The sequence below is a fragment of the Schistocerca nitens genome, chromosome 1, assembly GCF_023898315.1.
Source record: "Schistocerca nitens isolate TAMUIC-IGC-003100 chromosome 1, iqSchNite1.1, whole genome shotgun sequence".
Classification (NCBI taxonomy): Eukaryota; Metazoa; Arthropoda; class Insecta; order Orthoptera; family Acrididae; genus Schistocerca; species Schistocerca nitens.
Window position 1 is genome coordinate 903513252 of NC_064614.1, and position 144179 is coordinate 903657430.

At 41.2% G+C, this 144179-nt stretch overlaps 1 non-coding gene across 1 annotated transcript; it reads left to right on the forward strand.

Moving 5' to 3' along the window:
- The first annotated feature begins 39850 nt into the window (after window positions 1-39850).
- On the forward strand, window positions 39851-39925 carry Trnaa-ugc (transfer RNA alanine (anticodon UGC)). Its single transcript has one exon. It is a non-coding gene; the product is annotated as a tRNA-Ala (tRNA).
- Window positions 39926-144179: the final 104254 nt, after the last annotated feature.

The window sequence follows — 144179 nt, forward strand, 5'->3', positions numbered from 1 at the left end:
ATCTATACTATTTCTCGTTTTGAAATATTGTTTCTGTATATCAACACGTACTTCAGTCATAAAAATTGAGTCGTTTATCTTGAAACAGCTATTCTAAGGAAAGAGAGTAAAAGCATTGTGAACACAGGAAAGTCTGGACTTTGGCTCTCAGAAGTTTTCAGAAGAGTTAGAGAAAATAGCTCCAAAAACGGCAAAACAAAAGTATTGGAAAGCCAGTCATACATACGATGTGTGACAATAAAGTAACGAGTCTGATCTTCTTTGCAAGATGTGGCAAATCTGCAGGATTGCGTCGGCACAATATCTTTGACCTTGGTCTACAGGGTGTTACAAAAAGGTACGGCCAAACTTTCAGGAAACATTCCTCACACACAAAGAAAGAAAATATGTGGACATGTGTCCGGAAACGCTTACTTTCCATGTTAGAGCTCATTTTATTACTTCTCTTCAAATCACATTAATCATGGAATGAAAACACACAGCAACAGAAAGTACCAGGGTGACTTCAAACACTTTGGTACAGGAAATGTTCAAAATGTCCTCCGTTAGCGAGGATACATGCATCCACCCTCCGTCGTATGGAATCCCTGATGCGCTGATGCAGCCCTGGAGAATGGCGTGTTGTATCACAGCCGTCCACAATGCGAGCACGAAGAGTCTGTACATTTGGTACCGGGATTGCGTAGACAAGAGCTTTCAAATGCCCCATAAATGAAAGTCAAGAGGGTTGAGGTCAGGAGAGCGTGGAGGCCATGGAATTGGTCCGCCTCTACCAATCCATCGGTCACCGAATCTGTTGTTGAGAAGCGTACGAACACTTCGACTGAAATATGCAGGAGCTCCATCGTGCATGAACCACATGTTGTGTCGTACTTGTAAAGGCACATGTTCTAGCAGCACAGGTAGAGTATCCCGTATGAAATCATGATAACGTGCTCCATTGAGCGTAGGTGGAAGAGCATACTGACGAAACTAAAATGAGCTCTAACATGGAAATTAAGCGTTTCCGGAAATATGTCCACATAACATCTTTTCTTTATTTGTGTGTGAGGAATGTTTCCTGAAAGTTTGGCCGTACATTTTTGTAACACCCTGTATAAGCAGCTTTTAGTCCAAGCAGCACATCGATGCAACTTCTCAGTCGTGAGTTGTGCTGTAATAAGTTAACACGTGTTAGTGTCTCTCGTCACGGAAATGGAATCGCATAATACTGCGCAACGCTATGCCATTTCTTTTAGCGTTAAATTGGGTGAAAAGGCGATGACAACTTACAGTAAGCTTCAGAAGGCTTTTGGAGAGCAGGTTATATCAAGAGCTCAAGTTTTTCGTTGGCATAAAATGTGTAGTGAAGGCAGAACGAATGTTGAAGATGAAGACCACAGTGGACGACCATCAACCTCACGGACGGATGTCAACTGTTCATAAATTGTTCATAAAGAGTGGGTACCTCCTGGACAAACAGTTAACCAATATTACTACAAAGAAATTTTAGAAAGACTTCGTAAAAGAGTTCTTCATGTCCGTGCCAACATTGCTGATAATTGGATTCTGCATCACGATAATGCGCCATCCCAAACTGCTCTGTCAGTACAGCAATTTTTAACCTCACAACAAATTTCAATACTACCACAGCCACCTTATTCACCAGATATCGGTCCGTGCAACTTTTTTCTATTTCCAAGAGTCAAAATAGCGGTCAAAGAACACCATTTTCAAACAACACAAGATGTCCAAAAATCTGTGACGAGGGTCTTGAAGAATATTACAGAAGATGAGTTCCAGAAATGTTACCATCAATGACAGAAGCGCTGGAAAAAGCGTATGCAATCAGAAGGGAACTACTCTAAAGGAGACAACACTAAACTTGAGTAAAAAGGTAAGCAACATTTTTTTTCACATCTGTCTCATTACTTTATTGTCGGACCTCACGACTAGTTTCGTATGAAATTTGTTGTGGGACATCGTGGAATATTTTCTTGTCAGCCCCTATAGATTCATGAAGTTCCGATAGGTGGCCTTCAAAATGGCGTCTGTAAAGGAGGTGCGTTCCAAGCAGAGAGCTGTCATTAAGTTTCTTTTGGAGGAAAACCAGAGCATCGTAGGTATTCGTAGGCCCTTTCAGAATGTCCACGGAGGCCTGGCTGTGAACAAAAGCACGGTGAGTCGTTGGGTGAGGCGTGTGTCATCGTCGCAGCAAGGTCGCGCAAACTAGTCCGATCTTCCGCGTGCCGGCCGGCCACACGAAGCTGTGACTGCTGCAGTGTTAGGAAGTGTGGACGGACACTCTCATTCGAGATGATCGGTGGACCACAGTCAAACACGTCACTGCTTAACTGGACGCAAGGCCTGTCTCAAGTCTGGGCACCCGAGAGGAGCTCAGAGGACTTCAGTGGAATGTTCTTTCTCACCCACCCTGTACCCCTGATCCCGTGCCTTCCAACTTCCATCTGTTTGGCTCAATGAAGGGTGCTCAAATGGTTCAAATGGCTCTGAGCACTATGGGACTTAACATCTATGGTCATCAGTCCCCTAGAACGTAGAACTACTTAAACCTAACTAACCTAAGGACATCACACAACACCCAGTCATCACGAGGCAGAGAAAATCCCTGACCCCGCCGGGAATCGAACCCGGGAACCCGGGCGCGGGAAGCGAGAACGCTACCGCACGACCACGAGCTGCGGACAATGAAGGGTGCACTCAGCAGGGAGCAGTACGGGGATGATGGGGAGCAAGACGTTGGCTACGACTTCGGCCAATAGAGTGGTATCATTCGAACATACAGGCCCTGCCAGCAAGGTTGTGTAAGGTCGTCGCATTGAACGCATATTATGTGACAAACTAGGCTTTTGTAACGAAGAGAATGGGGAATAATATGGTGTACTGGAATTATGAATAAAACCAGCTTTCTTTCACAAAAAAATATGTACTGCAATACTTAACGAATACCCCTCGTTATATGTTTGTGTTCTGACAGGTGGGTAGTCTAAGTCTGTTGGTCGTCCGAAACGATTCGATAAATCGGTGCAAGATAACGATAAGACTTAGTAGCGTAGCGTTCTCTATGTGCAAAATTTTAATAAACAGTATGGAAGGTAGGAAGCGTTGGGAGCATTTGTAGCGCTCTGGCCACTTCGTCAGGAGCTGCAGGTGTTCTGTACGCCAGGTGGTGAAAAGCCGTTCTCCAAATTTGAAGACGCTCATTCGGTTGTAGTGTCTGTATTAGAACGCTTCAAGTCGTGAACAGCAATCAGTGTTTTGGGCACGGCAGAGAGAATCGAAGTCGTGAGTACATGATGTTTGTGCAGTGTGAGTTTTCATCGAGCCAGATGTCATAATCAGCTCCCAAAGCCAGCATACTACCAAAGTGGGGCTCCTCTCCTGCAGGGATCTAGTACTAGATGAAGGTGAAGTGTGACTACATCATATTAGTGAATACACATTACTGAAGGTGTGCTAAGCAGATCGACGCTAATCAACGCAAGTCTATGTGTACTGCAGATTGCATTGTCCGAACGCGCATGTTCAAAATTTTAGTATTGAAAACAGGTGACACAATCCTCAAGGTAAGAGCTAAAAGCAGGACGTCCATATTTTTCCTCACTGAATTGAAAGTAATGAAGGAAGAACTACTTGCAACAAAATGATAGCATTTCTGAACACTTAATACTCTAGCGACTGGATCAATGCATCCCTCCTTCTGTCACCTTTTGGTTCTTAGCTCTGCTATTCCGTCCACGGTTGGACATATTCTGTAGTTAATGTGCTAGCAACATGGTCTTCCCCTTATAGACTGACCTTTTATACTTTTCTCCCATATTCTTCCTAGGGCGTTCCGTAGTGTGTGCGTAAGTGTGTGTGGGTGTGTGTGTGTGTTTTCCGCATTTCCTCCTAAACCACTGGACCGATTTCAACCAAACTTGGTACACATACAGTTTAGTGTCAAGCAACAATCGCTGTGTGGAAAAAGAACCATCTACCTATCAAAGTGGTGGCGGTGGGCATGAGAAAGGCGCACAGCCTGCAACACGTGAATTCCTTGGCTTTATTCATCCAGTATTTGAGAATGAGAGCACTTAGAGACTTGCAACGAACTTTACACATAATTTCAAACCATTATGAAATTTGTTCTTGCTCGTAACCCCTACAAAATGCTGAGAGTAAAAATGTATCTAGTTTACTATTTTTCCGCTCTTCACGCTGTAAAAGCATCACATGAAACCTGAGGTTATAATATATTACTTGTTTACTACTAACTGTACTCGCGACATACAATGTATAGCAAAAACGTATGGCACAAACAGCAGGGCCGCGCGGGATTAGCCGAGCGGTCAGGGCGCTACAGTCATGGACTGTGCGGCTGGTCCCGGCGGAGGTTCGAGTCCTCCCTCGGGCATGGGTGTGTGTGCTTCTCCTAAGGATGATTTAGGTTAAGTAGTGTGTAAGCTTAGGGACTGATGACCTTAGCAGTTAAGTCCCATAAGATTTCACACACATTTGAACATCTAGAACGAATAGCAGGACACGTTCCTCACACGTAGACGAAAAAATTATGCTACATGAACATGGCTCTTGAAATATTTTGTTTCCATGTTACAACTAATTTTAGCGAGTTTCAATTAGATCAGATCGTAAATTTTCACAATCGGCATGTATGGACAGACGTCAGTCCTCACGCAACTGTTGAAGCAAGTCATCAACAAAGATTTTATGCCAATTGTTGGGCCGCCATTGTTGGTAGGGCCTCACTTCCTTCCACCAAGGTCCAACGGACAAAGTTATCATAATTTCGTAGAGAAAGGTCTACCTTATATGTTAGCAGATGCACGATGGAACATCCTAACCAACAGATTCGGTGACGGATGCATAGGTAGAGATGGACCAATTGCCTGGCCTCCACGGTCGCCAGACCTAAAACCACTGGACTTTTATTTGTGGTGGCATTTGAAAACTCTTGTGTTGGAACCCTGCTACGAGATGTTCAGTGTCTCCGTACTCGTATTGTGGAAGAATGTGAAACCATACACAATAATCCAGGGACACAACAGCGCATCCGAGATTGACAACGACGGAGGGTTGATGACTGTATCAAATGACCACGGAGGGCAGATTGAACATCTCCTGTGACAAAGAGTTGCATGTGGTATGCTGGTACGTTCTGTTCATGTGTATTTTCCATGATTAATGAGTTGGAGAAAATGAGGTGTAACAAGGAAACAAAGCGTTTCCAGACCCAAATTCATATAACATAATTTCCTCGTCTACGTGTGAGGAATGTGTCCTGCAATTTGTGTAGTACATTTTTGTTACACCTTGTATTTTATAGACAGTACGCACATATACATCTGAATGTAATTGAAAAACCATATCACTGTACCACACTTAGTTCAGAAGATATGACGTCATAAACATTAAGCACAACGCCGGACGCTGCGTTATATGGGCGTGGACACACAACTGTAAACAAATACCTGGAAAACACTGAGTTTCTCCGCCAATCACCAATATTTCTAAGCCCATCATAAGTATATCCAATTTTATTACAAAACAGAAACTGTGCACGGAAAGTATACAGAGAGAATCGATAATAACAATTACAAGAAGAGAATCAAGTCCGGGAGAAAAGGCTGTTCTACAATAAATAACACCATAGCACAAAAGCCGGTGAGGAATTATGAGTCAGTCACTTTGCCAGAAAACTCTAAAACTTCCGAAAGACAGGGAGGTCAAAGACAACGGAAACACCCATGAAAGTCACAAAGGAGCATTCAGTTTACCTACGAGGGACGACGGAGAAGAAGAAAACAGGAAGAATGGACGTTAGAGTTCGACAATATCAGTATCTAACGACGACACTAGAGACAGAATGCAATGAATGTCGAAACAAGTCACCCGTGCCAGTCCAACGGAATCATTCCGAAACAGATGTAAGCATTAGTTGTATCTTTGTAAGATGCAGATGAATGAAGAATTTCGGAGAAGGTCTTTTGACAATTAGATGACTGGTTCACTACAAAAACCAACATTTAAGAATCGTGCAGTAAATCGTTTTATTATCTTATACAGCCACTTCAAATAAGTTTTGTCATTCAAAGTTGCAAAAGTGTCAGTGGAAAAAGTTAACTTAGTTCCAAAAAGAAGCAAAAACTATCCATGTTCAGTTCTGTTTTTCTCCAGCAGGTGTGATTACTATTACTTCAGTGCTCAGTTAATAGTGTTCTTGTACACCTGTTATATTTCCCGTTTATACTGTATCGTTAATTGATTCTTAACAGTGATATACTTGCTCCAGTTGAGAACATCAGGTCTGAGTTGGGAAAAGAAAAATGACTATTTTCTGCCTCTTGAGAATTCCTGCAGCTGTCTCTGCATCCCACTCATTATATGCCGTCATCGTTATTATCATACCACGTCTCATAGTCTTCCTGTATTTTTTTCTAACGGTCCCTTTACGACATCTAAGCAGGCAACTCTCTGTTTACCTCTTCTTCCCTGATGAAGGTACTTCAAAACATTCTTTGGTCTCTCTCACCTATCATTCGGACTGTGTGTTCATACCAAGCGAGCTGCAGTTTTTTATTCTGTGATGCTTTCTTGAGTCTGCTTCATTTCCCTCATCGTTGTGTTTCTTTCGTGGTCTTGTTTAGATATTCTGCACGTTCTTCAGGGATGATCCGTTCCTACAACGCTGTTTTTTTTTTTTTTTTTTTTTTCAGTAAACTCCCAGCGAACATAGGTCGCTGTAGTCTGTACAGCACTTCTATAGGGTAACTTCTTTACTTCTCAGCAGAGGGTTTTGGTACTAGACTGCTGTCATTCATGGGCTGTTCAGTTGCCGTATTTCCCACTATTACTTGTTCCGTCTTCTGGCAGGTTGTTTCCTACATTTTCTCCATTGCAATGATATTCAGACTTTTGAAAAATTATTTTCAATCCCCACTTGTCATGTTATTCTGATGATATTCTTAGGAAAAAGCAGATATCATCTTCGTCACTAGCTACCACTGCCTGATCATCTACGAAAAACAGAGTGTGTGAAGATTGCTCCTGTGTTACCTGAATGCCCATTCCTGCGCATTTCCTACTCCACAGGTCTAAGGACTTCTGGACGTATATTTTCAACAATGTAGGAGATAAGGAGCACCACTATTGTAATCCTTTTGCAATTATGAAAGGCTGTGACTCTTTTATGTCAACATGAACATGTCGTTTGTGTGATTCATTATTCGTTCTTAATGGGGCTGTACCTTATTATTCGGCGACATCGCATTAGAGAAAAATGTTGATGAGATTCAAACAAAATCACAAAGTTCGTTTGTTTTCGTTGTTTATTGGACGCTTAGGAGCAGTCGCAAGTTTGGTTCATATTCAGCCTAGAACTCAGAGAAAAGAAAGAATTTATGTACAAACTCGGATAGCCGATGTGCAATTTCTCTGACGAGCTGAGCAAAAAAATCTGAGAGCAAATACACGTGCGATATGCGTTTGAAACACTCATACGCAGCGCTAACAAACAAGTGTCAACGACGAAAACGAACAGCTCTCACGACACCTCGAATGGTACTTACTTGACCCACAGACGATATTCCATCCTGACGTAATACGTTTGCTAGTCTTCTTTCAAGACATACACTTTACGATGAATACGTCAATATTTGTACAGCTAAGTTTGTTCTTCCGGACTGCCGTTTCGAGTCAATAATGGACTGTGGTATTCTTCGTGGAAGTGCTGTAAGAGCTTATACTCAAAGCATCTACGCGCGACTGAGGCGTAACTCATCAGCAATTTCGATATCATGTAATCAGTGTGCACGATGGAATACCTCACGTACCTGATTTCTATGCAAAGGAATGTTGTTCTCTGTTAAGACATTGATTACTACGCTTCAGGCAAATGCCGGGATGGTTTTTTGAAAGGGCACGGCCGACTTCCTTCCACATCCTTCCCTAATCTGATGGGAGCGGTGACCTTCCCCCAAATCTACCAACCAACCTACTCGAAGCAGACTGCGAGAATGTTCAGGACGTGTGTAATTCTTCCAGTACAACACTGGGAAGGTAAGATCCATGGCAGAATAGAGCCTGTTGTTTGATGCAGTGTTGTCTGATAGAATTGATTTAACTAGCGAGCATTTATAATTTCAAAAATCCATCTTAGCAATGCGATTTCTTATGAGTGTCACTTCGGCGTAAAAGCAGATAAGTTATAATCGAACCGGCGGTGTTTACTTCTGGTTTCAAAAGGTGGTTTCTATGTTGTAATTCGTTTTCGTGTTTCTTCATTTTCTGAGAATGTACGAGGGCAGTTCAATAAGTAATGCAACACATTTTTTTTCTCGGCCAATTTTGGTTGAAAAAACCGGAAATTTCTTGTGGAATATTTTCAAACATCCCCGCTTCGTCTCGTATAGTTTCATTGACTTCCGACAGGTGGCAGCGCTGTACGGAGCTTTTAAAATGGCGTCTGTAACGGATGTGCGTTGCAAACAACGGGCAGTGATCGAGTTTCTTTTGGCGGAAAACCAGGGCATCTCAGATATTCATAGGCGCTTGCAGAATGTCTACGGTGATCTGTCAGTGGACAAAAGCACTGTGAGTCGTTGGGCAAAGCGTGTGTCATCATCGCCGCAAGGTCAAGCAAGACTGATCTCCCGCGTGCGGGCCGGCCGTGCACAGCTGTGACTCCTGCAATGGCGGAGCGTGCGAACACACTCGTCGAGATGATCGACGGATCACCATCAAACAACTCAGTGCTCAACTTGACATCTCTGTTGGTAGTGCTGTCACAATTGTTCACCAGTTGGGATATTCAAAGGTTTGTTCCCGCTGGGTCCCTCGTTGTCTAACCGAACACCATAAAGAGCAAAGGAGAACCATCTGTGCGGAATTGCTTGCTCGTCATGTGGCTGAGGGTGACAATTTCTTGTCAAAGATTGTTACAGGCGATGAAACATGGGTTCATCACTTCGAACCTGAAACAAAACGGCAATCAATGGAGTGGCGCCACACCCACTCCCCTACCAAGAAAAAGTTTAAAGCCATACCCTCAGCCGGTAAAGTCATGGTTACAGTCTTCTGGGACGCTGAAGGGGTTATTCTGTTCGATGTCCTTCCCCATGGTCAAACGATCAACTCTGAAGTGTATTGTGCTACTCTTCAGAAATTGAAGAAACGACTTCAGTGTGTTCGTAGGCACAAAAATCTGAACGAACTTCTCCTTCTTCACGACAACGCAAGACCTCACACAAGTCTTCGCACCCGAGAGGAGCTCACAAAACTTCAGTGGACTGTTCTTCCTCATGCACCCTACAGCCCCGATCTTGCACCGTCGGATTTCCATATGTTTGGCCCAATGAAGGACGCAATCCGTGGGAGGCACTACGCGGATGATGAAGAAGTTATTGATGCAGTACGACGTTGGCTCCGACATCGACCAGTGGAATGGTACCGTGCAGGCATACAGGCCCTCATTTCAAGGTGGCGTAAGGCCGTAGCATTGAATGGAGATTACGTTGAAAAATAGTGTTGCGTAGCTAAAAGATTGGGGAATAACCTGGTGTATTTCAATGCTGAATAAAACAACCCCTGTTTCAGAAAAAAAAATGTGTTGCATTACTTATTGAACTGCCCTCGTAATCTAAAATACGATCGATATTCGCAGTGGGGTCGTAATCTATGTATATTTCTTCTTGAAACATTAACGTAATGCCTCTGTTGTATGGTGATATTTTATTTAGACAGTCTAATATAGAAAGCAATGTGAACCTCAACATCGAATATGTGTAGTTTTTGTACACTGTGAGAAAGCTGTTCATTTGATTAGGGAGTAAATGAAAAGGAATACACTTGACGTTACTGCAATGAAGGCTATTTTTATAGTAGTAGATTGTATGATTTTTTTCTCTTACCTGATGTACTGGAACTTTGTAGAAATAACGAGCACTGCATTTGGCCAAGAAGCTCTACAACCGAAGATGTTCTTCCACTGCCACACGGCGCTGGCTTATACCTCAACTTAGGTAAACGACGAGGATGCTATAAGAACATCATGAAACAATACAGCAGTTTAGTTTCTAATTGTTCCAATCGATAGCAACTAAAGAAAATATGGTTAAATTATTAACGTACTTTTTCTCTCATTTGCTCTAGAACTTTATGAGGTGATAAATTCATGGACACACATAATGCATTAAACGGTCTTTTTAGTTTAGTAAAAATTAATGTACCTTAGCTCTTGTGTAATGTACATCCTGTACCTAATTGTAACAACTATCATAATCTTGTAATTTATTGAGAAACACAAGGTGGCTTCTAGCTATGGATATCAGGTTTTCCTCCCATTTATTATGGTATGATCAAATACATGTAATGAAATACAAGTGTAACCAGTTCATTGTAAATACTTTTCTGTGGTACATCTTTTAGATTATGTCTGTTGACATTTTTTGCACTTTACAGAAGTCGAAATATATCTTACAAGAAGAACAAATATCTGATATTCTCCGCAATAAAATGTAATGAAATGCGCACAATTTCTCAAATATTCAGAATGAGCGTTATTGTAGAATAGCGGCAGTTAATTTTGTGGGTACTTGTCTTATTACAAGAACTCGTTTCAGTGACGAACTCAAAAACACGTCACGTAGAATATAAATAATACAGCTAAATAAAGAAAGAATACTGTTGTCGCAAACTAATCACAGTGTCTGTTGGTCTGTCGTGCAGTCAGGAGGTACCAACAGTACATACTGATTTCCATAATACATTCATAATGTACTATGGGAATGGACACCATTATGGCCAAACTGAAAAGCGTATGGCTGGACGAAAAAATTTGTTTATTCCGAGAGCCGCTTCAGTTACTCAACAACTGTCAGCCTGTTGTTACCATTCATTGACGATACAACGAGAACAATAAAGTTAAACAGAAGATTTTTTCCAATTGTATGTCATTCGTTTGCTTCTCAGGTACCGCTCACCTCTAGAAATGCGTAATAAGAAATAACGTCGTTCTAGAGGATAAAACAGAAAGTATGAAAATGAAATAAACATACAGAGTGTATCGAAAAGAATCATCCGATTTGGCACGTTTATATTTCTGCAAATAATAAACATATACAATGAATTTCGGTTTTTGATGAAAATGTTCTTTGTCATACCTTTTCATATTTGTTCAATATGCCCTCCTTGAGACGCACGGCATATGCCAGTGCGGCATTCAAATTGTTCCCGCAATGCAGGAGCGTGTCGAGAGTTACAATTTCCACAGCTGCTGTTATGCGATGTCTCTGTTCATTCATTGTTGTTGGTAACGGCGGCGCATAAACTGCGTCTTTTATAAACCCCCAGAAGAAATAATCACATACACTCAGGTCCTGTGACCTTGTAGGCCTGTAATGTAAGGCTGAATCACTTGGTCCAGTGCGACCGATCCATCGTTCAGTAATCCTTTGATTTAAAAATTCCCGCACTTCCATATGCCAGTGTGGCCGCACCCCACCCTGCTCGTGAACGAAGTCGTTCGAATCAGTCTCCAACTGTGGGAAAAGAAAGCTCTCAAGCATATCGAGATATGTACTTCATGTAACAGTGTTCTCAGCATAGACCTTCTCCCGTGAAACCGCGAAAAACACATTAAATTCTGGAGAGCCCCTCTCTTGTTGTACTACTTCATTTGGTAGTTCCATATCCCATATTCTCAAATAAAATGGAATGTTGCCTCGTCACTAAACACTAAGCGTGGAGGAAACCTGTCATCCTCCATCTTGCCAAGAACGAAATTACTAAACTCCACGAGTTGTTGTTTGTCACCTTCAATAACAGCTTGCAGTAGCTGAATTTTGTATGGTTTCATGTGTAAACGTCGACGCAACACACGCCAGACACTGGGGGCGTGTTGAGCTGTCGAGCTGCACGGCGAACGGGTTTCAGCGGACTCCTTGTGAAACAATGGTGGATGCTTTCGACGTCTATATCACACACTCGGGGAGGGTCCGGCGATTTGCCTTTACACAAACAACCTGTTTCTCGCAGTTGTTCACGCCATCGTCTAAAGCTCTGTGCCGTAGGAGGATCCACACAATATCTAGTCCGAAAGTCACGCCGAACAGTTACTACTGACCCGCTCTGCGCAAAATGTTGAACACACAACGCTTTCTGTTGTCCCGCAACCATTTTTATTACAACTGAAATGGGCGCACACTGCTGCTACCTAGCGGGAACCATGTAAAACTCGAGAGTTTGCTCTTTCCAACAGCACGTTATTCACGCACACATCACAAATAACATAATAGTTACGATATCTTAAAATCGGGTGATTCTTTTTGATGAACCGTGTATTTAATTTGGATTGTTGTTGTGAAAGCGTAGCATTTGTCACACTAAGCTAAGTTCCAAGGCTGGAAATTCTCTCGCATTATCACGAAATTTCATTACAAAACAACAAGCGCTGAGACATAATACTGGAGAAGAAATTCCATCCTTCGGTCGGTACCGTCGAAGATTTAACACAAAAATGTTGGAAAAGTATTCCTTACGCCCTTGCGCTTCTGGTGATGGAAGCTCTGCAGCATCACATGATAACTGTTGTTTTAATTTTCAAAATAACTTCGAGTTCACTTATCCTGCGATCTCAGGTTTATCTCGAATAATTAACGAACGGCACTTGATAAGGAAGCCGTCAAAATGGCGTCAAAAAGAAAAAAATTGCGTCGGTTAGATAAAGACCCGAGACCAGTGATACAGCTCGGATGATTTTTCAGTCGCATACTTTATATGTAAGGGCTTCATTTTCAATTTCAACTACGCAGAGTAGGCTTGGTGTGAAGTTCTCCTGTATTGTTTGGAGGTATTCTGGCGGAGTATCACAATCTGATGTACTAGTTTTGTATCTCGACCGTACCCTTTCTTGGAAATACATTACGTTTACAGGGCAACAGGCGTTTAATAAAGGTACCTTCCAGTTCCCAAAAGAAAAAATCGTGGTTGGTTTAATAGCATTACACTGATTTTTCTCTCCTCAGCAACTAGGATGCATTTAGAACAAATCATGAGAACCTCAGATCGCTTTTCCACTCATGATATGAGCTAAGCAAGTGGGTTCATTGTTTATTAACTTTTGGACAGTTAGCTGTGAAAGCGAGCAGTGATATCGTGCTCTTCGCAGGAGAGGTAGTTATCTACAGGTGAAATGTGCAGAAAAATTAATGAAATATTTTATTAAAGGACAACAGAGGTTAGGATCCATATTCGATGATAAAATTGCAAAGGTCGAATAAGAAGATGATGTAGAAATGCGGAGAAAAAAAATCTGTTGGGAAAAGAAGATCTGGAATTGCGCGTTAGGCTTCGACTACGTAGCTGTAGTGACATGCATTTTTGGTGAACAAGAAAAATGGACATATTCTACGAAATTTTCGGGATAAAGTAAGGTGTAGATTTGGATTCAGGGTCCAGGTACTCGGCTGCACGACGTTCTCCATATGCAGATCGAGATTCATGTCAAAACTAATTTGTTATTAGAAGTAGGTTGAAATTTTTAAGATCAGAAGAAAGTAGGAAACATCAGTGATTAAGAAATTAAACAAAAGTGTTGAAGTAACGTAGTAATAGTGAACAGAATATTGAATTGGACAGGACAATCATAATATACTGAATGTGCAGGAAAAATAGCATGCACATCTCATAAAATAATTCTGCCTAGCGATGAAAGAAGGAAACAAATGATGTCAAACATTTCGGAGAATAACCAGCAATTGCCGGCCGGAGTGGCCGAGCGGTTAAAGGCGCTACAGTCTGGAACCGCACGACCGCTACGGTCGCAGGTTCGAATCCTGCCTCGGGCATGGATGTGTGTGATGTCCTTAGGTTAGTTAGGTTTAAGTAGTTCTAAGTTCTAGGGGACTTATGACCACAGCAGTTGAGTCCCATAGTGCTCAGAGCCAATAACCAGCAATACATTATATTTATCGACTTATGTTTCTGGATGAACATGAAATCAAATAAAAGGACAAGATAAAACGTGAAGCCAAAACATAGTTTGCTTCCTTATACAACAGCCAAGAGAACCACCGAGCTTAACGCTCTGATGGGATAAATGGACTGCAGTTGACACCAACGGACTGAGTCTATGAGACACTATGGATACATCTGGATTTTAATTTAAAGCACTGCTTGATTTGAGCACCTTGATGCCGCCATCTTTCATCGCCTTACCGCTCATATTTTGGTATTGAAAACTCATGGCGTCATTAGGTAACCAGGATACTGGAGGCCGATTCCACCAAAGCCATGCCCATCGTTCAGCCCCACTTGTGGCTTCACATTGCGCAAGGCACTGTTTGCTTACAGAACATCTACTGCAGCTCACTTGACATACACTGAGGTGACAAAAGTCATGGGATACCCTGTAATATCGTAAAGGACCTTCTCATGCCCACCGTAACGCAGAATCCCTATGTGGCGTGGACTGAACATGTCGCTGGAAGTCCCCTGCAGAAATATTGCGTCATGTTGCTTCTACAGCCGTCCATAACTGCGAAAGTGTTGCCGGAGCAGCATTTTCTGCACGAACTGACCCCTTGATTATGTCCCATAATTGCTCAATGAGATTCATATCGAGCGATCTGGGTGGCCAAATAATTCGCTCGAATTGTCCAGAATGTCCTTCAAACCACTCGAGAACGATTGTGGCCCGTTGACATAGTGCACAGTCATTTAAAAAAATTCCATCGTTCTTTGCGAAAATGAAATCTCCAACTAGCCGAACATACACTACTGGCCATTAACATTGCTATACCACGACGATGGTGTGATACAGACTCGAAATTAAACCGACAGGAAGAAAATGCTGTGATATGCAAATGATTAGCTTTTCAGAGCATTCACACAAGGTTGGCGTCGGTGGCGACACCTACAACGTGCTGATATGAGGAAAGTTTCCAACCGATTTCTCATACACAAACAGCATTTGACCGGCGTTGCCTGGTGAAACGTTGTTGTGATGCGTCGTGTAAGGAGGAGAAATGCGTACCATCACGTTTCCGACTTTGATAAAGGTCGGATTGTAGCCTATCGCGATTGCCGTTTATCGTATCGCGACATGGCTGCTCGCATTGGTCGAGATCCAATGACTGTTAGCAGAATATGGAATCGGTGGGTTCAGGAGGGTAATACGGAACGCCGTGCTGGATCCCAACGGCCTCGTATCACTAGCGGTCGAGATGACAGGCATCTTATCCGCATGGCTGTAACGGATCATGCAGCCACGTCCCGATCCCTGAATCAACAGATGTGGACGTTTGCAAGACGACAACCATCTACTCAAACAGTTCGACCACGTTTGCAGCAGCATGGACTATCAGCTCGGAGACCATGGCCTGCGGTTACCCTTGACGCTGCATCACAGACAGGAGCGCCTGCGATGGTGTACTCAACGACGAACCTGGGTGCACGAATGGCAAAATGTCATTTTTTCGGATGAATCCAGATTCTGTTTACAGCATCATGATGATCGCATCCGTGTTTGGCAACATCGCGGTGAACGCACGTTGGAAGCGTGTATTCGTCATCGCCATACTGGCGTATGACCCGGCGTGAGGGTATGGGGTGTCATTGGTTACTCGTCTCGGTCACCTCTTGTTCGCAATGACTGCACTTTGAACAGTGGGCGCTACATTTCAGATGTGTTACGACCCGTGGCTCTACCGTTCATTCGATCCCTGCGAAACTCTACATTTCAGCAGGATAATGCACGACCACATGTTGCAGGTCCTGTACGCGCCTTTCTGGATACAGAAAATGTTTGACTGCTGCCCTGGCCAGCAATTTCTCCAGATCCCTCACCAATTGAAAACGTCTGGTCAATGGTGGCCGAGCAACTGGCTCGTCACAATACGCCAGTCACTACTCTTGATGAACTGTGGTATCGTGTTGAAGCTGCATGGGCAGCTGTACCTGTACACGCCATCCAAGGGCTGTTTGACTCAATGCCCAGGCGTATCAAGGCCGTTATTACGGCAAGAGGTGGTTGTTCTGGGTACTGATTTCTCAGGTTCTACGTACCCAAATTGAGTGAAGATGTAATCACATGTCAGTTCTAGTATAATATATTTGTCCAATGAATACTTGTTTATCATATGCATTTCTTCTTGGTATAGCAATTTTAATGGCCAGTAGTGTAACATTTCTAGTCAATGGTCGGTTCAATTGGACTAAAGGATCAAGTCTATTCCATGCAAACACAGCCCGTACCATTATGGAGCCACCAGCAGCTTCCACACTGCCTTGTTGGCTACTTGGTCACAGGGCTTCGTGGGGTCTGCGCCCCATCGAACTCTACCATCAGCTCTTACCAACTGAAATCGGGAGTCATCTGACCAGGCCGCGGTTTTCCAGTCATCTAGAATCCAATCGGCGTGGTCACGAACCCAGGAGAGGCGGCGCAGACGACGCTGTGCTGTTAGCAAAGGCACTCCCGTCGGTCGTCTGTTGCCATAGCCCAATAAACCCAAATTTTACCACACTGTCCTAACGGATATGTTCATCGTACTTCTCCACTGATTTCTGCGGTTATTTCACGTCGTGTTGCTTTTCTGTTAGCACTGACAGTTGTACATAAACACCTCTCCTCTCGGTGGTTAAGTGAAGGCCTTCGGCCATTGCGTTGTCCACGGTGAGAGGTAATACTGAAAATTGGGATTCTCGACACACTTTTGACACTGTGGCTCTGTACCTAACGATTTCAGAAATGGAATGTGCCATGCGTCTAGCTTCAACTACCATTCCGCGTTCAAGGTCTGTTAACTTCTGTTCTGCGGCCACTATCAGGTCGAAAACCTCTTCATATGAATCACCTGGGTGCAAATGATAGCTCCGCCTATGCACTGTTTATACCCTATACCCTACACACGATAATACCGCCACCTGTTTATGTGCATATCACTATCCATGACTTTTGACACTCCAGTGTATTTGGTTCCTATTATCTCAGCTCAAAACAGCGAACTGGTGACGATTTTCAATGAAAGCGTCCAGACTGTTTCTAGTGCGATGTGAAAAGTTATGACGTTTCGTGCTAGAGTTACAGAGTTGTAATTTACGTTAGTAACATTGCTCTATTTGATTGAAATTTTGATCAGCAGCCACTTAAATATACAGGGTATCTGATAAATATTGCGCCGACCGTGGTGGTCGAGCGGTTCTAGACGCTTCAGTCTGGAACCGCGCGACCGCTACGGTCGCAGGTTCGAATCCTGCCTCGGGCATGGATGTGTGTGATGTCCTTAGGTGAGTTAGGTTTAAGTAGTTCTAAGTTCTAGGGGACTCATGACCTCAGCTGTTAAGTCCCATAGTGCTCAGAGCCATTTGAACCATTTTGAAATATTGCGACAAACTTCGAGGGGTTGTAGAAGGTATCTTAAGGAATAAATCGAGGATAGGAACCAATGTACGGAAACGTTATCGAAAGACGTTACAAAGCGTCGAAGTTATAGCCACGAGTGCTGCCACTAAGCCAATCCTTCGTCAGTAAACTTTGTATGCTGACGGACCGCAGGCGGGACGTCTCGCAATGTTGTCTGTTATTCAGTGATCACGACTGACTGCCAGGATCGCCAGTTTAGAAGATAGAGGTAGCTGCTGCATAGAAAGGCCATGTCTCCTATGAATGCGGACCTCTATTGCCTTTGTTGATGATGGTTATCAACCAAGTTTATTTTTCTCCTGTGTATCGACATTTGAGACTTTGAAGGGTTCCAGGAGAAAAATAAACTGCGGATAGAAATCTGTGACGTGGCCGTTCTGCGCTGTACACTGGCGATCGCGACAATCAGTCGTCATCAACACATAACAAACAACACTGCAAGACGGTCTGCCAAAGGTTCGTCAGCGTAGAAAATCACGTTTTCTGTCGGAGTGGCCTAGTGGCAAACGTCGCCGCCTGTAACTTCGATGCACTGTAGCGTCACTGGACGACATTTCTAGACACGAGTTTCTATCCTCGATTTGTTCCTCCAGACACCCTCGACAACGCGTTGAAGTTTTTCGCAACATTTCTGGGAAACACTGTATCGCTATCTCATAATATCCTATTTATTATTATATATATTTTTTATTATCTGGGTTATCTGTTACCCAGAAAGTGCCATTTTTCACAAGACCGACGACCAATTATTTTGCCTCCTGTTTTGTTTTTACACATACATACGTTCTATGGCTTACTAGAAAGAGAAAGGAATGAGTGATTGACTTCATCAGACAAATTTTTATCTGAGCTTGTCAACACAGTAAGATGCACGTGAACTAATCGTGAACCAACACATTAATATGTGATCACACAATGAGACAAGGCATTACGACCACATGCTTGATGAGGTGACGGTCCGCCTCTGGAACGCACCGATTCTGCGTGGCGTGGAATTTCTGGAGATTTGTCGCGCCAGATGTCTACGCACAGGTTACGCAAGTCTCGTAGGTTGCGGATAGGCGGTTTGCGGTGGCGGCAGAAGGCGCACGGTAGCGTCACAGATGTGATCCAAAGCGGTCACATCAAGTGAAGTTGGTGGTTAAGATATCAATGTGAGTTGACTGTCATGCTCTTCAGACCACTGCAGCATGTTTCCGGCCTTGTGCTACGGATAGTTATGCTATTTTAAACTGACACTGCCGTCGGGGAAAACATCTATACCTACACACATACCTCGCAAGCCACCGTACGGTACGTGGGGGAGGGTGTCCTGTACCACTACAGCTCCTTTCCTCTCCTGTTCCACTCGCAGACAGAACGAGGGACAAACAACGGTCTCTATGCCTCCGTATGAGCACTAATTCCTCTAACTCCGTGGTCCTTATGCGAAATGAGTTTTGGCGGCAGTAGAATAATTCTGCAGAAAGCATCAAATTGCGGTTCTCTAAATTTTTTCAATAGTGCTCCTAGAAAAGAACGTCACCTTCCCTCCAGGGATTCCCATTTTAGTTCCCGAAGCTTCTCCGCAATACTTGTCTTTTATTCGAACCTACCGGTAACAAATCTAGTAGTATGCTTATGAACTGCTTTGATGTATTCTTTTAATCCGACCTAGTGGGGATCCCAAATACTGGAGCAGTACTCAAGAATAGGTCGCACTATCGTCCTAAATGCGGTCTTCTTTACAGATGAATCGCTTTGTTCTAAAATTTTCCCAATAAACTGAAGTCTATCATTCGCTTTCCCTACCACAATCCTTACTCCTCGTACCACTTCATATCGCTTTCGCAACGCTACGCCCATATATCTAAATGACGTGACTATTCGCATTAACTTACATTTTCTGCGTTTAAAGCCAGCTGCCGTTCATCACACCAACTATAAATTTTGTCTGAGTCGCCTTGTATCATCCTACAGTCACTCGTCTTCGCCACCTTCCCGCACACCACAGCATCACCAGCAAACAAACGCAGATTTCTTCTCAACCTTCCCGCCAGATCATTTATCTACATATAAAATAATAGTGGTTCTATCACACTTTCTCGGGGCACTCCTCTTGTTACTAATGAACACTCGCCGTCAAGAACAACGTACTCGATTCTGTTGCATAAGAAGTGTTCGAACCACTAACATATCTGGGATCCTACTTAGTATCCTCGTACCTTCGTTAACAGTCTGCAGTGGGGTGCCTTATCTAATGCTTTTCAGAAATCGAAGAACATGGAATCTGCCTGTTGCCGTCAATACATAGTTCGCAGCATATCATCTGAGAAATGAGGAAGCTGAGTTTTACACGAGCGATGTTTTCAGAAAGCGTGATGCTTCGTGGACATAAGGTTTTGGGTATGTAAGAGATGTACTATATTTGAACTGAGACTAAAGTTCAACAACTGTGTAGCAAACCTATGTTATGAATATTTGTCTGTAATTCTGCGTGTACGATCTTTCACCCCTCTTACGTACGAGAGTCACCTGCGCTTTCTTCCAGTAACTCGGGACTTTGCGTTGGGCGAGAGATCCGTTGTAAATGAAAGCTGAGCTAAAGGCCAATGTCAAGAGCAGTCTCTGGAACACTGCATCGGGATTACACCCAGATCCGGCGAATCATTTGCTTTTATCTCGCTCAGTTGTTTCTCTATGTCAGGGATGCCTATTACTATGTCGCCTATCCGGGGCTCTGTGCGATGGTGAAACGATGGTATGTTTGTACGATTCCCCTGCGTGAACGATCTCTGAAGTGCGAAATTTGAAACCTCGCCTTTCTTTTGCTGTCTTGTTCTGCCACACCTGATTGGTCAAAAAGTAACTGGATTGAAGCATCAGACTCGCTTAGTGAGTTCATGCATAACCAGAATTTTCTCGGGTTCTCGACATGATCTTTTGCTACGAAACTACTGCGGTACTTGCGCGCTTCGGGCACTGATCTTTTTATAGACGCAAGAATGTATACTAACTTTAAATTGTCGTCGTTTTCGTGTTCTCTTTCGATACGAGAGTGCAACAGTCTTTGCTTCCCCAGCATTTTCCGAGTTTCGTTGTTAAACCACGGTGGGTCTATGCCATCGCTAGGCTCATATTTGTCCCTGAAGCACGAAGCGATGTAGAAGGTCAGCAGTAATGTTGACGTAGACCACAGCTGTCATTCCGGTTTCGGTTGCTACTACAGGTATCCTGAAATTCCAGGTGAATGCCCCCATAGCTTAATACAGCACACAGCGATGTGCGACCGTGTCGCGATGCATGTTTCTATCAAAGGTTCGCGTCTTTCGCCTGGATGACGGCGTATCTGGACATGACAACAGACCTGAATCCATATTCTGTGATAAGAGTTGACCTGGAACACTTTATCACCTACTTGTGGTATTATCGTCCTTCAACCTCTTACCATAGGTGCTGACGATAGTTGCATGTGGAACCGCGTGACCGCTACGGTCGCAGGTTCGAATCCTGCCTCGGGCATGGATGTGTGTGATGTCCTTAGGTTAGTTAGGTTTAAGTAGTTCTAAGTTCTAGGGGACTGATGACCTCAGAAGTTAAGTCCCATAGTTCTCAGAGCCATTTGAACCATTTGATAGTTGCTTGCGGACAGTCGACCGCTTTCGTCGTATTCGAGATGCTCATTCCGAAGCATAAGGCCATAACAGATTCGCCATTCGTCTCTGCTCCCTTTATATACCCTACTGGCCATTAAAATTGCTACACCACGAAGATGACGTGCTACAGACGCGAAATTCAACCGACAGGAAGAAGATGCTGTCATATGCAAATGATTAGCTTTTCAGAGCATTCATACAAGTTTGGCGCCGGTGGCGACACCTGGAACGTCCTGAGCTGAGGAAAGTTTCCAACCGATTTCTCATACACAAACAACAGTTGACAGGCGTTGCTTGGTGAAACATTGTTGTGATGCCTCGTGTAAGCAGGAGAAATGCGTACCATCACGTTTCCGATATCGATGAAGGTCGGATTGTAGCCTATCGCGATTGCGGCTTATCATATTGTTACATTGCTGCTCGCGTTGGTCGAGATCCAGTGACTGTTAGCAGAATATCGAATCGGTGGGTTCAGGAGGGTAATACGGAACGCCGTGCTGGATCCCAACGGCCTCGTATCACCAGTAGCCGAGATGACAGGCATCTTATCCGCATGGCTGTAACGGATCGTGCAGCCACTTCTCGATCCCTGAGTCATCAGATGGGGACGTTTGCAAGACAACAACCGTCTACACGAAAGTTCGAGGACGTTTGGAGCAGCATGGACTATCAGCTCGGAGACCATGGCTGCGGTTACTCTTGACTCTGCATCACAGACAGGAGCGCCTGCGATGGTGTCCTCAACGACGAACCTGGGTGCACGAATGGCAAAACGTCATTTTTTCGGATGAAGCCTGGTTCTGTTTACAGCATCATGATGGACGCATCCGTGTTTGGCGACACTGCGGTGAACGCGCATTGGAAGCGTGTTTTCGTCATCGCCATACTGGCGTATCACCGGCGTGATGGTATGGGGTTCCGTTGGTTACACGTCTCGGTCACCTCTTGTTCGCATTGACGCCACTTTGAAAACATCTGGTCAATGGTGGCCAAGCAACTGGCTCGTCACAATACCCCAGTCACTACTCTTGATGTACTGTGGTATCGTGTTGAAGCTGCATGGGCAGCTGTACCTCTACACGCCATCCAAGCTGTGTTTGATTCAATGCCCAGGCATATGAAGGCTGTTATTACGGCCAATGGTGGTTGTTCTGGGTACTGATTTCTCAGGATCTATGCACCCAAATTGCGTGAAAATGTAATCACATGTCAGTTCCAGTATAATATATTTGTCCAATGAATACCCGTTTATCATATGCATTTCTTCTTGGTGTAGCGATTTTAATGGCCAGTAGTGTATTTCTGCTTGCTCCAAAGACGCAGGCATACCTTCCATTCGCGTATACACAATCTGTCCCGCAAGTAGGGCGAATGATGTGAAATAAAATAAATGTCGTTGTTTATTTTTAGTTTAATTGATTTTGTATTCGAAATAGGGTCCTTTTGAGTCAATACACCAGTGGAGGCGTTGGAAAAATTGCTCAAAACAATTCTAACACCCAGCCTTTGGGATTGTTCAAATGTTCAAATGTGTGTGAATTCCTAAGGGACCAAACTGCTAAGGTCATCGGTCCCTAGACTTACACACAACTTAAACTAACTTATGCTAAGAACAACACACACACTCATGCCCGAGGGAGGGTTCGAACCTCCAGCGGGAGGAGCCAATCAATCCGTGACATGGCGCCTCTAGCCGCGCGACCACTCCACGCGGCCCTTTGAAATTCCCTCCAGTACTACATTCGTAGCCTTCTGGATATAATCATTTCAAAACGCTTCCATTTTATTGCCAGTTTCAGTTCTGGGAATAATAAGGAGTCCTACGGAGACAGCTCAGGCCAATAATAAGGGTGTTCACGTACCACGCTACATTTCTTAGTCACGAAATCGTGTACGATCTAACTTTTGTGCACCAGTACATTGTCATGCAACAAAAACCATTAGCCTCGATTCCGGCATTCAGGTCAAACCACAACAATCCCAGCCCGCAATCGATTTAAAACATACAAGTAGTTATCCGCATTCCCCATTTCACCTTATGGAGCGAATTACTTGTGGATAATTTCTTCTGAATCAAAGAAACCAATGAGCCGTGTCTTGACAGAGCTTTTCTACATGTGGTGCACTTCTTCGGTCGGAGATTCCGGATCTCTACAATCCGAGCTTTCGCGCTTTGTGTCTCGTGCTGAAAACACCACACTTCATCACCTGTTGCAATACAAGACATGAAGTCTGTGATTCTAGTTGCAGATCTTTGATGTTTCTGCGTTGTTCACTCTGAAACCTTTTTGATCGTCAGTGAGTGAATGGAGCACGAAGCGGCAACAGATTGTTTTGCCCAAATTTTCAGTTATAATGCGATGAGTAGTTGTTTTAGGAGTTTCAGTGAGCTCCTCAATTAGTCTTGTAAGTGCAAAACTGAAGAATTCCATTCACTTTTTTGAAGATTTTCTTCGATTCGATCTGTCGATGAAGCTCCTAGATATGGATATTATTCAATGCTCTCCTTACCATCACCAAACCTTGTGTAGCACTTTAAACTGTTTTTACGACTAATTTATTCACTCGTAAACAGCGTACGTTGTTTCGAATGTGTCTGTGGCACTTTTACCGAATTTAAACGTTCTCCTTTCGGGATCGAAGCTCAAAATATACTATTAAAAGTTCGGGTACTGTGAGCAGTGATACTGCGTTGCCGGCACTATTAAATTTAAAACGGAAGGTTGTCGAAAAACCACTCTAGTTAATTCATACGTCCTTTAACAGGTGGCATAGTAGTTACTCGAATATAAAAGCAGTTCCTTTCCCGTGGGACGATTTGTGTATTAGGAGTTGTCTGAGAACAGCAATCAGACTGCTTTTTTGTATGCCGAACTTTTTATTTTTTTAAACAACCATATTGTCCTCTTCTAAGCAATTCCCTTCAGCAGCTATACTACGGCGGAGTCTTTGTTCCCAGTCTTTCGGTCACATTCTTTCAAATGTTACCTAGAGTTCCAAAATGATATCATTTTAGGATATTTCCAAATTTTGGGAAAACTAAATAATCTCACGGAGTCACACTAGATAAATAATGGGGCTATCGGAGAATGATACCTTTTGATGTCAAAAATTCCGTGATGTAAGTGGCCGTGAAACATGAGTCGTTGTGATGCAACATACACTTGTCTTCAATGTCCGATCTGACGCGATTCATCTTTTTTCTGAAAGTTTCATGGACATCTTTGTAAGATACTTAGTTGACAGTTTGTCCTGGAGGAACAAATTCCTAGGCACGATAGCCCTACTGTCGAAAAAACATATCAGTATTGTTTTGATTTGTTCAGTCGAGCTTTTTTTCGGTCGAGGAGGTGTCTCAGTGAGCCACTCCCCACTTTACCGTTTTGTCTCAGGATCTTACTCGAAAATCCAGAACTCATCACCTGTGATGAACCTTTCGTGCTCATTGGCAATCCTCTCAAAAAGATCAAAGTACACGTTTCTTCGGTTGCCCTGCTCAGTTGTGAGATTCTTCGACACCGTTTTGGCGCAGACCTTTCGGATATGAAAAACTTCGGCCAAAATTTGTTGCACAGTGAAAATGTTTAACAGGTCATACATCATCATTATTGTTATATTGTTAAACGTCAGTCTGATCTCACAAGAGCACGCACACGTGTCGACATTTTTGTCGGTTTTTGGAGCCCCTGGGCGAGATTCCTCTTCAACGTGCTCTTCACCTTCCAAAAATGATTTGTGCCTGCGAAAAACTTGTACTCTTGATCAGCATTGTTGCCATAGGCCTGTTTGTAAGTTTAGAATGTCAGACTTGATGATTCACCAAGTATAACACAAAACGTGAGGGCGTATCATTGCTCTAGATTCCACTGTTGCATTTTAGTAGCACACAATGGAAACACACCTCCGCAGGTGGCGTTCTCAAAAGTCATGTTGTGGCTGAAAAGCGGACTGAGTTTCTTGAAGGGATGAACACACTGAACTACAAAAGTGGAGGAACACAGCGTTGTCAGATCACTCGCAGTGTTTTCAGTCTCGTGACTTTTCTCACACACCTCGTACAGTGTTTAATCTACCTGTATGGTTTTCCATACTACGTTTCTAGCATTTGTAGACTTAGAGAAAGCTTTTGACAACGTTAACTGGAATACTCTCTTTCACATTCTGAAGGTGGCAGGGGTAAAATACAGGGAGCGAAAGGCTATTTACAATTTGTACAGAAACGAGATGGCAGTTATAAGAGTCGAGGGGCATGAAAGGGAAGCAGTGGTTGGGAAAGGAGTGAGACAGGGTTGTAGCCTCTCCCCAATGTTATTCAATCTGTATATTGAGCAAGCACTAAAGGAAACAAAAGAAAAATTCGGAGTAGGTATTAAAATCCATGGAGAAGAAGTAAAAACTTTGAGGTTCGCCGATGATATTGTAATTCTGTCAGAGACAGCAAAGGACTTGGAAGAGCAGTTGAACGGAATGGACAGTGTCTTGAAAGGAGGATATAAGATGAACATCAACAAAAGCAAAACGAGGATAATGGAATGTAGTCAAATTAAATTGGGTGATGCTGAGGGGATTAGATTAGGAAATGAGACACTTACAGTAGTAAAGGAGTTTTGCTATTTAGGGAGCAAAATAACTGATGATGGCCGAAGTAGAGAGGATATAAAATGTAGACTGGCAATGGCAAGGAAATCGTTTCTGAAGAAGAGAAATTTGTTAACATCGAGTATAGATTTAAGTGTCAGGAAGTCGTTTCTGAAAGTATTTGTATGGAGTGTAGCCATGTATGGAAGTGAAACATGGACGATAACCAGTTTGGACAAGAAGAGAATAGAAGCTTTTGAAATGTGGTGCTACAGAAGAATGCTGAGGATAAGGTGGGTAGATCACGTAACTAATGAGGAGGTATTGAATAGGATTGGGGAGAAGAGAAGTTTGTCGCACAACTTGACTAGAAGAAGGGATCGGTTGGTAGGACATGTTTTGAGGCATCAAGGGATCACAAATTTAGCATTTGAGGGCAGCGTGGAGGGTAAAAATCGTAGAGGGAGACCAAGAGATCAATACACTAAGCAGATTCAGAAGGATGTGGGTTGCAGTAGGTACTGGGAGATGAAGAAGCTTGCACAGGATAGAGTAGCATGGGGAGCTGCATCAAACCAGTCTCAGGACTGAAGACCACACAACAACAACAACATGATTTTCCACAAAGGCTGGACGTGTTGAAGCAGAATATGTTTACTTACGTTCAGCCATAAACAAGGCGAATGGTTGTTGCTAATTTTTGGAGTTAATGCGTCCGGTACGCAGCCAGTGTTGTAGTTCATCCCGAAGTTGTTCGATGAGGTTTATGCCGATGCTTTGAAGAAGTCACCCTGATCTACTCGGTTTCCTCAACTGCAATAGTATTATCCGTTTTTGAGAACCTTATAATACAGGCACAGAACTGATCGGGTTCAAAACTATTAACACGGTGTGATAAACATGCTATCTCCTAAAATGTTGTCATAGACAGCTGCGTTCAGTTTACCATGGACCTAACGAAAGGAACGAGCCTGAAGCAGGAAACTAGTTTTGGGAACGTCACATCATCTCTCGCGAATTTCACTGCCGCAGCTACACACTTTCGTCGAGCAACCGTCATGTGAACACACACTCTTCTCAAAGTTTTGTGACTCATCACTCCATAAAAACTTCTTGTAATGGTCCACAGATGAACGACGGTGACGTTTTCTCTCCTCTGTGATATGTCTCGCTTTCGTAGGTCTGGTCAGTGGCTTCTCTAAGGCAGCACAACAATAATTTGCTCACTTGTTACTTCTGCAATGATTTTTGTGTCATTGACCTTTGTACTTGAGATACAACAGACGTCCTCTGTAACAGGTGACGAATACGCCTGACGATAAGTTCACACCTTAGCCTTTAGGGTACAGTGGTATCCGCTGATTAATATGTTATAACTTCCAGAGGGTTGACTGGGATCAGTGCTTTCCTGTAGTTGATAACAACGTAACTATCTGTTACCTGCAAGAGCGTAGTTCCTGTGAAGTCTCTGGCAGATTGGCCGAAATTTGGACCCATACAGTCACCCCCCCCCCCCCCCCCATTCTAAATTATTCAGTACTCCTTGCGGACTCGTTTTGCCAGAAAACAAGTTTCTGAAGTATTGTGTCTGCCTTACAGATACTCGGGTGTCTATGCTAGAGATCCACAAAAAAATGGCTCTGAGTACTATGGGACTTAACTTCTGAGGTTGTCAGTCCCCTAGAACTTAGAACTACTTAAACCTAACTAACCTAAGGACATCACACACATCCATGCCCGAGGCAGGATTCGAACCTGCGACCGTAGCAGTCGCGCGGTTCCGGACTGCGCGCCTAGAACCGCTAGACCACCGCGGCTGGCAGAGATCCACAGAATGTATTCATTTGGTGTTCAGAGATTTTTGACCACATGCTGGGCCTCCGTCTGGAATGTTGGTGCAAGTTTGGGGTAGAGATCAATGACCTTCTGGAGGCACTCTTGAGAACCATGGCCGTACTCGGATTCATTCTAAAGTAATAGCGATAGACAAATTGAATTTACTATGTCAAATATGTTAACGCTCTTAGAAACGGGTTATATTTCATACTTTCTTACAATCGGCAGATACATTGCTAGATTTCTTAGTTTAGCCTGTCTTCAACTCCTAAAGTTACTTAAATCGATATACAATGTCGTCATCTTCCTGCTGCGGAACAACTGAAGAAGCAATTTCGCCCTACAGTTATCTGTCAAGAAAATTTAAGTACAGATTTCGTTGTGCTCTTTCTATGCGAGTACCAGGATGAATAAAGACCTGTCGAGCTTTCTTTTTCGTATTAGCAACTGTTGTGTTCCAGTGATTACAGGTATTTCGCCTATCCTATCCGCAATATTGATCCCGGCACACAAAAGTCTTACTCTCCATACAATTTTTCGAATGGGTGTAAACCAGCTAGAATCTTCGCTACCTAACAATTTCTGTGAGCAGCATAGCTTATGTTTATCGCGATAAATCAGCACTCTACTGTAAGTTAATCAGTAGCTCTTCATCACACTTTGGATCCGAGATAAGGGTCTTGACGTTATTGACTGAGAAGAGATGTAAACGATCATAAGGAAACGAGGAAACTATCTGTAAACATTTTAGGTCATCAGGTGTAGCTCATGATTCAAATGTTGTTCCCCAACAATGATGCCATATTTCAGGACGATAATGCACCCTTTCACACAGCCAGGACAGTACAATCGTGATATGAGAAGCATGCAGTTGAACGTAGCGTTTTCCCTGACCAGGACAGTCCCCGGACTTTAACATTATCGAATCCTTATGAGCGGTATTGGACGCAGACTACGGAGCAGATTTTCGCCTCCCCTGTCACAACAGGAGTTAAAAGACGTTCTGATCGGATAGTGGCATAACATTCAACTGAGGACTACACAATCATTATATGCCAGTATTCCAAGAAGAACCGCAGGGGTCCAACCCCTTATTCAAATGGTTCAAATGGCTCTGAGCACTATGGGACTTAACTTCTGAGGTCATCAGTCCTCTAGAACTTAGAACTAATTAAACCTAACTAACCTAAGGACATCACACACATCCATGCCCGAGGCAGGATTCGAACCTGCGACCGTAGCGGTCGCGCGGTTCCAGACTGTAGCGCGTAGAACCGCTCGGCCACCTCAACCGGCCAACCCATTATTAATAAACCATTCCCACGGAAGCACAGCTGTTCACGTTTTTTGCCTATCCCCTGTAGGTAATACTTATTTTATTTTTACAGTGTCTGTTTTTTCAGATACGCATGTCCGAAGAAACAGGCCGATCCAAACCTCCTTATGCCATATTGTCTACATCCCCTAATGATCGTACATCACGTGATACCCACCACAGGGAGAGTGAGACTGCAAGGAATTAAGACCAATTTTATTATCGTCGTTCTTGGCCGTTGAGGATTGTAACGCATGTCTGAAGGAACAGATACTTTAAAATTAAAATTCGTATTACAAGCCTCGACGGACATGAACAACTGTAATAACTTCCTTGTAGTCTCATACGCCCTCTTGCAGGAATCATGTAATGTGCAAGCATTGAGGGGATGCAGACAGTTTAACATACGGATGTTTGAAGCGGTCTGGGGAACGTGCACAGAGAGCCAAAGTGGTTGAGGCTGCTGCTCGCTGTAATTGGCCGATCTCGATCCGGCACACATTTTCACGTGTCACGAACAAATAAATCTATCCCTAATATAGCTGATGTCAAAGAATTCGCATTTCGAGAGTTAATTTCGGAATAAGAAAATAAGTAACTTGTTGTGTTGCTTCGCCAGCTGACTGTGACAACACAGTCGCTATTCAAATGGCTCTAAGCACTATGGGACTTAACATCTGAGGTCATCAGTCCCCTAGACTTAGAACTATTTAAACCTCGCTAACCTAAGGACATCACACACATCCATGCTCGAGGCAGTATTCGAACCTGCGACCATAGCAGGAGAGCGGTTCCGGACTGAAGCGCCTAGAACGGCTCGACCACAGCGGCCGCCCCACAGTTGCTATTGTCTGCATTGGAGGCCACTGTTACTTCGTCGACCTTTCAAAGGATAGATGTTCGTTACGTCTTCACACACCGTTCTTCACACGGTAATGTATCTGCGTTAGTTACATCGTATTTGCAGATGCGGGGGACACATACAGTGTAAAACAAAAGTATTGCCCACCGTGGAACAAGTGAACGGCGTGCATGTCTCACGTTCAAACCAATGTGATTTATTCCACAATCGGGTGGTGGTGGACGGTATTTGTCCAACAATTTCAATTTCCCATTGGTATTTCATACGCTGAAAGAACGAATGTCAGAATGTGTTTAATTCGGACTTTTAAACTTTTATTCTGTTCTTTAAAACGAACGTATGTATGAGACATAATGAAATTTCTTGACCCATTTTTAGATGTCTGTTATCAAAATTGTAAGTCTAAGCATTTCCGAGTGTCCAACGTCTCTAAATAAATAACATTCGTTGAACAAATCGGCGTGTCTCTCGATCTATCTAGAATAATATGTGACTAATAGCGCAGGTCTTCCGTAAATATTCTCTTTCCCATGTGTTAGAAATAGTCCCAGACTAACAAACGATAAGTAGGAACAAACTTGTGAAAGAGATTTCAGAACTAAATTTACATGATCGTTGCAACTTACATCGCTCCACATTGATGCACCCAAATATATGAGGGTTTACACCAGCGATCATTTTACGATGGTGTATTCAAACACTGCCAGATGTTTTCATTTGACGTTATTTGTTTCGTGAAAAATTGTGTAAAATAAATGTCCAAATAACTATTGTATTGTTGCGATTGCTAGCTCCTCAGGAAAAATCTCGGAATGCATGGGGAACCAACTGACTAACTTGGGTTCTACAGACGAAAAAGCAGCCACCAGGACATATTATTGGGCTGATGATAACGTGATCCAACGGGTGGAAACCACACAGCTGACCTCACTGTTCATGCAACAGCTGGTTCATGTTTTCTACACGACGAAAACAAAGCGACTGACAAAGTCTAAAACATAACAAGTAGCATACAGCCGATATCGTTTTGCTGCTGTCTTTTGTTAGAGCGTAAACGAAATGCATGGAAACGCATCAACTTTTCTGTCGGAAAAAGGGAAGAACAAGGGCTTTCGATCCACTTACAAATTACCAACACTAACCTGCATAAATGACTGGTGACCAGGTAAAATATATATTCCATGAAACAGGACCACAAGAGCAGACCACATGTTTCCAGTCCCATATATCCCATTAAGCCTCTTCTCTGTACGTCGTAGTTGTATCACAAGCACAATCTGAAATGATTAAGGCATCAGAAGTAGAAAAAAAAAATCTGTGAAAAGTGCTGTAACTGGCAAGATACTTGATTCAGTGTCCAAAACGCATGAAACAAGAAACATACGACCAGACATGTTAAAATATTCACCATGCAACTATCGATGAAGCGCTATGACAACTATTAGGTGATCAATTTGATACTTTTGTAATAGAATAATGTACAGAAAAAACAAAAAGAAAAATAAAGAGTTACTGAACGAGGGCCGCCATAGCGATAGAAAAAGTAAAATTAATAGAGGTAGCACTTTGAATAGATAAAAATTTAGGACAGCTTCATGTTGATCAATTTGATACGTTTGTAATAGAAAAATGTACAGAAAAAACAAAAAGAAAAATAAAGAGTTACTGAACGAGGGCCGACATAGCGATAGAAAAAGTAAAATTAATAGAGGTAGCACTCTGAATAGATAAAAATTTAGGACAGCTTCATGACATACCTGTGGATACACAAACCTACGACATAGCAAAGCTGATCACGATACTACAAATCCTGAGGAAAAGGGTGGTAACTTATAGAGATACACAAATATTTGTAGTAACTTAAAAACTAAATGCGAGTAACGAAAGCAGAAAATAAGAATTTTAAGTTGCTGGTAAGAAGTGTCTGAAGCACGCCGTTGCAGATGGACGTAAAGAATTAAGTGAATAAATAAAGTTCAGAGTGAAGAAGTACTACAAGGCTAGACGAGACAATTGTAAGAAGTTTTCAGCACAAGAAAGGAGGTATTAGGTATATATGTACTACGATGTCGGTGACTAACTAACTTAGCACTGAAAGAAGCTGTAACGATGCTAAATTTTATAGACAGCAGATTACTGGGACATTGCATTATATAGGGAGCGATCAAAAAGTTTATATCTGGGGAAGTTGCTGCAGGGTATACGCAACATAGCGCGACTCCAATGGGGGTACATAAGCACTGACGTGCAGGCAAGGGATCAGTGTAGCATTTGTGTCTATCCGACGGGCGTTCGGTAAAGGTGGAAACGGGAACTACGGCGGCGTTGTTACCAAATGATTGTGTATGAGGCAGTAGGTCTGTCGAAATACAACTGCGACAAGCGGTGCTGCTACTGCATGATAGCGTCGAAGTTACACCAATTCAAATGTGAGACACTCCAGCACCTGTCCTATAGTCCTGATCTCTCCGAATGCGATTATAACACCGTCGGTCCATTAGAAAGTGGCTTTGGAGGGTCAACGATTCCTGGCGGACGGAGATTCCAGCAGGCAGTTACAGACGGGCGGCATTAAGCCTAGAGTGTACAGTGTGCTCTTCAAATGGAACTCTGATTGGGGGGACTGGGAAGCAGTCAGCATTAAGCCAAAGAACCATGAATGTTGAACTTACAATGTCTAACGACTCGAGAGCGCCAGGGTGGAATCCTATAGGATTTTGGATGCAAGAATGGGCGCCAGCAGTGGAGGAGGCCTGGACCCAGAAACAGGGACCACAGACATGTGACACTGTAGAAGGGAAGGAGAATGATAGGTCCACTCAGCTAAGGGAGGAGTGATCTAGAAATAAAGGGCATGCAGGCTTGTCATCAAGGAAGTGTGACTGGGGCACTGGTGGACGTATGACCTTTTGTAGCTAAGCCTTATGGCAGACTTTAAAGACCAGAGAACGGGAGTTACAAGGAAATCTGACTGACATCCTGTGGAGAGTGTCCAGAGGAGCAAAGCAGGCACCATACACAGAACAGGAGGCCTTTGCGGTCTCAGAAGACAGCCATGGTTTTGGAGTTCCAGAGGGCATGGTCATGCAGAAGGCACAACATGCATTGTGTAGGTGCCTGTCACTGAAAGAAGCAGGAGCACAAGGTGAGCATGGTCTTCACTTGGAAGAGGCCCAGCAGACGAAGGAGGGCACCAAGGACGTGAGATGAATGTCGCTGACAGCTAGAAAAGGATAATATGTCAGCAGGGGAAAAGTTGTGGGCAGCAATGCCAGAAGAGACCAGGTGACGCCACCATGAGTCAGAAGGGAGAGTTCATGGAGTAGGTGGGTGCCAAATGCATGTGAAGCAAAGGAAAAGAGGTGTCTTATAAAGGGGCATCGAATGGGCTGGCAGCATCAGGGCCAGTGGCAAAGGCACCAGAGAGGTGATTGAGCAGATGGTGCTAGAGCTGGTATCATTGGAGCCCTTGGCACTGCAGACAGTGGCACTTGAGCCATAGGTACTGGAGATGGTGGCGCTGGATCTGGTGACACTAGTACTGGAGGCACTGGAGCCTGTGATGCTGGGCTGGCAGCGCTGGGGCCGGTGGTGCAGGAGCTGTTGGCAGAGCGGCCGGTAGCACAAGACCATATGTTGCAAGAGGTGGCAGGACAGGGGCTGGTAATGCTGAGGCTGAAGGCACATGGGTTGATGGGCGGAATAAAAAGATGTGAGCTGTTCCTGCAAATGAATATAGGGCAGGGTGTAAACGTCGTTCCCAGGGTTAAAGGACTGTGGTGTGTGATAAAGTTCTGGAGTAGGTCAGGAAACAAGCCCAATAGTGACTGTCAATGTTGAATGCAGAGGCCATGTGAGGAAGGCAACCACAAATCTATGACATCGTCAAATAACTGTGGAGATGGAGACTGAGTTGTCCATGCCAGTGCTGGGGCAGCAGCGTGGGGCGGGGTGGGGTGGGGGGTGGGGGGGGTGGGGGGTGGGCTGTGGGGGGTTAGGTGCTACTGGAGGAACTTGGAGGTGTGAGCTGTAAGAGACTTGAAGCCAGAGCTGTGCCAAGGTGTATGAGATCCACGGTGTCTTACCAGAAGGTGGTAGAGGAGCTGAGAGCACACAGATGAGGCGAACCAAAAGAGATGCTACACTGGTTGAGCACAAGTCACTGTGAGGGGAAGGGAGGGACAGCATACAGAAACCGATTATCCTCATCGTAAACTGATAGGACAAGAATGGTGCAGAGATAGCGGTGCATGCTTCTAATGAATAGATGAGCCCATGTGGCCAAAGAACAGTACAACTTTATTTAAGTTTTCTGAAACAACAGTCTCTTGGAATGCATGTGCCAGGTATGATTACGCTAGTGTAGTCGCTGGTGTTACTTGGTCAGACCTACTATCACTGTCAATTGCACTGGCCTGTCGCCATAGGGTATCACTGACATAGTCGGAAAATGTTCAGTCATTTACATATTCCATGATTGATGCACCGACGATAAGGAAGGGCCTTAGAAATGACTGGCGGAAAGCCTGAACGATACTGTGCACCTGGCGAATGCCTCTCTGATTGGGAGACTGTGGCGCGGTTGGCAGTAAGCTCAAAGGACCATGAATGATGAACTGATGTTGAGTGACTGGAGACTAGCTAGTGATGACCTATAAAGTTAGAAGAAGTGATTGAGATCCAGCCGCAGATGAGGTACAACATTCCTCTTTCCAACAGAGGAATGGTGGAGCCATCTCGCTGCATCATCTGGGGTTGTGACACGGGCAACAGCTGAGGATATAGTGTATATTTTTCTTAAGGAGGAGATGGCAGCCGGCCAGAGGGGCTGAGCGGTTCTAGGCGCTACGGTCTGCAACCGAGCGACCGCTACGGTCGCAGGTTCGAATCCTGCCTCGGGCATGGATGTGTGTGATGTTCTTAGGTTAGTGGTTAGTTCGATTTAAGTAGTTCTAAGTTCTAGGGGACTGATGACCTAAGAAGTTGAGTCCCATAGTGCTCAGGGCCATTTGAACCATTTTTGAGGAGATGGCAGATCCTCCTCACCCCATGGTCGACGATTGTGAAATAGTCGACAGCAGAGATTGTAGCACGATTGGATATCATAGATGATTTCGATGAAAATGAAAACAATTCTTTTTTAATACCGTTGCACAGAAATGTTTCAGGAACTTAAAGTTGTAGCCCATGCTTGGTTTTATATTTCAAACACATTTTTCCCCGAGTTCCAAATTCACTGTTGGAGTGTGTCTTTTTTAACTCGTCTCTGCATCAAAAGTGAACGAAAACAGACACCAGAGGGATTGGCATAAGAATGTATGAACCTGTGTTGATGTTGACAAAATCACCATAACTGCAGTTCGCAAGAAATGCTCTAAAGAGGCAAAGAGGCATGCAAAGACATTGTGCGTGGTAATGCAGGCACATTTGTTAATATCTAGTGTGTTACGTAATTCTGTTTCGCAGGTTAACCTTCACCTCACAAAGAACAGCTGAAAAAATATAAAAACATCAGATGCCACTTTTGAATATATATATATATATATATATATATATATATATATATATATATATATATATATATATATATATATATATATAGCTATGACTGTCATCACTCTAAAAATGACAGAATTGCTGAGGGAGGAGACAGCTACCACAGATAACACAGTTTTGAAGAACTTTTATCAAATTTATTGCAATCAGAGCTGCAATATGCAGCGCCTGGCAAGAAAACGTAAAGCACCCAGATGGGCCGGAGGAAAGGAAATGAAAATTCAGGGGTTGAGAAGGTATGTGATATTATTTCAGTGATTACGAAATCGGGTGAAATTTACGAAGAACTTGACATCATGAGCTTTCTCACCAGTATGAAGTGGCACACCCTCTGGCCTGGATGCATTTCACTGATTCGGTTGGGAAGCCATTGTATCCTATCCTGACGCAAGCTGGCCTCCGGCTGTAGCAACTGGTGCTTGATATCGTGGATACTGGTACTGGGATGAAGTTGATGTCCGAGCTGGTCCCACACGCGTATAACCCACGACAGTCTGGAAATCTTGCTGGCCATGGGATTCCTAACCATCATACAGACAGTTCATAGATACATGTGAGATATCTGGACAAGCAGTGCCCTGTTGGAAAGTGGAATTACGATACTGTCACTGTAACAGAGAGGACGCAGGAAGTCTCTGATGTACCGTAGTGCCGACCCATTTCCCTTAATCACTACCAGCCGTGACATGAAGACATACCCCACGCCTCCCTACAGTCCGACTCCTGGAGAAACACCGTTGTGCCTCTCCAAAACACTGGAAAAATGGAACCTCTTCCAAGGTCGCCACCATACTGGCCAACAACGGTCACCTAGGGTAATGAAACCGCTAGTCATCACTGAACACAATGGTCGCCACTCGCCAGCAGTCCACCATTCCCAATCGCGGCAGCACTCTGAACCTGTCCGTTTGTGTTGCAGTATCAACCGTAGCCTAAAGGCGGAATGATAATTCCATGGTCCGGCTGCTGCTAATCTTCGGCTGCGCAGGTTGACACAGAATCCAGAAGCAGTCCATTACGTGTTCTCGGATGGTAGGTGCAGATATGAAGGGACTACGATGAGCTTGGTACATAATATGACGATGTTCATTTGTAGTGGCCACACGGGGTTGACCGCAACCTTAACGACGAATGTGTCTGCTCTCGCGTTCCCATGCAGTCCAACTCTAAACAGCTGTCTCGTCCGAATGACCCATAAATGTGAATATTGCACAATTCGACCATCCAACGAAATGAGGACTTACAATGAGGCCCTTTTCAAACTTTATCAGGTTCAGATAACGCTATCTCACACGCGTACGCGGTACATTGATCACTCCACATCAGACGCTATTCACGTCCCTTGTACGCCCTACAAGGCATGATAGCAAAACCAATCACGAGCAACACTGATTCACTCTAGTGGCCGTTCCACCTGTCACAAAGAATCGCAGTTCTAACCATTTACGTATCCATATACGAAGCTACACTGACATCAGACAGGGTGGTTCACTTTCTTTGTCAGACAGCGTATATAAGATGGATGGCGAATTACGTACTTACGTACGAGATATTAACAAACTGACTGCGTTTCTAGATCGCGAAACCAATTGTTACAAAATATGTTGATGTAGCTTACGGTACTACATGCGCGGTTTTCGATCACATGAGGAACGCAGGGTGCTTGCACGTTTTTGAGTTATTCCTTCATCTGGCACTGTATCACTTGACGTGAAACCTGCACTCTGCTGTCTGTCAGCACTATTCCAAGAACTGTGAAAAAAATCTAGATTTGGGTGATTGGCAGCACGTTTGACACAAGATGCAAAGAGGATGTAAGGGCTTGGAAATACACCACAAATCAGTCAACATTTGCAAACAACCTTTAACAGTATCAGACTCGGCCAAGCGCTACAGGAAAACATATGAACATCATAAAAATCGGTAGAAACATACGCCTCCTCCAATTTCAAAAAAACTTTCATAGACGTGAAGCATTAACACAAAATAAACAGTTACTTAATGACCACATAAATATTGGAAACTAAACCCTGTAAGAAATAACTGTAAATATCACATCTTGGAAAGAATATTTTCGCCGGAAGCTGTGATAGAGCGGTTCTAGGCGCTTCAGTCTGGAACCGCGCTACCGCTACGGTCGCAGGTTCGAATCCTGCCTCGGGCATGGATGTGTGTGATGTTCTTAGGTTACTTAGGTTTAGGTAGTTCTATGTTCCAGGGGACTGATGACCTCAGATGTTGAGTCCCATAACGCTTAGAGCCATTTGAATTTGAAAGAATATTTTCCCTTTCCCATTCCCCACTTTCTGTCAGTCTACCTCTGCTCTCGTTCATTTCTCCTCTTGTTCCCACATCTGCATCTACATTCATACACCGCAAGCCAACTTACGACGCGTGGTAGTCATTTCCTTTTCCTCCAAAACATTCTCCATCCCGCTACTTTGTTTTCGCTGCTCAATCATCTCCCTCTCACCTACCCACCGTTTAAAAGTTCAACTACATCACTTCGCTTTCATTTCCCTTACACATTAAGTAAATACATAATAACATTTTTAAATGACTCAATACACATATGATGAATAACAGAGAAACAGGGCATTTTTAGCTCAAAGGAAAAAAAGCTAGCGGTACAGTTGGTAACACTACACTTAACACACGAGGTATATGTAGCGAGAAAGATACAAATAAACAGTGGTGCTATACTGAGGTGTCTTTCACATGAAGAAATGCATAGGCCAGAATCAACTGTGCCAGACGAAGGAATAATTCAAAAACGTGCAAGCACACAGCGATTTTGATGTGAGCGAAAATCGAGCATGAAACACCTTCTGTGAAAATCAACATCTTTTGTAACGATCTGTTCTACGAAGACGGCTAATTTGTAAATGTGTCTCTTTACAGACCACTGATGATGTTTTATTTCAACAGAACAAAACACGTTTGGTGACAGGAACACGAATTTTATTGCAGTTCCAAAAATGGAATTAACATACCTTCAATAATCATAAAGCAACTAATTACAATATGCCCACAAAAATGAAGAATTACTTCGAAAATGTTTCACAGACTTCCGCGTGAATTTACAGTACCGCTATGGGTTACGCCTGCCGTCCAATGTGACGAAACACGCAACGTCTTTGATCTTATGAAACATCCAAATGCTACTTCTGTAAAATTAATTTTAACGAACATTTACAGAAAAGCTGAAGTCGTTAGCTGTTTATAATTTTATGTGTTTATGCAGAGTTCGATACGGCGACAGATAATATGTGACGTTTTCTTTGATAACATTTCAAGATTTACTGACCAATAAGATTTCAGTGTGCTTGAGAAACAGACAACGAACATTAGCGCTCAACGTCTTGTCAACGACGAGGGCGTTAGCAGCAGAGCAGAGGCTCCGATTGAATTGTCACCCCTCTATTAAACTCAAACAGAAGAATATGTCGGAAATGCTCCGATTTCTCCACTTGGCACTCCATTTTCTAGCGCCCACAGGTGCGAGCAATCAGCAGCTTCCTGTTCAGGGGAACCATCCCAGCATTTTCCTTAAGCGGTTTCAGGAAACGATTAGGTTGGTACATAAGTTCTTAACGTTTTTGTTTTGTGTGTTTGTATTTCAGTTGCTGAGGGTTTATTTATCGACCGGCCGTTGTGGCCGGGCGGTTCTAGGCGCTTCAGTCTGGAACCGCGCGACCGCTACGATCGCAGGTTCGAATCGTGCCTCGGACATGAGTGTGTGTGATGTCCTTATGTTAGTTAGGTTTAAGTAGTTCTAAGTTATAGGGGACTGATGACCTCAGATGTTAAGTCCCATAACGCTCAGAGCCATTTGAACCATCTTTTTTATTTATCGATTGTAATTTTTCATTTGTAGTTCATGTTGCCGTTTGAGTTTAGAAATTGTCATTTTGTCATGTGTGGATAGTGAGTGCACCTGTGGGCGCTAGAAAATGGAGTGCCAAGTGGAGAACTCGGAGCATTTCCGACATATTCTTCTGTTTGAGTTTAATAGAGGGGTGACAACTGGAAACATTTGCGCTGTGTATGGGGATAACGCCATTGGGCAGAGCATGGCAAGAAAATGGTTCTCTCGTTTCACGGAGGACCGTTTTAACATCAGTGAGTCTCCACGTTCAGGAGAACCTTCGGGATAAGGTGAAGAACGTCTAAACACATTAATCCACAATGATGGAGGTCAGTGTACTCGAGAACGTACAAATGTGATGAACTGTGCTTATTCCCCATCGTACAGGATATGCATGCAGTGGGAAAGGTTCAAAAATTGGATGTATGGTAACACATGCTTCCAGCCAAAATCACAAAAATCAGCGGGTGGCCATATGAGCATCTCAGCTTGCTACTTATATGGATATGGTGTCTGTTCTTTCGGACATGTCCGAAAGAACAGACACCATAGCCATCTAAGTATATAGTTCTGGCAACACCAGCCATGACTTTCTTCTTCTGTGCGGATGCACACATATTCCCCGAACTCTTACGGTACTTAGAAAGAATGTCCTCCACGAGTAATGAGTGTGTCGGAGTGAGACACTACGAGTGTAGTGTGTGGACATACAAGGTGAGAATGTGAGTCTCGCCGGAGGCGTGCGTGAGATAGTCCCTGCAGTCGCGCTATCCTCTGTGCCCTCGGTGGCTCAGATGGATAGAGCGTCTGCCATGCAAGCAGGAGAACCCGTGTTCGAGTCCCGGTCGGGGCACACATTTTCACCTGTCCCCGTTGATATATATCCACGCCCGTCAGCAGCTGAAGGTATTAGTATAATTCTAATCGCAGCTTGCTAGTCAGCAGTTGGCTCGTGAGCAGCACCGACCACTGTCGTTACGTGACGAGGAATGGCATCCTTGTATTGAATTAAGGAAAAGAAAGGAATGCTTGAGCCTACACAAAGCAGCAACTAGACCTACGCGGTTCCACAAAACATAATGTCACGCATCCGGAGGAACAGCAACGGTATGATGTACAACGAATTGGATGTACAACGAATTGCTTCCCAGAGGTGTAACCACCACTGCTGACATTTATGTCAACAACCGAGACATTTTGCAAACGCAGTCGAAGAACAACGACCAGGAAGACTGCGTGAAGTGGTGATACTTCACGACAACGCACGACCGTATCCTGCTAGACTGACAAAAACAACTGTACAGGAGTTGGATAGGAAAGTCATCCCGTACCCACCTTATTAACCTAATCTTATCAGATTTTCACCTTTTCCGCTCTCTATTGAACAGCCTTCAAGAAACTACCTTTCTGGATGAAGATGCGCTCCGAGCATGTCTCGACAAGTTCTTCGCCTCAAAGCAACTTATTTTCTGCTGTCACAGAATCGAAATGTTACTTCAACGTTGTCAGACTGCTGTAAATAGTGAAGGATAATATATTATTGATGACTAAAGTCCCTGTTATGTGTATCTGTTGTGTTTATTAAACTTACGTAAAAACACTACCAACTTATGCTCCAACCAAATACATAACATTTTTGATCGAAATGAGGTTTCAACCTGAGTCCTTCTTATTTTGAGTTCAGTGTTTGAACCACTGCACCTCCTTGATCGATTGTGAGCATAAAGAAACGTAAACCGAATTTTTGTGAGATGGCCGGTCGCGATGGCCGAGCGGTTCTAGGCGCTTCAGTCCGGAACCGCGTTGCTGCTACGGTCGCAGGTTCGAATCCTGCCTCGGGCATGGATGTGTGTGATGTCCTTACTTAGGTTTAAGTAGTTCTAAGTCTAGGGGACTGATGACCTCAGATGTTAAGTCCCATAGTGCTTAGAGCCATTTGAACCACTTGAATTGTGAGATGAGGCTAAATAAATGACAACCGTAGATTACTTTGAAGCCACTTCGAACGCACCAACCACGTTGTGCACTTAGAATGTGACCCTATGGTGTACCTCGAACGTGACATACTATTGTCAATATGTTTAATCTTTTCTTTTCTTTCTTAGTACCCGTTTAGCAATATTACGGCTGTTTCCTTTCGTGAATGTCTGCTGTAGTGTGGTATTCCGGATTCCTTCCATGGCAAAACGAAGAGTTTGTGTGCAACTGGGTCTATGTATGGGGGATGGTCAGCTGCCACTCGGACAACTTAGCCTGCCAGCTCTCGGAGAAAGGATTGCCTCCACACTCGTCCGCTCGGGAACAAAAAAGACGTAGCTCGTTTGTCTCACTGGCAACACGTCTAAGAAAATGGGGCTCAGGAAAACATTTATCTGGCTTCCAAAAGTTGATGGCGATGTCAAGAAGCAATGGAAACTAACAAGAAGTAAAAAATGCAGACAATGGAGCCAGGGAGTTCCCAAACTTCATGATGTTTCCATATTGTCGTAATATAACTGTTTCCCACTGAAAAACGAAATTATCATAAATTTACATATAGATATCATCATTATTCGCGTTAGTGGAGGGTGGAAATGCAACGGCATATAATAACATAACAATAAACAAAAATAGTCTCAGGGTGCAGTTATGGTGTTACAAGTTTTATACCGCGGTGGATCTCGAGACTTCACGCCTCATCCTCAGATGTACCTGTGCACATAGTGAAAAACTTTTTTAAGCTTACGTACATTAGTGAATATACAAGATCATATCTATTATTTCTTGCAAAGCATTCGTTGTAAACTAACCACTCTAACTGTCTTAAGATTATGTTATAGGTCTAAGCAAAATCCTGATCTGTAGGAATTATAATTAGTTACAGCAAATACCAATTCTAGCTCAACAATATTTTCTATCTTTAAATGTTATCATTACACACTGACATTCTTCTGTTTCCATATGACGTAAACCTAGATATATTACGAGAGCATAACCACTCTACAAAAAAGTAAATATTAATTGGACACTGAGCTATAATGATCATTATTTATGCACTGTAGGTTTACAGATTAGTTACGTGAAATTATGTTAATATTCACCTCTGTTAAAGTCTTGAGATAATGTGGAGTACATAACAGAATTATAATTAGTCATAGTAAATATCAATATAAAGTCAATAACATTTTCTGTCTTAGTATATGTAGATCATTACAGGTTATTATTAGTCAGTTTTCAGGTGAAGTGAACCTAGATCTGCTTTGAGTGTATAGCCACTCTGTTACGAAGTGGTTTTACAGCAACCTTTGCGCTGCTCATTAATTGAAAAAATATCCTAACGTATTCTGTGCAAAACATACTCGGTTTCCTTGCCGCGTCCATTCGGGAGAAAGTCTCGAGCTTTCGACGATAGCCTGCATAGTCATCATCAGGAGCAACTGACTGTCTTCACCGCTGCTGTGGTGACTTTATATACTCCCAGGACGGCTGCTGATTGGTTGGCTTGTGATTGGTCGGCTTGTGATTGGTCGGCGATTACGGACTGCTGTCGCAGGCGGTGTCAGCATCTGCGCTTGTGGCGCCACCGCTTCTGTGGAAACGTAAACACTGCAATGAATGTCTCTGCTGCTTCCTTGCATCGAGCTCTCGTTTCCATGCACCGCTCAGGTGTACTGATAATTATATACTAAGACAAAAAGAAAAGAACAGAAGACTCACCACGAAGGAATTATTCGAATAGGACGGAAATCGGTAGATGTAATGTAGATGTACAGACAAACAAGTAATTACAATTTCCGAAAAAATTGGATGATTTATTCAAGAGAAACGGCTTAACAAATTGAGAAAATCAATAAGCTGGTCCACCTCTGGCCATTACGCAAACCACTAGGCTTGGGGTAACCGACAGATTTGGAATCTCATTGACTACAGTAGTACTGTGTTCAGTTTGAATCCCGCTTCGAACTGAACGCCGATGACGGAAAAGACGTACCTGGAGACTTCCTGGACAATGGTGGGATACCAGTCTGACTGCCGTTCGCCACAAGGTCCGAAAATCCTGGAGTGATGGTCTGTGGTGCCATTTCTTTTAATAGCAGGATCCCTTCTGTTCTCATCCGCGGCAACCTTACAGCTCAGCGGGGACGATATTCTGTGCCCCGTATTGTTGCCCTTCACGGCAAGCCATCCTGGACTTACATTTCAGCAAGATAATGCCCGCCTGCACTACTTGTCTTTGTGCTTGCGAAATCCTACCTTGGCCAGAAAGGTATCCAGCTCTCTCCACAGTTGGGAACGTTTGAAGCATTATAGGCAGGGCCCCCAACCAGCTCGCGATTTTGACGATATAAGGTGCCAATTGGACAGAAATTGGCACGATATCCTCATTAAGGACATTCAACAACTGTGTCAATCGATGCAAGGCGGAATAACTGCTTGGATAAGGGTCAGAGGTCGTCCAAAGTGTTAGTGACTTGCACAATTTGTGAATCTCTTTCTTCTGCATAAATCATCGGACTTTTCTGGAACTGTAATCATTTGTTGGTCTGTACATGTGCATCACATCTACCGGTTTTGGCTTCTATTGGATAATTCCTTCTTCGTGCGTCGTTTTATTTTCATAGAGAGCATTTACGGCCTATTGGCTGCACATTCATAACGTGAATTTATGTTAATATTCATTCACAACCGCTATCTTGTTTGGCCCACCGTGCCATTATTCACACACACAGAAAAATATTAAGAACAGTATTCTTCACCTTACGTATAACACACCATTATGCGAGTATAATATTAGTATCCACCTTTCCGTTCAAATCTGAGGAACCTGCAAGAGAGAAAAGTTGCATAAAAAATGGTTCAAATGGCTCTAAGCACTATGGGACTTAACATCTGAGGTCATCAGTTCCCTAGACTTAGAACTACTTAAACCTAACTAACCTAAGGACATCACACGCATCCATGCCCGAGGCAGGATTCGAACCTGCGACCGTAGCAGCAGCGCGGTTCCAGACTGAAGCGCCTAAAACCACTCGGCCACAGCGGCCGGCAGTCGCATAAAACATTCACGTAATTGCGACCAATACGATAAAGCTCGAGAGGCAACGTGACACAGTAAAACACTATTCGGTGCCTTCTAGACTGCTTAATCATAATTTCGGGGCTATATAATTACAAGAACGTCAAAAGTAGACGAATAATTACTAGGAAGCATAATGCTGTTGGAACCATCAATATTATACGTTGAAGGTAACCTACGCCATTACTGAATCCGAATGGTTATTAAATGACATTGAGTCAGAAAAGGTACACCCACGTAACGTCATGGTGATTCCCGGATATTGATAATCACACTGTAAAAAAAAAGAAAGATCGGGAATATGGCAACCAATAGACGCAGTTATCCACTGCAACCTGTATGGCGACCCACCATTACCGTGTGTTACATGCATCAGTGAAGCGAAAAGAAGAAAGAGAGAGAGAGAGAGAAGAGGGGAAAACGGTATTTGTAACTAAGTTATGTAAGGTGTCGAGGCTCACTCCTTTAATATCGTATGAAACGCACATCTGACATATGGACGTATGTTTTGAGTATTATACCTGCAGAATCTTCGGAATATGACAGTGAATGGATAAAAAAAATTGCAACGATAGCTACGACACGTACAATACATTACGAGTAAATATAGTTTTGAAGACAGCGCAGAAAATTTATAGCAGTTTAAAATATGTTCTGTGCTGTAGTCGAGCAATATGAAGATAGATAAATGAAGAGCTACTGTTCGCCATAAATCTTTGAGCTGCCCGTTTCGTTTTCGGATGACAGAGGTAGTCCTCGTTTCTGTAATCAATGAAAAATAGTGGCTTTTTAAGATTTCTGTTTCTGCCTTCCGATTCGTATATCGCCGTATCGTACGAAGACATTAATATTGTCTCCCCTTTCTTTTCAGGTAATCGTAGACAGCTGATTACGTTCGTCTTTGTGAACATCAGTCACTTGGTAAGTGTATGTGCTTTGTATTTTTCTTCTGCTGGCGTGGTAATTAATAACGTAAATCATTTTCAGAGAAAGAAGAGGGAGAGAGAGCAAAAATGGAACGTTGATTTCCCCGAATCAGTACATCCAACAAATGAACATAACATTACAGAGATTAGACTATAAAAATGTTTCTAAAATTGAGAGCTTCGTACTCATTTCAGAACACCTTTATGCTTTTCTCCTTGCCTTCCAGCGCAGTAAAAATTCATGGCATACGTTGGAATATTTATATCTGTATCTTAGTATTTGGCGAAGAAATATACGAAGAAGAAGGCGTGGTGTTATCGACGATTTCAATTTTTCTAGTAACTGGGTCAACAGTTTTATCTTTTTTCTCATTACTTTTGTTGATAGCTCCTGAAACGCTAGCAGACAACAATTTCCTGCTGTTCGCCTTACTTTCACCGCTATCCAGCGCATATAGAAGAGTACTAGATATTATATAATAATTCAAAACGAAATCATACCCATCCTCAAACTAAAGTAGGCTGTTATACTCGTTGCCTCAACTACATATTATTGGAATGAAGATGATACCAATCACTATATTTTAAAGCCATGAACTAAGCTATAAAACAATCAATGTAGACATTTAAAAAGTCAGATACTTAAATAAAAACACTTTATCGCGTAAAAATTACTTCGGTGAAAGCGAAACTCTAGACTACTTCAACCAAGAATGCCACAAAAATATCTTCTACTCGTACTTGCCGGCCCTTGTGAATGCAGAAGTATTATGTAGCAACTGTAGAGATGATAGGTGCCATTATTATCTTGATAGAATTAGTCATTGTTACGTTTGATGATGGTAACAATTGACCGGAATTAACTTAAGGACTTTTTTTTTGAAACTACAAATTCATAGCTGTGGATAGTTTTCTTTTCAAATTACACTCCAGTCGTAAACAGTGCAGCCCCTGAGCGTAGGAGAAGGTGGATGCATGATGACTTTTTTCGAGACCGAGCAACTCCCCAGAAGGCATCTTCACTGATTCCGCAACCATTGCCCATGCGAAAGTCAACCTTTTCCGCTCGTCGATAAGGTCCAGAAAAAAAATGTAGATAGTGAGTATTACGCAATTCGTTGACGTAGGAAAGCATTCCATACAGTTCTGCACCGTCAGCCTGCAAACACACGTAATGACAGAACACTTGAAAAGGTATGGGGCGAGATTGGTATTCCCTCGCATACAGAACAGAGTACAGCCTTCGTAATGAGGAAGCAATACTACATGCTGTAACAGAGTGTCGTTCATGTAGATGGAATGTTACACATCCAAACGACCTAGTAGTCGATGGCCTTCGATTTACGAGGCTGTTAGTGGACGATGTAGTTATAAACAGAGAAATCACGAAGAAAATTCAGGAAGATTTAAAGATGATCATGCATTCTGCAAAGAATTCCAGCTGAGTATCTACATATGTTGCATTAAAAAAATAATAAAAATAAACCTGAAGCACCATAAGGGCAGAAGGATGCGAAATGAAAGTTCACTGGTTCAGATGGTATGTGATTTTACTTCAGTGATCATAAAATCGAGTAATATTTACAAACAACTGAACAGTAAGAGCCGACTTATCCATTATGATGTTGCACCCCCCTCTGTTCTAGATGCAAGTACTCGTTCGTCTGTTGGAAAGAGTATGAGAAAGCCTTTGTATCCTCTCCTGAGACCATCCGACCCACACCTGCTCCTGGATACTGGCAATGGGACAGAATTGACGCCCGAGCTGCTGCCACGCATGTCCCACTGAGGACAGGTCTGGGGATCTCGCAGACTACAGGAGTGCCTCAAAATCACGCAGACAGTCCATAGAGACGCGTTCCATGTGTCGACGAGCATTGTCCTGTTGAAAAATGGCATAACGTTATTGCCGCATGTGCGCTAACACACGAGGACGTAGGATGCGTGGGACCTACCACTGTGACGTCAGAGTTCCCAGTCGCGAACTGAAGTCATACCAAATGGCTCCCCACACAGTCAAGAAATGAGTAACCTCTCCGAAACATTGGGACCTCTTGCCAGGTCACCGCCACACTCGCCGACGATGGTCTCTCGGGGTAGCATAGAACCGCGATTCGCAGCTGAACATAATGCGTGCGATTCATCAGTATTCCGTGCTTCCCGGTAACGGCACCTCTCCAAACGCATCCATTTCTGTTGTGTTAATGGCAGCCTGCATCAAACCAGTCTCAGGACTGAAGACTACAACAACAGCAGCAATGGCAGCCTATGGGTGGACGGTAGTTCGCTGGTCTGAATCCTGATACTCTCCGAGCAATGGTGCGGGATGACGCAGAATGCTCGATTGACAGACGCAGATTTGAAGATGAGCTTCGTGCACAAAAGGGCGAGCCTCCCTTGTGGTGATCGACTGGAACCTTAAGGGCGAGTATGCCTGTGCTTACGTTCCCATGTAGTCTACCAGGGGTCACCGTCACATCCGAATACCCCGCCACTGTGGATATTACACAATTCGACCAGTCAGCCAAAAGGAGATCAACAATGAGGATCCTTTCAAACTCTGTCAGGTCTGACACCAGTACCCAGCATCTTCGTGTCCTTCACCCTGGTCACGTACCATCTGACGCTTTTGACGCCCCTTACATACCCTTGAAAACCTGGTAACAACACTAAACATGAACAACAGTAATGCACACTGGCAGCCATTCCAGCTGTGACAGAGAATCGCAAGCCTAATCCTTTACATTATTGCCGATGGTGTACGCGTGAATTATATTGACGTCCGACCGTGTCCTCTGGCTGTTTCATTTTTTTTTGTCAGACGGTGTAAATGTAATGTAATGCCCCTCAATACGCGAAAGATTAGTGATCGGTCACTGTATTAACTCGCAACAGTATCTTCGGGTACCTGTCCAAGCTTCCCGAGCACCATCCACGACTGTAGCAAGTCGGGGAGTGGGAGGGTGGGGATTAATTCTCGTGCCGAGCAGAAAGCTGTATTTACTGGCATACAAGTTTCTTAAAGATGCAATATTTTATAAACAATTTGCATGCTGTTGGCCGTAATACATAAGGGCTCGTTGTCTAGCATAAGGGAAGTAGATGTGCGATAAAGTTAAGCTGTGAAATGAGAGACTTCGTCACCTGAAGCAAGTTAAACATGTGTCAACGAAGGAGAAAACTACGTAATGCATTTCACATCGAAAAATGCACATTATTATACAACGCATACTTGCAGTACGAATTTGGTCATTACACTAGCTTCCGAGTTTTGTATATAATAGCCGTGAGTTCTGTGGCATATTTGGAATTTTTTGTCAGGATTTATTTCTTGATATATGATTAAACAATTTATTTAAATTCAATTAAATTTATTTTAAATTTTCTGTACACTCTTAGCAGCTGTGTGACGCTAAAAGCCGTGTATCATTAGCATTAGTGATAAACGCCTCGGAGATGCGCATTTTAAGAGTGGACGAGTGATAAGTATATTTGGAGCTATATTTTAAATTTGAACAAGATCATATCGCACAAATTCGTTCTAGCCTACAACGAAATAATGAGGAATGAAACGAGTAAGAAGAAAGTACAACAATATATTACGTACTTCTGTCAGTGCACCTGCCAGGAAAAACACAAAGTGCACAACACGCTCATACTATGATGTTTGTTGCTAGAACATCCAGCCGACTCATACTGTGCTTGGTTTCTCAAAACTTATTAAACGACTCAATTTATTGCCAACATTAATTTACGTTGAATCACTGAAATCATGGTGGGTATTTAACTGAAAACAGTATGAAAGCAGCCCTACTGGCGAAAACAATGAAACTATATACCGCTTTCTTATAAATGTTTCTATATTAGCAACTCATTTTAATGATTTGTACGTCGAAACTAAAGATTTCTAACATAGCTGCTTCTGTGTACTGTGATTATTAGCACAGCAGTTTGTGGTATTACACTCCGCGTAACGACGATACGAAACGAACCACTGTGAACTGTGACAACTGTCAATTGTTTCTGCGATTAACAAGATGTATATGACAAGGTCGAAGTGGAATTTTGATCTCAGATGCAGGAGTATTTTGTCCTTATCACTATCTGGTGTTCTTTCTGACAATAATTGCAAGTTTCAGTTACAGAACAGGGCATGGCTATATTTATGGCTTTACAATAAATATGACATAAGTTTTTTTATTATAAAGTCTAAATTCCCCCCATTAAACGTTAGTGTACTACGGCAGTAGAGGAGATACTAAACTTTGAATTTGGCCTAACGTCGTGTGTACGGAAATTTTAATTTGGAGCTGTATTTTAAATTTCAGCAATAACATTTCGCACACATTCGTTGTAGTGAAGAATGAAATATATTTAACTAAACGAAACAGAAGGGAGTCCACCAATACATTACGTTAAATTGTTGGTACGTTGTAAATGTCGAAATTTAAAAGTTAACGTAGGTGAAACTATTTATCTAAAACTTACCCTTGTTTGACGGAACACAACACGATCATATTGCATCAGAAAGCACTAAAAGTGTGGTTTTCTCAGGTTTACGGCACATTCAGTTTCTGCGAAGTCATGCGTAGTGCGTTCTATCCGAGAAGAATTGGTGTTTTTGACTATTTTTATGCATATATTTTGTTCTGTCTCCGAATGATAACTTAACACACATTTTTTATCACATACTCAAGAAATATGAATAACACAAGGATGAAGGGAGACCAAAACACCGTAACGTTTAGGAAACTGTGACACGGCATTGTGGTTTCATCTTCCACAACAATAACTCACCATGAAAAATAATATATCTGAAAGTACAAATTAATTTACGGATACAAAATGCTGAAGATAGTGCCGTGATATTTTGCTTTCCTCTTTTTTCCACTTCAGCTTATGGTGGCTAGAGTTTTTGTTTACTATCTGAACTTACTGCAACGGTAAGTAAACGAACGAAATTTAGTAATCTCAACACATACTTCGTCTATATACGCTTTCAGATTGTCAATATTGATAACATTTCAGCTTAATTTTCTTTTACTGTGTTACATTTGCTTCTGATTTTATGAAGTCTTCATCATTCAGTTATGCGTCTGCATTTGCGTAGAAAATGTCTATGGCAGAGATATTTAAGTATTAAATTAACAATTGTTTAAGACGGGCAATTTCCCACCTTCCATAGAATTGTAGAATATATTCCTGCATGTGTGCCTGTATACTTCCCTGCCATATTTCTATGTCTACTTGGTCTGAAGCAAACAGTCCTATTAGAGACAAGCAAGAAAGAAGTTATTAAACTTTCTTTTTTTTTGTTAGAAATGAATTGTGTGGGATGTTATAAAGTGGTCCGCTTGATGCCAGACGAAAAAGGTTTTTACTCGCAGGTGCACACTGAGCTGAGTGGCCTGAAACATCACGGAACATCTTTCAACCGAATGTACATTCCACTCTTATTTTACTGTTTATTCTCGGCTTTACAGAGACATAATTCTTTTGATTTTAATTTTTTGGTGAAATTTGGTAATATATTCACACTATACAACATGCTACTAGTTATGAATGCTGACAATACGGGGTACATTTTAAAGAGTGTATGATCAAATAAGCAGTACTTATTTTCTTTCATCCACGTCTTCGTTGTTCGAGCCTCTTTAGATGAAAGCAGATTGAGACTGATGTGGATTGCGGTAGTTATTCGTAGATGAAGAGGCTTGCACAGGATAGCGTAGAATGGTGAGGTACATTAAACCAGTCTTCGGACTGGAGACCACAACAATAAAAAAGGTAATATCGTTGCAAAAAGAAAACGTGGACGATAATCTGGACATGAATCACATTAAAATCCAAGTTTAGGTACACTTCTGTGTTTATTTTGTCTTTTCTTGGTTAGTGACTACCTATATCACACATACTAAGAATCGCCCAGCACATATTAACAGTATTCCGGTAGCTTCCGAATGCGAAATGTTTTATGAATTTGCAAATGTCTCATTTTAGTTACTGAAGTCCCGTTTATTTACATTAAGCATCATCGTATGTATTGCATTCTACCTGTAGTACTACTTTTCTGTTTGTATATGTCGTACTGCTGACGACCCAACTTTCTCGACTCTTACCGTTCAGGAGAGACTAGCTGCTTTTCGCAGTTGCGTATTTATTTACCTCTCTCTACTGGAGGCACAAAATCTCATCGTTCTCATGTCCAGCATTCCTGATTAGCTGTTGTTGGAAAATTAACGTCGAGACTGACTTTTTATGTAACCTGTTAAATACCAACATTTCCTTTGCCTCTTGTTAACCATCGCGGCTATTAGGACGAGGGGGAAAACGGGCTGGGTGGCAACTTTAAATTAATAGTAGAAAGGAGTAGGATTTAATTAGTCACCGTTCAGCCACGATGTTTTAAATTTGTATTGATTTTCCTTTAATCGTTACAAGTGAATAACATGTTGACTCCATAGACTTAGCCGTAGTCAAATACCCTAATCCATCCTCGACCTAAAGGGCTAATTTCAGGTCTCTAATCAACACACTACGATCCAGGTACGAAAAGATGTGTTACCTGTCAATAAAATGGATAGTTTTAGGTCTAGCTTAGAATATCGTTACAAGTGTCAGCAATATTCTGTGGGAGGTAGGATATGGAATACAACAAATACTCAATACGGGTACTCTGGCAGGAACGTACAAACGGCGTTAGCACTCAGGGATTAGCGCTTAGATACAAGAAGCAGAAGAAATCGCACAAAAAAATCAACTTTTCAACATTGCGAAATTTAGGTTAGAGCCTCATTTATAAACGAAAGTGATTGCAGGGACGTGGACAGATCATAAAATGCACAGAAGTCAATATAACGGGAGAGGGCTAATTTAGAATAAAAAGACACCATAAAAGAGGCCTAAAAGCAACATTAAAAAGTAGGAGAGAGAGCGAAAGAGAGAGAGAGAGAGAGAGAGAAATAGAATCACACAGATTATGAACTAAATTTATAAATACGAGCACAGCACAAATCGTTTAATTTTTAGTAACAGAAACGTATGATTAACAGCAGTGTGTAGTAATACACCTCTGTCAGTGCCATTTCAAAACAAAAAAAGAACCATAATACCAGAATCTATGGACAGCTTTGATCAGATAATGTTGCTTCCATGTTCTGATTAGCATTTTTCTGCTTTCACTACTCTACTAATTCCTTTCCGAAATTACCAGAATTTTGAGTCCATATTTGAAATTCCATTGTTATTATTATTACTATTATCGTTTTTTTTTCAATTTTTGTACATTTTCTTCGGCGTGCTAAAATCACAAACTGTTTTGTTTAAACAATTACCAAAACATTACATCTTTTATAATTTTAACTCGCTGTACTTTTCAAGACTTAATATTCTGGTTACAAAACATTGACCACAAAGGGATCCTTGGAATTTTATCACTAGGAACAAGTACCAACCATAAATGTCACAAGGAAAATATATTTAAAATTTTATTTTTATATTTTTTGTTCTTGCTCAATCTATTCGTTTTACTTCTTGGAACACTAAAGTCTTAGATACCAGGAATCTGTCACTGGTTTAATTTCATGGTTTCCTTAAGTTACTTTTCATTCATTCATTCATTTCATTGTTGCCCTTATGGACAGTGTTTGAACTCGAAAATCACATGATGACACAATTTTCACTTCTTTCCTCTCTTCTTCTTCTCTTCCCAAAATCTCTTCATCCTTTGGCTGTGCTCCTGTTTCCTTTGCTCTGTCCATAATGTTCCTGTCTTCTTTCTCTCCTTTACAATAAATTTTGCACTCCTAACTTTGTTTCTGAAGTATTTCCTGTCTCCTATCATTTGCCTGTTGATCCCTATCTGCCTTAAGTCTTCGTCTATTTCATGATACCAATTTGTTTTCTTGCTTGAGCTGTTTACTACATCAAAAACTTTCTTTGTAAGTCGGTTGTTGTCCATTCTCTGTATGTGCCCATAGAAAGTTAATCTGCGTTTTCTGATCGCGTCTGTTAGTCTGTCAGTGTGCTGGTACAGCTCTTTGGTAGGTCGCTTCATCCATATGCCATCTCTGTGAATTGGTCCAAATATTTTTCTGAGAATTTTGCGTTCTATTTTTTCTGTGTCTATGATGCCTGATGCTCCAATTGTGGTTGTTTCTGACGCGTACATTGCTTCTGGTAATACAACTGTTTTGTAGTGCCTAAGTTAGGCCTGCCTCGATATGCTTTTCTTATTATAATGTGACCATGTGAGTTTGTATGCCTTCTGGAGTTTCTTCGTTCGTTCCATGTTAGCCGCCTTGTTTGATCCTCCCATTTGTATGTACTCCCCTAAATACTTAAATTTTTCGACTCTTTCTACGGATCCATATACAGTATGCATGGTGTGTACATTGTTGGTCTGTCGTTCCATATATTGTGTCTTCTCGTAAGATACCTGCAGACCTGTTTTGGCAGCTATTTCATGCAAGCATTCCAGTGCTTCCTTTGCCTCCTGTGTATTATTGCTGAGTATGGCTATATCATCTGCAAATGCCAGACATTTTATGATTGTTTTGGTTTCACGTGTTCTTCCCAGCTGTATTCCTTTAACTTGTTCCTCCCACTGCTTGATAATTTTGTCTAACACCATGTTGAACAGGATTGGTGAGAGCCCGTCTCCTTGTCGGACACCTGTGTGTATGTGGAAGGGTTCCGAAATTTCTCCCATGAACTTAATCTTGGAGGTAGTGTCTGTAAGCGTCTGTTGTATAAGTGTCCTGATTTTTCTGTCGATACCATATTCTTCCAGTACGTAAAAGAGTGTCTGTCTGTCTATGGAATCATATGCTTTTTTAAAGTCCACAAAGGTAACTACAGTGTTTCGTGCCTGTCTGACTTTCAAAAGTGTTCTCAAGTTCCAGATCTGTTCGATGCATGATCTCCCTTTTCTGAAGCCCGCCTGGTATTCCCCAATTTGCAGATCTGCTTGTGGTTCTAGTCTGTTTAATAGCACCTTAGAGAAAATTTTGTATGTAACTGGTACTAGCGAAATGCCTCTGTAATTGTTTGGATCTGACTTATCACCCTTTTTATGTAACGGGTGGATCAATGCACATTTCCATTCCTCTGGCACTTTCTCTGTGATCCAAATTTCGGAGATAATCTTATGGATTTTTTTGGTGATGTTTTCATCTTGGAGTTTCCAGATCTCGGCGATAATACCATCTTCTCCGGCAGCTCTGTTATTTTTCATTTGTTTTATGATTTCCTCTATCTCTTCTATTGTGGGTGGATCAGAATCGACATTAGATGTGGTCTTTTGGAATGTTAATTTTCCTGTAGGTTTTTTGCAATTAAGAAGTTTATCAAAGTAATGTTTGAGAATTTTACAGTTTTCTTTTGTGTTTGTTTCCAGGGATCCATCCGTTCTTCGGAAGCAGAGGCTAGGGGGTTGATAGCCCTTAATATTTTCTTTGAAAGTTCTGTAAAAATTTCTTGTGTTATTTCTTTTGAAATCTTCCTCAATTTCTTTTAGTCTGTTATTGTCATATGCTCGTTTTTCCCTTCTGATTTCCTTCGATGCTAGTTTCTGAACTTCGTGAAATTCTTTCCATGTTTCTGAATTTCTGTAGCTACTGAACTTGTCCCATGCTTGCTTTCTTCTCTCAATGGCTTCATCACAATTTGCGTTCCACCACCTATGTTTGCGTTTTCTAGGTGGTTGTCCCCAGCACATAGTCTTCTGAACTGCCTTCGCCAGATCTGTCCATGTGTCTATTGAATGCCTATTAATTTCTTCAACGATTTTATCCCTGTTTATCTTCAAGTATTCCGGATCAGGTTTGACTATTTTGTTTTGCGGTGTCTGTTTCAGTCTTGGGATTGGCCTAATCTTAACTTGTAGCAAATAATGATCAGACTCGAAGACTCCTTTACGTGTTCTGACATTTAGAATTTCCCGCGAATTTTTCTTGGATATGGCCACATGATCAGTCTGAAATTCTCCCCACACTGTGTTGGGTGCTTTCCATGTTGTAAGTTTTCGTCTTGGTTTTTGAAATTGTGTTGACATGATTTTGAGGTTAAAGTTTTGACAATATTTTATGAGGTGTTCCCCATTTCTGTTCGTGCGAATATGTGCTGAGTATGGGCCTGTTATTTCTCTGAATTTTCTCTCCTTACCAAGCTGCGCATTGAAATCACCCATTAAAATTTTCACATGTCTTTCTGGTACGTTGTTAGTTACTTCCTCCATGTTTTCCCAGAAGTCTTCAATTTCTTGTGGCTTCTTTCTGTTATGGTCATTTGTAGGTGCATGTGCGTTGATAATTGTGTATGCTTTATTACCTGATTTGAAGGACAGTGTCGAGATACGTTCTGATATTGAATTGAAGTCTATGATGTTATCCATGACTGATTTGTGTACTGCAAACCCTGTACCAAACAATAATGGTGTTCCTCTTCTGACCGCAGGTTTACCTTTGTAAATCCTGTAATGTTCTGTGTCGAAATGGTTTTCATCTACGAAGCGCGTCTCTTGAATGGCAAGAATTTTGATGTGAAATTTATCTAGCATGTCTGTCAGTTGTTTTAGTTTTCCAAGTTTGAACAGAGTGTTTGCATTGAGAGTGCCAAGGTAGTGCTTGCGAAGAGGTTTTGAGAAGCTCCGACTCTTCTCCTCATGATGTTCCTGGTCCCCCAGAATCCGATGACCAGGAAAGTCCAGTCCGTTGACTGGGGCCTGGGGTAGCGGATTTCAAGAAGTTAATTTAGCGTGCACCTGTTCTGGGGCATGTCTGATTCAATATTCTTCATACTCAAAAAGGGGTGAGAATATCTAAAAGAATGAAAAATCGGACACTTGTCTTTTACAGTTCATTTTTAGGATTTTCAGGAATTTTTTTCATTTTATTTGCAACAATCTGAAAACCGATGTATTACACTTTTTTTACGAAAAATAGGCAGTTATTATTTGGGTCAATGACACTGCAATTCTCTTTCTCATTTATGAATTCATAATGGACATCCCTTAATTGTCCCAAGTACTCGATATCTTTTTACCATTGCAACAAGCAGAGAGATATAGTACGTAATATTTTAAGTGGCCAACACACTGTGTACTTTGTACTTTCACTTTAGAACATTTATGAAAGTGAAAAAAAGATTAATGTGTAAGTCTGGAAAATACATTCGGTGGAAAATACAAATTCATTTCAGCAAAGATTTCCCTAGGCTCATATTATTAAAGCTGTAGTCCATATTGTTGAAACTACGATGCTTTTAATTCTACGAAGCTAGCAACTTACCTCCTTCTGCATGTCAGGAAAAACAATGACGTCAACTACAATAGCGATTCTCTGATTCTCTCAGAACATATTATTGTCTATACCAAACCATCTCGTCGTCTGTCCATCGTAACAAAATAAATGTATTTGCAGACTGTTGGTGGCTACGTGCGTCTTGCTGTTATCGCCTCGGATCTACACCGCACTTGTATTTTCTAGTAGCAGAAAACGAAAGAGTTCTTCGTAGTCAGTACAGCGGTGTTAAGTGAAATAATGTGTTTATTCGGCTATACATTTTAAAAACAGAAAGACAAGTATCAATGACATACGATTTGCATCAAAAAGTACCGTTCACCGAGTAAACACTGACAAAGTGATAATTTCTCTGTACCGACGTTATTTCGTAATTTTGCCATTTTATTTAATATGTTATTGATATTTGATGTCTCTAATGTCTTTCATCCGTTTTACGTACTCGATTTGGGTGTATTATACACTGATCAGCCAGAACATTAAGACCACCGACTTACCATCGATATATATCCTTCCAGGCGATAACATCTGGCGAGGAGTGACTCCTAGTCACACATAGGCAAGGCAAATATAACGTCAGCGAGTGTGCTGGCCGTATGTAGAGTGAGAAAAACGCGCAATGGAGTATATCTGATATTGAGCGAGGGCAGATTGTGATGGCCGGGAGGATTTCAGAAACTGCACTACTTGTCGGATGTTCGAGAAGTGCTGTGGTGAGTGCCTTCAACACGTGGCGAAAACAAACTGAAAGCACGTCCAGACGTTGTGGGCGGCCACTCCTCCTTACAGATGTTGGACGTCGTAGACTGGGCAGACTGGTAAAACAGGAGAGGCGGCGAACAGTGGCGGAGCTAACATCTGACTTTAACGCTGGGCAGAGTACAAGTGTGTCTGAACACACAGTGCTACGAACACTCGTAACGAAGGGGCCTCCGCAGCGGACGATGCATCCATGTGCCTATCTTAACACCACGACATCAGCAACTACGATCGAAATGTCCTCATGACCACCGGCACTGGAGGTTCACGCAGTGGCAGAGCGCTGCATGGTCTGATGAATCCCGATACCCTCCTCAGCATGCCGTTGGGGAGGGCGTGAATATGTCACCTTCCAGGGGAACAGCTCTTTGAGACCTGTAATGCAGGATGGAGACAAGCTGGCAGCAGCTCCGTTATGCTCTGTGGAACATTCACGTGGCCATTCATGGGTTCAGTGGAGCCCGCCAAGGCACCATGACGGGCAAGGAGTATCGTTCACTGGTTGCAGGCCACATACACACCTTCATGACGACCTTGTTTCCCGACGGCAGTGGCATTTTTCAACAAGATAATGCCCCATGTCACTAGACGTGAGTGTGATGGCGTGGTCTGAGTAACACAGTGGCGAGATGCAGTTGATGTGTTGGGCTTCCAACTCTCGAGATCCGAAAGAGATCGGACACATCTGGTATGTGACTGGTAGTGGCGTCAGAGCTCATCGCCCCCTCCCAGAAATTTGAGTGAATTAGGTGACTTTCGAGCGCAGATGTGGTGCCAACACCCTTCAGCGACTTACCAGCGACCTACCACTGCTTTCATGCCATGACCCGTCGCCGCTGTCAACCGTGCCAAAGTTGGGCATACCGGCTATTAGGCAGGTTCTCATAATGTTCTGGCTGATCAGGATATTTAGGTATATTTATAGTATGTTAATTGCTGCAATAAGACTGACGCATACTGAGGTCAGCTCTCGTACGTACTCGAAAATGAAGCAATGCGTACTAACAATATAACAGTGTAAGTTTGGTATGCTTTTGCAAATTGATAGCGATTTTCAGAAAACAAATTTTCTCCTATAAAATCTTCTGTTAAAAGTTACGCATTAACATATTACAGAAACAAATATGTCTTCCCAATGTACTTTCTCTACATAATGAAACAGCAATCTTTTTTTGGACTTCTGAGGGATATATCACAGTAAGAAAGTGGATCAGTCGCGTTGTGTTCCCCAGTTGTGTTCTAATCTAAAATTTCTGAGGACAGTAGAAGAAAGAAGATTAGCATTTGTAGATTCTGAATAAACATTTGAGCAGGACAAAAGAATGATCATACGGAAAGCAACTCACAGGAGCTATAAGTTGTCTGTGCGACTACAACAAAAGGAAACTTGTATAAATACAAGAAGCGGCGGTACCGATTCGCATAAAAATGTAATGAAATAATGTCTCAGTATTACAACAAACGGTGCAACAGACACGGGTGACACATTCAGAACATGAAAAGCGAGGGATGTTCCGTGGACCTGTGTGGTGGAATAATGTAGAAATAAATTAATTCTATATGCCAACGACATCGTATACTGAAGATAAACTACAGCAAGTTGTCGCTTATTTGCATTAAACTACAACAACATATGGTTTTTAAATTGACAGACAATGGTATTTAAGGGAAAATTTCTAGTAAAAACAAAACTAGTTTTTCAAATTAAAGTAATGTAAATATTTGTGAAATCAGATTTCATGTGAGAATAAGATAAGCGTGGATGAATGACTTAAAAATCTGAATATGCAGGTCTGTCAGAAACAATCTGTTAAGAAAAAAAATCGATGAGTAGCACCGTTTCGGAGTTAATTAGCACTGAAGTTAACCAATCTGGCCTCTGCACCCGAAAATTCAAGCGGCATGTCAGAGACGGTGTCGGCCAATGTGTTTTTCGTTTGGTTTCTTAAATCCGAAAAAGACAGAGATACAAACATTGGATATGGGACAGTATTAAGGATCCAGCACCAGCCGAAGACTGAAAACTATAGCGCGCTGTCATCTACGGTGAAAGAACAAAAAAAAATGGCTCTGAGCACTATGGGACTCAACTGCTGAGGTCATTAGTCCCCTAGAACTTAGAACTAATTAAACCTAACTAACCTAAGGACATCACAAACATCCATGCCCGAGGCAGGATTCGAACCTGCGACCGTAGCGGTCTTGCGGTTCCAGACTGCAGCGCCTTTTACCGCACGGCCACTTCGGCCGGCGTGTAAGAACAACTGACGCTAATTATATTTGACGGGCCGCAAGTAGTTGCTTGTGTAGCAACCTGAATGGCTAACGTCAGTGCTAATTAGCTCGGAAACGGTGCAGCTTTTTTCTTAATAATTGTTTATGAGCATAATGTACTCGCAACAGCTACACAAGCTTTTCAGATTGTTTCTGACCATCTGTACATTCATAGGAGGTCAAATTCTTGTGTACGGAAATGAATATACAATAGAAATAGGAGAAGACAATATCAGAAGTAAACAATTTGTTGGTAACAACAGAAAAGTAATGTATATATAACAACAAACAATGTCTGGATACAGATGACCCATAATAGTCATAACGCACATCGTAAAAGGAGAAATGAGTACAGGAAGAACGTAGAATAAGCTTTATCGTGCGTTTGTAATTGAAGATAAAGAGGGGAAGAGAAGACCAAGAAGAAAAATAAGAAGAGGTTTTGGGACATTTGGAAAATATTCTGTAAGTTGTTTCGAGAAAGAAAAATCGATTAGTGACTTAGCGTAAGGCTTGCTAACTTCGTGATTCAAAATGACAAGGTAGAGGAAAGTACTGTACGACATATTTAAAGTTTATTTTCCACGTTTAGACTAGAGGTACATGCACACAAAAGAAGTATTCCTTGTTTTGCTTATGCCTCGCAATTAAACGTGACAGCTTCTACAGAAAGTGCCGATTTGCAAAATGTTTCATATTACGGACATCTGTGGCCTTTAGAAAGACACAAACACAGAGAGATTGCTACATAGGCTGTACACAGTGAGATCTAAGCTACCGTGCATGAATCCGGGCAGTCCTCAGAATACCCCTCAGGCGAGGCACGTACGCACCTGCTGGCGGACGGCGGCTGCTGTACAACCAGTTGTCGCTGCGACCTGCCGCAAGGTGCATTCGCTAGGCAGCATTCCACGTTCCCCACGTGTCGAGACGAGTTTATTGTCCCTGCATATTTCGACGATGGGCGTGCACACCGCCACAGTTTCGTCTCGAGAAGAAAGCGAAACTTCACGGCTATACTGACCAAATTCTATCATTATTAACCCTTAGCAGCTATGTATGTTGACAGGAACACAACTGCTGTGGAGGGGTCTGTCACACCGCTTTCTTATTTTTTGTGTATAAAACCACTGGTTCGGTGAATACACATTTTCATGACTTCCTGTTGTTCGTTACACTTCTTGGAAACGGACTTTACGGAAATTTGCATTTTTTAAACAAAGCAAAATTTTCAGTTTTTTTAATTTTATGTAATACTACAATAACAACTCATAGGTACCTCTCTACTCACTAATTGATTATCATCAGGGAGTTAGTACTACAGATTAATGACATAAGTGTAGAGAAAAACGCATTGCGTTTACGACTAATAGTATTCGGAATGAGCTTTGAGTTTACTACTCATCGTTTCAGCCCTAGAGAGATTATTCCACTCCATAATTCCATCAAGGGAGAAATGTTGCCAAATTTTAATTTTATAAATGAAGAAGAAAGTGATTATCTAATGTATTCTTCTGAGACACTGAATCAAATTTTAATTGTTTTCAGTCTACATGTATTTCACGGAGACCCTCCTACAAATCTGAAACAATATCGGAACATCACATCATTGACACGAATATTGTTTTTTCCACTTTAAACAAGGATAAAAAATGCTGATGCTTCTCGTTTTTCAAAACAATATTTTTGTATTTGAGGCTCATATCTACAAAATAGCAAATTTTCTCCAACACTTTTCAGAATCTGTTGCAGTCCAGGCAGCTGTAAGGCAATGTTGAGTTGCGTTGTTCTTCAGTTAGTTAGCGGCTTCCGTTTTCTCCATCAAAAACATCTTTCTGTTCTTACTGAAGAAGTACGCTTCTACATCGTCATCATCTGTCACGTCTTCATCATTTTCAGCTTCCTTCTCCAAATTCGTATCGTAATCACTAAATACTCTAAATAAGAGTCATCATCACTGTCAATAAAATTCTTCATCTGAGACTTCAGCTAGGCGTTCTTGAACGACCCATTTGTCTCACATAGAAAACGTTGCAGAGAAGGTGTAGCTTTCCTCACCACCGAGAAACGGTAACGTCGAACAAAAAAACGACACGCAAACACTATGTTACGTCTGTGAGACCTCTAAAGACCGAAAAATAGAAACCAAAGTCCAGCAAAAATGCCAGATTTATGGCCCGTGTGACTTGCCATCCAATAGGAAGGTACACAGAAGAATCTATTTCACCTATTAGGGGTGTGTGGCATATCACGAGACAAAAAAACTGTAGCGGTCTGAGAGACCAAACGTGGCAGTTAAGGATTAAAAGAGTTACCAAAATAAAAGGGGCTAATGATATGTCCAGTATTTCGCAAGAACATAATGTAAACAAGCTATTTGGAACAAGTCCGAACACCTCAAAATAAAACAGTGGCCAAGTGAAAAACAGTTCGCAGAAAAATCTGGCAGAGTCACAACGTCAGTTAGCTGTGCAAGTGGAAACTAAAAAAAAATATTATCAAAAACATCCTGGCTCCTTGTCCTGAATTGTTTCTGTTCCGTATGAGATAAGGACGGTTAAGAACAAAGTGCTTGGAGGGTACAAAAGAGAGACTTGGCTTTAACCCCTACTGTTTACCTTACACGCCAAAGCAGCAATGAGGAAAGTAAAAGAAAGTTCTGAAGTGGGTTTATACCCTACATGTCAAAGAAGCAATGAGGCAAGTAAAAGAAAGCTTTGGAGTGGATTTAAATTCAGAGAGAAAGGATACCAGTCTAATGACCACATAATACAAGTTGAGAGTAAACGGAAGAAAGGTGAAAGTAATGAGGAGAAGCAGAAACTGGGGCCAGGAAGTGCGCGAAGTGAATAAATTCTGCTAGCTAGGAAGCAAAATAACACATGCCGATCGGAGGAAAGAGGGCATAAAATGTAGACTAGTACCGGCAGAGAGGGTATTCCTGGCCGAAAGAAATCAGCTAGTATCCAACGTCGACCTTAATTTGAGTAAAAAATTATTGGGAATGTACGTTTTGCGCATAGAATTTCACGGTAGTGAATCATGGACTGTGAGAAGAGAATGGAGGAAAAGAGAATGGATAATTATGAGATATAGTTTTGTTGAAGGATACTGAAAATTAGGTAGACTGATAAGAAATGGGGTTCTCCGCAGAACCGATGACGGGATGACCATGCGGGAGGTACTGACAAGGAGGGATAGGATGACAGCACATATGTTAAATCATCAAGGAATAAATTCGACGGTACTCTAGGGAGATGAAGAGGGAAAAAATTGTAGCAGAAGACTGAGGTCGGAAAATTTCTAGCAGATAACCGAAGGCGTTGGGTACAAGTGTTACTGTGAGATGAAGAGCGTCACTCACCGCAACTGGTACAATGGCGAGTTACTTCGTCTTCTGAGGCGGCGGCGACGCCGATAAGGCTGTAGAGGAATTCGTGGTGGATCCAGTCAGAAGACTAATAAAAAAATAATTAGCGCTTCCAGACTAGCCAACACGTCTTTAGTTCTACCGGTGGTTGCTGAATGAAGTGTTATAGGGGTACGGAGATTCTCAGTTCCTCATTTCCACATCCTGTCGATATCTGAAGTCCCAGATCATGTGCAATTCCCAAGTAAAAGTTCTCGACAGTGCTTCACACAACCATTTCATTATGATATGGCTGCTGTTTGGTAAATAATTTTCCATAAATTTTTACCTTCACAGCCCTACACAAACAAGAGTAACAAAGAGAACATATATTTGCGCTTGTTTTAATCAAACAAAACATAAACGTTAATGTGTCGGCAACCAGTTTACGTGCAGTGTTGAAAATAGGGGCGTTAGTATCACACTCTGTAATACATTTTGTGCTCCGATGATAGGTACTTAAATTCTGAACAGTGAAAGTAAATATTCAGTTCAGATGTGAGCAGTCGCTAAAATTTATCCTGAAAAGTCTGATACAATATCTGCGTTACTGTTACAAATATGAAACTAACATAGCGTCAAGATTACATGAATTTCTACCTCATCAGAAGGCCGTTATGTCGAACACGTCAGCGTTCATATTTCGTGTGGTGAAAACGGAATAAAATGAAACTTTCAAGAATGCATACGCATTAGAATACAATCTATAATGAATCTTGAAGCGATGCTACATTATCATTGTGCAGGAATATTGTCTGAGTTATTAGGCAAGTAAAATTTATTACAACATATCTTTCGATTAGTAACTGAGCTGTTACACTTTCAAGATAAATGTTTAAAAGTTTCTGTAAATACTGAACCTTAGGACAATATCTGTATTCTGTTTATTGATATGCAACAATCATTTATTCTACTTCCGACATACATTTTCTGACTTACAGTCCCTTGTAAAACTCTTCTGTTGGTTATATTCTAGTGCAGAGACAAATGATGCTATTCATATTTCGAGAATAACAGTGGTTAAGACCTTCCGCCATGAACCATGGACCTTGCCGTTGGTGGGGAGGCATGCGTGCCTCAGCGATACAGATGGCCGTACCGTAGGTGCAACCACAACGGAGGGGTATCTGTTGAGAGGCCAGACAAACATGTGGTTCCTGAAGAGGGGCAGCAGCCTTTTCAGTAGTTGCAGGGGCAACAGTCTGGATGATTGACTGATCTGGCCTTGTAACATTAACCAAAACGGCCTTGCTGTGCTGGTACTGCGAACGGCTGAAAGCAAGGGGAAACTACAGCCGTAATTTTTCCCGCGGACATGCAGCTTTACTGTATGATTAAATGATGATGGCGTCTTCTTGGGTAAAATATTTCGGAGGTAAAATAGTCCCCCATTCGGATCTCCGGGCGGGGACTACTCAAGAGGACGTCGTTGTCAGGAGAAAGAAAACTGGCATTCTACGGATCGGAGCGTGGAATGTCAGGTAGGTTAGAAAATTTAAAAAGGGAAATGGATAGGTTAAAGTTAGATATAGTGGGAATTAGTGAAGTTCGGTGGCAGAAGGAACAAGACTTTTGGTCAGGTGATTACAGGGTTATAAATACAAAATCAAATAGGGGTAATGCAGGAGTAGGTTTAATAATGAATAAAAAAAATAGGAGTGCGGGTAAGCTACTACAAACAGCATAGTGAACGCATTATTGTGGCCAAGATAGACACAAAGCCCATGCCTACTACAGTAGTACAAGTTTATATGCCAACTAGCTCTGCAGATGATGAAGAAATTGATGAAATGTATGACGAGATAAAAGAAATTATTCAGGTAGTGAAGGGAGACGAAAATTTAATAGTCATGGGTGACTGGAATTCGTCAATAGGAAAAGGGAGAGAAGGACACATAGTAGGTGAATATGGATTGGGGGGAAGAAATGAAAGAGGAAGCCGCCTTGTAGAATTTTGCACAGAGCATAACTTACTCATAGCTAACACTTGGTTCAAGAATCATAAAAGAAGGTTGTATACCTGGAAGAATCCTGGAGATACTAAAAGGTATCACATAGATTATATAATGGTAAGACAGAGATTTAGGGACCAGGTTTTAAATTGTAAGACATTTCCAGGGGCAGATGTAGACTCTGACCACAATCTATTGGTTATGAACTGTAGATTAAAACTGAAGAAAGTGCAAAAAGGTGGGAATTTAAGGAGATGGGACCTGGATAAACTGAAAGAACCAGAGGTTGTAGAGAGTTTCAGGGAGAGCATAAGGGAACAATTGACAGGAATGGGGGAAAGAAATACAGTAGAAGAAGAATGGGTAGCTCTGAGGGGTGAAGTAGTGAAGGCAGCAGAGGATCAAGTAGGTAAAAAGACGAGGGCTAATAGAAATCCTTGGGTAACAGAAGAAATATTGAATTTAATTGATGAAAGGAGAAAATATAAGAATGCAGTAAATGAAGCAGGCAAAAAGGAATACAAACGTCTCAAAAATGAGATCGACAGGAAGTGCAAAATGGCTAAGCAGGGATGGATAGAGGACAAATGTAAGGATGTAGAGGCTTGTCTCACTAGGGGTAAGATAGATAGTGCCTACAGGAAAATTAAAGAGACCTTTGGAGAGAAGAGAACCACTTGTATGAATATCAAGAGCTCAGATGGCAACCCAGTTCTAAGCAAAGAAGGGAAGGCAGAAAGGTGGAAGGAGTATATAGAGGGTTTATACAAGGGCGATGTACTTGAGGACAATATTATGGAAATGGAAGAGGATGTAGATGAAATGGGAGATAAGATACTGCGTGAAGAGATTGACAGAGCACTGAACGAGCTGAGTCGAAACAAGGCCCCGGGAGTAGACAACATTCCATTAGAACTACTGATGGCCTTGGGAGAGCCAGTCATGACAAAACTCTACCATCTGGTGAGCAAGATGTATGAGACAGGCGAAATACCCTCAGACTTCAAGAAGAATATAATAATTCCAATCCCAAAGAAAGCAGGTGTTGACAGATGTGAAAATTACTGAACTATCAGTTTAATAAGTCACAGCTGCAAAATACTAACGCGAATTCTTTACAGACGAATGGAAAAACTGGTAGAAGCTGACCTCGGTGAAGATCAGTTTGGATTCCGTAGAAATGTTGGAACACGTGAGGCAATACTAACCTTACGACTTATCTTGGAAGAAAGATTAAGAAAAGGCAAATCTACGTTTCTAGCATTTGTAGACTTAGAAAAAGCTTTTGACAACGTTAACTGGAATACTCTCTTTCAAATTCTGAAGGTGGCAGGGGTAAAATACAAGGAGCGAAAGGCTATTTACAATTTGTACAGACACCAGATGGCAGTTATAAGAGTCGAGAGGCATGAAAGGGAAGCAGTGGTTGGGAAAGGAGTGAGACAGGGTTGTAGCCTCTCCCCGATGTTATTCAATCCGTATATTGAGCAAGCAGTAAAGGAAACAAAAGAAAAATTCGGAGTAGGTATTAAAATCATGGAGAAGAAGTAAAAACTTTGAGGTTCGCCGATGACATTGTAATTCTGTCAGAGACAGCAAAGGACTTGGAAGAGCAGTTGAATGGAATGGACAGTGTCTTGAAAGGAGGATATAAGATGAACATCAACAAAAGCAAAACGAGGATAATGTAATGTAGTCGAATTAAATCGGGTGATGCTGAGGGGATTAGATTAGGAAATGAGTCACTTAAAGTAGTAAAGGAGTTTTGCTATTTAGGGAGTCAAATAACTGATGATGGTCGAAGTAGAGAGGATATAAAATGTAGACTGGCAATGGCAAGGAAATCGTTTCTGAAGAAGAGAAATTTGTTAACATCGAGTATAGATTTAAGTGTCAGGAAGTCATTTCTGAACGTATTTGTATGGAGTGTAGCCATGTATGGAAGTGAAACATGGACGATAAATAGTTTGGACAAGAAGAGGACAGAAGCTTTCGAAATGTGGTGCTACAGAAGAATGCTGAAGATAAGGTGGGTAGATCACGTAACTAATGAGGAGGTATTGAATAGGATTGGGGAGAAGAGAAGTTTGTGGCACAACTTGACTAGAAGAAGGGAATGGTTGGTAGGACATGTTTTGAGGCATCAAGGGATCACAAATTTAGCATTGGAGGGCAGCGTGGAGGGTAAAAATCGTAGAGGGAGAGCAAGAGATGAATACACTAAGCAGATTCAGAAGGATGTAGGTTGCAGTAGGTACTGGGAGATGAAGAAGCTTGCACAGGATAGAGTAGCATGGAGAGCTGCATCAAACCAGTCTCAGGACTGAAGACCACAACAACAACAAACAACAGTGGTTAACAGCCTGCATCAAACTCATAGTATATACGGGATGTACCAGAACGCTATCCAAAAGTTCTTTTCCGTTGTTCACGGACATTTTCTGAGTATTTTGGTTTGAGGTAGCCGTGGTCTCCTGTGGTTCCCTACAGAGTTATCGCTTTGTCACTCAGGCTACCATCATTTAAGGGAAAACATCTGTACAGCAGTCAAAAAGTCTGTAACACGATAACATAAAACGTAGAAAAATGCAATAACCCTCAAACAGCTACAAAAGTAGTGTAATGGGACGATCGTCGATGGGAGCATATCTCAGCATAAGGTCGTTGTCGCTTTTCCATCGCTTTCAGTGAACCCAAACACGAGGTGCATTTCGGTAAACATTCCATCAGTAAACCAATTAACTATGTTGGAAGAAAAGGCGAGACTGAACAGAGCTGTATTCAATGCAATCTTGAGGCCGCAAAGTGAAGAGGAATTTATGTTTATCAGCAAAAAGTACCACGAGTGAATGAAACAAGCCTTACCAAAGACAGACACACAGTACACATCGTCGACATTTGTAGTGTTATGCAGGTGTTTCTAGTAATACACAGATACAAAGATAAACGATGCCATGAAACCAATATTACTCTGTAATCAGCCGTCGAACATGATGTATCTCTTATTCCAAAATAAATATCCCAGAAAAACTTCCGAAATTTTGGACGCTGGAACTCTGGCACACACACTACATACAATGGGGCACAAATGAGAAAAAATAATCTGATGGTCGCTTGGTGCTATTTACAAAAACTGGAAAACTTTTGTTTTTTTATCCTTGCTGGACTTACTGTCAGCAAAAGAAAGAACAGAAGTTAACCATAAAATGTAGAATGACCGCCAAGGTCTAGGCATGTTACGTTCCTATAGGTATATCACATCTGATTGCAGAGTGCAAGTTTGTGTCAGCCAGCGCTGACATCGGGAAAAGATCGTCTCATCACAAAGTACGGGAAGTTATATGATAACTTGTGAATCACAATTGCCGACAGTGGCGAGGTATAGAGTCTCAAATTATGTGAAGTTCGAGCTGAAAACAGGAAAAGAACGGCTGCTAGCACAAGGAAGAATACTGTTCACAACGCGGGCAAGTTGTTCGGTCTTGACGCTCTCGCCTTCTGGCTTTGGCTGGTGCACATGAACACTCTCAAAAGGCCCTGCCACATTTCTCGATTTATTAAACTCAGCTGAAATACCATTTGCATGGGAAAAACAATTCTCTGTTTGGAGCGCACTGTGTGAGACTTTGCACGAAATATTTTTTCTTCATTTATGACAGACTCTGCACATACTGTCAGTCTACACATTTTATTGAAACACGTAATTTATTAAATAACGGCCATGTAGTACATGGAAGGTTATAAGGTTTGTAAGTAACCGTGACAGTCCTGCCCTGTTTTCCGTTACACGCGTTTCGGTCGCCGATGTGCACTTGCAGTCTTATTGGTGTAGAATATCCTGGAACTGCGTATGAGAACTCTTCCTTCTTTCAAACACACACTTAGTAGGATAATTTATGTGATGAACCCTCAGGCATATAATCGTATTTCGACACTGGTACATTTTGTTGTTATGCGAATAATGTCTTAGGGTATATGTAGTATTTAGACATTTCAAATTCGTACAAATTCCTGTAACACTGGAAGAGAATATGTAGTCTTTTAGATATTTCAAATTCGTACATATTCTATAATACTGTAACAGTGGGGGTTAAGTCACCAGTGACAATGATTGTGCTACATTCACTTCGTTCCTGAATCGCTAATCTCGAGCATGGATCAACATAATGGGCACTGTGGGATGTATCTGTTGTGCAACGTTACATGAGTATATCGTGACGAGCTACGTCTAGCATAATCAGATATTTGAAGGTGACGGCTCCATAGAGAAAGAGTAACTCTTGTATAATTCATTCTATCCAACGATTGTTTCATTATTAAAAACATTTTACATAGATAAAACATGGCTTCACGAAGCAGACGTTAATTTCAACTGTTGAAGAGTATCACAGTAAGCTATGTTTGCTCTAAATAGCATGAATTACTATGTCCATTTAAACGACTTATTGAAAATAAACACCAGAAAAAAATACACAGACGTATTGATTCATCAGTACTTAGCATGTGAAGTAAGTTTACTGAAGACGCTACATCTGGATTTGGGTTTTAACTAATGAACTTTGCGATAAATAATTTAATATGAGTTGTAGCAGCACACCGGTCGTCCCTGACAAGGAGTGATCTTTAACAGCTCAACTGATTCACTGTTGTAACGGACATTTAGTAACTTCTCAGCAAAAGACGGTTTTTTATAGAACTGGAGACCAAATTAGTACCCAGTGTCTGAATAGGCTGCTTGGATTGTATGACTGCAACAGTTATCATGTGTTGCTGTAAGAATATGATTATAACAGTAAGAAAACTGTTACTTCTTGCTGCAGATTATTAGTCTTGATACCTGCTTCTTAGAGAGTTTATTAGCAAAGTGCTGTATAGATAAACGATCAAATAATAGTCTGTTTTTCTTTTTTGTTACACGAATTGATTTTAATTAACACGCACCGAACCACTGAAGTCCGTAAAGAACAAAATAACAATATTTTTGAATACTATGTGAACTCGCAAGAGGTATGAGTTGTCTCAAGAAAACATTTTTTGAGAGCAGTTGTACATCAATAGAAAGAATTTCAAATTATGAACTTTAAATTATAGATTACCCTCTCGTCAAAGTACTCTAGGTATTAAAAAGAGTGAGGCCATGGTAAACATTCGCTTCAAGATAAGAAAGGTTCTTAAAAGAATGTCTCCAAGAAGTTCGGACGAGGGGTCATTCACTTAATATTTTATCTGGAGTGTGGAGCTTTATGAACGCAAGAGCTGGATGAAAAGGAAAAAGCCGCAAATGGCTGATAGAAGCAAAGGAAATGTGGATATAGAAGATATTCACATCAAGAAAAGAAAAAGAAAGTCATCTCCTCAGGAAAACCGACAGAACGAAGATGCAAGTGGTTGGTAAAGTGTTGAAGCATAGTAGAGGGGAGTCGAACAATTTTGAAGAAACAATACATAGAAATAGAAATATGGGTAAATCTCGAAACAATTATTTGAAAAATCGAAGACGTCAATTCCATGGTAGAATTATCAGATGAAATAAAGTAAATGTTTCCCAACTTCTCGAAATGAATGTTTCTTTCCGTGAAATACTATTGAGAAAATTTAGAGAACCGGCATTTGGAGCTTATTGCCGAACGATTCTACTGTCGCCAACATGTATTGTGCGTAAGGACCACGAACATAATATACGAGAAATTAGGGCTCTTAAGGAGGAATATGGATTGTCGTTTTTCCCTCGGTCTATTTGCGAGTGTAGCAGGAAAGGAAATGACTAGTAGTGTTACAGGGTTCCATCCGCCACGCACCGTAAGGTGGCTTGCGGAGTACCTATGTAGATGTGGATGTAGATGAAGAACTACGAATATTAGTTAAATATACTGCGCACAGGCAAGAACAAAGGACATTATAAGCACAGTGCAATGGAGCGCGTTGCATTTAACTTACGCAAAGTGATCCGTATTGTTAGAAGAACCTGTAAACCCCTGGAGGGATTTCTCGAGTGCCATCAGAATCCTAAAGACACCGAACAGCGTAGATTAGTACTGAACAGTTGACTTCATTATTCTTCGTTGGCTTGTTTTCTTGGATGGCGGCGTGTGGTTTCACGGCAAATCCTGAAAATTGAGACATGACATTCTTTACGTCTGCTGGTCTTTTACAAAATGATATTGGTTTCCTTTATCAGATAGCTTACGTTAACAGCTCGAAGCTGAAGCTCCGTATAAAACACAGGCTCCTTTAGGTTCAAGTTCGCTACAGTCTTTTGGTTTACGGAACATAGAATGTGAGAGGGAGCTCAAACATAACGTAATCAGACGTCTGAAAAAAGTATCCGTATCAGAGAACCTTAAAAATAATATCTGATGCAGAGCTCTTGTGATGCTTATTTGTACGTTTTCAGGAAAAGAAAAAAAATCTAATATTAGTCTGATAAATCTCACACATACATAGGAAAGCGAACATTCCTCACCTTCAACTTCCGCCGCCGATATAATTAATGAAAATAACATCATCAGCGTCCACACACGGCAGACAGCTCATTCGCCAGTGCTTGTTTAGGTGTCCACTGCAATTGTTATATTTGACATTTCAATTTTTCATGAAGTTGTATCACTGTGGCTGATGTTCAACGGTGTACAATAACTTTAATGGTATAAGTCCGGGAAAGTAGGAAAAACTAGTTACACCACTCTCCCCTCCTAACGTCCTATTAGATTATCACTGACGTGAAGCCGTGCGTTTCGTGGTCAATTTGAGTTTGGTGGCAATAAGATGCTGCTGCAATCTGAACGAAGTAAAATTATTCATTTTCAACAAATTAATAAATGATATGCATCGTACATTCTTATGGAGACTTAATACTTCGTTCAATTAATCTGTGTTAAATCGAATGAAATCATTTTCCTGGTCATGTCCACAGAATACTTTGAAACTACTTATATCACTGTATACTCCATTTAAGGTCGCCTGGTCACCATGTATCTTCTTCTTCTGCTGTCAGTCCCACGAGTATGTCGTTTGTTAGGCTTTTACGTCGAGCCCACATAATATTTTATCACGACAGCTAAGGAGGCAATGTATGCTGTTATGCTAAAGTGTTGTCCATTTGCACTGCATGTACGTAGCACCGGGAATTGCGAATTGTCACGAATGCGTCAAATTGTCGGCCGCTACATGTTTCTGTTCTATACTCGCTTCTCAATTTTTGAACTTCAACAATTTTAACAATTATATGCTACCAGTCGGAAATCGTCTTTACTTTATAGATTTAAATATCACGAGACATCACTAGCATACAGTACGTAAATCACATAAATCGTGCCTTAAATAACTGTCTTTCTAAACATGCAGATACAATTTACTGTTTAGTAATGCGAGTGTACCTTTTTTGACCAGATATTATGAGGCTAGAGTAGGGCTTTCAATGAGTACTAAAATCGTCCTCTTTGGCAGTATTTTAGAAGGCATCCATTCCATTTTGTGTATTACCAATAATCTAGAAAGTTAACTCCCAAGCACTGGGTTTCCCATGAAAACAATACGCGCTCTGCTTTCTCCTATAGTTAGTAGTTACGGAGATGTAGTTATTCATGTTTTTTTCTTCTTAAAAGTACAATATGTGTTCGGATCGAACGATAGGATTATAAAATAGCTATACTAAATTGTTCGTTGTGCAGCCGTTTTATAAAGAGAATGTCTTGATTCATTTCCATAAATAGGAAATTCGTCTGTAGAAGATTGTAATTATAGTATTACAGAAATAGAATTAAACACATTTCGTAGGAATTCACATGTATGAACTAAGAAGACGTAGGAGAAAAGTGTCCTCCGTAATGCCCTTTTGGGAAGATGAGTATTAAGAAGCCGTAATTCTATTCAAGGAAACAAAAGTCGAAAAAAGGAAAAATTCTGAAAGATTGGCATAAAAATTTTGTAAAGCTACATAGAAAGATTTGCGTTCGTTGTCCATTAATATATTGCTCTGATTGCAGAGAAGTATATCTCAAAAAAAGTTGTACCATGTGGAGATATTTACTACGATAGTCTTGTGACCACAAATAACAACTGAATTTGGAACTCACAAGGACTGAAATCAAGTAGATCCCTCAATTATAACTCTTCAAAATTTTGTTTGGTTGTATAAAATTTTCGAGAGTAAACATAAGGAAGGTAACAAGATGGAAACATCTGCTTGGGTCACTGCACTGACATTTTCACGCAATCGTGGAAACCAGATAGGGATGCTGTGTGAGGCGAAACGTTCGGCCTTTTCTGGTGCTTGGATTATAAAATAAGTTATCTCAAAATGTCTGTTTGGTAACCACGTGTGACCTAAGTCATCAGTGATGGACCTCATTGAGAACTGCCTAGGAGAGTGTTCACGGTGGACTATAGCGTGGTTGAACTGAACTTCTGGGGAACGGCACTTCTGATCAGATACAATTTCTAGTCTACTGTTACTCATTGAATTTTGACGTAACTGTTCAAAAGAGAACTAAAGTAGGTTTCCATGAACCCAAGACACTTGTATAGTAGTTCATCGACATATGTTCCATATGGATTTCTTTTTAAGACCATTTCTAAAAATGCATATCTGTAGAGTTCATACACATATAACTAAACTTTGCGTGGTGTGATTAATTGTTACTATTGTATTCAATTCATTGCTTAACTTTGACAGTACAGAACAGCAAAGGTGTTGATTCAGGGAATTAAATTTCCAAATTCCAGCAGCAATCAGTAATCTTGTTCACCACTCTCCTTTACAGTACGTGTCGGATAAACATGGACTGTTAAGGTAACAACGTTGATTAACCTTTTTGATTGTGGGAGGATTATTCTATGCACATGCAGTTAGATCCTATTTTAGGAGATATTTCTTCTATCGTTTTCACTACATGTTTTCGAGGGCTCTTTCCACATCTACAGACCTCCTAAAATTACTTTTGCCTTTCTTAACCCCATGCTGTAATCAAACATAAGATCAGAATCTGCTTAGGGAACATCAGACTTTCAAACTGATGCAGGTGATGCTAAATTTTTTCTTTAAGCTTCCTTGCTGCTCTGCGTTATGTTACTTTAAACAAATTAAGTGAATTTCAAAAAGAGGCAACATGTTTACAATTTATGCTTTGTTTTAAAATAAGACAAAATATTCATCGTTTCAGAATGTTGTATCACATATCTTAATGATCATTTCACCATTCTTGTACTTCTGAAGACGAGGTCCGTTGTATAACGTCTCATTCGAAGTTTTATCAGCGTATTTTCCCATCCAGTACCCAGCGGGTCAATTTTCCTCCAAGTAGAAGACTGAAATATATTTTTCTTGATGGAAGTTGTATTGCCAGCTGGTTGCAACTGTTGTCTGTCAAGCCCTCATTTGCTTCACAGAATACGTTCTTCACAGAATTTCTTTCTGTTTCATTTATGCTATCTCAAGTCACGAATGCTATTTCAGGTCATAAAATCACCTGTTTCTTAACGTGATCAAATGTATATTTCTTATCTGTAAGGTTATTTCATTTCTAAGAAGCGACAAAATCAGCTTCTTTCACACACCTTTGGTAATCCTTTGTTTTGTGCATTATATTGCACTATAAACCGTATACCTACCAACTTCGTTGTCGTGCCTATCCGTCTGTTTTTCATGAGGCTACTGATAATAAAGACGAATCGATTCATTTAGTATTCAGTAGATAGCCTGATATTACTTATATATGTAAATACAACAGCTCTCATTCTATATCCAATTTTGCTCTGATGAACGAATTATATTACTGTTTATTAACTGCTGTTTTCCTCCATTCAAAGAATAATAAGCCACTGAAATAAAATTTGTGCATTACTGGTTAATATGCTTTTCAGAATCGTTAACACGTGAAATAAGTTGCACACGAAAGATCTATACTCAGGCATCTAACGTTCATAAGCGATGTCGCGTTCTCGCCAGCTTGAAAAGTTACTAAAGATCTTCGAGTGAATGTCACTGCAATTGTATATAATTACGACGCGAACGTTTAACATCATATACATAATAAACTACATTAAACTACATTATAATGCTCTGGAGGCTGGCATGTGGTATAGTCTAGTGCTACGTCCTCCTCTAGAGCATGTTAAACATGTCTAGCATGGAGTAGAATAAAAGGAAAACAGAAGACTGGGCAGAGTTAACATATGCTTCCAGTTTTTTTTTTTAAATTTTAAGCACATTGAAACTTTGCTTTGGAACCATCACATAATATTTGAGGCAACAAGTTATTATTTTTTCTATCTAATTTATTTTAGCATGCTTTACTATTTTCAGGAGTCTTCACACCCGTCTACGAAAGGTGCAAAATTAGTTTTTTACGTAAAACAAAAAAATGCGATCAATATTTGTTTTCAATACTCAGTTTTTCTTGTTCCTTTCTTCAAGGCTGGCTACCGAAATATTTACACAGTTCAATGTGAACAGAGCTTGCATGTCTTTCTAACGTAAGGTTGCAACACAGCAACACACACCGACAGGAACGGAGGTTAATAACATAAAGTGTGACTGGTTGCTACAGATCTTTTCTTAATAGTACACAACGCAACCACGGTGTTCCTTAATCTATTATAGACAAAATCTTATGATCAGATTATTTTTCGGAGGCCTGTGCTTTGCACTTACTGTGTGTTACATCATTCACCTACAGAAGAAGTATCAGCCTCTGCTCTCAAACCTCAAGAGCATTTAGGCCGCTGATTTCGACAAGTACATGCAATACAAAATTAGATAAAGTAGCTGGCATTGCGAAAAGGCATCTTACAGGACTTTAGTGAAAATTTGCTATATTGTCCGAATAAATTATATGGTTCATTGATTTAAAAGACCTCTCCAATTAATCCGCACATAAAAATATTTAGAATTAAGTTTTGTACCTCTGCACCCTTCTAGTGGTAGCCGTACAAAATGCTACCTAATGAAAAACTGAATGTCAACCTAAGCGGAAGCATTCACGTGTATCTATCTTTGAAAATTATGCTACAAGCAGTTGTAGCCAGCAAATAGAGGTGGAGCTGACAAATAGACTGTGTTCTTCAAATGAAGGTAAACAGAAGTCTTAATGAGTAAAAATTAGTTTTAATATGGGTACATGATGTGTGCGAGCCAGTAGGCATCGACTGTAATTCAGTCTAGTATATTTGTCTTTAACAATAATTATTCACTAATCAATAGCTCATAATAACAGTTGAAATGAGACTGTTTAGGACCGCGGTTTTGTAACGGTAGACAGTGTAGAGTTTTTAACTTCATACTTCTTACGACTGTTCCGTTATCAAATTGGATGATGTATGGTAATGCAGGGTGCACATAATTACAAAATCGAAAAAATGAAGTCTAATGTGTATGGATGACAAATTTGAGCGCTTTATTTTTGTACTTTTCACAGGGATCAAGTTGTGCGTGGAGTTTCAAATTTCTATTTATTTACATTACTTTTTAAAGGTTCTTTTGGATACGTTGCAACCTCGATTATAGACATTTAGCGCGATGCACCGCCATATTTAGGGGATTCTGTGGCAACTACCGATACATGATAGCCTGTCTATGACCAATGTGACACTCGTTACGATCGAGTTACAACAAAAGCGAAATTATTTTCGCAGAAAGTACCCAAGTGCAACATTCTGCTGTTTTGGGAATATTGGTTATTGGACGTCTTAGGCCTCAAAAAAACTTTATGACTTTTGCCAGGATAGTGAGACACTATTGAGCCGGACGCTGCGTATTTGCTCGAAGCTAGTTTACAGCGCCACTTTGAGTTAAAAGTCCTCTGCCAGCATAATTTACATTTAATATAAATGTTAGGAGTGGAATGTTATTTACAAATAGGGGCTGAATATTACACACTCTGAACAAATAAGGGAAATACCATCATCGCATTAAGAAACTACTACACTAGTACATAATTTCGGCATTTAGTTTTAGTTTTATGGTCTTTTATTTGGGTGACAGGAAGATGGAAATGTGAAACATTATTTTGCTGACAGTATTTCATACTCCGTGTCATTTATTGTAATATCGGCCAAAACAGATTAACGAACCCCTAATGGCTTCATTAACTCGTCCAGTGTTTTGTATGGTAGATTTTTAAGCGAACGTTGATACATTGCGAAAAAATACAGTTCTTGTACACTTGCGGCATCACTGAATAATTGCAGAATGAACATTTAGCACGCAGCTGAAACTCACAGCGTGAATGAGACGGAAAGATTTAACACAATATGGAACAAGAAAATGTTCACGTTAATTTTCTTTTGGTGCAAGCTATCGAGCAGAAACTTTGTAAACATTTACAAACGTACTATCTGACAAACCGGCGTTGCCCAGATATTCATTTTGCCAGTTTTCTATTAGAAACGGAAACGAAAACTGAACTGTGTTTGTAGTGTAACACCGAAAAACTTACATTTCCATATATTGATGAAAACACGTTTGAAATTACGAAACATTCGTGAAAAGAAACATACATAATTAAAAATGCGTAAGTAAAGCTGCTTCTGGTGTCTGTAACACGAGTTTGCAACGCCTCTTATAGCTCTATAGACGGATATTGTTTTCGCCTACAGCTGTTTGCAATTGAAAGCTGTCAAAAAGTACTGCCAGGTGTCAGGAATTACCTGAAGTTAACTCGACTTTAGGAGTGTCTCAGTAATAATGAATAAATGACTTGAATCTTCATGCATGATGTGGCAGCGTTTCACGCACTTCGGTGTTTATGACGTCATACTTCTTGTGATATGTGTCGTTCGATGTTGTGTTTCTGTAGGTACATTCAACGGCATGTGTCTATACTGCCCGAGAAATATATTGCGAACAGAGCGAACAGCTCAGAAATAATAACTGTAGACATCCTGCATGCTGCGGCAGATTTTCACGCATATAAGTATTTATGATGATGATGATGTCATATTTCCTCCTGAACTATGACCAGGTAGGTGGTTCCCACCTCCCCCCCCCCCCCCCCCTCCAGTAAGCGATATGTGCGCCAAATATGGCTGAACGTGGAAGACACACACACACACACACACACACACACACACACATTATATAGGGCGATTCACGAAGATATGTAAATATTTTAATATGTTATTCTACAAGTAAAACTAAAGAAAAAAGGTGATATAAAAATAGGTCTGCAGACGTTTACTTACGGAGATCCGGATAATAAAAGGTTTTGCCTGGAATTTAGCAACTTCGCTGATATGAAGCCATCGCAAAACTGTACGAGGTTAAAGTAAAGCACGATTTCCATTTATTTTGTCGTTAGTGCTCTGGTGAATCTAATAAAACATGTCCCAGACGTGCATCTGCAGTAGTTTTCCGGAACATCCAGAGGAGCAAAGATTATTATACAAGTAAATTTGTTTACTTTCCATTAAGAATGTAGAAAAGTTTATGTCGCTGTTGGCAGCCGTTAGTGAGTTGTTTCAGTCATTTCGTAACCTTGGAACGAGTTAATTTTCTGTATTGTTCAGTGAAAGAACATAATAACAACAGTCTATTTAAGTGAAGCCACATAGTAACTGTTGTGGTTTGTATATTGTTTATGAAATGGATTGGTCGTGGTGCTACACGTCTGTGGCCACCCACATCGCCCGATTTAACACCAACAAATTTTTGTGTATGGGGATCGATGAAAGATATGGTTTATGAGGACAGTCAGTACACGGGAGTCATTACTTGATCGCATTATGAATGCAGTAGACGAAATTAAGAACAACCCTGGAAACTGAAACGAACAACAAAATCTGTTCATACACGTGCAGCTAAATGCATTTAACTCGGTGGAGACATTTTTGAACATTTATTGTGGATGTTTTGTGAAATTGTATGTATACTGTACAACTTCCTTAACACTGAGCTTTGTTGTTTTTTTCGGTTTAGCATGAATTCATGTGTGCTATGGCATCAATAAAAGCAGATTATCCTACATATTCATACAGCTTCAGTTAACGTTAGTACCATAATTTCCCAAAATTAAATTCTGTACAGCTTCTGTTGAAAACTTTGTTCAGTTGTTTGGAATTTAAAAAACAAATTGACCCAAGAAGTTAATAATTTAAAAATTTTACGAAATTACTTCTTTGCTTCTCTGGACGTTATGGAAAACTGCTGCTGCTACGTCATATCAAATAAATGGAAATCACGCTTTACTTTAACCTCGCACAGTTTTGCGATGGCTTCATATTATCTAAGTCGCTAAATTTCAGGCAAAATCTTTTATTAGCCGTAAGTAAACATTTGCGGGCCTATGTTTACATGAACTTCTTTCTTTACTTTTACCTGTAGAATAACACATAAAAATATTTGCGTATCTTCGTGAATACATACATCTTGATAACGTGCATGGGTTCTTCTGATAATTTGTGCATGCCTATTTGAAAGATTTATAAAATAGCGCTACCTCGCAATGTTACTGATGGTGGGATAAGATGGAAATCGTAATAACACCAGGGTTGAAATTGTTCAAATGTTTAGGTCTTAAGGTGACAGAAGTTGGATGAGACACTTCTGCTGGTAGAATAACAGAAATTGCGGCTGGAGTTATTAAATGTTGTGATTCGAAAATCGGCTCTTAATGATTTATAGCAGACTGAAATTCAGTTCCTTAATTTTTTCAATGATCGCCTTGTTGACTGGGAGACATTACATCTCGGACGAGGCGCCTATCCCTCCGGTCATGAAAATGCCCTCTTCTCGCATAAAACGGTAAGAGGCGCCCGCCGCGACTTCTCAGTAGCACACCGTTAATTGCGACACGGCTGAGCTCGCTTGCAGTGTTTGACACGCGTGATATTTGCGTCGCGCATACAGGGCGCGCGGCAGCCGGGCCCGCAGCTGCATGCCAGCAACTGTGAACGTTTCTCGGTCCCCGTCTACTGATCCAGTCTTAAACGCACCAAGCGGAGGCCACAAGTTCGTGAATGACTGCAGGTGGAATTTTCACGCTATCAAACGAGACGTTAACTTCTCTCCTTGTTTTACGTAGGTGAAGTCTGGGTAGTATCCGACTCGTCAGCTTTTTCAACTTATAATTTTTTCTGAATGTTGTAGTGGTTCTCCCCACATGAGACGATACTTAACCCAATTATAAAACTCGATACCATATGCTTATACGATCGTCGATGTTTTGATATTTTTCCCGCCCTTTGTACTTTCTTTGTTTAAATTCTTAAACGTCTGTAGCTCACATGAAATTTTAATAAGTAAATAATCATTTCTTTTTAGAAAATATTTTAAAGGGATCGTAAATAGTTATAAGCTTGAACTTACCCATCAGCTCATCTAGTAACTGTCAACTTGTTCCTTACTGAAACCTGCTGCTCTCTGCTAACTAGACTCAGCTGTCTTCACCCTTACGTCTTCCCGTCTTTTCACGAAGTCATCGTAGAAGTTCTGATCCGATTTATTTTTTGACTCATTCAACTGATCACGTATTCTGAATACTCGTACACTAGATTTAAGAAATCTACTCAAAGCCATACGCTGGTTGTCTATATCTTTAAAATAGTCTCACAATACTGTTACCTGTTCGTCACTGAATGATCCCGGAAAATAGTTTTTTATTTCCTACAACAGGTTTCATGGCCACCTCTTTGTTTTTCTGTAAAGCTATCTAACGTACTTCTTGGAGATGAGTATTGCTCACTCGATTGCCTGATTATCGTTTCAAGATGTCTCATTATTTCTACTGTTTCTGTCACGTTAGTTTCATCCCATTTACGTGCTGACTGACACAATTTTCCCATTTAAATAAGTAAATTGTAAAATGTTTAAGTTTTTAATGCAATTTGTTGTGTCCTGTACAACCCGAAAATACTTTGTCCGATACAGTCCGAAAGCACCGATGTGGTAGTTTAACATTCCCATCATTATTACTTGACCTACACATTGCCAGAACCTACAATACAGAGAATTGTATCAGTTGTATCTCAAGATGTGATAAAAGCGAAATGTTACGTACTTGGAAACAAAACACAAGACTCCAAAGTTAAATTCATGCACCGAAAAACACTACTAAAGGGTAACTTGTTGTCACTCAAGAAAGCACTGTTGTTTTGACTCAGAACCGATTGAGTCGTCCTGTTTACCCATGGTTCACACAGCAGAGAAGTGGAATGTGGTGTCACTAGCTACACACTTCAGGACCAGATGTTGTCCTGTACAGGTCGCTGTCCGACAGTAACCAGCGCTCTCCTGTGAAAAGCGCCAATCTAGCCGCCGTGGAACAAATAGTCCTGTTTCAAATATGTCTGTACCTTGATTATGCAAGTACAATAATTACATATTAATAATTATTGGTTTCTACTGCCTTAAACTTACTTAGATTTGCAGTACACTTAGGACACAAGATAGAGACAAGATGGATATTTTGGGTTAATAACCTAACTGCTCCCCTTTGATTTTTGAATGGTGCGGAATACCGAAACCATGTTTCCGGCAAATGAAAGTAGCAAGAGTGAACACTTAATTTTGATCCATGGTTCACATCCTTAACTCTTGCATCATTAGAGGTTTTGAAGCAACGTATTGTACTGTACACATTTATGCCATCATTGGATCACTTTAGTCAATCATTTGATGGTCACCTTCTTTGATAAGTGCATGTTTCGTTACTTCCAAATTGCCCAATATCTTTTCATTCGTTCTGATCTTTTCCGTCTTCCCTCATCTGTAAATACTCTTTCTTTCTGCCCCGATTGTATATTTTTGGTTTAAATACTATTTTCTTGTTTTTCAGTTTCTTCAGGTTTTCAGGTTTGTTTTGCAGACCATTCAGGCTTATTTTTAATCTTTCCGTGTCCTCTAATTTTCTTGATCCGTCCTACTTCTTGTTTCAAGTTCCACAGTGTCACTATAATTCATCTTCTTAACCTTTCTCCTGGTGAACTCATCTTACGTATAGTACCTCTTATTACGTATAGTTCCTTACGTATAATACCTGTAATCGGAAACATTTCGCTGTGCATCGTTTCGTTTGTCACTAAGCTCCATTATCCTTCTTATGATATCTTTTAATTTGCAGAGGTTGAAGCTATTCTTCTCTCTGCTTTGAAGATTTTGTCGATTCTGTTTTTCTGAGTGACTTTGAAAAGAGTTTCACGTACTCTGTCTGAACCGCCTTCTTGTGGTGTTTTCATTTTGTTTCTGTTGCTTGACATTTTTATTGTATGTAGACAATGTTAGTTTTTGGACCATTATCATTTTATTAGTTCTTTCTTGACAACCAGGCTTTTCATTCAAGTCTCATTTACTGCTATGGGGTTTATTACCAGTGGGTCTGTTACCATCACCTCCATATTCTCGAATAATATCTTGAGTCACATTTTTGTGCTATATTTTGTAGGTTTATTATTTGATATCTGGCTACTTGTATGTTATTAGCCAACAGCACTAAGACATCTGCGAATCCAAAGTAATTTAAAATTTTGTGGTCTTTCTTGGTTCCAATTTGCATTTTTTTAGCATTATCATTCTAGTATTCTTTCACTAAGTACTCCAGAGCACAGCTGAAGACTAGTGGTGACACATCATCAAAGTGTCTTAGCCTATTTTAATTTTAAACAGCTTGTATAGTTCTCCTCTGAATTTTATCTTGCATTTGATATTTGAGAGGGTTAATTTTATCATTTGTATTAATTTAGGATGAAATCCAAAATTGGGTTAATATGTTCAGCGCTGAAGACCTATGGATGCCGTCGTAAGCTTTTTTGAAGTCTACAAAGGTTGTTTTTTTTTCTTCTCTTGTAGATATCTGTTCCCAATTTTAATGTGATTACTTGATCTGGGAAGCTTCTGCAGGATCTAAATCCTACTGGTAGTCACCTAGTTCCTGTTTGAGTTGATCTTTCTAGCGACTGTACAGAATTCTTGACAAGATTTTAAATTTGCAGTCCAAGACGTAATTCCCTATGTTTTCTCTCCTTTTTTGTCTAACAGATGCATTGTAGCTGTAGTCAAATGTTCTCGTTGTTCTACTTTGCCCCAGATTTCCACCATGGGGTGGTGTAATGATATCTTCGCCGATTCTGTAGTACGTTTCCAGAGTTCCTCAAGTGTGTTCTTCTCCACCTGCTTTGTGGTTCTTGAGCTCTCTCAAACCTTTTTAGACTTCATAGCTTGTTGGTGGGTTTATTTTTTTGTTTACTTCATTCGGGTTTCTGTGCATAGTTGGAGAAATTCTAAGGGATCTTCACAGTGTAGAAGTAATTTAAATGTTTCTGCTAAAATTTCTGTTTCTTCTTTATTGCTATAGGCCATCTTATTGTTTTTATCTTTCGGTAGTAATTTTGGAGGATCATGGCTTTGAACTTGTCTTCTACACATTTTGTAGTAATATCATGAGTAAGTTTTCTCGCTATTTGTCTCTGCCACTGAAAGTATATCATATTGGTGCTGGCGTTTAGCCTCCTTATTATTTTAGCTATACATTTTACTAATGGAGTTCGAAAGATCTTGAAAACACGGGTATAGCGATACAATACTTGTCTAAGTTGAAGTTGAGACTTTTCCCAAAAATATTCGAGAAATGCGGTAAAATTTGAAAGGAAAAGCCTTGTAGAGCACCTTTTGATTCAGATAAATGTATGGAGACCGAGTACTTTAGAATGTAAAGAAGGATTACTCTCTTATTTTCCTTTGCCACGAGACGCAATTCAGAGAGCTATCTTCGAGTAACTGTTGTACAAACTGAGCGCACGATATTGTGTATATAAAAAAAAAAAAAGAATACGCTCTAACTATACAGATATGGGTGTTATCGAGATTTCTAAAATATAAGTCACAACACTGCAAGATAAGTGAAGATGACAAAAGCAAAGCTGAAAGTCGATAAAGGCATTATTCTTAAAATTAAACAACGAAGAAAAGTTTTAGTTCGCGTTACTGTTGTTTGCAGCTAAACCAGTCTCATTGTATGAAACTTGAATAAGGTGCCGTAAACAAGTTCGTCAGAGAATTGTTGAGTAGATAGTATAGATGAGAACACACCACATACGCAAATTGCTGTTCGGTTGTAACACATCTACATATCAAAGATAATCTCTCAGCTGTGATACCATTTCGAATTAAAATCACTGTGAACAATTTTATTGAATAGAAAATGTGCTGAGCTTTTTATGATGGAAGGACAAAGTGGAAAGGTTGGAGAAGCAATCAGAGTGGTATGACAGAACTAAAGAAAATAGAGTACTGGAACCATCAGTTTAGTAAATTGCCTTACGAATCTTGGCCCTTTGCGCAAAGAAAGTCAAATTTCGATGATCAGAGGAAGTTGATAAATCTTTTAGCTGTTAAGGTAGACTACTATTTCAACAGTCAACTATGCCTTAATGGGATCTGGAGAAGGCACAAACAGCGTAACAGAGGAGAGTAATAGAGATAAAGGCTAACGTGATAGGATCTTGAATCATTCTATTTTGATTAGAATTTTCTTGACGTATTAGATTGAGCGAACAGGACATTAGAGACAAGGCCAGCAATCAAATCCTTCACACAAGCCTCCCATGTATTGCTGTCTTCCATTTCTCTCCTGGTTATTGTTTAGACCTATTTTAACTTTATCGAGTTTTTGTCATGGTCGTGGACCGACTACCATTGATAGTTTTCACGTCTCCACAGTTTCGAATAATTTCCTTCTCGTTCCTAGGCAATTTGCATGGAAGTTCTTCTCTAATGACTGATCTATTCAATTTTGTGTGACAGTGACTAAACCTCTTCATCATTTCTACGTGGAAAAAAAATTAAAAAACATCTCTGTATGTCAATTAATCTTATTTGTTCATCTATATTTCCTGTAGCAGTCTGTATGAACTCTGTGTGGTTTCTAACCTAAATTTGATTAATTATACGTATTGGTGAAGTATCAAAACTTAAAAAAATATTTGGTATCAGTAATGGCATTTGGCTTAGTAACAATTTGTACGGAATCCCATTATGTTCATTTTATGTATTAGATATGTCGATGTATTACATGACGAGCATTGCACGGTTCAAACGCAACATTTGGTCTTGGTAAGAAGCGGAGCTAATTATCTTATTTAATAAATTTGTTTACTTTACATTAAATCGTAAGGTTATGAACTACAGATTTCATATTTACCAATTGTGAGTAAGAAAATTTTTATAGTCTATTAGAAGATAGTGATTTTGTTGACGTATGTATTTAATGAGGAAAGTATGTGAATAAACTAGCAAAAAGAAAAGCTGCTCTAAAGGAAGGATGGGGATGAAAAAAGTACAACAGCTAAACGAGTCTATTAGAGTAAATAAAGTACGGGAAATATTGACGTTTGGATAAGTAATTCCGCAGTGCAAGGAACGATACATATTTTAGGCAACAGCCCACAGAAAAATAAGAAGACGCACTACGGAGTATAGATATAAAAAATAGCATGTCTGCATGATGTTAGATCAAGTACTATAGATCCTCTTGGTGTTTGATTGAGTATATCTGTTTTGGGAAATGTGGCACTGCTGGGCGGGTTTATAGGAAAAAAGAGAAGTGTCATGGATTTCTTATGGCCTGTTGTGGGGGGAATGTAAGAAGGAGTAGTGAAATAAATGATAAAAAGCTATGGACAACGTTACAATTTACCTTATGTGGTCACGGCGGAATAGGTGTGGCGATTCATCGCAGTTCCTCACGGTCTGTGGGATGTCGCAGAGTGCCATCTGCTGACACCCCAGCCTTGCAGCTCGTATTCTGTTTCGAACGTGTTCGGCACACGCCTGAAAAACGCAGCACAGTTTAGTGACGTTTCCAGAGCGACATATAAAAATGAAGCGAATTGCTTCCACTAAATATAAGGAAGTATATGTTAAACCAGAATAGCGCTGAGACATATCCATCTTGTAATTTTAAAGAAATTGACCAAATTTTACAAAATGTTACGGATACAAAATAACCTCATGTGTTCACAAAAGGAAAGTAGTGTATGCCGGCAGCATGGCAGTCAAGAGGTGTACAGCGAATTAAATTTCGTTTATGATGGAATAAATGCAGTAAAACCATCGGTCTGTGTTTTAAAAAAGTAGGTGCTCAGAAAAGGAAAACACAGTACTCAGAAAAGAATTACCAGTAACGCGATTTTGCTTTCAGAGACATACAAACAAAATAACACTTTCCATTATTATTAAAATTTATTTCCAGAGTTACTATGATTTTTGCCTAAAAGGCAAGGCTGTAGTATTCAGTCGTTCCTTAACGTATTTTTTGCTGTTAAACATTAAACACAATGTAGACTACCTGAAGCGTGTCTTGCTGATGGGCAAGATGTGCTTCTGCCTGCTGAGCGTGCAAACTCATACAGTTTACTGGTCGAAAGGAAGTGTTAACAGGCGAAACTAAAAGTAAGTGAGATAGGCATCACCTCACTTGCAAGAATTTTTGAATCACTGATTATCAGGCATTGGTAGTCAAGCACCTGAGACGTACTCCTCCATAATCGTATTACGTTATATAGTATTGCACCAGACGTGAATAGCCAGTGTCGGTGACGTACTACATACATACTCTCTGAACTGTGCACCAGAGATTACCAGCGATTTTATTTTCTGTTCATGCATAAATATAATTGAGTATAATTAGATTTGTATTGGGAAAGAGGATTATATATAATCGTTTATTAACTATGGAAAATATTGGGCTCAAATCATTATATGTATTTCAGATAAAAAAAAATAATCTGGCGTTATTTCCGATATTCCTCATCCCTTGTGTATGAACAGAAGTGTATCCAAAATAGAGACACATGCAACAAAGAGCTACTTTCTAAATTCTAATTATTATAAAATAAGGCAGGCAATATGCTGTCCAATGTAGAACACAAAAAGTTAGAAAATAACGCTGTTAGCTTCCAGTTCAAATAGCGGTCAGGCGTCAGTGAACGCATTTACCGATGATCTATAAACGAACAGCAGATCTGACATGCTGTCAAATTATTATTAGAGCACTTGAAATGCTTTATTCTGTGCCATAATGACGTTAAATCCAGTTCTCCCAGCAATAAGGGTAATGGCACAATGTCACCACAAAAGATGCTATTTTCTATCTTTTCCACTAGAATATGATAAATTCAGAGTCGCTGCTTCCTTAAGACATATCTGGGAATCACGCTCTAGTCTTTTATTAATTCATTGCTGTGTGCTAAGAGAACACTCATGGTACAAAATATCAATGATTTTATATCTGTGATAGAAATCAAATTTGTTTGACGAGATAGTGCATTTACAAATCTGTTACGTACACCACTGGTAAAGTATTGTTCACTTTAAAAATTTTCTAAATTTCCCGTGCCATGTATGCATCACTGCTTGATGATTACTGAATACTGATACTAAGGCTAATTTATCTCTCTATTAGCAGCTTGAAGATCCATTTTACCTGGTATTCTAGTAAAACTTCACTTAATATTGTCGTGTAACGCTCCCGGGAAACTTTTGTTCAACACTTAAAAAATAAGTGCACGCTGTTTTGATTGAAGTAGTTATTGTTCTATCACATTTTATTGTCTGTAACAATTATATCCCGTAGATAATTGAAGTATGTTGCGCATTTAAAGTGTTTAAATTAATTTTCTCCCTATGTGATGCGACTTGGCAAAAGCTTCACTTTCGCTGCCACTTCTAAGCCGAAACTGCTAAGGACATCCATTCTTTCCTGAAAGTGCTTTTCCACCACGAACGTTCATCTGTTTACTTTCTAAACCATGGTTCGAGCCGAACTAAGTAAATATTAAATCCTTAATCCAGCTGATCATAAGGTAACGCCGTAAAGAAATCATAATGCTTTAGTGAGGAAATATGAAGCATCGATATTGTAGTGACTAAAGATAAGAATGAAACACACCATCAAATTAAAAAAAAATTGCAACATTGCTCTTGACTTCTTACAAAAATTGAAAAATAAATACATAAATTTTTTGAAAGAGCAGCCTTCTTCCTCATGTTGAATCATTTTGCTTTCCTTAGATCCAGTGGACACGAATTTTATTACTACGATACCTTAGTTGAGGGAAAATGGAGACAATTTTGCACTAAAAGTTTTCGTAATAGAAAGAATAAATGTTTTTGTGTTGTGGACGAATTTTTGATTCACGCAGCTGGTTTCTAATTCTTTATTACACTCATTCGAGGTTGTAATAGAGACTGTGGAGAAATCATTTTAAATAGGAGCTTTGGGAAGATATCTCTTATCTGCTACCGCAACACAAATATAAAATAATACTCTTAGGTCAATGCAGGTACTGTCAGAATATCGCATCAACTAAGGCAGCAGTGATGCACAATGACAAAAACTTACAGTATTGCCTTATTGACGTGAAAAATTGCAGGTAGTGCATTCTTCCTCCCTTTAGATGCACGAGAATGGAGTACATTGTATTTTTTCCTTATAACACGGAAAAGTTATGTTTCTGTCATTAGTGCCTACTCAAAATACCTACTCGGCGCTCAATGCGTGTTATTCAGAGTGTACCAACGAAAGACGGTGGTAACGTTGGGCAATACTAAAAAGCCATCGAAATTTACAATGTTAGCATAGTCAGCTGGAAAATTACAGATTATAAATATGTCGATTCCCCCAATAATAATTTACATTTTTAGTTCCCATTATGACGACTATCACTGGACTTTGTTAATAGATTAGTTAATTGGTTAAAGTGTATATGCCTAAAAGAGGAATACATTATTTTTGTCCTGTAGTATGAATAAAGTAAGTTTCTAGACAAATGGGCCTACTAAGAGTACCTACTCAGCGCCGGACACGTTTCCTTCACATTGCGTGCTGGGAATTTAAAAACGCCCAGAATGCAATTTGATTCAATGGGTTTATCAATATGCAATTGGAACATATTATTAATCACGATACAAATGAAGGCGCGATGACTTAGAATACCTGTGACCACTATTAACGCAATGGCACAAAACAACGTCTAGACCACTATCGATTCATTTTCCGAAAGGAGTAAATAAAGTATTTTTTAATGATGTAATTATGATAATTCTTCCCTGTACCAGTATGGTACACAGATGGCACTACACCGAAAAAATGAAACCAGTTCATTGTTATTGTGCAAAATGTTTTTATCATTCCTGTTGGATGGACACCAACGGCGTGGTCTACTGATGTCATACAATTAGCAGTTTTCTTAACCCATCGTTCATTCATGCCCAGCTGGAGAGAGCGGACGGTTGAAGAATTCTGAGACTTTTCAGCCAAATCACAGTGAGCGGAGAAAACGGCGTTGTCAACTGAGACCGTCTATGAGGCGTTCCAGAAATCCGCTATCAATTGCTGCACACCCTTGGTCGTAAAAGGAGGATTAGAAATATTTGGTTGTTGCTTATGCTGGTGGCGTTTTTCTATAAGTTTAATAAACGCAACAGATACTCATAACAGAGGCTTTAGTCGTCAATAACATATTGTCCTTCGATATTTACGACAATCTGCCAAATCTGTGGTAACTTTTCGATTTCACGGTTGTAGAAATCACGCGGTTTTGATGCAAAGAAAACGTAGAGCCACGTACGGAGCGCATTTTTATCCGGAAAGGAAGTCCCTTTGGATCATTCCACAGAGAGTGGGAAAGAGGAAAATCTGAGGCACAATATCAGGTGAATAAGGTGGATCGGGAATGACTTCCTAACCCGACTCCTGTATAGCGCTTCTGACAGTCTACCAGAATTCTCGCGGTCATTACTGTGGAGTAGCACCACTTCACGAAGTCTTCTGTTCATTGTTCTTGGATTGCGTCTGATGGTTGACAATATATCTCAGCAGTGAAAGTTACAACCTCGGGGAAGAAACAGTAGTACATGACACCGCCGCTGCTCCACCAGATGTATGACATTATCTGTTGTGGATGCGCGAGGTCTTTGTGCGGGGCATTGCTGATTTGCTTGGGCTGACCGACTCCTTTATTTTCTTTATGTTAGTATAAAGACGCTATTTCTCGTCATCAAAAACGGCACAGAATAGGAATGGCCGGTACTGTTCACGAGCCAATTGATGACGAGCAAGCAATGATGGCACCCTCTGATTTTTTTTTATTTTTGGCTGAGAGTGTGGAGCTCCCATACACCCAGTTGTTTAGCCCTCCCTTTGCATATAAATGTCGCACGATGGTGGAATGATCACAGTTCATCGCATCTGCCATTTCTCGAGTAAACTGAAGTGGTTCATCGTCGATCAAAGCGTTCAAACAATCTTCATCAAACCCTGAAGGTCCTCGCGCACGTGGCGAGTCACTAAAGTCAAAACGATCCTTCTTAAAACGAGAAAACCATTTTCTGGTCGCGCTTTGTCCAGTGGCATTATCCCCATACACGGCGCAATCTACTGAACTCCAACAAAAGAACTTTCTCCTCTTGTAACTCCATATTCTGGCGTCCACAGATCCACTCACTATTTACAGGTGACAATATGTAAACTCAAATAGCAACAGTGAACTACAAATAAAAACTGAAAATCAATAAATAGACCCATAGCAACCGGAATACCAACATGCAAAACAAAAACGCTACGAACGTATGCATGGATCTAATATTTTAAATTAGTCTCTGGGATAGCAATGTCCCAGATAAAGCTGCGGAGTGTGTGTACATGTATTTTAATGTAATGCTATGCGTAGAAATAGCCACATAAGCTAATTACATCCAACACTGAAAGCGGTTCACCAGTGTCAGCTGTGGCCGTCACAACACGGTCGCTAACATTGGCCGGCTCCGGTCCCAGCTGTTCCCCAGTCAAAGCAACGAAATCCGCGGCACGCGAGGTCAGGGTCGGTGTTTATTTTGCGGCCAATACGTGCCGGCACCGCCAGTCGTACGGATGTTTTTCTTTTTCAAATTTTCACTGCGAATCGATGGGCGAGCCCCGCGCCCCGCCGCCAGCTATCGGCTGCGAGAGGAAAAAAGAGAGCCGGGAAAAGAGGGACGGACAGCAAACGGGCGGCAGCGCCCCGCCGTCGCCGATAGCCATTCAGTATCAGCACCAAAACAACCACGCGAGGTTTTCATTCAGCGTCCGCTCTCAGCTACTGTATTCATTGATATCGTGCACCTTTTATTGTGTATTTGTATTAATACTCAATCAGTTGCGACTATTATCTTAACAATACGTATCCCCAAATAAACTGTAGACTGTCTTTAACTGCCGTGATCTCAGACAGGCGAAATGTTTTCCTGCACATATTACTGCAGAAGGTTAGCTGATGTTGGACAATAGTAACAAAATCTTACTACGTTGTGAATTATTCTTCAAGCTTTCAACTCATACATAACGCAACTACAAGCTGATCCAGCAATAATTAATTTTGTAACAATGATATTAGTAACATAGCATACGTTCGCTGTCTTAATTTCTGGTTTGTTGTCGAAAATTTGTTTAAAGGCTTGTGTGTTAATATAGTCTTTCGTGCAGGAAATAGTTGGCTGGTCTCGACTGGTTCTACATTAGCGTTCTCCTATGGTAAAACACCTCTTATTAGGAGCTTAAAAATAGTAAAATGAAAAGTCACTGCGTTTTCGAAAGAAGTATCGGAATTAAGACTACACTGCTGCGGTGTAGCATACTGGAGAATGATGTGTGAATGAGATTAAGGATTAATCTTGTTAAAGATTAATCTTTTGTAATGCCTTTTACATGAATGCATAATATTGGTCTGTGAAGTTTATGTCATTAATTAATAATAACATCCTATAGCTTGAAGCTAGAATCAATATGTTTCTGTCCATCTTTGATTTCACAATATCTTCTGTACATAACATACTCTGAAATCTTATGACCACACCAATAAAAATGATACCAAACCTATGATAAATTCATGTTATTTTTACCATCGTATCCAACTATTCATATCACTAATAAGAAGTAAGTAAGGACAGATCAATCATGTAGGACAGTTTATGTGTCTTATGGTTACAAGATCTCATGAACAATGCATATTAACTGAATGTGCAGTTCCTTACAATATAAATACTAAAATAAGAAATCGCTGAAAGGTTTATGCTTTATTCATACTATAAGCAAATGAAGTTCCAAAGTTTATGAAGTAAACAAGTTAGGTTTCAAGCAATTTTACATTCCCAACTTTGGTAAATAGTATTTAAATTATATTCACTTTCATTTAATTTTAATTCAAATCACCTGATTCTGAAGTGAGCACACATACAATTTACAGCAGTTAATTCGACATGGAACGAATCTCTGCAGACACCACCTAATCTTTATTCACCAACATCAGAAGAAGATATGACTACATTGGTCGGGAAACGGTGCAACAGAACTCACAGAAACCTTGTGATAAAACAAAATTTGTGTATTAGTGAAGCTGTATCTACATATCTGATGAAAATTTTGGCAGAAACATCTCGTAAATTTGAAATTAAAACAGGTAAACTGTATGTTAAATGGCTGATGATTATAATGATAATGATAAATAATGAATGGGTTATTATTTTACAGCATAAGTTCTGAAAGTCAGGAATTAATAACTAATAAATTATGTTATTGACTATTCAATAAATAAACTTGAATGGAAATGAGCGAATCTAGTTAAACTAACTTCTCAATAAATTCCTTCGGGAGAATAGCCAATAGAGCTATTTGGGGATTACAAATGGGACAGTATATTAAAGATAAATATTGTAAATGAAGCAAAATACGTGGACACAAAACTGGGCAAAATGGAAAAAACCAAGAAAGTTTATGTATCTTGGAGGACATACTCAAGAAATTCAACTACCGGTAAATAAGCAGTTCACTATAATAGAATGAGCACACAGTAGAACTAAGGCAGATATCTCAACAAAACAATAAATTATGAAGCAATATTGTAATGTTAAATATGAAGGATGTATCAGTGAACTCTTAATAATAGCATAAAACTGGATAGATGCTCTTAAAGCTATGTCTGGATTGAAATAACAGTTTGTGTTGAGTTTGAAATGTAATATTCGGCAAACAAATGGCTTTACGAAATATTAGAAGGAAAAGCAAACCCAAAGCTGCTATATTTTGAATTTAGCTGCATAATACTTGTTTATTTTTGTGACTGAAAGCATACCAAGATACTGTATAGAGACACATCTCCGATTTCTAGTAATTCCAAATTCCCTTCATGAGCAGGCTAGAACAGAGAAAGTTACATTTATGAGGACAGCTGAAGAGCTGATTGTTACAGAAGTGGCCACGCTGAGCGCATAAGACGGTATTAAACTGCAGGGAGAACTGCTAGATATATGACACGCCAATATAAACACCAAATAATAGCTAATACTAGGTGCAAAACACGTCATATTACCAACGAAGTTTATATCTTAAAGAGGACAGATTGACAAAATGAGAATATGTTATTTACTGGAAAAGAAAATAACGACAGCTCAGAATACGCAAATCAAACAAGATTATATGTAAGTAAATGATATTCAAGAAAAAGAAAATAAAAGGTAAATGCCACTCACAGGACGCCAAATGTAACATAAGTAAAGAGCAAATACAAACGAAAGGACACACTAGGTGAAGCGGAAAGAAACTTGGAAAAGAAGGGAAAGTAGCTATAGATTTTAGATGCTCTTATTTCATAGATAATAAATTTAAAGTTAAAACATTCATTTAACTGAGTATCATTTTCTGGTTACCTGAAAGTTTTAGCTTATTATAACAGTTTAAAGAACGAAATGGAAACATGAATATCATAAATTGTATGATACAAATCATTCTAATCTTACACATCACTAGATAGAAATATAAATTATATATTAGACTCGATGTTACAAAACAATAATTATTTATCCATGCGTAAATCACAGGCTAGTCAAGTAAAGCGACAAGTATCTGAAGATCGCTACCTTACTTCTACATAAACCGGTCCTACATAAGAACATTTCATAATTTTTCCTCGGACAAATCGCACATTAAGACGTTGTTACTAAGTCACATATTATAATTATAATTTTTGGCGAATATTTCACAAGCTGCGTTTACAGATAAATAGAAGAAAGGGAACAAAATTTTGCGTCATTTCTCCAACAAACGTAAATTTGTAGTCATAGAGTTCTTATTTAAAAGTATAGTCATTACCAGAATTACGAAAATAAATAAAATATTGTGTTTGCACTTTATTTTTTCTCGTTGTATTAACATATGTGGTTTTGATATGTAAAGGAAATACTTGCAGGGTAAATATATTATTCAGTAGATTCTTCAGATTAGTGAATGGTGTTTAGTGAAGGATGTTCTGTTTGAACAGTAAAATTTCGTCTCTGGCGTTAATTTGCATTAATTTAAACCGAGAAAAATACGTAATGCAATTTAAGCTACGATTTGTGTTCTGAAATTGAAAGTTATTATGTTATTGACTTTTCTTAACCAATACATATTCTGAAAAATAAAAAGTAATCATTTTATGAGCTACTTGTGGCTGTTTACATAAAAAACGTAGCGATATCTGTGTCGTCTCGACAGCAGTAAATTTTATGAGCAGGCGTCTGAAGTCGTTCCTTAAGTTCTCGGAGACACATAAGGATAAAAAAGACATTTTATTTCCCATTTGGTCTAATGAAGTATTGTGAATATTGCAGGCTACTGAAATTAATTTTGGCAGGCTCGGTGGTCTTCGCTGTCGTTTCTTTTAGGCTGCGAGCGCGCAGCGGTGCGGCCGCCACGGCCCCTGATAGCCGGCAACCAGCGCAGCGCGCTCCGCTATGCCGTCCGGCCGGCACACGCACAGAGGCCGTCGGCACGCGCCGCGGCAGGCCGGCTGGCCACGCGGTCCGGTCTTGCACGCTCAGTCCTTAAACTGGTTTCTCTGGAGTAGCGCTCCACAAGGAACTAGGTGTTACAGATAAACTCGATGACTTCTTCAAGTGGCTAATATCCTTATTCAGCTGGCGGGTTAAGACAGGAAATACCGGGGTACAAATGTTTCGCTAGTCTTCTCCACTGATGCACGGAAGACATGAAACGCCTACTGAAATAAGTGCGCTCTCGATAAAAAGAAGTTAGAGGGCTCAACCATTATTTTGAATACTACGTTTACGTTATGGAAGCACAAAGCAGAATGAAGTAAAAATAAACTATGATCAAATTAGAAAAGTTATTGACAGTTGGAAGTGGAAAATGGGGATGATGTCGGTTCGCCTTCGCGCGCAGTTGTGCAATTCCGTAATGAGTACATTCATACATTCCCCATTAACGTGCAGTACGGATTTCGCTTTGCAGGATCGTAATAGTTTTGTCACGTTACTAAGCCATTTACAGTTAACTTCACACATTCCGTAAAATAAATAAATAATTACGACACAGAGAAACAAAGCATGAACGAATCAGAACAATTATGTTACAGACCGCAATTGTCGTACACAGCTAACTGTTACTGGCAACTGAGGAACCAGAATGATATGTCAGCTACGCACACTTACCCGGTCTTCTTAGCCGGCCGCGGTGGCCGAGCGGTTCTAGGCGCTTCAGTCCAGAACCGCGCCACTGCTACGGTCGCAGATTCGAATCCTGCCTCGGGCATGGATGTGTGTGATGTCCTTACGTTAGCTAGGTTTAAGTAGTTCTGTGTTCTAGGGGACTGATGACCTCAGATGTTAAGTCCCATTGTGCTCAGAGCCATCTGAACCATTTGAACCGGTCTTCTTTGTGTGTATGCAGAACTTTCAGCAAAGGTTACGTCTAGCGGAAGCCAAAGGGCTTATATACGGCCTATTACTCCGCAAAAGTGTGCTCTGATTGGCTGTTGCTGTGATATCGTTCCTGTAAACAACTATCTGTCAGCCACTTTGTTATTCTGATACAGGATTACTGGAATACAGGAAAAAAATTGGAATCCGCTACTCATAAAAAGGGTGTTCAAAATTCAGTGCACAGACTGACAGCAAACGAAGTGCTGCTAGATAAGATAGTAATGAGAAATTTTGTGGAAAATATCATAAGAAAGAACACGTTCCACGAACATGTTGCCAGGATACCCTCGGAAAGGTACTGTGCTGACAAAAGAAGTTGTATAGGTTAGAGTAGGAAACATGAAAACGGAAATCTCCAACGTCTATTATTGAGAACTCTTGCTGTATTAAGTGCGCCAACTGAAGAGATTAAGCACTATAAATTACGGTAGATCATGCTCCCTCAAAACAACGAAAATAAATAACTAGACACAAATGTCAAGGATTACTACTTACAGGGGTCTCTGAAATATCTTTGCAAATTTAGATTTCTTTTACACAACTGTCACTCTGTCACTGAGATAGGGTAACAGATGAATACGGAACGGAGAAGTATTAGAGGAAAAACCAGTGCTAAAACTGTGGACAGATTAATGGAGTGTATTTAATGATATACACACGAATAGCAAATGGGGAAAGGCGGGGAGTACCGGAGGGAAAATTTGTAAAATATTGAAGGATTATCGAGAATATTGGACTAATATGACCACTTTTTTCTTTAGCTCCAACAAGTCATTTGACCCGTTTTATACTTATTGATATATGTTGTGTGTGGAACTAAATGTGACGGTTCCCTGCTTTATATGGCATTTTTAAAGAATCGAATGTCAGTGAATAAGGCCAGTGTCAATATCGATGACACGCCAATTCTCCACCATCCCTCTTACTTGGTCTTCTTTTTGTGTAAGCAGAAATTTCAACAAAGGTTACGCCTAAGGGAAGCCATAAAGCTTATATACGGCCTATTACTCCGCAAGAGTGTTGAAACGGAAACCACATGCGCACTTGACGTGGTACTTACTCTCTCTTCTTCTGTTTCAGTAATTAAACAAAAAGAAACGAGAACAGTTAACACATCCCAGAAATAAGGCACATCGACAAAAATGACACCAAAATCTAAATGCTGTTCCCAGATAGTGTGTAATTCACGCAGTAAATAAGCAAATTAAGGAACGAACAAATTTTCAATTTATTAGATTAAAGACGTATTTTAAAAATTACGAGCGAGCGCGGGGGGCTTAAAATGGAGAAACCGCTATTAGGAAGGAACCTTTGATTACCAGCGCGCTGTATACACGTTAGACGCGCTGCTATAATTATTGCGAAAGTTCCGACCCCTCTCCCTGCCCGTGGTTTATCTTAATTTCAGACTTTGTACGCATGATGGCTGCTGGCGAGGGCCGCTCTGATAGGGCGAAAGCTAAGCCAATCGGAGGCGTCCTACGTAAGACAAACCTCGGAGAAATAGTCGATAAGATTACTGCTGCTTTAAATGCAAGCAGATAATTCGCTCACCACTTGTACTAGCAGCCTACGTTTGCACAGTTCAATAAATTATGTCGGGGGAGAAGCTGAAGCATTTTTTTTCCGACTTGCCGTTTTAAATTTAGAAACCTAATGACGTCTAATTAACGTTCCTCGCGCAGTTCTTTAATCCCGACGCGTACCCCAGACCTCCTCCCCCCCTCCCCCCCTTGCCCTCTCCCTGGGGCGCCGTGGCCACGTCAGACGCGGCCGCAGATCGAATCCGGCGTTGCTGAGGCTCTCGGCTCGCCCTGTTGTCAGATCGAACAACATCTGCAGCCGACAGTGGTGCTCTGCAAGGAACATGGCCCGTGGACACAGCCTCCTTTGACAATGAAGGCTCCTAGAGCGATAAAAGACCAAATGCACGACACTCTTTGAATGCATCTATTTTTTCTGCGTCTTTTGATTACTATCCCAGCTTCAGAGATGAGGGAAAGAAATAATATAATTTCGAAAATGATCTGCTGGCAGAGATGCTGTGAACTTCCATACAAATACGATGAAGTAATACAGGAAAAATTAAGAATGTAAATAAAAGAAATGCTATGGTTACCAATGCATTGACCACCATCAGCAGCCAGTTCTGAGATATGCTTTAATTGTAGCACGTGTACCTTTAATATACGAAAATTTCGCTCATTGGCTGCATTATGCTGGTGGATTTTTAAGAAGTGCTCTGGTGATAGTACAACGAATCAGGTTATCTATTAATAAAAAAGAATGTCGGCCTGGACTTTTGAGTTATTTAAATTGTGATACCAGTTGCTTAGTTCCAGCTGACATTGTTCTAAAATATCTGGAACAAAGAAAACGATTTCTTGCGAGTGTCTTAAATTTTAAGACTGTTCAACCAAATTTCTACAATGAGGTGTGCCTTTATAGAGTTCTTACGAAATGTTTCGGCTGTGAATGTTCCACCCACTTTCAACTGAGTTGAAGTATTGTTACCAGAATACTTTGACGAGGAATAAATGAGCGTAAGATCGCTTCTTAGAATATCGTGAAAACAAGTCATTGATATGCAATTCATATCTTGACACTTTATGTAATAATTCTCTTCTGCGATCCTTCTTTACATCCGAAGTAAATATTATTTTTCTACTTGTTGTCACGTAGCCCTGCTTATGCTAAGCAACATATGATTACTCAGATCGCTCTTGCACTACTCTGTGAATCTGTTAAAAAGTGAAGGAAAAAATTAAAGGTTCTATCCTTAAGCGCTTTCATATTACATTAATCCGAAAATGCACTGATTCCGTTGTGCTGCACTGCTGCATAAATCTATTTTTTAAAAAAGGGAAAGCGAAACATTATGTTGTTAAGCAATCTGATGTTACTGGAATCTAAAAACACCAAATTCCCTTGTGACAGACAAAATGAGAACATGAATAGCCCTCAGGTATAGTTCAGTCTCCAAGACACAAGCAGCGTACCATACCGACACTTCCATCCAGGCACTCAAGTCGAAATTTGATCAATCAAAATAATTACAAACGTTCCTAAATAACATCGTCTGGAACAAATGATGATTTTGTTCAATCATTGATCACTGATCCTTCTTAGTTGCTTTATATTAACGAAGTTGGTAGCGTAAATGAAAATAGCGAGGATAATCGGTTCATTTAGTAGGAAACAGTTTGATATCTTATATTGTTGAAAAATATTAGTAGTAGACTGAGTTATTAATAGTTTGCTTGTCTACAAATGAGAAAAAAACAGGGATATAGAAAAGTTTTATGCGTTAACATTAAATTAGTGAGGCGAAAGAACAATCTAAACATGCAAGCAAAGTAACTGTTTAAGCAAGCGAGGCGATTGCACTCGTGTGATGTTTATCATAAAACGACCGATGCTCGGTGTGCCAAATCCGTTGTAATTGGTTGTATAATTAGTTTTTCGCTGGCGCCTCGACCGATTTTTCCCCTCCCCATACGCACGCCGCAGAGTCTATTTATTAATTGGTTCGGACAGAGAGTCACGCCATTTAAAGCCGTTACAGTCAATTACAAGTGGAAGGTAAAAGCGGGGATCTGCTAAAAGGCCGGGAAGCGTTGAATTTCACAATATCTATAACCGCGGGCAGTCCGCTGATGTTTTTATTGCTCCAATAGACAGCAAACGACTGGCGGTATAAAGCTCCACAAAGCCTTTAAAACGGCTTTTAAAAAACCAATGGAATCGATCCCGAAAGGGACAATATCTCCCTCTCCGCTTTTCCTCTTTTTTTTCCCCCCGCCGCGCTGTTCTGCGCCGCTCTCTCACGCTCCTTTTTCCCTTTTTTTTTTTAATCCCCTCCGCCGCGCGAGGCGATTAATCAAACATGCCACTAATAACGCATTGCACACCGTCCGCTGATTGACCGGCAACAACAAGTGTTGATCCAATTAGAGGGCGACAGACTAGCGGCTCCTAATTATCTGCTCATCTCCTCTTGCTCCGACGCTCTCTCTCCTTTCTTTTCTCGTTTTTGGTTTTTCGCGCCCCGCGCGCTCGCGCCGTCTCTCTCGCGCGCCCTCTGCCGCCGCCTCTCCGTCTCCCTCGCGGACACATACTCTCACCCACATTTCTTTCTGCTGGGAAAGCCTCTTTTTTATATATACGCGAGGAGCGGCGCCGCCGCCGCGGCAGCGCAGGCCCGGCTGCGCGCAAGATAGCGGGCCGCCTGGCCTCTGCTATATATTCATATACGCCTTGCCATGTCATAAATCTCGCGGATATGTAATATATTTCCATACCGTTGAACTGGACTTGCTAAATTATTACGTCAGAGAGAAAAAAGCGCGCACTTAAGATTGTGTAAATATAACGAGCTGGCCGCCGGCGGAGTCGGCTGATTTATGGCGACGGGCAGTTAAGAAACGCAGCCGCGCCCTCTAAATAAGATATATACTCTGCGGAGAATGCACTCCCACACTCCTTCGCACTCGTTATTAGGCCGCCGCGTCTGAATAAAGTTGTCGGGAGGCTCGAGGCCGCGAACAGCGAAAATATATTTTGGGCCGAGTAAGTGTCGCCTAGTCGCGGTAACAGCCGTCTCAAGCGGTTGCCATAGCGTCGGCCACTTGCGTAGAGTGGACGCGCTGTTTCTGACAGACCGGGGAATTGCTTGCCACGAAGCCAGACCAATCAATAAAGGTTCTCGAATATACAAATATATATTTCTGCGTTTTTAATAAGGCGTTCGGCCACCTCTCACTCCGTCCTGTAAAGGTGCACAGAACGGTGTCCTGGACATTTGGATTTTCATGTCTCATCAATGTCGATATCAATGGCTGTCAGGGCATCAATATGCTGTGCTTTTCCATAACATTCCGTACTATTCGAACTCCTGGTGACGTCGTCCTCGTGAGGTTAAGAGAGGGAAACTCTTTCGACCAATGCTCGATTACTGCTCTTCATATTGGAGTGTACCAGACAGAACTGATAGAGGAAATAGTGAAGTTCCAAAGAAGAGCAAATTTTCATTTAGTTAACGTGAAAGCGTTAGGGAGACACTTAGTGAACTCCAGTGGCAGACGCTGCAGGAGAAGCCTTTTGAATCACGATATGATCTACTTTTAAGTTTTCGAGAGTATACATTCCAATAACAGTCAACCAGTAAAATCCTTCCTACCGCGTAAATCTCGTGAAAAGAACGCGACGATTAAATTACGGAGATTCTATACCAAACGGAGGCTTACCGACAATGCTTCATCCCTCTAACCATGCACGTACACAAAGCACGCTCCACCACACATAGAAACGGTGCTTGCGAAGTACAGATGTAGATGTAGATGCAGTAGTTGAGAAAGGAGTGAGGCGTGGTTGAAGACGATCTCCGATGATATTCTGTACACTGAGAAAGCTCTGAAGGAAAGCAAGGAGAAATCTGGAAAAGAAATTAATGTTAAGGGAGATATTGCAATTCTGTCAGAGACGGCAATCGATAGTGTCTTAAAGAAAGGATATAAGACAAAGATCAATAAAAGTAAAACAAGGGCAATGGAAGACAGTGCAAGTAAATAAGGCGATGATGTAATTAGACTACGAAATAAGACACTGAAAGTGCCAACTGAGTTTTGTTATTTGCCCCAAAAAGTAACTGATGATGGCCAATATAGAGAGAATATAAAATTCAGACTGGCAATATCAACAAAATTGTTTCTGAAAAAGAGAAATTTGGTAACGTCGCATGTGAATCTGTGTGTTAGGGAGTCCTTTCTAAAGGTATTTCTCTGGAGTGTTCCTTGTACAGAAGTGAAATGCGAGTGATAAATAGTAAAGGTAGAAAGGGAATATAAGCTTTTGGAATGTGATGCTACAGGAGAATCCTGAAGATTCGATGGGTAGATTGAACGACTAATGAGGAAGTACTCAAGCAAACTAGAGAAAAAAGAAATATGTGGCACAATGCTGTGGTTCAATACGACACACCCTGAGTCATCAAGGAATCATTAGATTGGTAATGGATAGAGTGTCGCCGGCTGCGGTACCGAGCGGTTCTAGGCGCTTCAGTCTGAAACCGCGCTCCTGCTACGGTCGCAAGTTCGAATCCTGCCTCGGGCATGGATGTGTATGATGTCCCTAGGTTGGTTAGGTTTAAGTAGTTCTCAGTTCTAGGGGACTGATGACATCAAATGTTAAGTCCCATAATGCTCAGAGCCATTTGAACCAATTTGGATAGACTGTGGGGGTGAAAATTATAGAGGGTGACCAACGCTTCAATGGAGTGAGCAGGTCGAAATGGATGTAGGTTGTAACAGTTATTCAGGGATGAAGGGAATTGTACACGACAGACTAGCGTGGAGAGGTGCATAATACCGGCTGTCGGATTGAAGAAAACAACAACAAAGCAAAAAAACCAACAACAAAAATCGAATTCCATCATTTGCCTTATCTAATAATGTCAATACCATCCATTTTATGTAATTTAATACAGTTGCTCCTAGACACTCAATCGCCAGTCTGACGCTGTAACTAAAATAGGACAGAATTTATACAAATTACGAGACAGTTTCAGGTAGCATAAAATAAAAGTAAATCAGATCCAGTTTTTTCAATTCTGTCTAGCTTCCAGGATAGATATTGTGTTAGTGCCGATATGTTCCACATAGTATCCTATCTCGTGCTGCGGAAGAAGTCGTCAGAAGGCCCGGAAAGGGGGAGCTAGATTCTCAGACGTTTGCTGATTATATGTGTTAATAAAAACTTGACTGTTTCGGTTTCTGAAGCAGTACGTATCGGAGAATATAAAGACGCGTCTTCACAGGTGGTGACGATGTTTTCGGCACCGGGAAAGGCAGACCAATGCTCCTAAGACCTGTCGCATGTGTCTCAGAAACAAAATGTCACGGCAGCGCGGGGTAGCCGCGCGGTCTAGATTAAGTAGTGCGTAAGCTTAGGGACCGATGGCATCAGCAGTTTGGTCCCGTAAGACCTTACCACGAATTTCCAAATCATTATTTCCCAAATGTCACCAAGTATAACAGTGTCAGCCGTGAAAGCCTGCATTGTATACTCAATACTCAAATTATTGTCTGTCGTACCGACTTATATCGGTTTCAGAGGATGCTTCTGCTATTTACAAAGCGCATCACTTGATGTCAGTTTTTACTTATCACGCGTTTTTACGGGTACCGTGATATTTTACAGAATTAGAACAAGTGAATACTGCAGTATTTGTTATGGTATTTCAGTGCTATCCGTATCTAGAGTCATAGAAGGTGCGATCTGAATCCATAGGTCAGAGATACGTGATTTTATTTTTCGCTTTTCCACATTTTTAAGAATATTTTCACTTTTTTAATATAAGATATGAAATGTGCAAGTGTTTCATCTTTACGCATCTCTTTAGACAAATGTTTCCTCACTAATAACTAGCGATATATAATTTTGAGGATACTTCAAGTGTTTGTCACTTGAAAGTTCAGTCAACTGAAGAAGAACGACGTCGGTATGGAATCGTTACTAAACAACAAACAAGGAATACCTATTTGAATGGCTACTATTTTTTTCTCGTTGAGGTCACCTCAGACGGAAGGAGTATTAAAAGTTTCGCGCCTAAAGCACATGTTTCACTTATCTGAAAAATAAAAGGACAGAAACAGTCTTTCATCCCGACCAGTATTACACTTTAAGTAACAATTTCTTAAAGTTGACCGATTTCGAAAATCAGTGACGTGGGACGTATGGGTTCCACGAATCTGGCTTAGTCCAAATTGTCGTTGAAGCTTAGAATTTTCAATGCGTAATTTTTATTTGCAGAGGGACTTTGTCAGGATGCAAAATACGAAAACGTATAAGTAAACAGTAGCAAAACATATTTGCACTCATGACAGCGAAAAAGTATAACGAATCAGCAGCAAAACATATTTGTACTCATGACAGAGAGCAGTGACTCGTCACATATGAATTTTGAGCATAACATTTGAGGATTTATTCGACGTATCAGTTGTCAGACTTTTTTTTTTACATTCTATTAAATTTACTGGGAGATATGCGCCTCACTAACTAGAAATGATATCCAAACCAACATAATTACTAAGAAGTAATAAAAGTTGAAATAATGTTTGTAGTATATATGACAGCACAGTTACTCACTTAAGATCTTTTTGGAAATGAGTGGATGGCGACTTGTTTCCATTTCCGTATAACAGGTACAATGTACCAGCTATAAACAAACTCAGGGTACCTGATCGCTCTCAGCCTTCTCTATTATGCAGGATATGGTCCGTGATATTTTTCTCCGGATTCCGAAGCTTCTCGCTAATGGAAGCAACAGGCAGTTCAAAAATGTGAATTACTTTCATGGGACATATGTGTCCCTTTAACCTACCGAAGGGTTGATAACTTAGTATAATATCGCTGTCGATAGTTTGAGAGGCGTAACGTTACCCCACTGAAAAGGATATAGGAAATCAACTATGACCCTATCGAAAGAAACATCGAGGCATTCGACTTCAGTAAAATAATCTTATCACATATGACTGGAAATTTGATATTATCGTCTACCTGAAGAGGGTCTTTGTCCCTTCCATCGCCCCATCTCACGCGGAGTGAACAGTGTCCAGCCTAGTTTTCGTGAAACACCGTAGTTGCAATGCAGGAATGGAATGAACCCCAAGTTTTACTTTAGCCTCTGCATCGGACAGTAGACAGTATCATATTGGTCTCAGACGACTGATGAATACAGAATGTAAGTTCAGCTTCTTCCTGTGCAGTTTCTACACGTTGACACAAACGAAACAGAATTTAATTATTTTGCCATAGACTTCAAACAATCTACTCCCGTAGATAAGGGGCTAACATTTCTGAATATAAAACATAGGAGCACCAGGATTGCCGGGAAGTTTAGACTGATGTGGGATATGGATCATGGCCCACTATGCCTCGTGGCAACAACTGAGTACCTCCCATTTATTACTTACAATGATATATGCCTTAAACACAGGTTTATAAACTTAATGCAGCCCGGTGAGCATTTTGATTTTTTGTTTATTGTGAAAACTGTGATTGAGCAGATCTGATAATGTGTGTTGAAACAGCATTCCGCTCTAGATAATGACAGCTGCAGCATAGGACGCACTGATCGTCTGAGATATTGCCCCTTAAAGATTTTTCTCAGACTCTATCTGGAAGGCAACTCATTAGAGCATATTAATTTTTTACAGACCTATGCGATCCATATTTCTAGTTCAGTTGTTTTCTTAGTATGTAGTAACAGATGCTCCACTGTAACGTTCCATGAATCTGCCTTTTTTCACATCTATTCAGGTTCTCATTTCATTGCGACTTGTTACACAGGACAATTCACATGTAAAATAAACTAAAAAAGAATATTGCGATATGCCCATCTTCCCATTAATTTTGTTTATCTCACCGAGACAATCAACTTAAACATTTGGAATGAATCCCGGCTAGAAGAGTCTGCAAATATTTCGAGATAACAGGTCCTTTACACTCCGCTATCTAATAGCGCTGACGATTTTCATAGCCTACACGAAAATTGTTCTGTGTCCTAATGAACTCATTATACTTTTTTTAGGAATTAAAAAAAAGACATCTTGAACTCTCTTAGGTACAGTTGTTCGTGTCAGTGACGCTTAGGTAATGGGAAAAGAAACTTTCATCGAAAGTAGAGAAGAGAATGGTCAACAACATTCGATTTCATACTCTGTCACTGCTATAATGGCATGGATTTCTCCGGACGAAATCTGGACTAACATTTCAAGACAAAAGAACCCAGAAGCCGATATTCCAATGTGCTTTCTTCAGTGACGTCACCTATCATATCACAATTATTTCTTCATCTTTGGCAGTTCTCAGCTACTTTTTCACCTGTAATGGACTTATTCTGTAACACTGAAGAACTATTTTCTATGGTTCAAATCTCAAACATAAAGCATTAATCAGGATCTGTTTTTCAGTTGCTGATTCCAAATTAAGATACAGTGGAAATACAGAAATTGTTTGAAACTGCTATTTATTTGGCACACATAAGAGGTATGGGAAAATACATTCTGCTAAGGTGAGTATCATGTAAACACTAGCAGGTGTTATGTCATGCTGAACTTAAACAGAAAGTACCGTCGTTGCTTTTTCGGAGCTGTAAAGTTACAGTCTATAGTTTACTCAAAGTGCAGTTTGTTCTGTGAGATTCTTTACTGTAAACGTAACACCACAAGAGGCACTTCTGATTTTACCTCATTCGTTATTTTTGAATACACATATAGATCTGACTTTGAATAATGTGGAGACGTTACATATTGCGTCGGTTTCCTACTTGCGATTTTCCGCTGACGTGACTTCACAAGATCTGTAACCAGAAGTAATAATTTTTGACGGAATCCCTATCGGAATTTTCAAATAAGGGAGAAAATAATAAGGATGTCCTACAAATAAGGGAGAAAAAGTCAGTCTTAGAATCAGAATCACAAACAGGTATATATATCAAGTTCATCACAATTTAAATTACAGGCACCATTATTGATCTGAGGAGTATGTTAAGGTAAGTGGATTTCTGATAGCGAAATTCTACAGAAGTATCTATACAACACATTCACTTATTGTCATGTATCTTAAAAAATTATATTATAATAATAAAAATGAACAAGTATAGAGAATCGGAAATGGTATGATTGCATCAGAACTCGAATGCCATTGTTCTGAAAACAAATACTAGGTTTAATTTTTACAGTATTCATATTGGAAGCAAATTAATTAATAATACAGGTTGAACGAGATTACTGTGGTCAAATTCGAAGCAGTGATGGCGAAAGGATCATACGGTGTTGCGCATGCCTCTTATTAAATCCGGACCTTCTATGCAAGAGGTTCCATTTCCTGAAGAACACTGCTTTGGTGTTCTGAGGTATGTAGCACTACAGGACATTTTGAGTGAAGAAATATTTGTGAAACATTAAGTAGCAAGTCATGAAAGAACTGATGTGACAAACATCGCTACGAACAGAGGTTCAAAAGCTAACTCGTCCGATTATCAGAGAAATATTATACTTGAGAAGAACAGTACGAACCTCTGCAGGCTTTTCTGAGAGTGAAATGACATTGTCTGTTTATGATGAATCAATAAATCTCCTGTTTCGTAAGAACTGTAAGAACGTAATCAATTATATATGGGTGCCAGAAATTAAGAGAGACAAAATAGGAGCAACAACGTGGCGAGAAGATCTACAGCGATGTCATGATGCACAGTGAAGATTTAAATAACATTATTTAGAAACGTGTTGAATGGATCACAGTATTTTGTGCGGAGAATATGAAGAGCGCTGATAATAACTGAAAGACTATGGTAAACTGAAAACAATTTAGGTAAAATAATAAACTACTTTTTGAATTTAAGGTGTTGAGTGACATAATGGAGATTAAACAGCCACAATAGATTTTTTCGCTTCTTACAGTTACCTCTCAATGGCACTAATTTTTGTTTCTTATTCATACTTCTGGAAACTAAGTGTAAAAATAGAAGCACAAACTGTTAAAAAAACTGACAAGCTGCGCTATTGGTAATGTTTACTTACTCAAATATAGTCATTCAAAACAATGAAGGTTTACAAATGACAAGGCTATTGACTACCAGCATAATTGCTGTTCCTGTTTCTAGAATGTGCTGGTTTTCAAACAGTGACCGAGTTAACTGGCATCAGATTTCTTGAAACAGCTTCAGTAACTTTATGGAATGAAGCGTCCCATTCAAAATATTTACGCTGAGATCTGAGAAAGACACATCCACATCCGAAATCATTTTTGTTGTTGTTGGAAAGTTGAAATTGGTGTTGGAAACATAATATTTGTAACTATATTAGTCATATAACAGAACGTATTGGATACTTTTCACCTTTATACTACAGGGTAAAGACAGTTTTTGAAAAATAATGCTGACAAAGCTTTTAGTAATGTCATAATGGAGTGATGTAGACTTGGTGTTCATTAATACAAACCGATCAGCCCTTAATTTGCGTTAGGTTGTCACGTTTACAAAAAATGTAGATACCGCACTGATATTACTTACTACTATGTAGCAGTGTAACTTGGAATGTTTCAGAATAGACTACAACACCTAAGACTTCAGCAATAGCACTATTTCATATTGAATAAATCAGTGACATTCTTCCATACACTCAAACCGTAAGACCAACTGTATACTTGATCGGACCACTTATGTCTGAAGTAGTATTTTCCAGACAGTAAAATAATTATATGTTCACATTCGGCTCTTCAAATCGCTGTTTTCGGAAAGTTTTATCCGCTGAAATGCAGAAACCAGAACTAGAAATACATCAGTAGCTTTATACAAGTAGGAACACTGCTTACTCGATCACATATTACCGAAATCTGCCTGAAACGTTCCGAGAACTCTACAACATCTCGATCTATCTACTTCGAGTAGACAGTAAAATGTTCAACGTAACGCAGAGACTTCGATCCACAGCACACGAACATTCGAAAAGTGCTAACTTAGACTGACATTCTAAATGGAGCACAAATACCGCACTGTCTCGAAACGACAGCGTTGGCACTAAGCAGGTACCGACATCAGTTGCAATTTGTAGATGGATAAATTTAGCGTTGAACCGAATAAAACTAGAGTAAGTGTTGTATGCTTTAGAATACTCGTGAAGTGGACTTCATCATTACAAACGCCCACTTTATTTTCGAAAGCACGTCTGTATTTACGCGTCGAGTAGTTTTCAAGAAAGTTTACGTCTCCTTCGTATTTCCACCAGAGGCCATGCCCAACAATACAGGTTGGTCAGGAGCAGTCTGAAAAGTTTGTAACGGTGTTGTAGGATAGGTTGTGCTGAGAAATAACTGTTAAGACAAAAATTCGCTACGTTGCGCCGTATAGCACTGAAGTCGGCCCGCCAGTGAAGGTGTCACCAAAATTGTTTTTCGTTTGGTTTCCTAAAACCAAGCAAGAGAGCGACACAAAAATTGGACAAGGGACGATAGTAAGGATCGAACCAGAGGCAAAACCATGTAGCGTCGTGCGCTATCAAAGATTTTATGACAACAGAAGCTGGTTGTATCTGGTGGGCCACCTGAATTGGCACGTGCAACGGCCTGGCTGGTTAACTTCAATGCTACTTAACTCGGGAACGGCGCAACGGATAGAATTTTTTTTAACAATTGTTTGTCAGCACAACCCACCCTTAGAAGCTTTTCAGACTGTTTCGGACTAACTTTATATATTACAGTTACTTCCATCCAATTAAATAAGTACTTAGACACCTCTCAGAGAGAAATTTCCCGTCATCTTTGGAAATCTCTGCTATAAGTTTCTGATGCAATGTATCTTACTGCAGTTTCTACCTTCACTAGTGCCGAGTCGGTGTTACTCAGAGATCACGCAGATCTTATTACAGGTTTCACCAAATTTGGAATGGCTCTAATTACTATGGGAATTAACATCTGAGGTCATCAGTCCCCTAGACGTAGAACTACTTAAGCCTAACTAACTTAAGGACATCACACACATCCATACCCGAGGCAGGATTCGAACCTGCGACCGTAGCGGTCGCGCGGTTCCACACTGTAGCGCCTAGAACCGCTCGCCCACTCCGGCCGGCCACATTTCTCGGATCAGGATCACAGCTCAGATGCTTTCCCAGTGCGATCAGTGTTCTGATTAGCAGATCTATCCACGCGTACATCACTCAGTCGAATCTATCGTAGCTCTCCCCTTCTGCAGACATTTTCCAAATCCGGTAGAGCTCATGTCTTAATCAGCCAGCGAGCTACACAACAGCGTACATGTCGCACTAGAGTGAATGAATCATCCCGTACACAAAAGGTGCGTTCAATGCAGATCTTCTCGTTTGGTTCTTCACCTTACATTGCACTTATGCAGGGGGATTTCGTGATGATATTACAGACTTTAGGGGATGATGGAGAAGGGTAACTGTATCAATTTGAGGTAAGGGTGCCAGGTACGGAAACGGCAGAATCGAATGTTAAGCGATACCTCTGACAGTGGAACCATGGAGCGGTACAGTTATGGACAAAAACAGGAAAAACTGCATAGTAAACATGAGCTGTAAAATGCATATCTTGAAAGCTATGTGCACTTATTCATCTTCGATACTGGGAAACACACCTGTTCTACTGCAATTTCTTTGGTTTCCATGTTTTTGGAGGAGGTCGTACGGATCGCAAATGAGAAAAAGGACCAGTAAATTGGGGCTCTAAAATAACTTAAGAGTTATGTGCGGAGAAGATGAACAAGTGCTCATAGCTCTTAAGGTACGTGTTTTAGAGCCCATGTTTACTTGACATTTTTTCTTGTTCAAAAATGTTCAAATGTGTGTGAAATCTTATGGTTTGGTTCCAAAAAAATGGCTCTGAGCACTATGGGACTTAACTTCTGAGGTCATCAGTCCCCTAGAACTTAGAACTAATTAAACCTACCTAAGGACATCACACACATTCATGCCCGAGGCAGGATTCGAACCTGCGACAGTAGGGGTTGGGCGGTTCCAGACTGTAGTGCCTAGAACCGCCCGGCCATCCCGTTGATGGGACTTAACTGCTAAGGTCATCAGTCCCTAAGCTTACACAATACTTAACCTAAATTATCCTAAGGATAAACACACATACCCATGCCCGAGGGAGGTCTCGAACCTCCGCCGGGGCCAACCGCACAGTTTTTTTTTTCTTGTTTTGGTCCATTCTACCACCCCTGAAAATTGCCTATCCTACAACTTAGTAACAATAGTATCGGTACATGTATTGCACTACCGGAATTATCAGAATGATATTTGCTTATAACTTTTGACTCAGTCGTTTCCTGACCTGGATCCCTTACCTCAAGTTGATATATTTACCCTGCCCCACCAAACCTGAAGGTTTGTAACGCCGTCACGGAATCACCATGTAAACAACGAGTATTAACTACCAGTCGATACTTCAAGTGAGGATTAGTTTGTTCTCGGTGATTTCGCAGCACTTCTGTCTGAGGTAGCACACCCTATAAACAACAACAAGGACCACACACAAATTTAGAGCGACAGCAATATGAGAAATACCGGTCACATAGCACTTTCCCGAGTCACACATGACGGCATTCTAGGAAGTTTGCAACTGCACCATTTAACTAGAACGTGAGGCTTACTGCATTCCGAACTGCGATCGGCGGGGCCCGTGGCGCAGCCCGGCTGGTGGCGGTGGCCGGACGTCGCGGATCGGCGGTCCTGGTCCACACTGGCGGCGTGCACGTGTCCGAGGCGCGGCTGACCCGCCGCGCGACCCCAGCACCCGAAAACCCGACCCGGCCCTGACCGGTGGCCCCTCCCGGGGCCGCATTGTGAGCCGGGCCTCTGCACAAGACGCCGGTCGGGCCTGCACGCGCCTCGCGCCACTGTGCGGCCTCCTTTGTTTTGGTGGAAGGCGCCGTCCCGGGCCTGCACAAGACGCCGCGCTGCGCTGCGCTGCAACCTGCACGCTACGACAGCCAGGGCCTGCAGCCGTGGGAAATGCCGCGGGGAGCACATTCGAGGAAAATGAAGGCGTTGCACGGTGCAGCGCTTTCACCTTCAAGTTGAGGGAGCCACAGTCGTATCATCCGTGTCTCCCCTTTCTTTTCACCTCTGCAGGCTGTGCGTTGGAGAAGGCATTAGCCTTAAACTGGTACAGGACGAAAGCCGCTGTAGGATTATTGGACCATTGTTCATTCTTGGTTAGACTGTGTCCAGCTGAGGAGTCTATTTCTCACGATCTCTGCATTGAGGCGACGGTTTTCCACAGAGCTTCCTTTCTTTTCATGATAACTCTGCAGCCATCCCGCCATCAAGCTATCCAAAACCTATTCAACGCCGGCCGGAGTGGCCGTGCGGTTCTAGGCGCTTCAGTCTGGAACCGCGTGACCTCTACGGTCGCAGGTTGGAATCCTGCCTCGGACATGGATGTGTGTGATGTCCTTAGGTTAGTTAGGTTTAAGTAGTTCTAAGTTCTAGGGGACTGATGACCGTAAATGGTAAGTCCCATAGTGCTCAGAGCCATTTGAACCTATTCAACGAAGATGCTCCTTACGATATTACACCGTTTTTCTTAACAGCGCAGGCTCTGCAGTGTAGTATTTATCCGCCAATACAGGCAGCGAGCCGGCCGGAGTGGCCGAGCGGCTCTAGGCGCTACAGTCTGGAACCGCGCGACCGCTACGGTCGCAGGTTCGAAACTTGCTCGGGCGTGGATGCATGTGATGTCCTTAGGTTAGTTAGGTTTAAGTAGTTATAAGTTCTAGCGGACTGATGACCACAGCAGTTAAGTCCAATAGTGCTCAGAGCCATTTGAACCATATTTTTGAACAGGCAGCGACTTTCAGTTACAATGTCCTCCACTGTAAGGGAATTACATAAGAAGTGTACTAGTACAAGTTGTGACGCAGAAACGGCGATATCTAGTGTGGCCGTGAGCGGTGCACGGATATCCAAAGCGTTTAAGGCGATACTCACGCAAAGCGGGAAATTCGGGTTCGAGTCCTGGTCCGGCACAAATTTTCCCTGTAGTCATTCCTTCATACAGCGGGTGGTTGTTTGTGCCAACATTTCGTGAAGTGGTCCTTCCGAGCGAAGTGGCTCATAGTAAAAAGGATTTGCATTCGGAGAGACTACAGTTCAAATCCCCGTTCTGATTCTGATCTGAGTGTTGAAGAAGACAAAGCAACGAAGGTTAACAGTCTCTAGGACAGAAGCAGTTTGCACGATCTGTCTGCGTATGGAGTTAAGTCTGCGTGCAAGTGTTAGAGATAGGTCTAAAAATTTGAGTATCTATGCCTACATCCACTTGGTAAGTCTGCAATTCACAGTTAAGTGCATGGCAGAGCGTTCATCGTACCATTTTCAAGCTATTTCTCCATCATTCCACTCTCGAACGAATCGCGAGAAATACGAGCACTTAAATCTTATGTGCGAGATATGATTTGACCCTTGGGTGGCAACAAAATATTTTCGCTATCAGTGACCAAATCATTTTGAAATTGGTTCTGATAATGTGATGAGTTTACAAGATCGTAAATGACAGCATCATCTGCAAACAATCTAAGAGAATTGCTCAGATTGTCTCATACGTAATAATCAGGAATAGTAGCGGGCCTATAACACTTCCTTGGGAAACGCCAAATATTACTTCCGTTTCACTCGATGAGATATCAGTAGCGTTGCGTGTATCTGAAGCAGAACATGGGACAAGCCCGGTATTCACCTAGTGGGACGTAAGAAACCGACTAAAACCCATATCCACTCTAGCCGACACTCCGACCCCTCGTCGTTAATCCAGCGGGCGGAGTCGATCCTGGGCGGGCACATATTCTCGTCCTGGAAGCGTCTGGTTAACATGCGCGCCTATCCGGGTGCGAAATCCCCGTCCGACAGTACGGATTCGGGCTTCCCCAAATAAAGAAAAAATCACTCCGTCTTCAGGCCACAAGTGGCTCATCGGGACCATCCGACCGCCGTGTCACCCACTGCTGAGGATACGGATAGGGGGGTTGTGTGGTAAGCACGCCGCTCTCCCGGTCGTTATGATGATTTTCTTTGACCGGCGCCGCTACTATTCGGTCGAGTAGCTCCTCAATTGTCATCACGAGGCTGAGTGCACCCCGAAAAATGGCAACAGCGCATGGCAGCGCGGATGGTCATCCATCCAAGTGCCGGCCACGCCCGACGGCGCTTAACTTCGCTTATCTGACGGGAACCGGTGTATCCACTGCGGCAAGGCCGTTGCCCGTTCCCCAAATAACTTAAGACAAATGATGTATGATTCCTCGGAAGAGGACACGGTCGACTTCCTTCACCTTCTCAAGCTTGTGCCCGTTTCTAATGACCTCAGTGCCTTCATTCTCCCTCGATGAGATAGCGTTATTGGCTGGAAGACCCCATATGGGTTAATGGGTTATTGGACAGCCTACTGCAGGTCTCCCTATTTGGCGCCACTTTGGGGGCCTGTGTGGTTTATAATGAAGATGAGACGATTACTGCAAAACAAACGCCCAGCCCCAAACCGAACAAAATGTCCGACTCGGCCAGAAATCGAACCCGGGACCCCAGAATCTGGATGCATCGATGCTAACTTTATCTCTGACTGAGGTTAAATAATCTTTCATTTTTATGTCCGAGCAAGGCAAATTCGCATTCGGGGAAGGCGGTGGTTCAAATACCTGTCCAGATATACAAATTTAGGTTTCCTGTGATTTGCCTGTATCGCCTAAGGCGGACACCGGGATGGTTGCTATAAAAATGATGGCCAATTTCCTTCCCCAGTCCGGATGTGTGCCGTTGTGAAAGATAGAAGGAAGAAGATTGAGAGTTTAATGTTCCATTGACGACGAGGTTATTAAATGTGGAGTAGACGCTCGGACTCGGGAAAAATAGGGAAGAACATCGATCGCGTCCTCTTCAAACGAATTGTCCGTTATTTTATATACGCGATTTAGGTGAATCACGGGAAACCTAGATGTGGATGCTCCAATGGCGACACGAACCACTGTCCCACCGAATGTGCACCAAATGTGTTACCACTGAACGAACTCATTCTGTTCGTCCAAGACGATCCTTCATACGGGAATAAGTCCTCTACACAATTGTTTAGATGACTGTTTCGCGTAGACATAGGGATTTACAACGCCAAGACCATTGCGCAACAGGAGTGGCGCTTTGTCAGAAGAGAGTACATGGTCCGAGTTTCCAGTATGCATAGTTCTGCGGAGGCGCGGGTGAGAAATGCATCACAGAATGTGACTGTGGGTGACTCCAAAGTTGAAACATAAGGGGCAATACGATTCTCGTGGGCAAAACGTTTAAGCTGCACACGGATTCACCGACAAATCCTGGCGGTATACGGGCCAAATGCAATGTCACGTACAGCCGTACTGAAATTTGACCAAGCAGAAAAGACGCGGGTGATGTCGACCGGTAAATACACATTTCGCATCATGCGATCTCTATCTAATCGGCAACCTGAAAGAACGGGGAAAGACACTTTCCAGCGGTGAGGAACGGATCTCAAATGGCTTCGCGACCAAGGAGTGGAGACTGCCACCATCGCGAAACTGAACGACTGGTAAAAAGTCCTGACCGTTGTTTACAAAAACTTGGTGACTCTGATGATGGCTCTAAGCACTATGGGACTTAACATCTAAGGTCATCAGTCCCCTAGACTTAGAACTACTTAAACATAACTAACCTAAGGACATCACACATATCCATGTCCGAGCCAGGATTCGATCCTGCGACCGTCGCAGCAGCGCGGTTCCGGACTGAAGCGCCTAGAACCGCTCGGCCACTGACTCTGATGAAAAATATGTATTGTGTCATTTTGAAATGTAGTTACAGCATTCAATAGAAATTAACTGGCCTTACACAACAATGTTTTACCTTACTTTTTAATGTTAGATCCTACGAGTTCTCCTACCGTGCACCGCTCCGTAGTATAAACGGTGAAACAGTTCATGTTGCGAATACTGTTCAGAGTCGTCACAAAATGCAAACCACTGGCTACAAAACTGCAGATGGCAAACTGTACCCGTTGCACCGCAGAAAACTATCAGGAACACAAACAATCAACTTTCGTTTCAAGTAGGATACTTGGATACCAACTGATTATAGGGAACCGCATCTGAAACATAACGTGTTTTTATAAGGACTGAATGTTAAAGTAACATATCTATTGTACACTCAGACACGGAGACAAATAGTGCGCTTTCGAAAAGAAAACTATATGAAGAAGAACGCCTGCTTCCAGCCTAATGCACCGCTTGGTAGCGATGATCCGCTGTTCAGTTTGCTAACTCCGTTTTGTATGTAGACATTTCAGCTCAGTCCGTTCCTGCAGTGTTATGGAATCGAAGCGGTCTGTATTGAGAAATCGACTAAGGGTCCGTTACTCTCTTTCATTGTCCCTTAAGAAACTAAAACATATATTTTCCGAGAAATAGCACAGAATCTCTCTCCGTTGCTTATACGAGAGTTGGAACTTTAATAGTGGCCACTATTTATTTACATCTCGTACAAAATAGATGTGTGTTTCAAAGTTTTACTGACATTCAAAGTAGTCACCAGCATTGTGTATAGCCCTTTAACCAGCGATGTGGAAGTCGTAGGATACTCTTAGGCATGCCCATTGTGTTGACAGGTCGAGCGGCGCGGTCTATTGCCCGACTAATTTGTAGCAGTTCTGAAGCGAATGCCCTGAGGTGTTTCCTTCAGTTTAGAACTCGAGTTGAAGTTACGAGGACTTAATTTAGGGCATTGCAGTAGGTGGGACAGCACTTAGTAGCCCCATTAGAAAAACATATCAGTAACGGCTTGCACTGTACGTGCTTGAGCATTGACCTGCAAAATGATTGTCAGGTCCTGCAGATAGTGTCATCACTTCTGTCTCCAAGCTGGTCGTAAGTTTTGTTCCAAAAATGAACAGCATAGAGACAGAAGTGATGACACTTTGCAGGACCTGACCATCATTTTGCAGGACAATGCTCAAGCACGTACAGTGCAAGCCGTTACTGATATGTTTTTCTAATGGGGCTACTAAGTGCTGTCCCACCTACTGCAATGCCCTAAATTAAGTCCTCGTGAGTCCAACTCGATTTATAAAGTGAAGGAAACACTTCGCGGCATTCGCTTCAGAACTGCTACAAATACGTCGGGTAGTAGACCGCGCTTCTCGAACTGTCAACACAGCTGGCACTGCTAAAAGTATCCTACGACTTGCACATCGCTGGCAGCGGGTTATACACAATGCTGGTAACCACTCTGAAGGCCGATAAAACTTTGAAACTCGTATCTATTATGTATGAGCTGTAAATAAATAGTTGCCACTGTTAAAGTTCCAACCCTAGTATGTATCATTTTGTAAGAGGGCTGTGGATGCTATGAATACCAAGAGTACGTTACTTCACATTTTTTTCCCCCAACTACTACAGCTGAAAGCAATATATGTCAGGAATACTGAAGTTGCATAATGACGTGTGTGGGCAGGCGTACTATACTGTTTCGGAGCATTGTAGAAGGGGCGTTCAGTAAGTAACTCAACACATTTTTTTCTCGGTCAATTTCGGTTGGAATTTGTTCAAGTGGTTCATATGGCTCTGAGCACTATGGGACTTAATATCTATGGTCATTAGTCCCATAGAAGTTAGAACTACTTAAACCTAACTAACCTAAGGACATCACACATATCCATGCCCGAGGCAGGATTCGAACCTGCGACCGTAGCAGTCGCGCGGCTCCGGACTGAGCGCCTAGAACCGCTAGATCACCGCGGCCGGCTGGAATTTGTTATGGGCCATCGTGAAACATTCCCACGTCAGCGTCTGTGGTTTCATGAATTTCCGACAGGTGGCGGCGCGGTATGCAGCCTACAAAGTAGCGTCTGTAGTGGAGGTGCGTTCCACACGGGGGGCTATCAACGAGTTTTTTACTCTTTTTTTCTTTTATTTTCAGAGCGTCACAAAGCACGGTAAGGCGTTGGGTCTGGCGTTTGCCATGATCGCAGCAAGGTCGCGCAAACCTGTCCGTTCGTCTGCGTGCCGGCGGGGCGGGGCGGGGCGCACACAGCTGTGACTCCTGCACTGTTAGGAAGTGCGGGCACTCTCATGCGAGCTAGTTGACGGATCGCAATCAAACGCCTCGCTGCACAACTGGACGTCTTTGTTGGTAGTGCTGACACACTAGTCCATCATTTGCGGCAGTCACAAAACTTCACTGCACTGTTCTTCCTCATCCACCCAACAACCCGGATCTCGAGTACGTGGATGATGGGGAGGCTATTGATGCAGCAAGACGCTGGCTCCGACAACGACCCGTAGAGTAGTACCACGCAGGCATACAGGCCCTCCAAGTGAGGTGGCGTAAGGCCATCGCACTGGCAGCAGATTATGTTGAAATATAGTGCCTTGTAGCCACAAGAGTGAGGAATAATATGATGTATTGAAATCCTGAGTAACACCAATCTGCTTGCAGAAAAAAAATGTGTTGCCTTTAGTTACTGAACGTCCCTTATAGAGATTAAAATATTTCTTCTCTTATACTTACTGCTACCTGATATTTGAGGATTTATGCTACAGTGTGTCTGTGTCTTTTGAACATCCACTAGGGTGAACACGTTTGGCATTTTATAACATAGTGGCGTTAACTTGAAAATCTTTAGCTTCACGGCGGGGATGTCTGAAACTGAATTATGGGTTCTATTTGGTAAAAGTCGTGAAAGTGTTTCATACTCAGTTACATATCAACGAGGAGTACCGTCTGTGCCAGGGGAACATTGATGACTCAAATACAGTCTCTTGATCTTGTTAAATAAATGATCTATCGTTTTAACACGCGTTTGGATTAAAGATTTTGCCGTCAATTAATCTGTGGTCCAGTCTGTGTTGAGTTCAAGACGATAAATGGCATACAAGTTTACTTTAATTTCTACACTGATAACCATGCGAAATTCATAACAGTGGATTCATAACATGAAGCCGGCCGGTGTGGCCGTGCGGTTAAAGGCGCTTCAGCCTGGAACCGCGTGACCGCTACGGTCGCAGGTTCGAATCCTGCCTCGGGCATGGATGTGTGTGATGTCGTTAGGTTTAAGTAGTTCTAAGTTCTAGGGGACTTATGACCACAGATGTTGAGTCCCATAGTGCTCAGAGCCATTTGAACCATTCATAACATGAATATCACTCACTTTTTAGAGAGTATTCTGACAATTGCCTGGAACTATCGAAATCATTTGGTTTCTCTTCACCTCTTGATAGTCAATATTTTCGTCACACAGTAAATGTTTTGTGACATGTGACTGTTGGAAACATTTTATCACTGAAGACTCCCTAGTTTTCTTCTTACGTTCACTGTCTCACGAAAACAGTGAAGCAGCCAGAAGAAATGATCGAAAATCGATGTAAATTCCTCCATGTACCCATTAACGGTGGGCGTGTAAATGATTTCAGCTGCGATTCTCTGTGACAGCTAGAATGGCCACCAGAAAATGTTAGTCTTCTCGGTTGTTAGTGTTGTTTACTGGTCTGATAGAGTGTATAAGGAGTGTCAACAGCGTCAGACACTTGAGTGATCACTGTGCAGAACACGGCGGTCCCGAGTGCTCCTGAGGGACAGTGTTATCTACAACTGATAGAGTTTGAAGGCGGTCTCATTGCGGGTCTCCATTTGGGCGAAGGTTCGAGCAGGTTTGTGGCGCATTCGGATGTGACAAGGGCTCGATGTTGGACTGCATGGGAACGTGAGGGCATGCACTCGTCGTCAAGGTTTCGGTCGACCACGACAAATACCACAGAGGAGGGTCGTCATACTGTGCACCAAGGACATCGTAAACCCTTCACGTCTATTGCTGCCTTCCGAGAACAAGTAAAGGGCTTCCTCAACCAGGCTGCGTCATCCTGCATGTGGATGTAGACCGACAGCAGCCTGACTACGGAATTACCGACCCATGCATAGGCTGGCGTGGTGCGGTGACGAGGAGGCATGCAATGCTGGTGCATGTCCATAGAGAAGGTGCCATTCATACAATGTTTCGGAGAGGCGCCGGTCGGGGTGGCCGAGTGGTTCTAGGCTCTACAGTCTGGAACCGCGCGACCGCTTCCGTCGCAGGTTCGAGTCCTGCCTCGGGCATGAGTGTGTATGATGTCCTTAGGTTAGTTAGGTTTAAGTAGTTGTAAGTTCTAGGGGCCTGATGACCTCTGAAGTTAAGTCCTATAGTGCTCAGAGCCATTTGAACCATTTTCGGAGAGGCACAGTGATGTTACCTTTGACGTCATGGTGTGGGGAGACATCGGGTTTGACTTGAAGTCATTAGTAATCATTAAGGGGACTCTGAAGGCACAACGGTACGTCACGGACATCGAGCGTCCCGATGAGTTACCTCTCAAGCGACTGTACCGTAGTTTCATTTCTCAACAAGGCAATGCCCATCCACTCGTGGTACGGATCTGTACGAACTGTCTGAGGTACTCCCGTGGCTAGGAAGATGATGTGTTAATAGAAGAGCCAACACCGTGTTGCTAGAGGAGGCCGAAATGCACGCGTTTAAGCTCACGCAGACTGGCGTGAGGTCTGGAACAAGGTAACGTAATTATAGTAACCAAAAATAGTACATACCTTCTGGAATACTTAACTTTAATCCATAATTGGAGAATATCGCTCTTGATGATACATAATTAAAATCTCAATATAAACTGGTAATGGCGCCTTGCTAGGTCGTAGCAAATGACGTAGCTGTAGGCTAAGCTAACTATCGTCTCGGCAAATGAGAGCGTATTTGTCAGTGTAGCATCGCTAGCAAAGTCGTCTGTACAACTGGGGCGAGTGTTAGGACGCCTCACTAGACCTGCCGTATGGTGGCGCTCGGTCTGCAATCACTGACAGTGGCGACACGCGGGTCCGACGTATACTAATGGACCGCGGCCGATTTAAAGGCTACCACCTAGCAAGTGTGGTGTCTGGCGGTGACACCACAGAAGATCCACAGAGCACTTTCGATTGAACACGTATGGGACCAGGTCGGACGTCAACTGCGTTCGAGTGCACGTATCCCGGATATGAAAGACCATTTACAACCGTTGTGGGGCAGCTTGCCACAGGGGACGATATAATGGTTTGACAGCAACTTTTAGAACAAAATCAGTACATCACTGCATGCAGCGAGGTGAGAGCGGGTGCAACGCCAAGATGATCAGTAAGCTTAATTGCCGAGTTCTCTGTAAATTTGACTCGTTTTTTGTAATTATTGAAGTAACATCACATACCTTTTCACCCAGTGAAGTTTCATTTCGTTCCCTTCTCCCTTTCTGAATGTTCCACTTTTCATTTTATCAGGCAGTGTATACGAGTATACTAAACGTACTCATCTCTCACCCAAACACACACATAATATTATGGAAGACGCTAAAAGGAGCCTGACATTTGCAAACCATACTACTGAAGAGTTTTACAATAAAATATTGCAGTTGAACAGTCGTTGATGTCTGCTAGGAAAAATACAAAAGGCTGCTTAAAGAATTATATCACTCCGCTGAACTGTTAATATGTGTTAAAGGACTACATACATTGTACAAAGAAGAAATTTCGAATTTGCAATTATTCGTTACTTCTCGTTTAATTTAATATACGTGTTGTAACGTAGCACTATACTCCGACTGGACACTGTACTTTCCCGTCCTCGGTAAGGAACAATCTGAGATAAGACAAGTCTTCAGAATATACCATATTTCACCAACATTGTGTAGAAGAGAGGAGGACTTTGGCCTGCTTCAGTCTGAGCAGCTGCCGAAATATAAAAATAAGACAAATACACGTGAAACTATTACATTAAATGAGATGAAATTATTATTATTTAAGAAGTTAAAAGTGTCCACTTCAACCCGCGCCGCAAGTATTTTCTCTTTGTTTGTCGACGCATTCTAATCACTTGTACGCCACGGAACAGCTGACAGATATTGACGTTTACCTTAATGTATAACACGGAATCCAAGTAATGGACCACCCATCCTAGCAATACTGCCTCGCAGAAGACATAGCGTTTTTTGTCTCCCACAGTGTGAGTCCTTAAGCAAGTTTCTTTTCTAGTTACCTTCGAACTCATATTGTTCTGTTAGAGTCTTCGGAATAGAACCAGCGTGTAAATTGTCTTCAGTCATAAAAAGTAGGAATGGTTCTAAAATATACTAGTTTTCTCCAAGTTCGTAATGATTTAGACCATACAACGAGTAAGCCAAGTTGCTGAGACATTCTTTAGTTGAAGAACTGGGTGCCTTAGAATGCGGAACTGAATGAGCGACTGTCTAAGAAGTAACTGTATATTTTCACACTGCAGAAATAAAATTTTTACTATTGCTGCGACAACTGTATCCTTCTATTTGTTATCATAATTTGTGTCTTCAGAAACCACTGTGGTATTTGTATATAACAGGAACTGTTTTCTCAAAATGATGCAATTGTTATTTATTTCTTTTCCGTTTTGTTTGCGTGTAAAGAGTACATAATTTTTAGTAATAAATATTCTGGATTCGCCTACGCCAAAGACTACAAACCATTTGAATGATACGTAACCTACTGTTATTACTTGATTGCGAAGTATATGCTTCCATGTATGTGGTACCGTTGACGTTAAACATCGTGAGGCAGCTAAGACGGGCCGTCCAAAATATATCCTAAATGAATAAATAGATCGACGTGAGGTTTTAGCCAATTTATAACGGACTATATGGCGAATTTCTTGACACCTGCAAGTAATTTTTATCGTTTATAGTCATCGAAATACGACATCGTCTTGTTTGTTTCTAGTGGAACTATATACATTTATTCCGTGACATTTGAAAGAAGCTTGTAAGATACCGTTAACGACATAATATATACGGGACTTCATCCAGTGGTATCAAGATAACAGTGACGCAAATCACTGTCACCTCAGGAGAAGAGTTGCTATAAACTTCTAAATACAAGGAAATTCGTGTGTTTATTTTCACGGCTGTCATCCTAAGCGTTCAAAATGTTAACCTAGAGCATTGCTACAAAACTGAGGCAGGATAAACAATACTGCACACTGAATTTGACCTGGAATTAACGGCAGCATAGGCCCGTGTTGTAAGGCGTTTTATGCCTTCGGGAGTCGTTGGCGTTTCCTAAATAGACTTCTTCTTTTAATTTTCGACACAGAGGAAGGTACAGAAGTGTTAAGTTTGGCGAGCATGCAATCCTTTTTGTGTTTCCCGAACGACCTTTCCAATCTCCCCAAATGTCCTCTTAAGAGGATCTGTCATTACATGTTCTGAATGAGAGGGACATCCGTCATGTTGGTGCCACACTGACTGCCTTATGTCTAGTGGGATATTCCTAATAATAGCGGCAGCAACCTATCTTAGGAACTCGAGATAATTGAATGTATTTAGATTCCAATCAATGAAACAGGGACCAATGATGAGAGGTATGAAAAACATGCAACAAATGGTAATATATCAATACCGTTGTTTTTATCTGCTGCAGCGTGGATTTTCAAACGACAATAGGTGCATGTTCTAAAGATTGACTTGCCCACCGTTTGTAACGTTGCTTCTTCATAAAACAGAATTTTACGTAGATATGTCGCATCACCATAGACTTTTCGTAGGTAACATTCGGAGAAATGTAACCAGTTTTGGAAGTCATTGCCATGAAGGTGTAGATGCCACGAAATACGAAGAGAATGCAATGCGATGGAATGTAGTGTTCGCAGAACACTCGTTTGGCTGATCCCTCTCGTACTTCCGAGGTGCCTCATACTAACATTTGCATGCTACTGCTGCTAAAATATTAGTTGCTCTTCTTTTTCCTTGGTGTATTTTATTCTTCATACTTCCAGTTTCTAGAACTTCTTTAAATAATATTTGGAAAAACCGATAGTGGGTGCTTTGCACGGTCTGGATAGTCTTCAGCACACAATCGCATCGCTGCTCTTGTAGTCTGGCGACATTCACCATAAACGATATTCACTTTTTCCAGTGTCGTATACATCGTTAATGTCTCAGTAGCTTTATGACCACGTTACCTGATTGCTACAACAGCAGAGCACAGACTGATGGGCTTCAAGCTCGCAGGTAACTACAAGAACCGTACCTTTGCTACGCGTTTGCTTACATTTGATGTAACGGCGCAGACGTTTGTGGATCCTCTTCTGCTGACGACGGGATGGTGGTATGCAGTGCTGTTATCCTTGTACTACATGTTATGTCGTTGAAATTTTCTAAGGAGCTTTTTTAAAATTCGACAGAAAAAAGTACATAGTTTCGTTAAAAATAAAAGGTCGGAGTCGTAATTCGGCGAATATAAATAATAAAAATTACCAGCGAATGGCAGGAAATTAGCCATATTGTCCGCTATAATTTGGCAAAAACCGCATCTCGAGATAACTATTCGGGATATATTTGGGATGGCCTGTTTTCGCTTCCTCTCCCTCTATACTTTTCGAGTCTCTTAGTCGAAGACTGTTACAATCACTGCGTTACATATAAGAGATTTCGTTGGCACGTTTGTTCATCAGGACACACCAACTTTGATGTTAGCTTTAAAATCTGAAATGTTATGTTGTGGATAAAAAATAATCATAATGCGTCAGTCTCTAAGTCTTAACAGTACGGTGACAAAATTAAAACATCTATATCTGTACGCAAGAACACATCTTGACCAAGGGTATCATGTTACACTGTGTTACCAACCGTCCCCCCCCCCCCCCCCCCCCCTTACATGTTATTCCTTCAAGATTGTCAGATTAAGGACTGCTGCTTTTCTCAGGTTTATTCCACACGATTTCTTGAACAATTCTCTGAAGGAAAAAATGTTGCGATAACAGCCGTACTTATTGCTTTCATCCTTCAACTCACTGACTTAACAGATCATCCCAAATTGTAATTGTATTAACATTCCTACTGAGGTCAATAAATTTCTTTCTGATTGAATTATTTGGGACACATAAATGAGTAAATCCTTTTAAACTGATAATTATATTTGCTAGTAAAATACGTTTACCTGTTTATGTTACTCATCTGTCTTAGCCATATCTGGGATCTGCACATATTTATCGTAGGTTTTCTTACTGAGCTTGCCAGTGCCTTCCTTATAGCTTCTTATTCCCTTTACTGTAATTGCGACCTGTCTCGATGTTTGCCGTGAATGTATTTACTTTCTCAGTTACTGGCCACATAAATTTTATACATTACGGAAGATAAATTTCAGTTTTAACATGGCAATAATGTCAGTTTTCCACTGGTTTCTTCTCTGCACCTGAAATTAAATTGTAGTGCAGATCCACTAACTCCTTGCATGCTAATATTTTCTCGCTCATACAGTAGACATTTACTTAGTTGTTAATGACTACACTCTAATCATACAACGCTAGTACCTCTGTCTAGCACATTCTGTACTTTATTCTACCTCCAGTACTTGAATGACAGCTGTGACTAATACATGGCATAAAATTTAAAAACCCACGACAAGGAACTCCTGATATTAGTGCATATTGTTAGTGCATATTGTTCCTTTACTGCTCTAAGCAGTTTCTGATTTCTTTCCTGCACGGATATTAATTTTTAAAGTGCAGAGAAATCCGCCCACTCCAAAACGACAGCATCCTTTTATCTGAATGGTAATTTCATCTAGAGTTTAACAGGTGTCTCTAATTTTCTCGTCCTCTATGGAGAACTTGTCTAATGACACTGCGTAATAATGCTTCTCTCAGCTGTGGTGTATTCCATTTGTTCTACATAATTATTCATTAGATTTTCACATTCAGCTTGCATTTTCATGTATTCCGGATTCACGGAATGCTGATCTTTTTTACTTTCCTTAGTACAGCTTGATTTAATATTATTGCTTCCTGTAAGATTTTCTTGGCTAATATTTTTTGACAGTTGGTTCCGTATTTATATTTTTCGTAGATTTGTTTCTTTTTACTTAAAGTGCTAGGGCATTTCTTGCAATTTTTTGTTCCGTTTGTTCTGAAGTAAGTCGACAGTTTTCACGCAGCAATACTGCAAATATGACTTTGTCACGATGTATGGGATGAATGTATTTACTTACTTAAACTGTGTAACTTATTTTAATATTCATAGCGGTCGCATGACATGCCTGTCTAAGAAGATGACATACTGGTGAAGTAAGGTGTCAATACGTTTTGAGCTAAAGTTTTCCATCTACTGCTGTCGATAACTTTCTACAAATTGTGATTCATAACGTTTAGATAATGAATAACATGTGGCCACAATAACCACGTCAGCCTATTGTTTCGGTGTAAGTACCTTGTTAACGTTTTTTCATGCTTGTCTACCAGTAGAGCAGGAGGTCATTCGACCGAAACTAGTCCAGAAATAAAAGTGTATCTTAAAATAATAACCTAACTTCTTCCTTCAAGGATTCATTTTCGACAGCCTCTTACTGGGAAGTAGTTTTTCAGCCACAGTTCGACTATACAAGATAAATGTAATGAAAACAAATACAGATAATTTTCATTGCTAATTATTTTAGAAATACACACACATTTAAAAATTAATTTTAGAAATGACACGCTGTTCATATAAACAAGCTATATTTGAATATTTGATAGCCTTAAATCTTACGGAACAAAATTACTCACATATCGCGGACGTATCTCTTTGACGTCTATAGAGTACGAATCATGTAGTGTCATATACGAATAACACATACTGTTTGACGCACGGTCTCAGTATTATGATTTACCGAAGATGGTGCTATCATTAAAAGTATAATTTGTAATTCTGTTTATGAAATGTTCATATTTGAGCACATTATTCTATTAATAACATGATACTTGGATAATTTTACTCAGAGAACGTGAAGGTATCAGCTAATGGGCAATAATTTTATTCATCAAAACTTCATGGCTGTTGACAGACCATGTTTCATTGAACGTTTCAATAGAGATTCTTAAGATTTCCCTGCACATTAGCTTTTTGCAGACCGTAATATGTTCTCTCGCCACATAAAATATTACCTTCTTTATCTCTAATACAATTATCGTTGCCATTTCATGGCCTCTTTTACTTATATCATAGTTTGTTCAAGAATTTCAATACTTCTGAGTTGGGAGTGGTTTATTTCTCACTATTTCTTTCTTTCTATTTTGTCGATAAATATGAGTATTCGTACGTATTCTACAAATTACGAGTAGCTCTAGAGGTGTAATTGGACTTTCCTACGAGGCCAGGCATGCAAAATCGACTTGATGTAATATATATTTCCGGTCCTACGAGATCGAAGCAGCAACTCAATCAAACTATACTGTAGAGTAGGTATGTGGTTGCAGGACGTTAACTCCTTAACTTCTTTGTTTTGATCAATAGTGATACTATTATTTTATCACCTACACTTGAAAAAAGGTACAATACCTATTAATATCTTGCAAAAAAAAATTCATTTTCGTCATATAACATTCGAAGCAGGACTCGTAAGCTTGAGACGTAAGAAAGTGATTATCAAAAATTATACTACATATGTTTTACTACATATGATTTTTGCGTCTCTGTTTAGCACTTTTCATTCGGTCTTTTAACTCTTGCCGCATAACACCATTTCATCCTATAAACCAGTAACAATTATTGTACGTAGTGAAGAATTTCCCTAGTGAGAGAAGACAGAAAACTTGTGAACTGTGATGCCATAAGTTGCTGTCAGAGGTATTAACGTGTATGAGAAGCTGACGTGAACTGCTCAGTGGAATATCAGTTTGATTACCCAACAGCAGAACTTTGTCTATCTCTTTGATCCTAAAAATCTCTTACGTATCTACAACATCCATGCAATATCTCGTTATCTTGCGGCATATTTACTCTATTTTTGTGATGTGACGCTCGGAGATCTGCTCCTATGCATTTAAATGAGTTAAGTACTTCGCCTTTGAAATGTTTATCAGGAATAAACTTAAATTGTTTTTGATAGTGTGAAGCGCAGTCGAACTCTAAATACGACTACAGGTGATTAAGAAGTGGCTATCTAAATTTTTTATTGACACAGTGAAGACAATTACAGTTTACATTGTTATTTAAAACAGAATTTCAGGCACAGAAATTTTCTAAAATTTTAACTTTTTTTAAGTTGCTGCTGTGCTAGAGAATGGAGTATTAAGCTGTAATAGTATTTGTAAATGTTTCTTAACGCTGTATACATAAAGTCAGTTATATTCTATAAGAATATTTTGCTCGGGAACAGCTCCCAAAGAGTGAAATTTCCAATATTTGTACATCATGAGAAGTCGATGACGACAAAAGTAGTTGAACATTTTTTACAGATAGCGTCATTCATCTTCATATCAAGAGACTTATAGCTGAATTGACGCAGGGCTTATTCTCATCTTGTCTCTTGTAGGTGCCTTCTACAGATGACATTGGAAATAACTTTCGTATTATACTCATTTCAGTCCTGAAAATTAGTTATCCTCAAATGTTTCTTGCAATGGCAAGATCATATATGCTGCAGCGGATCTTCTTTCTGATGTCTCTGCATTTTATTCTTTATATATTTAGTTTTTACAGATACTTCTGTTTCACGGAATTTCAAATGATTCTCTTCTGGGTTAATTTATATCCTTCCATTTTACATTTTACCTGCCCATTTAATTTACAAAATCTTTCTTTGTGCCCAGTTTCCAAAAGCTGCCTTTTTTTTTTTTGGAAACAACGTTCACATCGTAAGCTAATCTCTATTTTTACGCAATGTTCTGGTTCAAATTCAAAATATCTGAAACTACAACTATTTTTAGTTGTCTTACTTGCATCATGAATCACCTCGTTCTTCTTTAGACTGTAGACGATATTGCTTTTTATCTACGTTCCTAATAATTTTAAAGCTTAATTTGGTACATCCTACATGCGTTTGCCGCGTTAGGCAGCCAGTCCATTTCTTTTACAGTTATAATGTCTGCCTAGTATTCAGCAAGAAGCGAAATGACATTTTTATTGTTTAACCACCAGATCCATTCCTCTTATGTTCTGATTACGTGCCTGCAATTTTCTTTTTTCTTCCTTCATCGCTTCCTCGATAAGCAAGAAAAAAAGCAATAGATGTCACCTGCGGTTGTATATTAGTTAAGTAACACAAACTTGTCTTTTACGATAATACCAGTAATATTTAGTTAGTTCCATTTATTTCTAGTAAATTTTGCGATATGCTAATATGTCCACAGCTTTCTTAGAAATTACTACATCTTTTTTCAGTATAGAATATGTACAGAATATCTACAGTACAAAAAGTATCACTGAGACATGGTGTTTTTCCTTCGCTATTTTTGCTAAGATAAGTGCCAAAATTGGTTTTTTCTGAAACAAAATCATAAATCATGTTGTACTTCATCAATTTTTATTTTTGTTCTTATATATCAAGGATTATACACCGTGGATGTGTACTCTGGTCCAGAAATAATTTTCCCGTTTATCATTTGTCTAAAACTGACATGGTGAGACCGTGGCTGTGTGCAATTAATGAAGGTTGATTCTTACAAGGAAGAAGACAGCAACCAGCCACTATTAACACTGCTACTTAGTTAAGCAAATAGCGCCGTAACCGGTTTCTAACTGACAAGTTCGTCATCAGACGGGTGTTCACAAGATTTACAAAATGCACCTTACATAATCGTCAGTTTTCGATTTTTATTCTTCCACTATAGAGAAATATTCTTGGTATGTTGGTGCCCTACGGTAGAAAACAGTGTTAAAAGCTCCCTATGTGAACATAACTAACCTCCAAACGATTAAATACAGAGTAAAAAAATATGTGAGGTTAAGTGGTTATAGTACTTACATCGAAAATCCCGCGCCATGTTGTTGCAAAGTTGCAGGATTGTATTTTTCAAACACTGCAAAATATATGCAGCACTTATATGATTTGCACATCACCATATTGTGCTAAGTATCACACATACACAAACCAAAAATTATTTGTCACATATGAAGTTGACATACAAATTGCAGTTTTACAAATACAAAAGTACCAGAGATGTTCTCTCTCAGAGATGTTACAATATACAGATTGCTTTGATTTTTAAATCACAGCGACCGGCATAGATGTGATCAATCCTATCATTTTTTACAGTGTGTGATCTGATCTTAAATTCTTCAGGAGTAATAAACTACATGCATTCCCGATTGCTTAAATCATAATTAAGGTACAGATTTATTTTTTTCTTGTGTTTCCTTTTACAGAGCATTCCTATATTTGACGAAATAAGGAATTAGATTTTTTACTGATTTCATTTAAATCAGTAGATTCGGCATAGAAATAACATTGGAAATTGGTGACTATGCACCCTAAACTCTTTATTGTAATGGGCAGTCGAATGAAAACGAAACACGAAGATGAATGTAAGCAAACTGTTCATTACTTTAAAAGAAATCGCCGTAACTGCCAATAAATTTATCCCGCTGTGAGACAACACGGTCAATATCATCATAGAAAATTGAATGCGGTTGTCTACGGAACCACTGTTTACCGTGGGGTGCACCTCTTCGTCCGATCGACGGCCACGAATGTTTATCTTCAGTGCTCCAAAATTGCGTAAATCGCACGAGGAGAAATCGCGACTGTGTGGAAGATGTATTTCCAGCGTAGTCGAAATAATCTTGGGAACACGTGGGCGGCCATTCTGTTGGCAGGTTGATTCAACTACGCTTCAGAAGTTTCACTGGGAACCGCTTACTCTTCCTTCCTAGTCTCGATCTCTCTCCAGGCGATTTCCATATATTTTGAGCCCTGAGCAAAGACAATCGAAGCAGTCGATATGCTTCGGATGAAGAGGTGCACCCTTGGATACATTTACGGTTATGTAGGAAACTGCAAAAATTTTTGCATGATGATGCTGACTGTCTTGTCTCACAGTGAGATAAATGTATTGACAGTTTTGGCGATTACTTTTGAAATAATAAACAGTTCTTCTCGCCGTCGGGTTTTTATTTGACTGCCCCTTATACGTAGCAAAGCTCTCGAGTGCATCAAGGATCTTATCATAAACGCTTTCAAGAACAAAAGAAGTGCAGTTGCTCGTCTATTTAAGAACCGCGTCGTCCAAACCATGTTCAACGATAGGCGAAGCTTTAGGTCGCCTAAACGAAGTAAATGCTCCAGATCGTATACAAGCATCACGTGCTTAACAGCAATGAGTGTTACACGTCGTGCATTAACAAACGAGACACCACATGTATTTTGTTAAAGCTTTTTTAATACTTATACCGTCGAAGACATTTGTGGAACATGCTCTCCAGTCCCACTAGAAGCTCGCTAGGTCTCTGCGTCGCCCCGCAAAATTTTTCTGAAAATCACATAAAAGTTTCTAGTAAAGAAGAAAGCTACTAAGACGAAGGTATTTCTCCATTTTGGCCTTCTATTTTTCTCTCTCGGCAGACTTGTGTGCTAGGGCAGTGAGACTCGGTGAAAAGTATGTGAATCGGTGTAGGTGGACAGCAGACGTTTCGCCCGAGTTCCGAAATATTAAAAGCGCAGTGGACAGGCGTACAGGTGTACTACTTCGCTAACGTGTGTAACAGCACGATATGTCAGACCCAAATCGTATACGCGAGTCCGAATGATGACTACTGGGAAGGTACACGGCATGCAAAGTCTGGGTACCGTTCTCCGCCTGAGAAACACATAAAGCGTAAACACAGTGCAGTACAATAGGGTCCTTTTGAATCTGTCGTTCTTGTTAGGGTAAATGCCAAAGATAGAGTAGGAATGTCATTTGGCGAAAGAAATTAATAACTTTAAACCCAAAATGATAAAAGACGTTAGTGAACAAACCACGAAATACAGAGAGAAAGAGAGTAGTGGGGCTTTCCTAAATGGAATATCTGTAAAAATTATTTGTGAGGCAGACGTCAACAACCCTCTGTTAACTAGCGTCTAGTCTTCGTAATAAGAATTGCCGTAGGGGCTATCCCATTGGGAAGGAAAGGATAACGATGTTGCTGAACAAACAGCAGGGAATATTTCTAGTGGAGAAGTCGTGTGTGAATGTTACAGTGAGCATTACCTTTAGCTACGATAAAAATTCTTCTGCAAACAGAAAAGGCAAACTGAACCAGGTCGAAATAAATCTGAGAAAATTTACTTCGCACAAATTATCGTATGAAGGAAAATAACGGCTACCTTTCACTGTAAACAGTAGGGTAAGGAGTATTTTGAAAAAAGGGAAAGCACACTGCCCCAGTGCTGGGCCATCAACAAGTGTCAGCGTGTGAACCATTCAACGAAACATCATCCTGACGGGCTTCTGGAGCCGAAGGCCCACTCGTGTACCCTTGATGACTGCACGACACAAAGCTTTACGCCACGCCTGGGCCTGTCAACACCGACATTGGACTGTTGATGACTGGAAGCATGTTGCCTGGTCGGACGAGTCTCCTTTCAAATTGCATCGAGTTGATGGACATGTATGGGTGTGGAGACAACCTCATGAACCCATGGAACTTGCATGTCAGCACGGGACTTTTCAAGCTGGTGGAGGCTCTGTAATGTTGTGGGGCGTTTGTAGTTGGAGTGCTATGGGAGCCCTGATACATCTAGATACGACTCTGACAGGTGACACGTACGTAAGCATCCTGTCTGATCACCTGCATCCATTCATGTCCATTGTGCGTTCCGACGAACTCGGTAAAATCCAGCAGGACAACGCGACACCCCATACGACCAGAATTGCTACAGAGTGATTCCAGGAACACTCTTCTGAGTTTAAACACTTCCGCTGGCCACCAGACTCCCCAGACACGAGCACTATTGAGCATATCTGAGATGCCTTGCAACGTGCTGTTAAGAGGAGGTCTCCAACCCCGTCGTACTCTTGCGGATTAATCTTCACGGGCAGTTGGCCCGAAACAGGTCATATTCAAATAAAGAAAAGAGATCTGGGGACTGAATTTCAGAACTTTTTTTATAAATCGAAATGTTTGAAAATAGTTTAGAAATATTTGCCTGGAATGTAGCCATATATGGAAGTGAAGCTTAATGACAAACAGTACAGACAAGAAGGGAATGGAAGCCTTTGAGGTGTGGAACTATAGGAGGATGGTGAACGTTAAATGGGTACATCGAATTACTCATGGGGAGGTAGTGAATCGAACTGGGGAGAAGATAAATTTATGGTACACCTTGATCAAAAGGAGGTACTGAGGAGAAGTGTGTGGGGTCTAAAAATTGTTGAACGAGCTCGAGTCTTGACTACAGTAAGCAGACTCAAACTGGTTACTTACATAATACAGAGAAGCATGGAGAGCTGCATCAAACCAGTATTCGGACTTGAAGACTACAACAACAACCACATCATCGCTCAGTAGATACACTGCGGTCTTTTTTATGTGACAAATGAGGTGGATCTTTACTATGGAAGCCGACGGTTAGCAGAAACAAGAAAGTTACCCTATCCGTGGGAGAAAGTTTCAGGTGAAGACAGAATTCTCACAAGAGCTAAGATAAATTGGGCAACAGTAACGGTCCTCTGCCTTCCAAATGGGAACTGTTTTAAAGCGTCGCTCTAAGACGTGAATGCAGGCGGTGAGGAGTGGCGGTGCAGCCGGGATGGTGCAGGCAAGGTGAGACCGCGCAGAGAGCTAGGCGCCGCTGCAGAGCAGGGCGCGCGCGACCTGGGGCTGCCCCTGCAGCCGTGGGTTCCTCCTTGAGGCTGCCCCCGGCTGACTGGGCGACCTTTTGTGCTCCGCGAGGCCGCTCTCTGCTCACCTGCAGGGCGCGACCTGCCGGCCTCTGCAGCCGGTGCAGCGCCGAGCCTCGTCGGCCGCCCTCCTTGGAGGGGCTCTCTGCTGCTGCTGCTGCTGCTGCTGCACGGCCATACGCACTGGGTAGCTTAGCTTCCTTCCGTTATAGCTCACTCGCCCCTCCAGTGTTACTGCGACGGAATTTGCAGGAGAGGGCGAACATCGAATCGTTTTCCCACAGTAGGGTTCGTCAGGAAATAGTAGTGTTAACTGTCAGAACAGGAATCCACAAAGCAGGTTGGATACCAAAAACATCGGTTGTATCATCCTCGCTTTCAGCTTATTTTATTTGTTTATTTATCCGAGTCCAAAGAACACCAAAACACAACAGAATAAAAACTACAGTCTAGTAATAACTGCAGAGAATTTCACACTTTGTGAGTTAGATGATCTACAGCCAGAATGGCATGGTCATTCACTGTAAACAAGTCTTCCATGTCATAGGATTCGCTCAGATTGCTGCGAACCAGTAAGTGTCCTGTCTTGCTCCACATTCACGAAATTCATCATCACTGATCTACAGATTAGTCTTGCACCCTATGACTGCTGTTCTCAACCTGTTAACGGTCCTCTGCGTCCCATGTTGAAAAATGACAACCTGATGGTAGCTTATCTTTGGCTGTCCGTAATCCTCCAGGAGATTCCGTCCCACACAGCTCGGGTCGGGGGGCTCCTGCTGAAGAAGGAACTGGTGCTGTTGTAAGTAGGAAGCTTCTTCTGGTTTTCAATCCTAACGGATATACCTCAATTCCCAGCAATGGATGTCTTGGATGTGTTTCTTCCTTCTTCTTTCCATTCTCTGCCGCTGCCATAGTATGGTGTATGAAACAATATTTGAGGCGTGATTGAGCATTTTCTGATATGGAGGATTAGCAGAATGATTCCATGTATTCAGTATTAACCTATTCATAATTGTATTTGGAATTACTTTATTAACAATACTTCAATGACGCTGCATGTTATCCTGGATGCAGAATCATCGACAGATGTAAGAGTAACCTCAGGTGTGCCTCAAGGACGTTTGTTGGGATCGTTGCTTCCATCCTGTAAACTACTGTCCTTGTGCACAATATTAATTGTAAGCTCAGACTTTTGGCAGTTTATGCAGCAGTTGTCTCAAATGAAGGACTCTTGTAAAACATTCTCAAAAAAATGGCTCTGAGCACTATGGGACTCAACTGCTGAGGTCATTAGTCCCCTAGAACTTAGAACTAGTTAAACCTAACTAACCTAAGGACATCACAAACATCCATGCCCGAGGCAGGATTCGAACCTGCGACCGTAGCGGTCTTGCGGTTCCAGACTGCAGCGCCTTTAACCTAACGGCCACTCCGGCCGGCAAACATTCTCAAATATTGAGATGACTTTGATCATATTTCAGAATGCTGCAAAGACTACCGTAGCAAAATTTATCGATAGACACTAATGGATGGGACAGGAAATTAAACTGGGGGTAGCAAAGCAAAAGCAGAGACGTTGAGCTCCATCGTCAAATTTTTTGGAAACGTAAAATCTAGGAGTACTATCTCAGTTTGAGTCTCGCACCACTTCAACGATGCACGATCTACATAATAGTTGAATGGTCTCGAGAAACAGCTGAAATCACTAAAATAGAACAATACTCCAGGACCTAATGGAAGCCCCGTCAGACTATATACCGAATTCGCGTCTGAGTTTGTCTCTCTTGTAACCGTGATATACCACAGATCACTAGAACAAAAAACCGTATGCAGTAGTTGGGAGAAAGCATACATTGCACATTTCTGTAAGTAGGGTAGCAGATGTGAAACTACCGTCAAGTATCCTTGGCATCTATTTGTTGTAGAATCTTGGAACGTAACCTGAGCACTAACCTTGCTCTACCACAATGACCTCCTAAATGCCAGCCAGCATGGATTTCGAAAACATGACCACTGCAAACGAAAACAGATAAATATTTAATAACTGACTTATTTATATTCATATTTAAAACATATTTGGGTGTAACTATTTCTAGGGATATGAAATGGAATGATCACGAAGACTCAGCCGTAGGTAAAGTAGGTGGTAGGATATTGGGAAAATTCAGTCAGTCTGCAGAGGAGAACCCTTGCAAAACACTCGTGCGACTCATTAAGCAAATTCCTCAAGTGTATGGGTCCTTACCAAGTACGACTAACAGGGAAAACTAAACGAGTGGAAAGAAGGAAGCACAGCACGGTTGGGACACAGGCGTTTGAGGAGAGACGCCAGCTACCCCGTGAAAGCCTATAAACAAAGTTCCATGAATCAGTATTTAATGAGAAATCTATGAATCTACTGCAACCGCTACATACCGCTATTTTAGGATTCTCGAAGACAAAGTTAGACCTTTTATCCATTATGGATGTGAAAAACTGCGATTTTGATGAATAAAAGTTATCATAATTGACTTCAACCAGTCGTGTTTTGTGACGGCACAATTTTTTTATTTTACCATTTCCAGCTTCAGGTAAAGAATTGTTAAGAGTTTTTTTTGTAGCATTTTTGGCGGGGGGGGGGGGGTGCATGGTTGTGGCAAGACAGAAATTATCGTAACGCACTAATTATGTTTTCCAAAAACGTTTATTGCATCAATATTACGCCCATTGGTGGAAGTAACTGTAAGTAATCCAGTCAAGTCGACATTATTATGTAAGTCATTCCAGATACGACATTATTATGTAAATCATTCCAGGTGCTTCGATACACTCATAGCTTACTTATTTCGATCTTTTCTGTCCTGTCACATTGAAACCCACAATGCTACAAACAACCAATAAGAGCTGTATACTAAGAGCTGTATACCACCTGATACGAATCGCTAGGTCACGTGAAACCGCTATTGGCAATATAAAAATATTTTAGTTTTACAAAAGCCGACTTCTGGCTGTCATTTCTGATAACCTTCAATGTTAGACTGATTGCCCAAAGAAGCGTTTAAGCCAACATTCTTCTCATGCTCCACATGAAAACTGAACCCAAATACACGGTAAAAGAGGATGTACTTCACAGCGGTTTGCAGAGTATAGATGTTGATGTGGATGTAGACGTAGTCTTACAGGGGCCTCCACACATGGGGGAGGACGTGTTACCATGGATCTTTCGGACGAATGCAGCAAATACACTCTATGTAGCCATTCTGCAGCAACAACTAATGTTTTAGTCGTTCGAGACACTCCCAAAAATACAATAAGAACATGAACTGGTCCCTATATGAAACAATCTGGGGTATTACATCGATTATTTCAAAATATTTTTGATGTCTGTGATCATTTTCACAAGCATCTTCGAGAGTCAGCTACGTAATGACTTTTATGGTTTGCTGCGTATGCTTGTGCATGCTTCTCGTGTACACAGTCTGGACGGATGCGATCAGCAAGGAATTAGCTACGCACAAATGATAAATCACAGGGGATGGGAGTTCAAACTTCTGAAATTAAAAGAAGAATCTTTACCAATTGCCTGGAAGTACAATTAGTATAATGAAGCAGGAAGAACTCGAAAGTAACAGGTAATAATGAGTTTTTCTTGTATAGGGGATGACGAACGTCTGGTACATTTTTCCACACTAAAGTGTGATAGTCACGCAATGCACTGAAATTAAATATTTTGTGTTTGTTATGACAACTGAACTTGTTTCAATGACGTTATTCCGTTGGGTGTATAAGGTCTTCAAGAAGACTAGTTCGATGTTAATTCCACGTATCTCTTTTCCGAAAGACTTTCTTTACTTAGGCATATTATTGTTTTTCTGAAGCTTAGAAAACTGCAACTAAATTATCTGCCTTGTAAAGCTATTGCAAAATATAAACAGTTTTTTACAGGAGGCAGTCTTCACACATTGGACAGTCCTGCTTTTTGGAGCGCCATGCCACCCGCTCCCATACGCTTATGGTATTCGACCATTCTTTGCGTTCTCGTGTTGCTTGCACAAACAGCATTACTTTATGGCTGAGGAGAAGCCGAGCTTCTGATGCGGCCACAGCATAAACAGGAACAAATATAAGGTAAACATGGCAGCGTTTTCACTGAATATAATGCGGGGCAGAAATTAAAATTAATACAACACAGACCGGCGCAATATAAGGCGCAAAAACATCAACGTATCTTTTATACGAGAAATGCACGTAAAAATAACATTAATTAGAATATTCAGATTGGCTGCAGTGTACAAAAATTAGTATCATCATTGAAATGTTTGTTATGATTAAAGCGTTACATTATACAAACGGATGGATTAATTATTGAAGTTACTAATGAGAAAATTGCTAACCTACTTACAATTATGTAATCGCTGACGTGCACCAGAAATTACGAGCAATAGTTGCAGAGGAATGAAACATTTTCATTGTTCAGTGTCGTGAATATTACGATATATGGTATTCATCGGGATGAATATGAGGAATAACTTGAAAACTGTACAAGAAATTTTCCTTTTATCAGTTAATTAATGTCGACAACTAAAGACAAATAACATTATTTTGAACGCGACACTGACATACGGAATTCTTATGTCGAGTTTTAGACGTCAAGTAAGAAGGTTCAGTGCATTTAAATGTACTCCAGCTGCAGTAGCTGCCCCTTTACCACTTTCTTAACTGGGGATATTTTCTTCACAAGCATCGTATGTTTGCTTTACGCTTAAGGTTTTGACCATAATTTCGACTTAATGTACGAATGTAAACAAAATACTCGAGACATTTCTACGGAGTTAGGTGACTCAATTGATTATGTCTCTGAACCCACGTATGAGAGGACTGGGGTTCGCTTCGCCCTACTGGTATCTAGATATACAACTACCTAAGAAAAAGTTCCGCAAGGGACATCCACCATTACCATTCTTTCTACATACTGACATTGTTGCTACTTATTGATGGACATTATCCCTTCGACAGCTACCGCTGGCCGGAGTGGCCGAGCGACCGCTACGGTCGCAGGTTCGAATCCTGCCTCGGGCATGGATGTGTGTGATGTCCTGAGGTTAGTTAGGTTTAATTAGTTCTAAGTTCTAGGCGACTGATGACCTTAGAAGTTAAGTCGCATACTGCTCGGAGCCATTTGAACCATTTGAAGCCAGTTACCAAATCAGTCATACCGTCACGTCCAATAGCTCCCCATATCAGGTTACTACATCCAATAGTACCCCATATCATGATACAAGTAGTTGGAGAGGTATGGGTCTTGACAATCGTTGCGTCCCGATAGTTTTCACCAGGTTGACTCTGGAAACGATGCGTCGCTCTAATCTCCGCTAACAGAAGCGAGTCTTGTCGTTGAATACCATAGAACACCACGTAAAGTCCCATTTGGTTCTGGCGCTACACAGTGTAAAATATCTGTTGCCTCTGGTATGGTCTCAGCGATAAACGCCACATGGAGAGCCGAGATATCAACCCAGCTTCAAGTAATCTCTTTCAGACGATTCGTGGTGATTATTCTGTCTGCAACTTCTGTCCGTATGCTGGTTGTTGTCAGGTTTATTCGTTATTGGCAGCCGAACAACCTTAGGATCTTCTCGTGGTGTAGTAGTTCTGGAGGAACCCATGTCTACTGTCCCTGCCACACTGTAGTCCATTTCCACACTCGTTCAGCAGTCGTTGCAGTCTGGCGGTGTGATGACACTAAATCTCTCATGTCAACGATTTGACCTACGTCAGTCCGAAACATGGCGATAAGCTGACCTGCGCGTACTCTGAATATGCTGTGTTGCAATGTTTATCTGAAAAGTTCCAGTAACGTTAGACGCACCCCGAAAGTCATTACATGAACGATTTTTCACCTACAGTAATGGATTTGTTCTGTTCTGGAAATGCTGTAAATAAGCTGTCATAAGGCTGGAATTTCGATCAACATAGTGCAAAGGCGTGGAAACACTGGTATTAGTTCGGCAGACTTCTGTCAAGGTGTTCGTCGTGTAACATTTTCCATTTACGTCAGTGACATGTGCCGCTTACTATTTCGAGCAATTATTAACACAGGTCAAGATGAAAGAAATCTCCAAAGAATCTTAGAAGTGACAATACTAAGATGTCAGTACAAAATCGAAGTTAGGTCAAAAATGACAGACGTATTTGTGTGCTGCAAAAAACAAGAACTATAAACATTGAAATTAGAGAAAATAAAATGAAGCAAACGATATCATACAAATATTTGGGAAGTAGAACAAGAGAAGATGGATGAAACAAAGAAGACATAAAGTAAAGAATCAGAGATGGAAAAGTAATGTTAATGAATAAAAGAAAAAATGTTTCGTTCAAACAACAGAAATATTGAAGTGAGGATAAAATGTGGCTAACAGCTGCATTTGGAGCGTAGCACTGCGTGGCTGTGAAACGTGGATCTCAGGCAAAAATGAAATGTATTGAAGTCTTTGAGCTCTGGTGCCGGAGACGGCTGTTAAAGATAAAGTGGACAGATAAAACGACCAATTAGTAACTCCTGAAAAGAACTGGCGTAAAAAGGTGATTTAGGATGGAGAGCCTATTTTACATAGTTTTTGTGGATTCTTAGCTATTTATAAGTAATAATACTTAATGTTCAACCACGGGGGCTAAGATTATGTAAGAGCAATGAGAAACTATATCGTAGGCCGGCCGAAATGACCGAGCGGTTCTAGGCGCTACAGTCATGAACCGCGCGACCGCTACGGTCGCAGGTTCGAATCCTGCCTCGGGCATGGATGTGTGTGATGTCCTTAGTTAGTTAGGTTTAAGTAGTTCTAAGTTCTAGGGGACTGATGACCTCAGAAGTTAAGTCCCATAGTGCTCAGAGCCAACCATATCGTAGAGACGGACGGAAAATACGTCATAACACGAGGAGAATGTTTTCTCACAACTGACGTATAAGTGACGGATCAGTGTAGGCTCTTTCATTAACGTTCGCAATCTCATTCTTGTTCGAGTCGCATTCGTCTGCTGGTTTAGTTCTGATTCCGACTGCTGTGAATGATGATTTAATGTAAGCGTATGTTGAAAATATGATTTGAAAGCAATGTGTTATTCAAAGTCGTGGGTATTTTTTATGCAATCTGAGCCCAACTTAATTTCAGAAATATTGTGAGGCAAGTGGCATATGATATGGACAAGATTTATATGGAAGAGTTTCGAGTGGGCTTCATTGGCAATAGTGTATATCTGAAAAAGCAATCTGCAATTTTCGATGATTTTCCCGGTCAAATACTTTCACTGATGTTATTCAAATCACACTAGCCGAAATTACAGAGAACTTTGGCTCAGAGTGGAACATTTTAGGAAGCATATTCAGTAAGACAAATTATGAAGTATTACAATGTTTTATCTCATTATCATTTCATACGAAAGATAATTTTCTTGGTAATTTATGAAGCATAGAATGACCGCATTCTAACTTCGTGTAACATTTCTTTCTCATAGATAAACAAAAGTAATCATGATATACAACCTCGTACAAATTTAAGAGTGAGAGGCAAAATTTAAAAAGAGATTAATTTTTTAAATAGTTTTTGCTTAGTTGGAAGGAGAAAAATAGAGTGAAGAAGAAAAAAGTGAATTTGTCAAGAATTTCGACACAACCAGTTCTAGAAGAAGCATTATAAGTATAGATAGCTCGAGGATGACCGTGAGTGGTATTTTTAAAACACGTTATGCATGATGAATCAGCCTCTAACTACGCATAAATGAATAAATAAGTTTGTAATAAATCGAAGAGGAGAGCTTGCAACAATTAAGGGAGAGATCGACCATGATGAAGAAGAAGACTGACCGAGTAAAAAGTTTCGCTCGAGGGGAAACTGTTTGTGTTCCGAACTCGAGAAAGCATATATTTCTACCTCAGTGCTGCGTTACGTCGCTATAATTAAAATGGAAGACTCGGTAGGATTTCGGTAATCGCGCGAGGAGAAACAAGAAAACGCGAGAAAGCGCCCGGCGGCGGCAAACAGAATATTTAGGTTTCATGAAGAGGCGGAGGGCTCCTCGGAGGGCAGAAGCTGTTTCCCTTCCCGCGCCGTGTGTATTTACTCCCGTAGCCCGGCCTTCCATTAGTCACGCACACGCGTGCAACTCGGCGCCGGCGCCGGCCAACTTTTATCAGCTCTGTTTGTATTTTCGCTGCGACGTATAAATTGTCCTCCAATACTTCTTCTCCATCAATTTATGGAAGCCGCGGCCCGGCCTGAGGCCGACCGTTCGCACGTGATTCTCTCCGGCATATTTCTCGCGAGAGAGAGGGTGGAGAGTGGGGGCGGGCGCAACCGAGTCGAGAGGGCGAGAGAGAGAGACAGAGCGAGAGATGCCTGGGTGGGAGAAAAAACAAAGGAGTGTGATACTTTTCCCGTATTCGCGCCTTTTTAATATTAAAAACCGAACCATTTTCCACGTAAACTAGCGCCCAGGAGCGTAGTCTAGCAAATGGCGTGATACATAACTTTGGGTGCTCGGCGCGGCGCGGCGCGGAGCGGGTTTTTTATGGGCAAAGTTTGGTGCAGCCGGGTGAGAGGTCCGGGTCCGGGTCCGGGTTCCAGGGTGAGGGTCGCGCCGCCGGCCCCGGCTTTGTCCGAGACACGCGCCGGGACGCCGGGCGGCCAGACCAGACACGCAGTCCTCGCCTCCCAGTAGCCTCAGTCGAGGACTCGCAGGTGCCGGCGCGGTGAGCGCCGTAAACAAGTCGCCTTACCTTCGGGGCGTCATCTGTGGCGATAAACGTCGTCTGCTGGTGCAAGCTGTTCGAGATTCTGAAAAAAGTAGGGGTACGCTATAGGAAGAGACGGGTCATATACAATATGTACAACAACCAAGAGGGAATAATAAGAGTGGACGATCAATAACGAAGTGCTCGTATTAAGAAGGGTGTAAGACAAGGCTGTAGCCTTTCGCCCCTACTCTTCAATCTGTACATCGAGGAGGCAATGATGGAAATAAAAGAAAGGTTCAGGAGTGGAATTAAAATACAAGGTGAAAGGATATCAATGATACGATTCGCTGATGACATTGCTATCCTGAGTGACAGTGAAGAGGAATTAAATGATCCGCTGAACGGAATGAACAGTCTAATGAGTACACAGTATGGTTTGAGAGTAAATCGGAGAAAGACGAAGGTAATGAGAAGTAGTAGAAATGAGAACAGCGAGAAACTTAACATCAGGATTGATGGTCACGAAGTCAATGAAGTTAAGGAATTCTGCTACCTAGGCAGTAAAATAACCAGTGACGGACGGAGCAAGGAGGACATCATAAGCAGACTCGCTATGGCAAAAAAGGCATTTCTGGCCAAGAGAAGTCTACTAATATCAAATACCGGCCTTAATTTGAGGAAGAAATTTCTGAGGATGTACGTATGGAGTACAGCATTGTATGGTAGTGAAACATGGACTGTGGGAAAACCGGAACAGAAGAGAATCGAAGCATTTGAGATGTGGTGCTATAGACGAATATTGAAAATTAGGTGGACTGATAAGGTAAGGAATGAGGAGGTTCTATGCAGAATCGGAGAGGAAAGGAATATGTGGAAAACACTGATAATGAGAAGGGACAGGATGATAGGACATCTGCTAAGACATGAGGGAATGACTTCCATGGTACTAGAGGGAGCTGTAGAGGGCAAAAACTGTAGAGGAAGACAGAGATTGGAATACGTCAAGCAAATAATTGAGGATTTAGGTTGCAAGTGCTACTCTGAGATGAAGAGGTTAGCACAGGAAAGGAATTCGTGGCGGGCCGCATCAAACCAGTCAGTAGACCGATGACCAAAAAATAAAAAAAAATAAAAAAAACCATCACTTCCACCAACAAGTGGTACCCAAAGAATGTGAAACCCTACAGAGTCGCCTTTTCCTTTGGCTCATCACTCTTCTCACAGGTTTGATGGGTTTCGAAAAAGACGATCATGTGAAACCCAGCGCGCGCCATTCGTCCACGAGACTCAGAGGGCCATAGACGCGGGTTCCGTGGTGTGCGTACTGTAAGACCTTCCATACACACACACCATCAAATTATTTGACTTGTCGCTCTAACGAAGTGGGCGAGTGTCAGCAATATCTCTCGTGGTCTTATTGTGGCCTGTTTATCTTCTGCCGTTAGGTCAGACGATAGAAATGCCACTTGCACGCTTAGAGTAGCAGATTGACGGTGACCAACTTTAAACAGAACTTGATTAATTTTCACACACATTTATTAAAATAATAACAAGCATAAAATTACTTAACTTGATTCTGGATGCTATTTACAATTGACAATCTGAAGTTCCTTTGGTCTTGGTACGTTAATCTTATTCTCACATATCTCTGATAATTTGACAAAGTGTCTATACATTTATTTTCATGGCTATGTACAGGAATATGATAATCTTATTAGGCTCAGACTGAAACTTGACTATAGACTGGTACAGACTGGTGCAGACAAATGCATATTGGTACAGACTGGTGCAGACTAATCCAGACTGACTAATCGGAGGTCTGTACACTCGTTATAATACCTCGTGCGTTCAGGTATCACTGCGCGAGTGTGATCTGTGAGGAGAAAAGGTTCTACGTTAGCAGAAATCTCATTGGCTGCGTTACATATTAATACGCGGATCGGCGGAAGCAGAATTTGGTCCGTCTCTAAGGCAGCGCTATCTCGTAGTGCGGAGACGGACGAGCGCTGCGCCTGCGCTGTTGTGCTTAGCGGGGCGCGCTCTAGTGGGAAAGTTGTGTACGCGCTGACTACGCGGAACTATGTACACAACAGGTTCCCAGGTAGATGCTGTGTTTCTTGACTTCTGCAAGGCGTTCGATACAGTTCCCCACAGTCGTTTAATGAACAAAGTAAGAGCATATGGAGTATCAGACCAATTATGTGATCGGATTGAAGAGTTCCTAGATAACAGAACGCAGCATGTCATTCTCAATGGAGAGAAGTCTTCCGAAGTAAGAGTGATTGCAGGTGTGCCGCAGGGGAGTGTCGTAGGACCGTTGCTATTCACAATATAGTGGGTGATCAAAAAGTCAGTATAAATTTGAAAACTGAATAAATCACGGAATAATGTGGATAGAGAGGTACAAATTGACACACATGCTTGTAATGACATGAGGTTTTGTTAGAAATAAAAAAATACAAACGTTCAAAACATGTCCGATAGATGGCGCCTCATCTGATCAGAATAGCAATAATTAGCATAACAAAGTAAGACAAAGCAAAGATGATGTTCTTTACAGGAAATGCTCAATATGTCTACCATCATTCCTCAACAATAGCTGTAGTCGAGGAATAATGTTGTAAACAGCACTGTAAAGCATGTCCGTAGTTATGGTGAGGCATTGGCGTCGGATGTTGTCTTTCAGCATCCCTAGAGATGTCTGTCGATCACGATACACTTGCGACTTCAGGTAACCCCAAAGCCAATAATCGCACGGACTGAGGTCCGGGGACATGGAAGGCCAAGCATGACGAAAGTGGCG